The sequence below is a fragment of the Trichoplusia ni genome, chromosome 16 (genome assembly GCF_003590095.1).
Source record: "Trichoplusia ni isolate ovarian cell line Hi5 chromosome 16, tn1, whole genome shotgun sequence".
Classification (NCBI taxonomy): domain Eukaryota; kingdom Metazoa; phylum Arthropoda; class Insecta; order Lepidoptera; family Noctuidae; genus Trichoplusia; species Trichoplusia ni.
In genome coordinates this window covers 436,693-580,871 of record NC_039493.1, presented here as the reverse complement: position 1 = coordinate 580,871, position 144,179 = coordinate 436,693, and the positions used below count along the sequence as shown (strand labels likewise).

General features: G+C 34.4%; 2 protein-coding genes across 2 annotated transcripts; one reads left to right on the top strand and one right to left on the bottom strand.

The window, feature by feature from the left end:
• Nucleotides 1-54,730: 54,730 nt before the first annotated feature.
• Nucleotides 54,731-120,490, top strand: LOC113502032 (polyhomeotic-like protein 3). Its single transcript, XM_026883397.1, has 7 exons — nucleotides 54,731-55,320; nucleotides 72,145-72,298; nucleotides 72,598-72,759; nucleotides 74,988-75,153; nucleotides 77,555-77,744; nucleotides 78,286-78,407; nucleotides 118,046-120,490. Exons 1-7 carry the CDS (start codon nucleotides 55,212-55,214, stop codon nucleotides 118,280-118,282), a joined length of 1,140 nt encoding a protein of 379 aa, XP_026739198.1. The 5' UTR covers nucleotides 54,731-55,211; the 3' UTR covers nucleotides 118,283-120,490.
• A 2,030-nt stretch (nucleotides 120,491-122,520) lies between these two features.
• LOC113501868 (UNC93-like protein) lies at nucleotides 122,521-143,574 on the bottom strand. Its single transcript, XM_026883163.1, has 11 exons — nucleotides 142,706-143,574; nucleotides 132,509-132,749; nucleotides 131,251-131,413; nucleotides 130,261-130,384; nucleotides 128,919-129,067; nucleotides 125,894-126,012; nucleotides 125,211-125,370; nucleotides 124,671-124,811; nucleotides 124,011-124,137; nucleotides 123,339-123,459; nucleotides 122,521-122,813 (listed from the first exon to the last, which is right to left on the bottom strand). The coding sequence occupies exons 2-11, from the start codon at nucleotides 132,730-132,732 to the stop codon at nucleotides 122,663-122,665; spliced, it is 1,479 nt and encodes a 492-aa protein (XP_026738964.1). The 5' UTR covers nucleotides 132,733-132,749; nucleotides 142,706-143,574; the 3' UTR covers nucleotides 122,521-122,662.
• Nucleotides 143,575-144,179: the final 605 nt, after the last annotated feature.

Here is a 144,179-nt window from a genome sequence, read left to right as displayed (position 1 = left end):
TTGATGTCAATGGCTGTTAATAGCCGATATGACTTTCAGGGTGTTCATTAACTAGTCAACCTAACTGCAATGATGTCAATTTTTTTGGACTGTTTTATATTTTCCTTCTCTTACTGCTTGGATAATTTCTCACACAGTATTGAGAGTCACTATATCTGCACAGCCTTAGATTAGTTAGTTAGTCTTCCTACTTGTTTCCTATATACCCATTGTTTTGCTTCCTTTACGTGTACCGAAACTAAACTGTGACAGTCATATATTGGCGGAAACCCGAACATAACCCTAATGACCTCGACGAAACCCGTCCATGTACATGGGCAGGCTTAGGGCATTCCTTTTATTCAGAAAACAATAATGTTTTTGCCGAATACTTGCTTTTCACGGTTTCGTACAAAATGGTAAAAACTATATGTGTCTATCATGTATAGTATGTCTCCAGTTTGATTCTTAAGCATCGCATTTAAATAGATATACTAGTAATATTTATGGATAGTGATTTTCTGCTGCCATTATAGGAAAAAGTAACAAGAATAGGTATAGAAAACTCGGCATATGCTTTATGAACGAATCAAAATCAAAATTCATTTATTCAAATTAGGCTACTAAGTAGCACTTTTTGAAGGTCAGGTTACATTGGACAGCACCCAGTTTCGCCCACCCATCACCGCTTCCTAAGTGCTTTTGCTGTGAGAGAAGAAACGGTGCAACAAACTCCCCAGCAGCACGCTGTCATTCCAATTACAAAATTATTATTATTATTATACGAAATACGAAAATAATGTTGCTACAACGTTACATGAATCAAAATATGTTTCATCATTCCATGTACTTTAGACCCTGCTATGTCGCAAACATAGCCATTCTATAAGGGAAGTAAAAGAAAGCTCAATTCCATGTTGTTTCCGTTTATATCTTAATTTGTCTTAACTTGTTAAGTTGATCCTATCTGCTTGCAACAAAGTAAGTCTAAGGATACACGCAGTTATCCAGTACGTAAACATGAAAGTATGATGACATTTTAACTGGCGACACTTATAAGCTAATAAAAATGCTTAAGATCCTGCTATGAATAGTCGAACTGATGTAAAAACGAATTGTATGGGGAAATCATTTTAACACATAACATTGAAAGCTACGTTAAGGATGGCAACCATTTTAGTCCGTTTGATAATTAATATTAGACACGTCTTTTTGCTTTTAAAAGTTTCAACGAAAATTCAGACAGACATCGAAATCATTTTGTCGAAACGACGATATTTATTTTCTTCAATGCCCAATTTGAAGACAGAATTATTTGATATAAAAACTCGTTTTCCAGAAAACACATGGTTATCTCGATCTAATTCATAAACGGTACTTAAGGCAAGTGCAAAATAATCGTTCTTGGTGCGAAAACAAAATGGCTGTCCAAAATGTATCGTCTGTTAAGAGACTTTAGGTCAATCACTAAAACCGTGAATAATTTTTATGCAACAACAAACTGGTTCAAACTTCTTGGAGACACTAAGTACAACTTTACTCGATATACTTCAATACGAAATGAAGAAATTATCGAGCCAGTTACGAGCCGTGGATTGCAGGTATCGATAAAAACGATTTTATATCGACTTTTATGTCAAACGCCAACGGTCGTCGTAAATTCGACACGTTATAGCAGCTGTCATTCGCGCATAGCTTTATTAATCCATAGAGAAGTGCTTTGTTCTCTTCTCTATGGATCAATAAAGCTATGCTCAATTACGATAATCCTTAGTATCGTGTTATGTAATATGTGTAATCGTAACACCACTTCGTGTCACCGATCGCGATGTAAATTTAATTTAACTGCATCGATTGTTCCTTATTCCCCTGACACGCAAACCGTTAGATTTTATACGACTGTACATGTTTGTTTTAATGGCTACAGTGTTACCATAAACTTTTATAGAATGTTAACACAAATGAAGGTTACAATTGCGGACGTATTAAATAAGAGAATGACACTAACATTCTCTGGTTTACAAGCAATTTACTTAACGCAAATTATTTTACGAGTCATTATAGTGTGTCAGTATTATTGGTCCTTTTAATCAATTTCGAGTAGTAAAACTGTTTGTGTTGTTGTGGAAATCGATATGGAGTAATCGTGGCGTGTCCCTTCACTGTTTCTTTTCTATCTTTCATCTCTCGATATGCAAAGTTTAAAAGTGTCTCGACGATGTAATAAGGTGTTTTTTTTGTTTCTCGTGTAAATTGTGCGGACTCCGGTAGGGATGTCTCTCAAGTTTTTACGATGCAAATAAACCGTGAAAGCTGGTCTTAGCATCCTACGCCGACAGTCATTCCGTGTAACTACAATTCTTTTATTGCTGTTTTTAAACGTTTTCCGAAGTCGCGAGTGTGGACATGGGAGCAACGTTTTTATATATCGACTTTTACGAGCGTATTACTTAAGTGCCGTCCTTATTTGTTCCTTAATTAACAGTTTACCTAGACTAACTGTATATGCTAAATGACTAATAAAGTTTTGTGATAAATTACATCTTATTTCGACACTCAATAAATTTATTTGATGTATAGAAACCTGTTAACACTTCGCTACTTGCTTGTAGTTTTTAAACAACGTTTTTGGATAAATATTGATAAGGTTCATTAAATTATCTTTAATAAATACATTCATGGCAAAACCATTACGTACTATTACTAAACCACACAGCACTTTATTAATTATTTTTATGTTTATTAGTGTACAATGAACTATTGCATGAACTGCCCAGGACTGCATAAAACTAATCGCGGTACGTCTAGAAACACTCGTTGAATAATGTAAAATAAAGTAATAACAAAGAAATTGAATTGTGAAATAGAATCCTTCTCCTCCAGTTTAATGATAGTCCGAAACTAGTCTACTAAGCGAGTAAATCGTTATTAAATAATTAATTATCTATACTAATATATAAAGCTGAAGAGTTTGTTTGTTTGTTTGAACGCCCTTATCTCTGGAACTACTGGTTCAAATTGAATACTTGTTTTTGTATTAAATAGACGATTCATCGAGGAAGGTTTTTGGGTCAGATACCACCACGCCGCAACTAATAGGAGCCAAGATACAATGGAAAATGTGCAAAAACAGGGAAAATTATTCATCTTCGAGGGCTTCCGTTCAAATTCGTTTCTTATTATCTTCTAACCACGCGGACGAAGTCGCGGGCAACAGCTAGTAATTTATAATATGTTCATTATTTACAGCTAACATACGATTTTTTACACCAAACTTTATCGGTTAACGGCATCACGATTTTTCCCTTATGAGCTAACAGTAAACGCAATGCAGAAGCGTCATAAAGAATCACTTTTGAAATTAAAACATAAAAACACGTTTTATGATGATCGGACTTTTTCCGAATTATTATTCAGTTTTACGCATCGCGGAATAAGATGTCGTAAAATGAACTTCTGGGTATCGATAAACGTTGGTTGTTATCGAGACAATTCGTTCAAAACGATTCACTTCGTTCACAAGACATAAATAAATATTCAGAACGTTATATTTTATTTGTTTTTGTGTAAAAGTTATTTCAAGACCAAAACGGTCACAATTAAAAGCGATACTACTTATCTTCCCGTTATATTTCTCGACACTACTATCTCAAGTATAATTTGTGCAGACATTCAATAAGAAAAAAACAAACGAATCAAATAAAATCTACGAAACAATAGTTCAAATTACATAAATTGTCATTGCATCATTTTACTACAACTCCTCATAAAACCAAAAACTCTGACACAGAAACTTCCTCCTCTTAACGATAGAACCTTCATGGTAAATAAAGCTTGATTTTGTTTTACGCGATCAGGCATTTGCACGCGTGATTACTGTCGCATCGCACGCGCGACAAACGATCGGAGACGTGTTCGTTTTTGCTATTCGTTTGAAATTGCTCTTTCACCGCGGCACATCAATTCTAATGTTGTTGAATCGATGTAACATGCATGATTTACTTCATAGCACCATGCTTGTAATACTGCGCTGTCTGTTAAGGAAATTATCTTGAATTATTTTTCGATAGTTTCAGACCTTGTACTTTTATCTTTGAGCTTCTGCCGGTCATATGCGTTTGTTTATCTTTGTCCTTGTTCCAAATTGGGAAAACATCGGCTCCAGCATTAAGAAATCCTTGTGTTCCTGGAAGTTTTACAAACATTCTAAAGACACCCAGACCCTGGACAAGCATTCACGATCTCTCAAACGCTTTTCCTACATTACCTATCAACTTTAACGACCAAAAACAACAAAACTTACTTTAAAACATATGTGTAAAAAACAGACCTCACAAAATATTTATACCTTGAATTTACAGACTTCACAGACGATGAGAATCACGCACACACAGACCGCTACCAATAAAGCATATTTTGTTTTACGCGCTCACATCTTGTTGGTTCCGCGTGATTAGGTTCGGCGCGAGCGTGCCAACCGCCGTGTCTACTCAGAGCCCTTATAAGCAATTCGTTCGAAGCACCGTGCCTGATGGATTTGTACGTACACATGTTTATCAAATCGCAATCATTATGCATCTTGAGCAATGTAGTTGGTGTAGAACACAAATAAAGGGAATGTTTTACTTATTTTACGTGTGAACTTTTATAGTTTTTATTCTCCTTATTATGGGGTAATGAATGAGGAAAATCTAAAGCATTTTGTTTGTTTGTTTTGGCTCCAATTCCGATATTTAAGCTGAATCATTAATGGAAATTGCATTTTTCCGAAATAATAATTAGAAAATTAGTACGAAGCGAAACACAGTTAAAACAATGAATTTCTAATAATTGTGTCGGGAAAATGCTCAAGAGATTACGAATAGTGTCTTTAATCCTAAAAATTAAATTATTTATGATGTTAACAACAGTTTTGATAGCTAACTAATAAATTTATTATGCCATAAATCAGTAAATATGAACGTATATATTACTTAAACGACTGTTAAGACAAAAGTTGTGAATAAATTAGTAATTCAAGATACACGTCTAGGTGATAAAGTTATATCAACAGTCAAAGCACATAAATAAGTCACATAAATTGATCGATTTAAGATGAGAACAACACCACTATAATTATTAGTATAACAATAATGTTTAATCGATAGAATTGTAATTCGAGAAGTATGTTATTTAAAACTCGAATTTACATTAAACTCAGTCTAAACTTTCTGTTGTCACAATAAAGGTGATTCACGCGTTCTCGAATGTCGCGATGAGGCGCGACTAATGCGCGGTAACGAGGCGACACGCCAACGCGCGACTTTTGACGCGCGTTTATTACATTACTGGTTGAGTGTCCCGATTGGATATTCTCTTGCTTTAAATTTGCAATGTAGTGTGAAGGTAAGTGAAGATTATTTAAAGTATGCGTGAAAGTTATAAGCTTACGGAAAGATACAAGCCATCGATATTAAAATGATGGTGTTTATATAAGGACAGAAGAAACGTAACACATAAAAATAGCATTTTTGACAACAAAACTATATAAACTTCAAATGAAAACTATTAAATTGATGAACATTTTGAGACCAAATGAAAGCTAAACGTTAAATGGAAAAAATCTGTTAACCCAGACCGAAGTTCGGAGATAAGATAAAAGCGCTGAATTGAGAACTTCCTCCTTTTTTGAAATAGGTTAAATTACAGTCTAATCGAACAATAAGATTCAATAAAATTGGCATAAAGGTAACAACTTTATGCCAATTTTATTGAAACTGTCAGAATTCTTTGATGAACAACGCTCTTAATAATCGGTCAAATACATTTTAAGATGACCCAAGCATGCAAAAATACACTTCCTCATCCGAACAGTAATTTCATAAAAAACTTAGATACCGGATCTAATTTTATAGACGTCTTGCGGTTTTTAAACACATTATTCTATTTGTAATAATCTATAAAAGTGCTTTTAAAATATAGCGTAGAATCTGAAACAATTTTATGACAACATGTAATGCGATTGACCTACAAGTGAACATGTGGGCTAACCCCGTTCAGTAGTCTTCTAAATCACTATCATCAGTGATAATCATTCGTTCTGTCCGTACGTGCAACTCTTACGTTATTTTCTAGTGTTTTTGCTGAACTTAAGCTGCGCGCTCACTGTTTACCCCTAAGGCTATACTTTGTTTGCAGTTTTCTCTAAATAGTACTAAAATTAGGCTTTGTCAAGGTTGTGCTGTTTCGTTTAATTCGGGCTAATGATTGAAGTGGTTGTCCAGGTGACTGGGTTGAGGAGACAAGACAGGCGCTCCTTGTAAAACACTGGTACTTTCTACACTTCTACCAACCCACTTCTACCAAGATAATATTTGGTAAACATCTAAAATGATCATGAGATAAGGATCAAATATTTAATTGTAAAATCTGAATTTGAAGTTTCTTTAAAAAATCATTCATTTTGAATTAGTTAATAGTTCTGTAGTGTTCAAAAGTTTCAAATTCATCGCTTTGTCTCACCAGATTTTGACCACCACCACCGCTCACCAGAGCAATACAGGGATGAACTCAAAATTACATACATGTTTTGAAAATAAACTTATTTTAACAAAGACACAGTTGAAAGATATTAAAACGTCAAGTATAAGACAGTTAAATGGTTAGGTAGTTCTTTCGAAATTTTAAGTTAATGATCGAGAAAATGTATTTATTAATTAATACGTTTTATCGAGATTTGCGCTCTGATTTAAGATAAATAATGATTAATCTGAATGTTGGCTAGCTTTATATGGGTCGGAATGTTAGGAATTCATTTTAATTAATTCTTGTACGTTTTATAGTGTCGGAGATCATCTTATATTTAAAAGCGATCTCTAATGTATTTAATTAGTACTTCAAGTGACAGAACTTTAACCTAAATAATTATACTTGATAATGGTAGTTAAAAGTTTTATACATCCCATTATGGTAGAATCGCGAAATTTTTATTGTAGTAATAATTGTAAATAGAAACCAAAGCTTTTTCTAAAAAGTTACATATGTCGCATGATAAATTCACTTATATTAGTATCTTTTAAAAAGTCACTTTTAACATAAAAGTGTCTTAATTATTAAATCCCAAGAAAACGAAAAAAAAACAGTTTTTACTGAATTAAGTCTATTACCTATTAAATTAATTTAAAATCTAAGTAAAAAAGCTCAAAAAATATTTAATCTATTCTTCGCACATGTGTCTTCAGCTCAACAATAATAATGTAATCGCCTAATAAGTAGGAGCTGCCGTGTCGCGACTTTCGACACTGGACAATGAATTGTCTTAGCAATGACAACTGGTGGCCGCGGGCTAACGTTACGCTGAATAACAGAAGAACGTGATGCAATCAGTCAGGTTTTATGAATTTTTGATGAGTGTGGATGTTAATGATGGATATAATTGTAAATAGTAGTCGATGTTTGTTTTAATTTAAAGAACTTTTCCAATTTAAAGTTCAGCAATAATTCATTTGACTAGGTTTAAACAAAAAACAAAGAGTCCTTTAGAGTCAATATACTGCACGGATAACTGAGTGGTTAAGTTGATTACACTAAACCCACTTTGAGCTATGTGAAGCGGGTTTGATCCTCGCGTAGAACAATCGTTTGAGTGATTGACAAATGCTTGATCTGAGTCTGGGTATCTGATTGTCATGTGATTTGAATGTTTGTGAAATCCCCCGCGAGTAAAGGATTAAATTCCTTAGCACGAAAAAAAACCTAATTTGAACCTCACGGGAACTCACGAAAAGTTTAAAACCTTTTAAAAGATAACAATGGAAATTAAATAATTTGCTTTAACTACTTGTACAGAGTAAACTATGTCTGTCATTTTGACTAATTAGTAATTTATACAATTATAAAGTTAACACGCGCGTCGTGATAAAAAGGAAAATTATGACATGTTATATTAATGTAGAAAGTGCACTCGAAATGTTTTGAAAGTGCACCAGATAAAATGAATTAAATGTTTTATGTTTAAATTTGTAAAGGTGGCGAGACACTGGCCAAAATCTGAGAAAATGTTAATCTTTCTCTTATGTCTCTTTGCTTATACTAGCTGTGAGCAATAAGTTGAGATATATGCGTATAAGCTTGTGTAATGTGCCTTATTACAATATTTATGATTGATCACATTCATCACAGTATTTAAAAACTTAACCCAGAACATACTTGTCACAAACTAATCAAATCATAAATAAACAAACCCTTTGACATTTTTTTTATTGTCCGCATTTATTTATTTTGACGCTATACCGCTACAAATATAAAATATAAAAACTTTCAGAGAAGGTAAAAGGCCAGTGTAACTCCACCTTGATACAATGAAACGCTCTCAATATCACTTTATGTGAGCTTTTCGTATAAAATTTTAATTGTTGCTCTCTCTCTTGTTTATGTTTAAATCTGTTTATAACACTCATCTCGTAAATGAGAGATTTGTTGGAGTAACTCAACCACTCTGGATTGAATGTGTATCTATATACTGTGTATTATATTGATCGGTTATAAGTTATCATCAATAGCCTAGTCTTTTTCCAAATATTCATTCTTCATTCGGGTCGGCTTAATGTCTAAACGGATGCAGTTAAAAAAAGTATTTTACAAGAAGCGCCTTCCTTTCTGACCTGCTCAACCTTTTTTTTCCCCGGGGAAATCCTCATGGACTTTCTCCGCCCTGGGGAAGGCGGAGAGGTGTGCCGGACTCCTACCGGCTAAAACCACCAGAGTGCTTCACCCTTCCCTTGTAACTGAGACCACGGGGACGCAATGCAAACTACCGCAAGACCTCCTCAACCTAGCTTTACTAGTCTTGCTAAGGGTATCGTACCGTAACGAATTCCAATTCAACCATTCCGGGGTTGAAAGTAACAAATAAAAACGAAATACAGGTGAATTCAGAACCTCCTCTCTTTCGAAAAATGGACTTGAACAATAAAAAATATTATTACAACATATTTTTTTTTACACAACGCCATCTAGTTTCATACCCCTTGTACTCAGAGTACCAACCAGCGAATAAAAATACTTACAAATATTACCTACTACTGAAATTAATTAATTCGTCGGCTGATAGAGCCGAGCTTGTGCATTGTAAGCCCCAACTGTTGATTGAGGAAACATGAACAATTAGATCTTACACCATTACTTTTGTATAGCCCTATTATATGTTTACTAAACTAGATTGATTAATCTTCCTGTAATTATGGCTCTATAAAGTTGGTGTTTCTGCACTAGAAAGCGACTCCTGCACTGAGTTAAATATTATGTTAGTCGTTGATAGAAAAAATAAGACTTCAAAATATTATTTGATGATAATAAATGTTTTGTTATCTTATTTTTGACAACAGCCTGAGAGCTACTTAAAAATAATTAACAATTAAATATACATATATAGATAAATGTAAAAATGCTCTTTCTTCATCTCTCCGATTATTGTAGAGCCATGAGTCTGTACCCGAAGGGGTCCATAAATTATTTATTTTTAGTTTTACTTTTCTATTTTCATTTTTCTACTTGTATCAGTATATTAAGGATTGTAATTAACGATTTGGTTTGAATAAAATTTAATAATGAAATCACTAATTAATGTATTTTTTCTTGTTTACAGGTAAATATCGCGGCATTATCCTACCAAGTAAGATCTGGTAAGAAACAGGTCACAAAAGTATTTTTTATTTAAATAATTAAAAGTACTAATTTATGCTCACAACCCTGCCTCAAAAAATCGAAAAGAAATTCTCTTAACAGATAAATTCGGTAGCCATGTTTGACCTCTCATCAAAATTCTTTAACCAATATCGTCTCACCATTTATGGCTTTTATCATTAATAAACAAATACAGTTCCCATTATCACATGTTTATGCAGATTACTAGTGACTAACTGATAACTCTTAGAGTGAGATCGATGCAGGCGTGGGAGAGAGACAGCACTATAACGTGTATAGCGCTGTTTCGCTTCCACTTCAGCAAGTTTCAGTTTAAGAGCTTGTCTTAGGCTTTTAGTACAAAATACCGCATCCATTTGCATATTATCAGAGGACCAATTAATTTTACAATATATTGGTATTAATTGTCCTAGATTTATGCGAGGCCGGGTTTGAATTTTAAGCATGGGTTCTGCTATAGTTATTCGATTTGAATCTCATGTCTTTTGTTTTTGAAGCCAATCTTACTGGACATGAAAATCTTGTATCGGTATTACATACCTTGTTATCTTAGAAATAACAATAAACATATCTAGCCTAGTGATGTCCCATTTTGACCGAGTAAAATTTAAATAAAAACGAATACATATTGAATCGTATTACTTAAGTAAAACTAACAAATAACAAAATACTATGTTGAAAGATAAATTAATAAGCTACTAGTACTTGCATTTAATTAAACGACGATAACACAACTCAAAACAACTGATTTTGTCCCCAAACCGTTTAACAGTCATCGTATACAAGAAAACTCAAATTAACATGAAACAGCTGTTAATTAGAAACATTAATTATAAAACACAATATACGTATATCACACAATCATATTAAAAAGTAGTTAAAATAAATAATATGCGTTTACATACGCGCGAAGACATTAGATAAATATTCCTGTTGTGATTGTTAATAATGTTCTTGAAGTAACTTTAAGTTACAATGAGTACTTGCATGGGTATTTAGTGTGTCTAATAATTTGACAGTCCTGATAAACGGCTACGTCAAATATACCACTGAACGACACCTTTCATACATCGAATAGCTCAAACGATTTATGATTTATACTCCTTAGATATAAATAAGTAACTACAAAACTCTAGCCTCTCTTCCTTATAAAAACGAAACAATCTATGTGAAATATCCTATCAATGTGAAAAATAAATAATAATAGCTCAGCTTTCTTCGCCGTAATGACTTAATTATTAGGTTAATCCATTACCAATAACAAGAAAAAGTAACGTAAACTTTTCCGTCTAAGAATCGAAGTCATAGTTATAGCAAATACATTCAGCTTAAATTCATCATGCCACCAGTTCCACTGAAACCATACCTAAATAAATTGCAAACAACAAAATCGTTTATTCAATACAAAGTCGGGAACCGTAATTTATTAGAAAGGACAATCAACGTCATGTCGGCAGCCAAGTAAGAGTTCCGCAAAATGCTTTAAGTAAAACTGCTGGTGAGTGAAAGAGATGCCGCTCCACGCAGTGTATAGCTCTGTCCCACTCACACTAGTGCAACAGTGTTGCTTTATGAGGTGGTAGTAGGCCCGCAGGTCCCCGCGGTTCACACATACTCGTGTTCACAATTAAGTGCGTAGGTTTATTGACTATGCTACATTTGAGGCTAGGTGCCAGTGTCAGCGGGGATGAAAAGTTATTTCACTGTTGTTCTTTGAAGAATGAGTCTACATGGATTGATTTTTGCTTAAATTGTACTAGGTTTCCAAAAATGTGATACCTACTTATAGTTTCAAGACTTGGTATTAAAGCTTGTTATTTGTGCACCATAAACGTTACATACGTCGCTAAACAAAACTTCAACAAAAATAATCATGGCCGTGTTGTTTTTTAGTTTTAACCCGATTTTCTTTGTATTTCATTTTTAGTTCAGCTGCTACTATATGAAAATCATGTAGCATTCTTCATGAAACACCGCTGTTCGCTCACAATCAAACCTCGCTTTACCCAATTGTAGTACAAAAGACACTGGATAAACTAACCCTTATTCCAACGCCACAAGACCCACACAAAAGCGAGTAAAAACAGAAAATTATCCACATTATTTAGCCCGAACTAAACGGACAGCATACGAATACTTTGGTTCTCAATAAAATTGCAATAGTTTCTTTGTAGTTAAATTCATTGGCGTAAATAATACGACTTTCTCTATAATAAATGGTATCTATTAATGTTGGCAAGTATCTGAATGTCTGGCGTTCTCCGATCGGTATGAAAAACGTTTATTGGGTAGTAGCGACTGCATGGTATAATGATAAGCAAATATGTTTTGAATAGCGCGAAACAAACCACATGGAAACGTAAATCTGAGGATACTTATAGGGATGGAGAGAGCTAAATAGGTAGAGTTTGTTTTATGACTTGTAGCATGATGTTAATTTCCACGAGGACTATAATAGATTGAGCTTTCGAAATATATGTTTGTCTGTCGTTTTTGTGTTCGCTGATGACTCATGTTTCACTTAGCTGATATTGATGGCGATATGGTGACAGTGGTGTAGACGAAAGTAGACTACGTATGTTGCTTTTTTTTCAAAATTCCAGGTTTTGTCGATATTTTTTTGTTTCAGTGTGAGATACATAATTTAAAACTAAATATCATAATTCCTATATTTCCTAATACGTAGTATAAAATTTGAGAGATATTGAAATTCAAAGTGACTTTACTGCTTCTTGCGAGTCATTTAATTTCTACACAAAATTTGTATTAAACTGTACGGAGCCCAAAGGTATACCAGTAAATTAAACTGCGTTAGTTAACTCAATAAAATAATCCGTACCTAAGTCCAACGAATTAATTAATAACAGATATGATCGCTACAATTTATAACAGCTTTATCATAAAAACGTACAACAGATCAATTGGTGCGCATTATGCATTATATAACCACAATATATTAGTTGCACTAGACGGGAACAACGTTACGCAATAAAGAACCAATTTTATAACGCTTTTGCACCACTTAAGAAAGTGCAGATTTATAACCATTGCGTTATATTTGCATTATTTATATTTTGTAATTAGTAGATTGATAAATACTGCATAACTACTTTCATGAATAATCTTTCTTGTAATTAATGTTGGTGTTTAAAATGTGATGCTATTTAAGTCCTTACTGTAAATTGTATTTTTACAAGTACTTTGATTTCATTATTATTTTCCTGAAGTTAGCTAAGAGGTTGGCTTTCAGTTACATATTATTTTTCGACCTCCACAACTCATTTCATTAGGAAACAACATTATTTTGGTTAGACTGTTTTTCAGAACCATACGTACTGCCTTAATAATTGTTAAAAATCTCTGCAGTACAATGGTGCTATCCAGCACCCGAGGTAAACAAAACTACTGAGATAATCCAAGGAAAAAATTCCGAAGGCTTCTGTAGTTGGAAGATTCAGTCACGATAGTTATTTTATGATTTTTTTATACTGTAAACCAAAAGGTTTTCGAAAATACTGTTATACGGCTGTTATAAGCACCTCTATAAGACTGATACTTGTAGAAAGCGGTAAACATTATAATAGTCTAGACCTTATCCAGAGTAGAGCCTAGGGCCTACCTAGCACTTCTAGACAATTTAGTTTAATTTTCCCATTTTCTCCATTTTACCAGTATAGTAATTGATCAAACTTTACTGATTATTTATCGAGAAAATGTTTTCTACCGTTTCTTTTAACGATTTCCGCACTAATTTATTTAATTCTTGTGTCGCAGCGTGGTTCAAATATCTTTATTATTTTAAAAACTGAAAAAAAACACTCGGACTTGGGACAAACATTGAGTCGATCACACAAATATCAAACGCTGCGATTTGTTCACCTTACCATTTAACCTATGGTAATGAATAGAAGAGCAATATTTATCATCATTATGAAAATATTATCAACTTGTTCCGACAAACAGACATACTTGTTCCATTTATGGCTAGAAATATCAAAACCGTTTACCTTAGAAATCTGTACCACACATAACTGCTCCTATAAAGGTAAAACGTAAAAGGATACATAAAACGAAAAATAAATACTTTAATAGAAAATTTAATATCTAAATCAGCATACACTATTACCATTTAACTATTCAATTAAATACTAATGTTCCATTGCAGGTATAATTTACTTCTAAACAGATTATTGAAAAATACTCTACACCAAAGAGCGCTTAATTTTACGACACATTTGAAAACCAGCTGGCGATAGTCGATAAACACCAATGGCATTAACACATATATGTTGATGTTTATGTTAATACAGTCTTAGTATTTGTGTTGAGAAGTTTACCTACTTCATATTAATATGGAAATTAGTATGTATGTATGTAGAGCACTTGATTGGTAAAGGTTGTGAAGAAAATCTTTTCTGTCGAAAATTTCATAACGCCACACATTTTTAAACAGTATTTTAGTGGATTCATATAGGATTTTGCATAGTAGGTTATCTATTACAAGTTTTCAGGGCTACAAGTTAAACAAATTCATGTATAGTCCCAAAACCACGCGATCACAGTCCAAAATTAACCACGCCAAATCAATATCTTTAAACTAGCCTAGTTTAAAAATAACCACGACTCCCGCATTTAGTAATTTAATCCTTATATCGCGGGGGGTGTCACAAAAATCTTAGCTTCAGTTGAGTACTTTTTTCAAATTCTATAATCTAAACAAAGAATATTCAGTTACGTGACGGCATGACGGCGACTTCTAAGCCAGCTAATAAGGCACTCAGACGGAAGGCGTCCGTCTGCGTCTGATGAATATCTGCCATCCTGCGGCCGCGACGTGCCTCCGGTGGCGACATCTGTGATGCCACGCCGAACTCATTTACTGTACTTATTAACTGTGTTAGTTATGGTGATAATGGGTTACTTGCAGTTTGTTTGACGATGAAAGAAGTGTAATGTGTTGTTTTATTGGCTCTCCATCTCCTTGTCCCGAACTATGAAGAATCTGTATTATTTAACTAGATAATTAATATGATATTGTTATGTGTCTATAGCATTACATTTAAAATCCATAAATAAATCATAAAACAATATGAAACAGAGATCAAACACATACTCATTAGACAATTGTTTTTTGATTAAGTATACAATTTCAAACATATTCGATCAATATATAACATTCAGCAAAAAAACAAATCAATCTAATTTTTATCTAGATTTTGTTTAACTCACACCAAAACAAAAGCGGATCCACAAAACTAACCTAATTAAAAATCACTAAAACAATTTTTTCCAATCACTAAACAATCCGAAACTTTCAAAACGAACCAATCCGCTAGACAATACAGCATCGCAAATACATGAGATAATTAATTATTAAAAAAAACAGCGCGGTGCGCTTGCGCAGGGGGGCGGCGCTGGGCTGCGCGGGGGCAGGGCAACGCACCTGCGAGCCGCGGTAGCTCCCTACCAAACGCCGCACTAAAAATACGTTATTAACACAACTACTTTTATTTTTATATGCGATAGCCGCGAGCTAAAGGTTATGCCAGGGACGGACTGTGCATCTTCGGATCTTGGAGTTAGAATTTTTTATTCTATGTAATTTGAATTGAGCATGTGTCTTTTTTAATTTGTCATGTATTTCGGGCGTAGACTTCTCAAGACTCGGAAAACCTTGGATAAACGGAAAATGAATTGAAATGATTTTATTAACTGAAATTACATTGAGATTTTCTAATAGGAAATAAATAAGACGTAATAAAAGCTTTTTCTTGTTCTAAAATTGGAAAAACCTCAGTAGAAAAGAATTAAAATACACTTGAATAAACAAATGATCGCATTTACATCCGTTGACATGTAAAATGTTATAATTCTGTCTAGAATTTATTAGGATATTAAAATTAATATAGATTACTGAAATTAATAGCAGCTCTGACATAAACGATTTAATGTTAGTCAATAATATTTTATTAAACAGAATAACAAACCATGAACTTTGCAAAGCAAATAAAAGAAGGGATATCATAGCTAACAAATTACTTTAATTAAAAAAAAGAAAAATCAATAGCATATTAAACTTGCTCTCAAATTAGTTTTGTAAGACCCATTGATTATTCGACAGCGACCAGCACTACTCCTGAGTCAGCTCATGATTAAAGGTCCGGAATAAACTAGTCGGGCGATCCGTAATCCGACAAACACGCGTGAATAAAACGCTGTACCAGATAATTACATCAGGATCTGTAGAAAAATTACATATCTTCCAGTTCTGAAGTTGACAAATCTCTATAAAGCTGTAATGTAGCAACTGTCCAGTCAAACTCACCTCAATTGTTAGAAAGGCGATCATGTAATTCCCATAGATTTTATATTTTTCATTTGTTTTCTTTTCGAGACAGACAGTTATCAAGAATAGCTTCACTCGTTGAACAACTTTACAAGACTAACCAAACACAACCTAGTCCGTCCCTGGCTGACATCTTTCGGCATCTGGCCGGTCGGAGGCTGCGATCTCCAGATAGCTCGGGTCACTGTCCCCTCACACACACTACCCCGACACACCCACACAGCCGCAGTATGCGACACGTTGGAAACTGGAGCGGCCTGTGTTTTGTAACATTCGTAATTACACTTCATTGAACATACTGGCTGGTGGAAATGGATACCTCATTTGTGAGGTGTGGCATGTAGATTCATGTGAGGTCTTTCGATTTTCGAATTTGTAGAGCGGTTTTTAAATGTGACGGTTATTTCGTTGGTTTGTATTTGGAATTTTACATTATGCTTAAAAATGAGTATTATTTTCTGTAAGTTTTTTGTACAATAATTGACTGATATCGTTAGTGACCACTAATGGCCGTTGCTAAATAATTCTTAAAAGGTAGCATCTTTTGATAATCTAATAACAATGCCGTATTAAAACACGTGTTTATTAGTTGTTCACAACCTTATAAAGTTTCATATCTTAAGGTTGTAGGTTCTAGTTTCATATTAATGAGTGCTGTATAAAAATAATAAATGCGGACAACATCACATACATTGTTCTGAACCCAAAGTAAGTTGCTGAAGCACTTGTGTTATGGAATTCAGATACAACGAAGGTACCACAAAAAATATAATATAATATAATATATCTTTGATAAAAAATATGGAAAAATGGCTCCTCCTGACAGAATGAGTCTAGAGTAGCTCAATACTCACTTATCTTTGATACACTTGGAACCCAGCGACCCTAATCCTTCAATCTTCAAGTACCAACACTTACTTTAAAACCGGCTTCTTTCTCTTTCACAAGAACACTAATGAACATAATTACCGTATTGAACGGTGCATTTAACAAAAATTACTTCGCCCACGCACCATACATTACAAGTATATTTTATCAAATTGACTGAGCGCTTTAATTAACATCTCGTTGTTTGACACCTCATTTTATCGACTAGTGACGTACCGAAGCCGAATACCAATTACATCGGCAATAAACTTCAGTACCGTAAACTTGGCCGTCGGCTGATAAAGATATTTGCATGTGTAATTATAATCGGTCTGATCGTCATACGTATTGGGATATTATGGAGATGCTGCGTTAGAGAAACATCGATAAGAATATATTGGTATGTGCACATCACTAGTTTTACTGTATGTTTGGTTTTAAGTAGCATCCTTTATGCATGGGTTAGGAATAATTTCAAGAGAATATTAACTTATTTACCTTAAGCGTGGTACTCTTTTTCAAATAAAGAGTCTCGAAATTTTATTTTAAATCCTGTATTTAATGATCATTTAAAATCTGACTTAATTTTCTTTAGTCCAAACACTGTCGTAAAAAAATAATGAAATGCCAAAAGGACCAAGTATATTAAATTTCCTTAATCGCCACGGAAGGATTTGGGGGAGGCCTTTGCCCAGCAGTGGGACACAGTGGGCTAGAGAAAAAAAATCGCCACGAAGCTTAGAAGTCTCTACCCCAACCCTGTATTGAAACAAACCAATGATAAAATTGTTCTCCTTGTCTATTCCCACTATACAAGAGGGATCCTGTTTCTTAACTGAGCCAATTTATATTAAATACATTATTTATTCTTATCTCAAAACACGTTTCAGGTCTGCATATTGTAATCGATACAAGAACTATGTGAAACAAAAAACCGATTGATCATTGGTCGTAGGCACGGCTAGATAAAAACTATGATATGACTAACTCGATAATGTGACCATATTCTTGTACAGAAGTTAAGGTTTCGAGATATTTAACTACACGACGCGAAAATCTGCAATAAAGTAAGTTTTAAAACAGGGTGATGTGCCTAAGGTAGAGCTTAAACCGTATGCCTAAGCCACCGTTGCCTGTCTGTCTAACTGCTACCAGGCTTTATGACACAAACCGTGGTAGCTAAACAGAATTTTTTGATTTATGTTTTATTCCATATTATTTATTATAACCGCAGTTAAGCGCAACGGTTGTTATGGTCACTAATTTGGTTCCCATCTTCAATTACCTAGGTTATTTTCACCTAACCTGTTTCCGTCATACGTTTTTATGAAGACACCCTTACTCTCAAATAATAATTTTTAAAGCACTTCACCTAAATTCTAAATCACCAATTTTACCAATTTTCCTAAGATTTTCCATCGTGTGGTTTTCCAAGTGTAAAACTAATCTGTTATTTTTTGCGTTACAACAGCGACACGGTCGAGGTCGACCAACATAACTCAATAACAGGTGATAAAAACTATGTCTTGCCTCTAGCTGTCAAAGGAATTTGAACCAATTTAAATGTTATGTATATATATCATCTATTATCATCCTACGACGTTGAATATATATGATTTTATTCTTGTTTTGATGCCACACAGTAGGTAAAAGGCTGCTTTATATAATTTATGTAAAGTATAAATTTAAAATGTAGTTTTTTAAAATTCTGATTTATTCACCACCTAATATAATTTATCGAATTTTAAAGTATTTTTATGATTTGGTCCTTGTAGGCACAGGAAAGTGTAACTGGTCCTATTCAACCTAAATTGAAATTTTCGTAGTAGGTACTTTAAGAAAGTTTAAATCACAAACAAAAATAGTCTGCGACAATTCTGTCTAATTAGCACCAACACTTAATCTTAGTTCAATAGACCAGTAATACTCAACAAAAGATTAATAACAAGTTTGAGTGGACAAACGAAAACTGAAGGTCTGATAAATATTCAACGTCCAAAATAAAATAATAAGTAAGCAAGCACAAAGGAAGAGATTTAATTAGAGCAAAACACACGCATGACATTCACTGGTAATGCATTAATCACTCGAACGGGTTTCGTACGACAACTGTATACATCACAAAAACTGACCGAACGAGGCGGTCTTAAGGTGGGTGGTTCCGTATCAATATTGTATTGACATTTATTTTATTTTATTATTTATTGGTGATCCTTTGATCTTTAACTTTAAAAATTATGATGGCTTAAAACTTTTTTAGTAAGTTAAAAAAATTACAATTGTAGAGTAACTATTTATAACGACAATTTCAACATTTTTTGGCTTCTAACAGTAGCTAATTCTACCAAAATCGTGAATAGCCAGAAATAAGAGAGCAACTTTCGCAAGCTCTTCACAAATGGTAACAACAATTATAGGTATTTCTGCTCAACGTTCTCTCAATAACCATACCCATCTGTATAAGCTGTCTGACATTCAAGTGCAACATTCTCCATGAAAACGCATTTATATTCAACATCCGCTGGCCATCTTCAAAGTTACCACCGCCTCTGGTTGTTAAATAATGTGGGGATCGTAAAACGCGCCAGTTTGACTAGCAACCTGCCACTAACTGGTCGCTAGCCACGGGGCGAGCATCTGAACAATTAATAAAACTAGGTCGCTTAGTGTTTGCGGGCCTAAACTAATAACCTGTCACAGGCTGGTTTATTGGTGTCCTTAAACTCGATTTAGTATTCCTTTAGGGGGTACAAGACGCAGACACTGTAGCATTCGATTTCCCCTGTCCATTCTTACTTTAAAGAAATGTTTCCGAACCATATGTGGGAGATAAGATATTGAAAACTGTTTAGAATTTTAAACGGTATGGAACGATAATACTCTTTGTGTTGTCGGTCTTTACAATTAAAGTTAATATTAATAGTAACTCAGGAATCGTCGTACAATTGAAAAGAAATAATAATCCATTACAGGAGTAGCTATTAAACGCCTTTAAGTGTCAACTTACCCACTTTAACGTACATATTTGAATTCTTACCCGAAGGACCGGGTCCTTTAGTGCAACTTGGAGGCTATTCTAAGTCGATTGAATTCGCATATAAATTCCCGCTGCTCATAAAATACACTTCTAAAACAACTAAAAACATTTCATATAATATCTCGAAACAGATACTTATTGGACCCTAATAACCCAGTTAGGACAGCGACAACTCACACCCACAAATAATAATTAGACGTGTAGCGGGCGGTAATGTCAAATGTCGAGTAAATGCCAACATATAAAAGTCATCGGTCATGCGTACCGAAGGACCTACTTCCGTAACACAGTTGACAATTCTCTATAAGATTTATTATATCAAGTTTTTATGGCCATTTAAGTCGGTATGAATAACGCGAAAATGTAAAACATAATGTACGGGTAATAAATTGTTGTAATAAATGTTTAGGTTAGTTCATGTCAGCTAGGTTATGTCTGTGACTGATTAACACTGATTACTGGAATTATAGGTTTTTATATGAAATATAATTCGATCTCTTATAAGGTAGAATATCTTTATGCGTATCTGCAACTTAGTTTAGTATCAGTATTTAGAATTGGTCCTCAAGATTAGACCATTAAACCGATACTGCAGATTAATCCAATTCCATTTCGTTGATCCTTAAGTAACAGTTTCGTTAAAGGTATCCATGATATCATTATAAATGCGTGGAACACGACACATCCATATCGTGACTGCAATAACAAAATGTAAATTGCTATAAAATAATTAAGGCATAAGGACCACTTAACGATTTTATTATACACTACAAAGTTGCTGCTACGATTCGCTACGAATTACATAACCAGGTGCATACATTGGAGAACTTGTAGGAAACATGAAAATATAAATAACGAACATCAAGCAACAATCAGTTAAACGATAACGATCAGTATTACGGGGCCGGCTGATATAGTTTTATGGCATCAAATAAAGGACTATTACATGAGCGTTACGACACGAGCGTGCGTCCGCGGCGGCGTCCGAGCAGGAAGTGACACGGAGCGGTCCGTGCGTCGATTTCTCCTGCGCGCGCGCAAGCGATAAATAACCGCGGGTAGTTCTAATTCTGCGCTATATTTACGCGGCGGGCTGCGACAGGCGTGGGCGGCAACACCGCAGAGTAAGCAAAACAGTTGCACTAAGATATCGTTTGCATACGACCTTCTTGATTAAATCAATAAATCAAGGGTTAGTAATTGAATTATGATTCGATTTAAATATTTAATTGCATGTTATTGCAATTAAGTTCAACCATAATAAGTTAAGTTATATATTTTTATTTGTTACTGACATTTGAAATTATACTACATTGATCCGTTGCAATTATACTCAACTAATTTAGAATGAAAGTAATAACTCATATCAATGACATTCTAAATACCAATCTTTCTTTGGACAATAAAAATGGACATCATAATACAAGCATACAAAATCGTTCAATTCGTATACAAAAAACCAACTCAAAACAAGCCAGGCTTACAATACGACCCATTAAATTATAATTGCAACGTCTATTGTACGTTAAAACGCATAGATAAGTTACAGACCAGAAATCATCGGCGCGACAACCGTGGAATTGATGAAATAAATCCACACCGTACCTTAGTTTACTCTCCGTGCGTTACATTAATCTGTGCACCGTTCCTAAGACCTTTATCTAGTGGACAGGACTCGCTATTGTAGAATCAAGTGCTAAATTATGATAGGACCAACTTAGATTTCGCGGGAGAGATCATTTTCTGTAACTTTCCCTTCGCTCGGATAACGATCAAACTGATTATAAATACTTCGATTTGAAATTCAAAATGTCCGCGGTTTTAGCTGGGTGCAAATTATTCTGGTGTTTGTTAGATACCTGCTACAATGGCTGTTGTGTAAGTAAGGGAAATGCTCGTAGGAATTGTAATCGTCACATCGCGAGTTCGGTGTTGCGTTATGCAGTTTGTCTACGAAAGTTTGAAAGGAGTTTGTAATTTTACTTTACGATTTCTTTTTAATTAAATCTAAAATATTTAAATATAAGAATGTCTGCAACAATTAAATTAAACTACTAGTTTTGTTACTTATGTTAAAAATAATTTAATTTCTGTTTTATTATATTTTGTTATACATAATGGCATTATATAAAGTCAAGATCAAGATGGTGATTTAATTTAATTTATACGAACACCTAGACCAGAACGTTATTATTTTTAAAGATCTGAAATGATTCATACGAAGTAAAACCTTTTTACAGACTTTAAAGAAAGAGTAACATCCAGGTCCTTTTCCCTACACGACTCGAAGGACCAACAAGTCAAACGCTTTAGTGCTTAGTTTTACTTTGTTACTTCTTAAACACCTATTTATTTGTAAGAGGTCCGCATCAATAAATTTATCGTGTTATCGATGTATTCCCGATATCTGTTCTTGTTATCACGTCGATACTTAGTGATACAAATCACTGCTACTGTTCAGCACTATACAATACTTAGAATTGTATGTGCCAATGTAGGCGTTCGACGGAGATTTATAACGAACAGGTGATATTTGCAGGACCGCCTTTGGCGAATTTTGCGTCATTTTAAATTAATATTTAAGTAGTTGAAATTTTATTGGAATGTTAGAATTATGTTCTTAAAAATCTAATGTTATGATTGTTAAGTATTACGATTTAGTTGTTAACATTGAATCAAAATTTATTTTGAAATAATTCTTTCGCTGCGTATAATTTAAAAAATATTCGCTAGGTAAATTCGCTTTCCTCTAGCCTATTTCTGTAGTTATGGTTTCATTGTTTCACTCATAAACTTCGCAGGACTCGTGGAGCAGACTCCAAGAATATTCGACTTTAAAATGACTTAGAGGAACCATCTGTAGTTATTACAAAGTGTATCAAAACCAATTGACTCAAATTAACTGTGATACATGTAACGTTAACCTTACATTACTAAAACCACTGCAAAGGATGTTACCTCACAATCTTGCATAGTTCAAAACACAGGATGTCCACTTAGTTTCTGTTGCAAGACAATTAAGTCCTAAGGTACGCAATAAATTAAACTTTTTCCTCAATGAATGCTCAACTACTTAGTTATCTTTGTGAATCAATTGCTTGCGGCAGCAAATTAATGTACCGTATCTTAATTACAACACGAAAACATCGGTCTCTAAAAAGTTTAATTTATGAGTGTAGATCACATACACATTAGGACAAAGTAAGATGTACGCTTAGCTTTAAATTCTTATAAAGGAATTAATTTACATAATTTTAAGTTGCCAAATGACAACAGTCAGTCATTTAATGTGCGTGTTTAGTGAAGTTAACGGGTAAGTTAATTCTGGGAGCTTAGTTTTTGAGCAACAAAAGCCGTTCGTTGTTGTACGAGAAAGTAAATTATTCCACTTTGTTCCTTTTTTAAATGACTCCTGTCGTCTCCCAGAACTGTAGGAGACGTCATACAAAATTATACTAGTTTTGTTTTTAAAGTCGCCTAAACAAAATCACACCTTCGCTAACTAGGACCAGAATCCTACTAAAAAGGGCAACTTCCGCGTCGATATTCGCGTACGATTTTATTGTGAAACATATTACCTGGGGTCGAGTGTGCAAGGTTTTAGGTCAGGATCGGAGATCACATGTTACGTAAGTAATGTGCTGACCGGAGGGTCCGCACCTTGTGCGAACTGCGCGTAGGCGGGGCCAGTACTGTGGCAAACACTGTACGGGACTTTGCCTTGTAATAAAATATGTTCGGGGAAATTAATTTTCTTTGGTACTTTGGTTAGAGTTCGCCGATTGAGGGTCTAGTGTGTATTTCAAGTTTTATCGAATCGATTTGTATTTTTTTTAAGTTAAAGAATAAGCTTGTAAGAAAATTTGTTTACATGGAAAGAATCAACCAGTGTTATCTCAAAAGAAGTTTTAGGAATTCTTATATCAGAAAAGTTATGCGACTCTTACCTTAAGTTACTTACGCAATTATCACGAAAGTTATAGTTTTAGAAGACAATAAGCTTATGCCTACAAGTGGAACACAATAAACCATCTTTAAAATATTCCATGCTTACACATATATCACACAAATGTGACCGTATATCAGATTCAGATTAAAAATATTCCGATACTATTAGGTATATCCCGATAAATACGCGTGAGTAAAACGTAAGTAAATAAATAATTCGAAATAGGTACTAGTCCTTTCACTTAAACGACTTTATTATTAGTCGAAATCCAGTAAATCCGATGCTATTTAGTACTCGTTTTGGTCCATGTCCTGCGATACTTTACAGTACTTTACACCGTTTAAAATTTATTCGTAAATTCTACTCGTTAGGGCTAAATGGGAATTATAGTGTGTTGTTTACTTTATGTACTTTGGGCCGAGGTGTAATAGAACGCCGGTGTTATAACGTGCTTCGATAATGTTTGGCGGCTGTTTCAATTGAATTGGGGTTGACTGTTTACTTCGTCTGTAGTTTAAGTTTCTTCTTTTTGTTATATTGGCAAGCTATCTTGGTTTAGAGCATTGGTATCTGGTATCGCCAACCCTAAGTGAACAAGCGTGGTAATTAATGCAATTTGAGAAGAAGTGTTGATCAGTAGTACAATTATAAGTATTGTTATGTTTTCTTTCATTATACTGGCTGAAATGATTGTTTACGAAACCATGGTAGCTATGGTTCTAGTAGCCATTTTATGAAGGAAACTCAAATGTATTACATTACAAAAGTAATCTCGAAAAAGGATTTGATTACAAAATACATAATTCTGTCTGCCGTCGTCTTACAGTACGTGACATAGTTTCATTTAAAAGCTTAAATTATTTGTGATCCATGACAATTGACATTTAATAAATGAATATTTAAAACCTTGAAAGCGAGAACGCGTTTGTCTTTCAACAGAATTTGAGCTATCGATAACCAAACAATTCCAAATATCAGTTTTGAATATCTATATTGTATAATTGAATTATTGATTTAGATATTCATCGATTCGAAACAATGGACGTAATCGAATAAGTTTATCGATTCCAGACCACACTTACAAGACCTGGGGCGCATTACCACCTATTAAAATAACACTCGGGTTGTGGAAGCGAGAGAGAGCATTATAAAGTGTAGAGCAGCATCACGCTCACACAACTTCAACAGTGCTACCTGGAAAGGTGGTATACCCCTGACTTTATAATCGAGTATTTCTATATAAGGCATGTGACATCTGGTTCTTAATTTGAATTCTTGCAACTTTATAAAAAATAAGATGGGTGATGTCAAAATATGGGTGCAAGAGGAGTATTTATATCATGTTATAAATAAGAATAAAACCTCTTTGTTTTCTTCCGTATAAGGTTTAATTAACTAGTTGTGGTTCTTTGGTTTTAATAACGACTTTATAACTATTTTATAAAGACTTCTTGGGAATTGAATTATACCCGGTTTTCATTTTTTAATAGGGTGTCACAATTAGTCCAAGTTATTCCTTAGAGTAATCCTTTTGTGTGAATGATGCCGGTTCCTTTCTTGTTTGACGTTTAGTTTAAGCGTTTTGAGAACAACCTGTACTTGTATCTCGCACCTCGATTGTGCAAGCTTTTCGTCACCCCGCGCTACTTTTACGACATCACCGCTACCCAATTACTCATAAGCAGATATTTGACAACAATTGTTACGATACCATCATCCATCCATCTCGCCCAAGGCTAGGCAGACCCGCTTCTACCAAAGGTCTAACCCGATCACTTTCTTGGCTCGGATTACCATCCCAAATGTCAGAAGCAGTGACATTTTTATATCGGCCTGACATTTTGAGAGTAGATAGCATCGGGCCAATTAAGTATTAATTTATTTAGGCGTCAATCGTGGGATTACTCTGCGGTATGAGTAAATATTGTTCAGTGGCGTTGCGAGTGTTGACGAAATACGATTGGTGGGATTCATGTTGTTTAGAGAAAGCTATGTTCAGGCAGAAATACTGCGAAAAAAGTAGTAGCTTTAGAGTAGAAAAAAATGTAATAAGAACCAAATTAAGACTGAAAAAACCCTAAAAGAAAAACAATTCAAGAACACCACTTTAACCAAAAAACTTCAATTTAATTTTACCTAATAAAAAACACCAACAAATCAGCTGCCCACATAAGGAATTAATCTTACTGGATGTGTTAAGGCCATCCAACGTTACCGCAAACGTATTACTTAACCACATAACTCCTAACACTCATTGAGTCACACTTATCAAGCCGGGAACAGACTAACAAACAATCTGGTGCTATCCAGTTCGCCTACGGAGCCATTGTTTCGCTATAAGCTGCTCGTACATTCCATTTGGTCCCAGATAGGCGGGAAACTAGTTCGGGGCTTAAAACACTATCATTTATAGAACAACTAATGTACATGTGTTGTGGAGACGTTTGGCTGTGGATTCTGTTGAAAACTAACCATAGGTAGATACCTAGGCTTTGGATATTTCATTAGTATAGAGTATAAGAAATAACGTTAACTAGAATTGTTCAATTAAGTCCGGATAAGTCATCTAATTCAATGAGCGCCTGCCTTTCAATGAACGTCTTAAATACGGGCTTAGACAATGTCACAAAACTAAAGATTTAAGAGTGTATTAAAAAAGCCAAAACCTTAACATTTCCCTAACAATGTTTCATAATAGTTTATGATTCTCAACCGACTTCAAAATAAGATAATCTCAATTCATCTATATTTTAAAGTATATTATGGTCAATCATCATTTTCTTACATGTAAATAGACCTAAAGAAAAGAGAAATAAATAGTCTTTATTTCGTTTGTCAACAACAGAATAATCGCCGTTTAGTTTGAAAGGCAATATACAAGTGGATGTGTTTCTTAGTGATAAGCGGTGGATAGTTAAGTAAATTTGTGTGTACTGTCGCTTAGTAAGCTGTGGTGTGACCTCATAACTCTTAGGATTACGCTAAGGGATAGGAGAGCTGTGTTGTGTGTGTTCTTTATAATGTAACAGAGATCTTTTGATTAGATAAATGTAGATACGCTGTTTGTAGTAGATGTGTTTTACGAATACGTTTTTTTTACGAATTTTACGATCGTATAGGAAATAATGGTTTTAAAATAGATAAAGTACCTTTAGCGCAAAAATTAATAATATACCAGATCAGGTTCTTGCATTTCATTCAATTTGGACGGCGGGCAAAACCTTTACCTATTATTTTCCTCGCGATTTGGTAATTGGACTAGAATGCATAACAACAACATATCAACTTTTTTTTAATTCTCCCCCGTAATACCCCTCTGCTGGGCAAAAGCCCTACCATACTCTTTCCAAACTACTTTCTTTTACAATTTCTGGCCACGCCACTGCGCCCTGCAGACATTTTTCGTTTTTTCTTCTGGCAAATATTAATTTAAATTTAAATATTATTAAACTGGAATCAATTTTACTTAACGTAACATTGCAATTCATGGCATTTCTAGAATTCTATTCAACATTTTCATAAATCATTCTTCCCCTTAAACTTCATACACACAAAAAAGCAACTGCAAACCAGCTCAGAACAAAGCCAGTCTGCTACCGTAACCCATAGTTAATATACACCAAGACAAAAACACTCGAAAGTTAAGTAGATAGCATCGCTACCTTTCACCGATCGTTCGGTTTTGCTCCAAATAAGTGAAACCGCGCCATTATGTCGCATTAAAATTGATATCCGTTGTACATGACGTAAAAACCTATAGGTTTATGTAACCCGGGTTAAAAATCAATGGTCGAATTTCCGGGGCGTTGCGTGTGGAACAATGTAAGTGGTATAATTGGACAGACACGTACTGGGAGATAATTAAATGAAATGTATGCGAAGTGTTGGAAAATTCAATTTATTCAAGCTAAATTTGGCCGTACCAGGGCAGGAAGAGAGAGAGGAAATTCTTGGATTAGATTTTTTTTGCAATAAATGATAGAGTATTGAGTATGAATTGTTTTTTTAATATCATCTTTCGACATCCAACGAAGGCACAGCTCAATAGCAGTAAAGCTAATTAAATTTCTACTAAAAACATTTTTATTGTAATATTTTAATTGGTAAAAGTTCATGTCTTTACTTCAAATTAATTGGTAAAAGTTGAAATAAAGACATAAACTTTGTTCCTTTCACCACTTACAGACACAATAGTCTCCTCCATTCCATTAGCTATCAAAACATACAATTATCTATATATTTCCAAAACAACATTATTTAAAATACAAGCTATTGTGGTCAGTAGAGATGTAATTCGACACTTCAACTAAAAGTTAACAAATTAAACAAACAAAATATCGGGGCTTAGATAACTATGTTTAGTATAAGGGGATAACACATGTATGCGCGCGACAAATGTCTTCATTATTCTGCCCACGCGTCTAAGCAATACTTATGACCAAAGAGTCGGGTTTATTATCACAGAAACGACGTTCGAATTTATTATGACACCCTCCTACCACTAGTACCACGATCTCTGGAAATAAAACGCTTTTTCTTGTAAGAGAGAGACAGCGCTCTACAAATCGTATAGCCCCATCTCGCTTCCACAATTAAAATCACCTTAGTTCAGAAGGTGTTGGTACGTTTGAACTTATTTTGTAGACTTTGTAGGTGTTGATTGTTTATTACCTGATTATCTTATGTCTGAGGTGCAAAGAGCTCTTAATTTGTTCTTTAATTCTTCACGGGATACATAATAATAACTGTCACATTAAGTACCAAATTAGCATTCTTGAGACGGAATTTGAATATGTGAGTGGAAAATGCTATCATGTTTAAATATGCTGACATAATTGGACATAATATAGATGTTTTGTTATCTCTCGCTGCCTACATGATAAGTATTTGTGATTCTAGTTATATATTTAAGGCATTCTTAGTGGAAGCATTCACGTTCCGAGAGAATATCTGGAATTGGAACATGCATAATTTGTGGAGATCGCAATGTTTCAAGTGGAGATCAAACCCTTCAGATCAGACCTTCGTCAGTTTAAGTTAGCGTGGTTACGGATTCTCGACTATTATCATCAACATCATCAGCCCGTCTCGGTCCACTGCTGGACACAGGCTTTTCCCATTCTTCATCATTTTCCAATCAAACAAATCAAAGTTCAACGAAATATATCGACAATCCAATTCTTATTAATTCTACTCGTAAAGTAACAGATACGGTGACAAATTGTCGATCTACAAAATCGACAACAACAAACTCGCCCACAAATCTGAATGTCAACCAAAACCGTAGGCGGTAGCACTCCTCTTGTCGAACAAAAAAATGTATTCAACAAGTAGGCAAAAACAGGATCGTATTCTTGGTCTATGGCCGGGTCACGCCCAGGGCGGGCGTCCGCCCACACTGCCGGTCCCAAAGGTTACACCTATAACGTATTTGCTGAACAATGCCGTGGAGCAATGATTGAACGGTTGTCACTTGAGGTCATTCTCCTTTGATACATTACTTATGTAGTCTGTTGCACTCGCTTGTAGGCTTGATAAGTTGCATAGCTTGGGTACAGTTAATGTTCGAAGCGAAAGGTTTGTTGCGTCTTTGTAACTTCAATTGTTATCAGATCTTTTGTTCTTACACCCTAGTAGAGTCGTGAATTGGGTTTGAAATCTCTTTTTTTCGTGCAAAATTTGACGCTTGATACGAATACACTCTCGATAACAGTTTTCTTAAATTCTCTCAAATTCGTGAGCTTCAGAGGAAAATGTCCCAATCGAATTCTAGAGCACTAGAAAGCTAAATAAAACGATAAAATTGGTTACAAATGAGTAGGCGTAGTCGTAATTTTTACTGTCATCATAACATAATCAAGTTACTGTAACTACCGCGAAGTTCAACGTAATATAGAGGGCTATTGACAGGGGATATCATCAGGAAATTATCAGTAAAATCGTGAAAGCCCAGCCGTGGGTGGTGGCGACAATCCTGAGGCACTAAAGGATAATCAATGGGGATCTTATTCTAAGAATATCTAAGAATAAAAGCAATAGTGAATGAATTATACTCATAGGTACGTTGGTACGTTGGCGAGCAATTTACTGCGGGTGACTTGTTCAGCAGGTTTGTTACTCTGGTCCCGGGACAGCCAATCTTCTTATCAGGATCAAACTGTCGGTTTCTGATTAGAATTTACACGAGTTCTCGTTTTTGTTTTGTTGTTGTAAATAAATGAATATGTTATGTAGATCGTCTTGAGTATGAACTCGTACTTACATATATGGAGTGTGAAGCGTAGTTTTATCAATACGACGATATGTTTACGCAATCAGTGAAGTAGTTGAAGATTCTCTAATGCTGGAATTTTTGAATGGTTTTAATAATTACTATTTTGCTTTTGTTTTTCTTTGTTTATGCGTCTTAGATAGATGATCTACAGTAGAAGCAACATACAAAACTTAGAGAATAACCACATCTATACTCATTTTCTACTCATTTTAAAACGCTTACATATGTATCGCAAGTATGAGGATCACAGCAAATACAAGTAAGCAACATACCATAAGATCACCGAAGGACATCATAGGCACAGGTATTATCAGAGTTATGTCTCCGATTCAAAACAGATAATGTGTGTAAACAAATTTCGACGATGTTTGGCAGTGACTATAGTTATTGACATAATTGCTACCGTGTCTGCAGGCCGGCGAGCTGGGATGCCAAAACATGTTACCAAATAAGATAACAAACAACCCAGTGAGGTAATATTGATGCTGCGCATAACAATGATCCAATGTTATGGCCATAGCTGTTTGTAAATATTGGAAACGTCATTGCCATTGATGTAATTCATTGAGGTCAATGGTATCGGGTAGGGGAATAAGGGCTCTAGTTTGGGCGAAGTTTTGCTCGGTCGGGTCCATGATTTCTGAAAGTGATTGTTTACACAACCTCCAAAATATACCTGCGATTTTTTTAGGGTTTATGTATATCTTCATTCCAATTTAATGTCTAAAAGTTAAACTTCATTTTTGAATGTGTTACTTCAGAAAATATACAATGTACAGATTTTACTTTTCTACGATTTTTAAATAGTTTCGAATGCCTCACAATGTTTGTTGATGATTATAAATCAAAAACATAAACTAAGACTTATTTACATCACTGGGTCCATATTTAATATACCTACCTGCAGAAGTTCCCATCACAAAATTTCCAAAGCATTCTCCATCACTATAAACCAAAAGATATAGTTCAAACTAACGACGCAGTAAGTAAACTTTCCACCATTAAACAGCTAGTTTCACAAACAGTATTTCCTATGCATTGCTACCATTCAGCCATATTTGATAACTCAATACTACCTGAATACTGGTGTAGTTGTGTGCCTCAAACAGTACTGTAACCACACATTGTATGTAATGAAACAATCGGTCTAACACTGCCGCGGAACCTGTGTTCCTGTGTGTAGGGTGGCCATGGGTTTTAGTGCTTTTGGGATATTATCCAAGCTAATATAATAGTTTTGTGTGCTTCTCGAATTATAATCGTTCTTCTATTATTGTAGTACAAATTACTTTTGTAACTAAAGCTTGAGGTTTTTCAATCAAAGAATGTTTGTTTCAACAGTATGGATATTTGATTTCACTATTGCTAACTTGCCCTTAATTTTAATCACTAACATTCTGCGTTTTTTTTACAATACGAGCTACAAAAATACAATTGGGACAAATATGTATATTATCAATAATTTTAGTTGTTGAAGGTATTTTTTCATTTTATTGTCATTTGTTTACAGGACTTTTTTACTCTAATACCAACATAGATGTATATTACTAACAGCACATGGAACAAGATCCAAAGTGCAGTTTATTTTATTTATTTAAATATTAATAATTGTCCTACAACTTACAAATATCATGGTGTCCGCACACGGGCCCGCACTCGTGTGCCTCTGAGCGCTCGTAACCTCTTCTAAGGACTAATTCACAATAGCTTATTGAATACAGGTGTACTCACTGCTAACAGATCATAAATACTTGTTTTTGTATTCAATTTAATGTATGAGATAATGTATGGGATTCTTAGTACGTGGGTTTATGTTGCCGTGATATAAAGCTAATGAGACTATTGATAAATTTGCGAATATTGCTTTAAGACTTTTATTTAGTTCAGACTTATTCTAGGTTGGAATAGGTATGTCGTCAGACTGGGTATAAAAATGAAAAAATCATAATATTAGTCCGGCTGATAAAAAGTTAAAAAAATAGCAGTCACATATTTTTGCGTTTATATTAAATGAAAAAATTGACAAAGATAAATTTCTCCAAGGTTTAGGAGACGTAACGACATCAAAAAATTTATAGATCCGACACAGAACGCGTACGTTCGTCGACGAACGTGACGTCATGCGTAAGTCCCATGTACTGTAATTTCAATACTTATCCGTTATTACAATATTTAATTATCTAAATGATGTTGAAAAAAAATGCCTTCTTCCCTATTAGCTAACACAATTAGTGAAAATTTCGTAAAAATATATACCAATAATGCTTGTAACTTTTCTGTTGCTTAACATTTCAGGAGGACCCGACAGTAAAGTAAAAAATATATATTAGAACAAGGAAAACCAACGACAAAATAAAAAATCAAAATTCAAAGACCCCATGGTAAGGCCCTCCATCAAGTAAATCCAATTTAAATATTATGCAACATCTCGGAAGAGTTCAGTTGATCTAGACAAATGCCGAATGCGGTAGCTACTCCAGGATGCAGATTATAGGTATTAGTCTAATACCGGAGCTAAGAGCTAAACTACAACCACTCAGCATTACACAACAGCTTCCCGTCACAATAAATAGACCAGCAATACGCATTTTATATTCAAATAGCAAGAACGATTGATAAAAAACTGGTTCACCTTTTACTGAACTTCAATGTACAGTAGTCGCCAAATCAAACGGTAAAAATCTTATATTATTAGCAACTCTATTCTATAATACTAAGGTCGATTCTTGTTTGAATACTTGTGTTTTGTTCTCGACAATACTTCCTAAATAATTTATTTGTAATTTACTCACTTGATAAGTAATGGTGATTTAATCTTAAATAGTCCGATATACATAAGTGATAATTTGTCGACTCATATTTTATGTTTGACCTTTTTGGTTTGAACTTTGGAATGCTTGAAGTGAGTCAGTTAATTCGCTGATTTTGTGTTTCTTTTTATTTAAAGAGGCTTGGCCTTAGAAGGAACAGGAGCAGAGGACTTTGACATGTTCAGTTACTCGAGTTTAAGAAAGAACAAGCTGACCACTTGTCATTCTTTATTTATTTATCAAAGTACATACTCAACTTATTAGTTACACCACATCAAGTGTTACAAATTAGAAACTAATAATAAAAAGGAGAAGACCCAAGTCCTTCGTCCCTCAATTATGACGTTCTTAATACATGGCTAGTTCTATTTTTTTTGACTGAAGAAGGTTCACTTACAAAAAAATAGCCATAAGTATTTGTTTTAATAACGTTTCACAGGGGTATAACTTTTTAACTCATAGAATCAAGCTGAGCATCTCCAACAATATTTATTTTTATACATCATCGAAGCCATTGTATAAATTTGAGTCACTGATAACTTCAATAAAAAACTTTAAAGACAATTTCGAATTCGATCGAAATCCGATGACCGTTACACTCTTTCGGTAATCTCGATCATAATTAAAAAAAAATGTTACAAGTACACCACCTGTAAAAAAATCATCCGTCTAACTATCACGGTTCATTGGGTACGGAAGCCTTAAAAAGAGGAGAAGAAGAGAAGGCTGTGATGATGTCCAAAAAATTCTAACCCTGTCATCTTAGTATGATTATGGCATGTTAGAGTCCGATCATCACCTTCTTTAGAGTTAGATTCTTCCAGCTGTGGAAAAGAGACAGAACACTGTTTTCTTTGTCTAATAGTTGAGTGGCTCTATAAACTTTAACCTTTTTTGAACAATTAATATAATCGAGATAAAAATCTCCCATATTTGGGTTAAACTCAACGATTATCATAATTACTAAGTGGGCGATCTCGTATCTCAAAATAACATAATTTGTTTTCTTTGCAATTATAAGCATAATTAAAACTATTGTTTATAAAATATAATACCTATATGTATTATGTTATAATAATTTCTAAGACGCATTTGAATATTAGGCTTCAAAGTTATCAGCAGCTTTTATTATTTCTTTTAATTCTTCAAATATTTTTCAAATTTAATTCTAATTTTCAAATATATTTATAACTTAAGTGATAGCAGTACTGTATAAAGACTCAGTGCATGTAGACTGGTCAACACGATCCCAGCGTAAACAATAATGTATGCCACGACCTAAAAACTGTCTTCATACCTCTCAATATTTATGTGGCTATAACATGACATAAAGGTATCAATGCAGTCATCAAAGAAATCAGAGCGCTGCAGCGATGTTAAAATTTATCGATGTCGGATAAAAATTCTCAAGACTTTTACCCTACCAGAAATCACTTTAATCCTACCTCTTAAAATGTCAAATGTCGAAAGCTTAACGTCTTAACATACGCATCGAAAGCCCAAAAAAAAAATCAAAATAAAGTCTCTATAATCTGTGGCGAACTATCACGCACGGGGTCATTGGCCGGTTGACATTTGACATGCGAATGTCAAGGTGCGCAGGCGCAGTTCCGAGAACGGTAGGGCGAGCGCGTCAGGAGATCGAGATTAAAACGTGTGTAATGCGTTGTGACATTTTTCCTCAGAAATGACAATGTGTCTTGCTTTGTGTTGGTTATGATCATTTAAAGTGTCAAGATTTTTGTATATGTTTATGCGGACGTGATTTTATTTTGTATTTTTTAAGTTCATGTTTGTTCTTCGACGTAAACTTTGTTTAAAAACGTCATAAAGGTGTTAAATTGAAAACTTAGGGAAATGTAGTGTCATTTATACAGCAAGTCAGACTGTTAAACTATGACCGCGGAAGCACCGCAAATTTAATATCTAAATATAATCTTTACAGTATTTTAGTCGCTAATTGGATTAGAGTGTTCGAGTCATTCAATAATGTAATTAAAATAACTCGAAAAGGAGACAACTCACTTTAAATTTCTAACAAAACGAATTTTGATTAGTCTAGATCCAGTGCGTGCTGGCATTAATTCGCAAAAATCTCGAGAAAGCGTCGAAATCTCTAAAACTTTTTAATCTAGAAAGTGTAAGTGATACATATTCCTACATTCGGAGTTAGTCTCGCTGACAATTTGCGTGTCATGGCTTGATACGAGTATTTCACAGTTGTTTCAGTTTACGGGTCATTTCGGTTATTCGAGAGTCGTTTTTTGACAAGTCAGTCATTATTGTGAATTTTGATCTCTAAATTTGAACTGTCAGTGGTATGAAATTTGAACTTGTTCTTATATCTTTTTTTTGTATATACAAACGAATTATCATTTTAGATCATAAATATTTATAAGAATCTAAAAATGCTTAAATGTTAATTATACAAGGACTTCAGTAGATTAACGAAGTTTTTAGTAACCTTTACATATTTCAAAGAATATTTTTCTTGAATATAAAACTAGACTTATAACTAACCTTTTCTATACTGATTTTACTTTAAAACCAAAATAACTTCCCACTAAAGTGAATATAGTTACATAAGACAGCCACATCCCAGCCATAGAAACGATAAAACCATATAACCTTTAGAAGATCTAACAATAAGATATCGTCACCAGCTATTAAGTTAACTGTGAAAATGACAAAATGTGAAGAAATCAATGGAAACAACACGTGAGTCACATTGTCCAAAACAATCTTATGTCTAAAAAGAAACATCTCAATTCCCATTCTTGAATCCTACACGTTAATCGTTTACGGTCTTCGGGTTATTTGTTAGGGTTGTCACTTTAGTTAACCTTTATTAAATCACTTAAATCTTTATCATAATAAAACTTTGTATACGTGATTTAAATTTTTCGCATGAGAACAATATTTGGAAATAAATTGAACACATTTGAATAATATTAAAGAATACATTTTGAAATCAACGCTCCCATACCAGTAGATATGTTCCTTACAGTTTTTTTGTTGTTTTCGTTTTACTTAATAAGTTAATTCTTTTAACCTGAAAATTCTAGTTATTAGCTCTTCAATAAACTTCGCCTTGGTTAAAAATTTATTAAAACAGTGTGTCATGAAATTACAAAAAAAATTGATTGGTCATTATTATGTCATTATTTTTTTAACTTGTCGTTGCCAACCCTGTCGTCACCGGCTCTCGTCAGGGCGAGCACGTGGGCTGCGGGCGTGACATTTGCCCCGCGAGTGCATCGTGACGTCATCGCTGAATCAATGCGCTATACCATAAATATAGTATAATACTTGTATATACAGTACGTAGGCGATAATGTTAGGAGTTTATTAGTAAACAGAGAAACTTGGTGATGGCCACTTATGTTAACAATGCGTTAGGTTAAGTTTGTGTTTAGATGGTTTAGATAAAGGATGAGAATTAAGAGCTCATAGAAGTTGAGGAGGATGCATCATTGGTACAATGATGACTTTATTATATTAATCACTACCGTATAGCAAATAACAAAATCATATTTTATGTTAATTTTTTCCCATTTTCTTTTTGATGGCTGTGTGTGACTAGCTAAAAGTTAGCCAGATCGATTGCCCCTCAATAAGCACATTTTAGTAATGTAGTAGGGATCGTAGCTTTCTTTAAAAATACAATAATCAATGAACTACAATAGAAGTTTCTATGAATATCTTCACGCGAATTATTAACATCTAACCTAAGAAATACCTAAGGCTAAAAAAAAAACGTGGTCATACTACCACACATTGTACAAAAACACAGAAACATATTTTTTTTCATAAATAAAGAAAACGAACTATTCATATCTACCGTCAAATAATGTAAATTTCCCCATTACACTCACACGACCTCGTAAACCCAATTCCTAAGCAATCTCAATCACAATACCGGACGGCGTACGAAAACCCATAAAAATTTACAACATTTGACATAGATCGCAAATCTTAGGCGAATACCGGACTAAGCCGACATAAAGGTTGAAAGCCATCCAGACAGTTTAGGCGACATTAAGATCTGAATAGCTGAATGTCTGCAATGCGTCCGCCTACACACCGGCGACTAGTAAATTATAATTGTCGGCGATTTGTCGCAAAGTCGCGCCTCGACTCGGCGAGGTATTGTTGGAGAATTTAGAATGAAGTTTATGAGTAATGGTTGAATAGTGAAACATTGTGGATATTTCTTTATTTTGGTAATTAATGTGTGTCGTTTGGTACGTTTTAATTATAGTTCGTAATGTTAGAGAAAGAAAAAAATATCTGAAAAAAATATTAAAATGGATACATAAAGAAAAACAATAGAATTACGATAATACAATACATTTACGAAATCAGACAAGAACTAGATGACAAATGATTTTGAAACCAAAATGATGCACTATTATCGATTTAAATCAATTACATCAATCATAACTCGTTGCAGAATCCTTGACAGCCGACGAAGCCTGCCAACCTACACAACTTAACACTACAAAACTAACCCAACAATGAAATGATAGATACAACCTACCACACATCAATCTGCCTTACAAATCACTTTCGACTTTATCGCAAAGCTTTTAGATTGGATTTGCTCTGCATGAGTTAGTATTGACATTAGGCAGTGGACACAATACAATCGGCTTACAAACCCTCGTTACCTCCTGTCCATCAGTCGCAGTCGTGCAATCAGCCTAAACCTCATGCAACACGACCGTGTCTAAACACGTCGCGCTGCGTGGGCGCAGGTCAGCGCGTTAGCGGCTTATTATGTCCGTCGCGAATAAACTATGCAGAATTATGAGCTTAAGTATTCACTGATATTCTCATTGTCGAATTATGGGGACTATTTTGAGGTGAAACATCTCATAATATCTGATAAATGTCACGATTATTCTTACTAGATTTCCTTACCATAACTACTTAAATATAAGTTAACAATATATTTTATAATATTTATAGCCTTGTTTAATGCGCCATCGTCGTCATACATACTATATACTACTTATTGTACAGGTAGGTATGGGGTCAATACGCCAACACCCACTGCGCGACGTGCCGGGGTTTGGTTCCCGCGTGGGACATATATTTTTGCCAACCACTAACCTTTGTTTAAAACCTTGTTGTTCTTTTAACCTTTAACTTGAATGTTAGAATTTTATGAGAACACGCCAATAAACTACGAGTATTTAAATACGAATGTTTTGATGTAACGTTGGCGAAGACTACATTCATCAGTGGTCTACAATATGCTTAGTTAATTGATATTATTATAGTAAATACTTCCAATAAAGACATTTAAATAAGTAAAATAAAAGTGTTCAAATTGCACCAAAGTTTTCTTGAACGTTCACCTCTTTAATTGTGATACCGTACCCAAACTAAAATCGGAAATAATTCGGCAAAGAATTCGTTCCGTCACCTTTCTTACTACTTTCGATAACCAGGCAGAACTCGATCAATTCGGCAGCATAACTAATCCCTGCTGGGCGTGGGAAAGAGGCCCAATAGTGGGTGACGGTGACGTCAGCATGTCAAACAGGGACTCGACCGATGGAACCCACGCGTTCGCGACTTTTGACCGCTGCGCCTACGTGCTAATAATACTTATATGTTGTAGATACTTATACAATTTGCAAGAAAGTATCTTATCTTGAATACACCTTTTGAAATAATTTTGCTTTATTATTACAGTATAAGTAAGACCTGTTTCAACTCAAATTTACCTAGTTGTAGAACACAATGTAAGTTTATGAGATCGGAACAAATGTGAATGAATGAACGGTTTATCATAACCGCGAATTTCAAAATAGCATTTGAACAAAATTCGATCAAAAAAAAGTTATAATATTACCACCAAAAATTTCAATTTCGACTTAATAACAATGATAAAGACCAAATCAAACAAAACGCCTGAAACTTTTTGTTTTAAACGACCTTTCCATTTCTTTTAAAAGACTGCCGCTCTACGGAATGCAATCTTTGTACCGCGGGGGCTTTTCCAAACATTAACACATGCACAAAGACAAGCATTCGTGAATCAATCAAACGCTTGTCCTAGGAGAATCGAAACATCGACACGTCGCGCATAGTGGTGACCTGAACCACTCGGCTATCCGTGCAGAGATCAGTTATCATTACATTATCAGTTTATTATTTATTATGAAAACTATTGACATGCATCATACGCTCTTCTTAGTCTTTAACAAATTAAACATAAACTTACCAGCTAATTTCCACCACAAAAACACACAGTCAATATATAATAAATACGTAAATAAATAAAGCGAACATCACACAGCCGTAAATATAATATCAAAAATAAATTTTCACAAAATGTCTCATTAAATTTAAATTAACAATAACCCTATTGATGCGATCGACTTTTATTGAAATCAATTTACATTCGAATACAATTTTCCTTCACTATTCATTCAAATATGGCTACTATTTGAAAGGGCACCAATATACATTTTACACCATATAAATTAACGACGTATTTAGCATAAGCCACGTACAAAATGATTTACGAGTGTTATTCGTATGGAAATGTTTAATTATTATGTTTACTGATAGTAAATAGAATGATGGTAGATGTAAAGGGTTAATAGAATCTGAAAAGGTGTCGTTTGTTAACTTATTTAGACTTATTGCGGGTTGTAAAAGTTGCAGAGCGTATTAGCATACGGATAAAATTTATGTTGCTAATCATGGTCTGGGTATTTGTTGAGTTCTCTTGTGTAATAAATAATCTAGGACTAAAAAAATCCATTGCACTTATTACGAAATTGTTGGCTACTACTGAAAATCACAAAGACGAAAAAAGATTATTCTTATTTGAATACACACATTAGGTATTCATATAATTTTGTAATCATTTGAACATGGCTGAAAAAAACGTAAAATTTATTAAAAAAGGGGTCTAATCTTTTGGAGGCTTTAGCAATGACTTCAATGATTAAAATTATTATTTAAATTTACTTTTAAAGCTCTTGGAATACAATCGTAGAACGCCATTTTGCAACTTTAGATAATACTAGCTGTTACCCGCGACTTCGTCCGCGTGATTAGGAAATAAGATATTTTCTCGCAATAAATCGTAACCTATTTGTTAATCCAGGGTGTCAGCTAACTCCATACCAAATTTCATTCAAATCCATTCAGTAGTTTTTACGTGAAAGAGTAACAAACATCCATACATCCATACTTACAAACTTTCGCCTTTATAATAGTAGTAGGATGTAAAGAGAGAATCCGTCTCTGCATCTGTTATACAACACCAAAATATAATAGGTAACATAACGTAAGTAAACCTTTACCACGTATCGATACGATTATGAAAAGACAAAAGACGATCACAAGAAGGTACATCGCAAATGTATCTGAACAGGCATTTTCATCGTCAGTCTAACGAGAGCCGCTTGTTCAAAGGAATAGGCTATTAGCACTAAACATAGTGTATAACTACGGGTCAGAGGCCTACCACCATCCGTTAAAGCACTACTCTTGGAGATGGGGGAAGGAGACAGTGCTATACAAACCGTAGAGCAGTCTCTCGCTCTTTCAACGTCAATACTTATATTTTATGAGTTGAAGATAGTCCCCCAGCTCTTAACCGTGTAAAACATATTAAAACTTGTTTAAACGACTTTTGTCATAATAAGTGGGTATGGTGAAGGCACCAGTTGTCGGACATTCCTGCTCTTTGCTCGCTTTCAATAGTTCGTTTTAAGTGACATGTGAGATTTGTTCCAGTTTAGTGGCACACTGCGTTATAACATCCTGTAGCTTCGACGGCCTTGGCAGTTTGTTCTCACTGAGAAATTAAGGTTGTTATTAACCTTTAATACCAATTATCTCATGTCAGAGATTCACTTTAAAGTACTTGAGATTGAAAAAACCTTAAAATGATTTATCTGATGCCAAAAATTCAGTTACTTGTGTTTTTATTATCCGACGATGTCAAAGCAACGCCAAAAGGTCATCACTATCAGCACCTATTACAAAATATTCCCTTCTATAATAACGGTTGAACAACAAGGTCCTGCAATACGCGACCTCACCTTACAACCAGGACTTCAGGTAATTATTAGGCTGTTGAACGTAATTTTCCGCTTAATGAAATATCTAATAGATTACAGAAGGCCCAAGGAATATAATTGAATATTTTGCTCGATAAAGTTACTCTGTAACGGGATATAATTGATTGGGGAAGTGTGGTTTCGATTTAATGTCTCAAATATATGGGCTTTTGTAGCTGCTAGAAATACTGCGCGGTGTAAACTGTAAATTGTTCGTTCATTCTTGAAATTTGAGTGCAGTACTAAAGTGTGCATTGGTTGTGCTATTAAAATTTACATACTTGAACAGTTGGGGGCTCATAGGTAACTAGTTCGTACGGTTTGGCCGGTCTAGAGATTGTTCTACTGCAGGTCTTTGGTTGGGTGGCCTTTGTAAACATACTGACACTTCTCCAAACTTTCGTATCTCTAAGAACATGTTGTGAATATAGTCCCGACAGTCACATGTTAATTCTTGACAATCGTCTAGTGTTTACTATTCTAGTTATCTGTAACACCAGGAGTTATTGTACTACAATAGACATTCTTTATGTACAATAAGAAAAGACTTCTGATCAACGCAGTAAAACTAGAAACAGAGTGCAACATAGCTTTAGAAAAGTCTAGTCATTAGAAAAAAAATGTTTAACCAGAGTAAAAAGGCCGTAAGCCACTTACGTCCAATTTTTGGACACGTAACATTATTAACTTATTCAAATAGATAAGAATTTAATTGTATATTCTTCAAATGTAGCCACAATAGAAAACTCATTGGCAGTCAGCTGTCGGCTCTCATTTTTCTAAGAAGCCAAGATACGCGGGTCGAATACTATTAACCTTCCAAATTGAGGCAGATTTGCATGTGCCAGTAGCGAAGCCTTAAACAAGTGAAGCTCAACGATTTATTCTAATTACAACGGAGAGATAAGGTCGGAAAACTAGATTATAATATTTAGTGGAATGGTGTGCTAATGTATGTTAGTTGAAACTACAATCAAAAAAAGTTACAGAAGTAATAAAACTAAGGATTACCTTGTATCTAGATGATGATATTTTTTACGGTGCTAGCACTCCCCTGGCATGCTCATCATGACTCTCCTGTAAGCCAAGAGGCTTGTCATGTTGATGTTGTCATGATTATTGATGACAATGAGCCAAATAAAACCACCGAAACATTTGTGCTTGATGTCTCGCAGGGAAACTATTGACCATCTTGAATCCTCATAACGGACTTCATCAGTAATAAAAAAGGAGGAGTAATAAAAATAATATTCCGCCTTCTCCACACCCACTTCAAGTAGGAAACAAAATAAAAATAGCCGTGATAAACTGTTCTAATAAGGCAGTCGCTTCCAGTAAAATGAAATTGGACCGACTTCATACTATTTACGACAGTTAATATTCAAAAATCATCTGCCATACCATTCTCCAAGACATTGCCAAAAATTTGAGATTTGACTTTGAGAGACTTTCGCTACATCGAACGCTAAATATTCACCGAATAGATAATTCAAGGAACGCTAATCTATTTACTTGTGTATACTTAAAGGTGTAACCTATCGGCTACCTTATACACCGGCTGCCGCACTGAGTACCGTACTCCTTGCAGTAACGTTACAGTTATTTTAACACGTCGCTTACATACCACACGCTGAGACATTCCTCAATCACTTAACTGTGAAGGCTTGCAACAATCTTGAGATCTTAACGCTTTTTATGTTGAAAATGTGTGAAGAAGTTGGCTGAAAATTTTGAGGGACTTAGTACGTGACTGTGGTCATCCATGGATCTTTTGTTTCAAGTCCAAATTGAGCTGAACTTATGCCTAAAATCTCATAATTTATTTTTTAAATAACTTCTGTTCGTTTCTTTTTGGTGGACATCTTACTATATTAACTGTCCCATTTGAAGTTTCATCAAAACGTGATACTTCTTTCCTATCTGTTTGAGATAAAGAGAGAAGGTAAACAACGATGCCAATAATGAATAATGAATACATTTATTTTTGCATTAAAATCAATCTTAAACATACAACATAAATGGACTAGAAAAATAATCAAAATGTTATTCTGACATTCAATCTCCAAAACCTATCTCATCAAAATCAAAAAACCGATTTAAAAAAGCTGTCACCTATCCATCGCTTGCCGTAACCGTTTCAAATCTGACCTTTCCTTATCCAGCCACTAATGGATCTCGATCGCCAGATTATCAACGGTCACATTAACATAATCCTTACTGAGACGACCTGTCTAACTTAACTTTCACTTTGGTATTTGTCAAGTTGCTTTGTTAAATACTGCCTGCGAAATAAACAAGTATGCATTTTGCTGTGGGAGCGAGATAGCACTATACGGTATAGAGCGCCATCTCTCTTCCTCATCGGCTTTAATAATACGTGAGGCAGTGGTAGTAGGGCCGATTCGACCTCGCGAAAGCATTAGTCTAATGAAGTTTTTTTTGTTTATTGTAAGTTGATTTAACGGTTAGTAAAAGCTTTAAAACAATTTGTTTTGTTCTAGAATTTAGATTATAATTTTTGATAGATGTTGGAAATATTGATTTGAAATTTATTTTAATTTTATGTGAAACAGAATTGATGATATTTTTCGGGCTTTTTTTTTCTTTCTGAGTTTAGGTCACATTTGTTTCTAAATTAGATTTCATATAATGTACTTCTGTAATCATAAATAGTGATTCACAGTACCCTTAAAGTTTCACAATATATATCTAAATGTCAACATGCTACTTCATAAAGTTTATTATAACGTGATACTAATATCATTATGTATTTCAAGCATTAATTTGTTTAAATTAATACAAGCATAAACGCCAGTTAATCTCATCAGTTTATTAACATATTAATTTTAACGATCGTTAGCCCCTTAATAAAGGCTTCACATAGCCTCACAGATTCACCTTTGGTACTATACAGAGTGTTGCAAAATAGGTGGTTTTATTTTAAACGGTGTGTCTTGTCTATGAAATTTGTATGTTTTTGGAAGTCTCGCGACGTCGATGTAGGTATTAGAATCTAGTTTAATTAAACACAATACTCAATACTTATATATTGTGTTTAAGGACTATTTTTCAAGACTATATTTTTAAGACCATCATATATACAGAACCATTAAGGACCCTGTCGGGCACAGCAAAAACATCCCTACAGTGTATGTAATGTATATAAACAATTATATAAAAAGGTAATAATTTCCAAAAAATGCTATAACTAAACATTTTCTGATGAGTTGATATTATTTTGTCCTCAAGAACCATTTCCGTACTTTTTTAAATGTAATTAAAGTGATAGCCTGTATTCTTTTTCTTTTTTTTGAGAAAGTCTTTCATGTCTATGGGCCGAAACGTTACCTACTAGTATATCAAATATGACTTCACTACGTATTTCCGTTACACCTTTAATAATTGCTATATGACTGTACGTTTGCCTTACCAAGTAATTCATGTTTTTGGTTTTTTTGTGCTTAGACTACTTGATCGACAGTTTATAATTATTGACACGCAAATTTAAAAAAGAAAATATCGAGAAAGCGCTATCTATTGAAAGATTCGCTTTTCTTCATTATTTATCTAATTTTATTTTATTTTGTTTCAGGTAAATTCAACATCATAAAATCGACGACAGATACATGACGTACTTACATCATTTGGTCAAGCTCAAGTTAGCTAAGAGGCGGGAGAACCTGGTTTCGTTATTTTTTTCAGCGGACTGCAATTTGTTTTTCGTCGAACTAAATAGGCTTTTAGGAAAATCAAGTAGAATAACAATACGGAAATATTCTTATTACACTTACCTACATTTGTATATGAATACATTAGCTCAACCGAAGTAAAAAAAAACAATATATACTTTCGTGTCCAAGCATAGCTTTAAAAAATAACTCATTCATTTCGAACTTCTTTGCCATATACTCTCCTGAATTACAATAAAACTGGAGTGTAAACAATAAACAATACGCGATCACAGTAACCAGTCGGGTGAGCCGAAATGCCACGAATCACGTTCGGCATTCTTCGGCGCGCCTTGCCTACGCACCCCGCGACCTTCTCAATGCTAATCGGCGCAGGCGCATAAGGTGCCACACACCCGGAAATTAAACTGACCTTATATTTTAATAGTAACGCTCTGTAAAGTGTAATTGAAAGGTGATTTTGTTGTTGAAATATGACGAATAAATTTACAAATTTTATGTGTAGAGGAGTTAAAAATCATGTGAGTTTTAGTTGGTTCCTGCGATATGTCAACAGGGTGGAAGACAATTTAAGACTAAGGTATACATAATATGTGTGCGTCTTGCCAATATCACCCTCTCCCGTTTTACTGCTCCCAGGACCAGATTAGCACTTGCGCATACACAATCCATTTCAACTAAATACCGTGCAGAGCACACCCAATTTTTACAAAAATCAATCATCTAGACGATATATACAATGCTTTACACGTCCGTTCTTCAAAATATATAACTATTAATTAAATAGGTCCTTTATATTTTTATTATTTTGATATAGCGTATCATCTGTGGGATTTTCGGTGGGGTGGCGCGTCGAACTCAACATACTTACAGTATCGAATACAACAATTATGGAGTCTAATCAAACTTAGGAACTGGGAATAAATAAGTCATTATTTGTTTTAGTTGAAGCACGCTTCAGACGAGACTTGCCTGAGCACTTGTGTTGTTTGCTCAACACTCCAAACTATTATCTTTAGGAGCCAATAATAGCCAGCTTCAGTTTAAGTTTTTAACTAGCTGCACTAAGCTTTTGTACACCCACGTGTAAGTTGTGTTTATGGAATTAATTAATAAAAATTAAAACAAATAATCGGGCAATTTACTTTTGTATGTAATAGCTTCATTAAATACGAGTACAAATTTCATTTTAATGAAGGTTTATAAAGAGGCAATGAACCTCACAATTAAAGCTTTTTTCAACTGTCGTTATAAGGTGTGCTAAGTGTTAAATTAATTTACAATGGTTGCTTGTCTACTCTAAGCCCATCGCTAAGTTCTTCGCTATGAAGAAAAATCATAAAGAAAAATCTTTTAGTAATATATTTATTTCATAATTCATGTACACACAAAATAGGAAAAAAAAACACGAAATTACAAACTACTATACTTCCTACTAATTACCTAAGTCACTAATGAATTAACAAAAGCTTATCACAAAAAGTTTACATACATAAGCAAACACGTACCTACACTACTGTTTACAAAATTCTAATTCCCCCTAAATATCACCCACAAAAAGGACAACCAACAATGTTCACCAAGAACCTACCTTCAGAAAGACAGCCTTATACCAATTCTCCACAGAATACCACAACCACCTACCTCTAAACTCCATTAAAATACGTCGCTCCATATTCGAAGTAAACTAGAATTGTGCAAACTAACAATTCTATTGAGATTTGGTTATAGAAATGTCATGTGGGCGACGTCGGGAACAATGAATGTGCTTTCGGTGTTGTATACGGCACTGACTGAATATTACTTTGGAAGTATCTATCAATATTTAAAATGGGCATTGATTTAGAAGTGATATTTTAGTGTTTAGGTTGCGAAAAACAATTAATAGACTTGGTGATAACTATTCATATTGTCATCACCAAAGTGTTAGTACTTTTTATACGCATTTTCTTAATTATTTTTATTACTAGCCTGGAATGTCCCACTGGTGGGCAAAGGCCTCCACACTCTTCTTCCACTTGTCTTTTTTATGAGCCGCTAGTGACCAGTTTGGTATGAACGAAGCCAGGTCATCCCGCCATCTCTGTCTGGGATTTTGGTAGGTAAGTTATTAAATTCACATAATGGGACAAAGACCTTCCAAGTGACGTCATAACAGCTTGTATTCTGCTCATCATGTTTTCAAGTTTAAATGAATGGCAGCTGAATCAAAATTTATCCTAATTATCATTCCTTAATAACACACCAGTTTCTTGGTGAGTTACAGTCACTCTAAACATCAACAAGATAATTAATTCCCCCTCCCTATCCATCCATCCTATTCTGCAATATCTTAACACAAACGTACACACAATAACACAGTCTCAAAGAGTTCACGACTACTTATCAAAATGACACTTTTTCCGTTCCTCTCAAGTTACAACTTTCATTCTCCATTTTACATTGTTTATGCGTAAACCACGACCATAAAATTGTCAAATGATAATCTTTCGAGCATAATGGTTATTTTACACTTTATAATATTGCCTTTAAAATTGATAATGGCAAATGTATAGGGCGTTAGAGGGAATAAATAGATTGTTTGACAGACGCACCGTAAACTCAATAAATGATAGCTCCGAAGATGATAATCTTGAAGTATTTTACACTTAAAACAATTGCGGTTGTCGGATTAATATTATGGAGTGTTGCTGCTATTAAATAAACATTGCAATTTAAATATAAACAGGAGTCTTTATATCACAACGTTTATCATTCTCAACTTAAACTAGCTTTGCTTTCAATCTGGAAATCCCTCTTGACTTTCGGAAATTCATGTAATAATCTGTAATAGAAACTATTGTTTCAAGTGCATTATTTTTGAATTCCTACTAACTAACTAACTCTGAGACAGGTTGAAGTCAGCTTCAACCTGTCTCAGAGTAAGTACAACTCTGTTATTTTAAATGTGAAATAACCGTCAAATGTCTAACTTAAAATCGACTAATGTCGATGAGAAACAAAGACGTTGTATGTAGATCAAAATGATGTCGAAATGTCAACCGAAACAAGGTGACGCTTCTTTAAAATTTTCCGAACTTTTTTTTCATAATTAAATTTGGTTATTATTAATTGGTTTATAAACTACTCTTGTCAATATGGCTATATAGTTCCACAGACCATACAAAACTCCAAATCAATTCAAATTCTTATACATTATATTTCTAACAAAAATAATCCTATTCTATTATATATGTAAACATATCGAGTTATACAAAAACAACCGATTTTGGCTTTTAAATCCGGATTTATGTTTCGAATGATTTAACGGCGATCGCAACATAATGGTCTTGGTATATATCTGGATTAGTTGGTAATGATCTTGTATTTTTGGATGTAACATAACATGCAGACTAGTATTTTAGAACAAGAATAACAGTTTAAGGAGGATAAGATTTATGGGGCTACGAAAGGATTTAAAGCTGGTATATTAATGATAATAACATCGAATTATTGTTTGGTCCCCGTACCTGTTTATGGTTGATAAAAGATCCCTTGTGATGCTTTTTACAACTACAGAATTTGATTAGTTCAAGAGGTAGCCAATTATGAAAAGCAGATGTAAAATAATGAGCCCAAAACCGAACAAATTGCTGAAATTTTTTATTACCTAACTCACCTAAGGGACATCAGTTACATAGATTTGAACTATTTTAATATTTGAGATATTAAAGTTTGGCAAAAATCGTCGAAACAGCTTCTTCCATTTGTGTTTTTACTTAAGTCTAAAAACTAACACCATTAATTCTAAAATTGTCAACTTCATCAATATTCTATCTATTTCCTCTCCATAAACTTCGTATCAACAGCTCAATCGATATTCTATTGGAATTCCTGTGTCTTCATAAATAGTCGCAATGTATCGACATCTAAAACACTTTCTATAATGCGACGCCTCCGCCAAATTTAACGTAAATGTCCAAATACGGTCCACTGAGTCTTGACGGGTGGGCCATAGAATGAGCGGGCACAATGGCGAGCGAAATGGCGGGGCGGAATGCGGGTAGCACTGGGTTTTATTGCATAGTATATTATTGCAATTTTAGGATGTTAGAATGGTAGATATTTAAACTTGGTATGTACTTGAGTTCGATATTTTTTTTGTGCAATAATAAAAATTTAGAACAAAACAAGACAGACATATAGACAAACGAGAATGGCATAATCAAAATGTGCCCATGCCTATCAGAGAGTTCACAGACCTGACAATGCTGATAATAAAGTCAAAATCGAGTATTCCAAGTGTCTTATACATTATTAAAAAAATACTATAATAAGTTAATAATCAGGTTCAAAATCTACAAAACGGATTTTAATGATCACAAAATTGGATAGCAATAATTAAATCTAAAAATAGTTTTATTAAACACCAACAAGCCAGCACCGAAATTATTATGCACAAAGTTGATCTCAATCAATCGTAAACTTTAAAGCTCGCGTCATAATTTTGACAGCCCATAAATAAAATGCGGGCACACGGACGAATCAATTAAGATGGAATCTGCAAAAATAACATGACTCCATAGAAGGCTTTAAAATCTAGCATATATTATATCTGTTAATACTTATCGTTAGATTTAATTATTATTGGTGGACTGTGTTTGTCAAAGATTTTATTATTAAACTAGTTGTGGCTGTTGGTTTCACTCGCCTTCTTTTATTCGGAAACGGCAATGTTAGATAACCATAGACTCTTTTCGCTCCAAATTTTTCTTTACAAAGTGAAGGATCGGTCGTAGATCACTGAACCTTGTCACTTGTTTGTTATATTTTTATATACTGTATTTTTTTTCTCAATTTATGTTAACGTAATTGGTAATCCGTGTTAGCATAAATAAATAAATAATAAATAAATAAATATACTTTTAATTGAAACAAAAAAAAATCTATGAAGCATCTTTTATATGTAGTTTTTAAATTTCCAATATTAGGTGTATTTGAAGTCTGGTTATATTTTGAACAAAAAATATTCCAGTGTTTTTACACTTAAACGGGATAAAATTTTCAAATAATTGTCTAAGTTCCACATCTACTGATCCATGTCCTACCTTTCCAAAGCCTACATGTCGTACGATTTTCTAACATTAGAACATTACTTTAATTTATAGAATGTCGGTAAAAGCTAATCCTTATAAATAAGACTATCCGGTAGTTTTGCCATAACAGTTACGACGGGTTAAGTTTTGAACCCACGACCTTTCGGTAGCCACCTAACTGCTAGACTATTGTCGTTACGCGTAGAAAATGTTGTCTTACCTTCTATGAGTATAATATTAAATTAATTTTCATGTAAATTATCGATTAATGTTTAATATTCTAGAAATCGTAGGTTAAAATGGTAAGGTGGTGAATTTTATGAGTTTATCTCTCCGTTTTATAATGCTTCCTTTTATAGTGTAGGATATTAACATAAACAATTGGATAGTATGGAATATGAAGGAGTATTTTCTTTGACCTGAAGGAAATTCTATATAGATTTCGTCCACAGTAAAGAAGATACGAATTGCTACATTATAAAACCTGCTTGCTTCTTCAGTCCCCATTTGTGGGCGACGCGCGGATGTTTATTTCAGACTGTGGTCAAGAGCAAACTCATTTTATACTCAGTTCAAATATTCATCCTCTTTTTCCTATTCTAAAGCAAGAGATACCTACTTAGCTTAACTAACCTACCAATAACAACCAGTCTAAGTTATTTAAAAAAGAAACATAATTATAAATACTGCACACGTAAAACATAAAAAGACCAAAACATACAAATTAAAAATTAACTTAAACAACAGATAATGAACTTAATAAAATAATTTAAATAACTATTATTAATATCATAATCACCGCACCACGTCAAAGAGACAGGAAAAGGCGAAGTTTTAAATGCCAAGTTATTGCAATACTGCTTACCCTATATGGTGAAAAGGTGATATAATATAATAGTGAACAAGGAAACCTTGTTTATATTATAATGGGTGTAATAAGAAATGTCATAATAAATCATGGTGACTGACAGTCGGGTTCGGAATAAGGGGTTACGTTGTAGCGAAATGATAATAGTATACCGGCCTCTGATTATCCCACTGCTGGGCTAAATAGTCTTGTTACTATAAAGAGGAAATTACTTGGATCACCACACCTATTAATGATTTGATGTCTTGAGATCCAGGTTTCCTAGAAAATTTTTAATTCACTGATTGATAATTTTCTATGGAAGAAAAACAGATAAATACATTATTTTAGTAAAAAAATCTTTGTATTCGAACCTGTATCCTAGCGCATTCGCATCCCATTACTCAACCACTAAGCTATTACTAAGCAAAAAACGTTAAACCAATTTAAATGTATCTAAAATGAAATATTACACAAATAGAATTCAAAGTTCAAAGTAATATTACAATAAAATTATTATATTCATAAAATGATTGAATGTATCAAACTGAATGTCTTAAGTCCTTATTCGGTAAAAATTGTTAAAACATTAAGTTTCCTTGACAAGGCTAGGAATGTGTCACGGCGCCCACGCTGTAATCTATTGTGATTTTACCATAAACCACTGATATAGAGCCGGCGACATACTTAGTATACGCCACGCGACAAGCATAATTTTTTTCTGATCTACTTTTGTATTATTTTGTTCAAATTCTGTTAAGTTTGAGAATCTTAATTTTTTGTTCTCCGTTGTGTAAATATTTGTGATATGTGGTTTATTCTATGAATTTTATAGATTTCAATTCAAGTGATAATTTTTGCCAGCCGCTTCTAATACATTGATTTAATTTATTTATTCGTTCCTGCTGCTTCGCAACTGTTTCTGAGTTATTAATGCATATTTCATTCATATTCATTTTTTTGTACAAATATAAAATATATTTTACATTTTCAAATGACTGCCAATAAAATACCTTACAAAGTTGTAATCAGAATGTATGTAAATTGACGTCCGTACAATAAATTCTCGACGTGACGCAACCTCAGTATGTTATCTTTTATAAATCCATAATGGCGGTAACACGGTAGCTAGAACTACGAATCTATGCATTATTTATACGTGAATATATTAATAGAATATCAACCTTATTATGTTACAGATTATAGTCGAGATTTGATTAAATCATAATAAATTGATATTTAACGTTTTTTTGACAATAATGAACTTAATAAAAATTAATAATAATAGGCTTATTAATTTGGTGTTGATGTACGATAAGCGATGATGTTGAGAGTCATTACTATCATTGTGGTTTTTGTAATAATGTGACAGTGATACCCTGTAAATGACATATTTATTTTACAGGGTAATATGGGTAATGTTTGATGGTCATGATATATTTATATCACTCCTTTTAGTTCAAAACAAAATCTAGTTTTTGGGTTGTAGCAATCGCTTGTGTCATTGTTCTATTACAAATGCTGCCCAAATTCGTGTATGAAAAGCCTTCTAATTATAAAATTGAAAATCTTCTAACTTCACTCTTTCTTTTTAATCATTATAATAGTTTTTACCAATGCTAATAAAATCTCATGTGGGTTTTCCTTCCAAGCAAAAATCACACAACATTCATCCTAACGTTTGTGGACCAAATATTTCTTTTGTGTGGGTTCAAACCTTTTTTGTGGCTACCTCTAATGCAGTCCGAACGAACTCATGAATGGTCCACCGAAAACCACTTATACAGAACTTATTTCGGTTGACTGGACAATTATAATGGTGTGAATATAAATAGTACACCTATTACGGCTAACTAAAGACGTAGGTAAAGATTTTATCAAAACTATTTACATGGTGGTCCTTATAATACCAGGTAACTTTTTAAAGTTAAAAGTAAAACGTTTTTTTTATTTTCCTGCTCCAAATTTAAATTGCAAAAATAGGAAATATATTGAGCAAACATCAAATCTGTCATTTAAATACAAACTCTTTAGAATGCAAACAAATTTTAAACTTGTCGTAAATAAAGAAAATGCAAGTTAAAGTTACCAAAAAAAAATTCTTTAATTACAATAATAAAGTGTAATATTTATCAATATATTACAGTGTTAATGGTTATAAGTAAGGGAATAATTAAAACATTAATTTTCTTACGTTTTGATGAGAATATGCGGTCAGTCCTGATAACGATCTAAGGACCGGCCGTTTATAATTACAATATTATATCCAACATATTTAAGATTTAAAAGCCTTGAGCCCGTAACTGTTAAGAAAATTTAATGAACCATACTCATTTTTTGCGAAGATGGTAAAATCATTTTTTTTTATAATAGGCCAGCAAAGAGTGTAAGATAGGTTTTTATAATGCATCTATGTTAGACGGTAAATTACTACCCCAGCCTTAATTAATGTATTATTTAATGAATAAAAGTGATATTCAATCATGCATTTAACGCAACACATACCTAATGCTTTGTTTCCAGTAGGTTTATACTTAGTCCTTATTTTCCAGAACTTTTCACATATTTGCTTGTCCTGAGCCTCGAGTATTTTTGTATGTGGTTTGAATGTTTCTGAAACCCCTGCGCTACAAGAGTTTAGTTCCTAATTGCTCCTCGCTCACAGTACAAAAACACTTACTGGAAAATACAGTAGTAGGTCTCAAAGCGTCACATAAAAAGCCCGAAACATTAACTAAGAGTGAATTTCTAATTTAAGACAGCTAAACGATTTTATTGCCGGTCACATTAGCGGTCAGGTTAAAGGGTCCAAATGTTTATCGACTAATCGTGGTGCGACCATAAACGACGCCTTGCTAATGTTGCCTACTTACAAATGTGAGTAACTTTGTTATTTGTACTATATACGCAAGCTTCGTAATAGGGTTGGGGCAATGTTGAGAAGTGACGTCAACGTCATGAGTGTGGGTGTGACGTCACAGTTGTTTCATTTTGTTATATCTGGTGCACTTGAAGTGAAGGCAGAAAACAAAAGTCAGTAAGCCCGGTTTTACATAAGCTGAGAGATTAGTTTTTAATATTAAATATCTTGTGTTAGAAAACCACTATTTCATTGGGTTTGCCTATAAACGTAATGTTTGTGTTTGTAATAAATAAATAATTATAATATGTACTCAAAAATATCTATATTTCTCCCCTCCTTTAACTTGTACTTTAACTGAGATTTCTCAAAGCAAAAACAACCTAAAACGCTAAAAGTTCTTGAAAAGAAAAACAATGTTTTTAATTGGACTGAATTGAAGTAGTCAGCTTTTAATGAGTAACACTTCGTTTTTTCTTTTTTTTTAAATTTTAAGAATATAAAACCATTATAACATAATAATATTACGTATCACATACCTCCGTACAGTTGAACGCACTGCCAGTGTCGATATTATACAAAAAAAAAAGTTTAATTATCAAATCACCAACCTACTTGCTTATGTAACGTAATCATAATGCGTTAAATAAAAGCCATTTTTAAACCAACATGGTAATAAACGCAAAATGTTCTTAAGCCTACTACCACTTTTTAAATTTAGACTGTTATAGTTGTGGAAAAGAGATAACGTTATAAGCAATATAGTGCTATCTCGTTCTCGCAACCGCAATTGCGATTTGAGAGGTGGTGGACGGTTCCTTGGTTTTACAACATTAGCAACCGCAGTATGCAGGCCTTAATATTGTGTGCTTAAATAAAATATTTGTCGTTATAGAAAATGATGTGTTTTATATAAAAACTGGACCTCTTCTGCTTGCGTTTTGTATGTTGTATGGACATTTAAAACTTGGTAGTTGTATGATAAGTTCCTGGTTATTAACCTATATTATTTTTTTTGGTATAAAAATACAAGCGTGGTAAAAATAATGTATCGTTATATTATTTTGCATCGCCAGAAATATTTAAGAATAGTTAATTTTACATCTAATGCGTTGACCTCGACTTACAAAAGACAACACTAATATAAAACAAAATATTTTCGTACGAAAAACATTTTTAATTCACTTACTCTTTACAACCAGAAATAAAATAAATCTCAGAAAAAAAGCAACCAAATCGATCAATCACCAAACACTCGATCCCAAAGTCAAATAATTGAATATTCGTATAATAAACTCCCACAGCAATTAATAGTGGTTCAAACAAAACACCACGTGAGCGTACCTGTGCGGTTGTACTTTTTTTTTGTCAAAGGTCCGGCGGCATCGGGTGTTCGGGTCGTGTCGGCCAGTGCTCGCGCGCACCTCGGCCCGATCGCGCGTACGTTCCAATTCCAAAGCCGACCTTTCCCGACTACCCCAAAGTGTTTAATAAATTCTTTTAAATGTGATGAAAACTTTTTGAATTCGAAACTTTCGTGTCAATAAATGTCATTTGATTTTGACGTTTATATTTTTTTTAATATTGAGTGTGTGTTGTTTTTAATTGATTTTGAAGTGAGCTGACGGTTTCTGTGATTTTGTTTATATACTTTATTTTGGAAGGTTTGACTTTTTAACTTATGTGTGTTTGTGATCAATTGTAATGTACCTCAAAATGTACATTAAATCGGAGAGGTTTTATCAACAGCCTGATAACCAGGCGCTAAAGGAAGACAGGTGTTTCTCGGACTATGAGGAGGAATTAGATGACCGTAAGTACTAGTTTACTGTGCAATAAAAATAGTGACGTTTATAAATTAAGCAAAGCTTTGACTAAATTAGTTTGCAGGCTACGGTTTTATCAAATCAACTTAGGTATTTTGGATGAAATGTTATCAACGAAACTATTAATTTTAGGCTTTTATTTGCTTATACCTCTAAACTTTTTTTAATAAATCAGATCTATTTCTATTCCATGAAAAGCAAAGGCAAAATGTATTTGTTAAATTTATTTCACTACCTATTTTCAAAACCTATAACATCATATTCTAAAACAAAACTGTTTAACAGTCCACTACTGAAATAAAAGCTCAATATTAATAAAAAATAAAATCAAAATAAAGCTATTTGAATAGTTATTGATTAGCACCTCGTTATGTTTGCGCGTTGATGTCTTCTGTTCGGGAGATGTTCCGCCGACGCGCGCCGACGGACTTTATCGTTACAAGTTTTGTTCAACAGTAGTCGCTGAAGATTGTTATTAATATTATTGTTATAGATTTAAATATTAGTTTTAATAGTATAGGTCGTATATGCAAGAAAAGAAACTAATGGCAAGGTTTTTTCTTTAAATATTTACGATAATTTGTAACAAAAATCAGTTTGAATCTGGATTACTGAATCAGTACTTAAAATACCTTTTACTTAACTATAATACGGAGTAAATACGAGCAAAGTACAAATTTTACGATTTTTCTGAATACTTATACCTTAGTAGTAATTATGGACAAAGCTTGCGGAAAAGAAAAATAGATCATCCTAAAATTTGAAAGCAACTCCTAGAAAAATTGTTACTCAAATAATGCAAACATTCCTTTACCAATGAGAAGCACGTTAAATTCTCTCGCTACCTCAACCATCACGTACACAACTTCAATTACTCTACATGCACAGTTACACACAAAACTTTCGAAATACACAAACAGGTAAGCGCGAAACTAAATCCCTTACGGTCAACCCTTACCTTTAGGTACAAAGGGTCTTCTCGACCAGACCAATTAGGGACAAAGAAAGGGCCAGGGAAAGGGACAGGTATAAAGGACCAGAGATTAGTTCAAGGGTTCGCTAAACAATAGACTCAATTGTTTGTTAGATTCCGATTTCCTGGAGGCTTATGGACCTACCGCAGTAGAGTTTCAGATTAAGTTAAAGGCTAAGATATTTTGGCTAAGTTCAAGTAAGTTTCATCTATAAGAAGTGCGGAAGTCTTGAAGTGGAGGTTCCTCACTGTGCTACACTAGAGCAACTAGAGCCATCACCTTAACATTTTGAAAGTGCCTGGAACACGGCCTACTTGAAATAAAAACTTTTGATTTTGATTTTGTTCTTTCAACCAAGCTGTCTATTTCCCACTGTTTGGCAAAGTTCTCTTCTCAAATAAAGAAGCATATTAACAAATCTCTCAATATTAGTAAGTTAGTAAGTGATGACAAAATAGAGTCTATTCTATATTATTTAAACCTGTAAATTTTTTCATCTATACAAGCTTGTGATCCAGTAACACCTAGTATTATATATTTTAATTTACGTCATCAAAACTTGATTCTCAGAATCCTGAAACACATTTGGGAATGTTAGATTGCACTAACTTAAGACTACGAGTGAGTTAAAGTGCCTATCGATTAGCACTCTTGGTCTCTTTTTGAACTCATCCGCTTACCATCTGAAAGAACATAGTACTCGTAATATACGTCGGCTTTTATATTATTATAAGTTTAACAACAATTCTCGTTAATAATTCGTCGCGGCAAATTATACAATATCGTAGGGATGGCATCCCTCGTCACTTGTCAGAGTCAACTGATGGATTAGCAAGAGGTTATTGTTGCCTATTACAGTTAAATATTGACTTTTATGTATAAACTTATTCAACTTAAACATTAGTTCATATAAAGGTACTCTAGATAAATAATATTTTATTCATAACTAGCTGTTGCCCGCGACTTCGTCCCCGTGGGTAGAAGATATAAGTTATGATTTATACCTGCCCTGTTGTTTTCACATTTTCCATTGTATCTTCGCTCCTATTAGTCGCAGCGTGATGGTTTATAGCCTAAAGCCTTCCTCAATGAATGTTCTATTCAACGCAAAAATATTTTTTCAATTTAGACCAGTAGTTCCTGAGATTAGCGCGTTCAAACCAACAAATAAACTCTTCAGCCTTATATATTAGTATAGATTAATCTGTTACTTTCTATAAGTATATCAGTTTATTTTGCTTTTAACTACGTAAGATCCAATATTATAATTAATACCTTCGAAATAATACTCGGCTATCTTTGCTATAATTCATGACAATCCAATTCCAGTAATCTTTTAGAGTACTTCCTAATTCACCTTTTAAATACCATTACAATTCGACCCCTATGTAACGTAAACCACCCTTAACAATTTTAAACCTTAAACTATTGACACAATGACACTGGCCACCATTTAAATAAAAACTCCTTTCTTAGAAATCAGTACCTGATTTTAAAAAAATAAGTACCTGACGTTACCTGTTTTTTTTTTTAGAAATCGGCAGGAAATCGCGACAATGTGGGCGAAACGGCCGTAGTTTGGGATAAGTGCGTACAAACGAACAAAATTGTAAGAATCTATTGTGAAGAGCCAGATTGAATCGTAAAACGCCTTAGAATGAGTCATGCTGTTTGCAAGCATGTTCAATGTATTTTAAAAGCGCATTTCAAATAGTATTGAACTTTATGCTGACTAGAAATAGATGAGCATCAAACGTTGTATTGCTTGTAGTTGAAAAATACGCATCCGTGACGACAAAATCGTGTGCATTAATACAATGCTATAATCTTCTTAATTAGCTTAGACTGACAAAATGTCAAGACCATCAAGAAAGTTTTCAAAATCAGTAACACAAACATGACTATCAACAAAATATTTTTGGAAAGGGAGAAGATGAAACCGTTCAATCAGATCACGTATATTTTGGTATTCAAACTCGCAGATGATTTGACACGAATTATTAATTAAGTTATTTATTTTATAATATATGCATGTTCACATAAAATATGCTGTACAATTGAGCTGCTTGTTTCTAAGGCAATATGTACCGGCAGAACCACGGTTGGAAAACTGGTCGATATTAGCAGTCTACGTATTTGAGTCAAACGATTTGCTCATCTCAAAGACCTTTTACGTTTTTCATTATATAAAACATTCCTAAAATGCCCTTAACACTTTAAAACAAATGACGACGCTTCGAAACGACATTTTCTTTGATCGGTCTCAGTTTTAACGACTGATACAAATTGGGAATAACAACGCATCTGTCGCTTGACACTTGTGCATTAGTTATTCTCAAGTAATAAACCTTAGTTATTTTTATTAATGAACGATAAAATAAAACACGGCACTAATTAAAGGCAAGCGTCGCCGCCGAACATGGAGGATGCTGCGGTCTTATCTGCGCTGCGTTTGAACTTGAAACTACCAAGTTTGTATAGAATTTCATGATATGTAGGGTTAGAAATGTTTATTTAAAATTTTACTAAAATCTACTGGTATATCAGACTTCTTGTAAATTTTTAAAAGACAGTATTTGTTTGAAATTTCTTGGATGGAAGGCTTCTTGTCTTTTAATCGTTTTACAATAATGGAACTACAGTTAACTAGAGACGGAATCGCAACTATATCGATATAACTTGAGTATCCATTTACGCATTGAAAATAACAAGACACGGCCGAAAAAAAAAAATATTTTGCTTATCATTTTGTAACATATTTTTTTTTGGGAATTGGGTAACAAAAAATCTTCCTCCTTATACTCTAAAACTGTCTAAATCACAACTGTAATTTTAAACCAAGTTGAACCTACATTGAATACGACGCTCTCTACCCGCTACAGTACATAAAACACAATTATTACCAACAACAAGACAATATTGTATGTGTAATTTAAATATAAACATAAACGCTTGTTACCCAAGGTCGAGGGCATAAGGTCATTGCGAAGATGCACGGCTATGACGCATCTTCTATTATATACACTTAGTCATTGCATCTCGCTATATACGTGGTATTTAAGAAGACCTATATAGGTATATTAGGTACTAACTGTTGCCCGCGTGCCCGCCCGCTACAGAAATTTAAAATGATCCCACGGGACATAAAATCGGTATAAAAACTATCTCTGTAGCAAGTTTCGTCTAAATCTTATATATATATATATATCCTGGGACAACTCACTCACGGTGATCTGATCCCTAGCTAAGCAGAGCTTGTGTTATGGTAACCAGACAACTGATAAACTTACTTATATATTTCTAAATACATACATATTATAGATAAATTACACCCAGACACCAGAACAAATGATCATGCTCATCACACAACATTTGCCCTGGGCGGGAATCGAACCCACGACCTCCGGTATAGCAGTCAGGGTCACTAACCACTAGACCAACAGGCCCGTCTAAATCTGTTCAATGGTTTTTGCGTGAAAGAGGAACAAACATCGATACATATAAACTTTCACTTGTATAATATTAATAGGATAGAGATGGCTTATTAACTTGCAGTTGTTGATTAATAAAAGTCGCACAAACATTAGCAATACTGACAGACTCCATACTTGTTTTACATTTATGAGCTCATTGAAAATAGGGAAATATTAAGTATGATAGAAAACGGTGAAGCATGTGATGAAGTGCAAGTAGCGAGTCACTAATTACCAATAGACATGGATATGGTAAATTAGACAATCCCTCAATTGCCAGTAGGAAGTCTTTACAAAGTGATGTCTTTGTGCTATATTATAAGTGCCTGCTTTTATTCTTAGTTCCCGTCTTGATGTGAATATATCGGTTTATCTGAAGAATTAGTTTGGGTCTCAGGTCCAAAGGGTTACCACATCCGTTTTTTCTGTATTCCAAAGTTAAGTCTTACGCGCATGCGTGAACTCAAAGCTCCCTATATAAGAGGGGTCTCGCGCCGCGGCGAATACTTAGGTCTCGCGCCGCAGATAGGCTGCGCGGTCGCTTTTGTAACATCCATCGACTGATAGATAGAATTCGAGATCTTGAAATTATTATTAAAGGACTGTTTCCATTTTACCAAGTTTTCACGACTCCAACTAAACGTGTCCTGATTCTGAATCTGACATTCACACTTCATAATTATCTTTGACAGCTAAGGAACAAACGGTAGAAGGTAAAAAGTTCAAATTGAACGAATCGATATCTATCTATCGAACGTAACCAATTAGTTTAATGGCTTACATAAACTAACTAATGAGTCAGCAAAAATTTTACAAGTAGGGCAACATATTTCGTACATTTTTAAAGAAAATTGAGGCCTCAATGGATCTTCGAGGAATAAACAAATATGGACTTTACCACCTTGTTATAAAGGTGAAATTATGTCACTATATGTATGTATATCGTTAAAAACGTAAATATTCGTCGTAAGTCAAGGTGAGTCAGGGTCACGGAGGTCGCAGGGTCGTGAGATGAGCGCTGATTCATTCGAACCAAAGGTTGCACACCTCTGACATTTCCTACGTAACTGCTTAACGGAACACCCATACAATGTAAGTTTACAATTGTCAATTTGTAAAGAGGAATCCTTAATGCGTACCTACATTGTTAATAAGTAACAGTTGTTTTAAAAGTTTATTTAGTTTATGAGGTAGAAGCTGGTTTAAAGTATGAAGACTGTAAAAAGTTATGGTAATTGACTAGTAGTTAAAACAGGTAGCCCATGAGCTATTCGTCAGTGTTCGTTCATTTTACAACAATATTTATATATCTATAAGCTTTCATGTACACCACTCGTCTAAACCTCCAACAGACCTCTTTATAAACACACAGTCTCAATTTCTCGCAGCAATGATACGAGACCTCGCAATATTTACACAAAATCGTCATCGCAGTGTCAAGGTCAGGGTCAAGGTCACGGGGGTCGTGAGACGCAGGTTCGACTCGCATTGATTCACCGCCGGTCGAAGGTTGCCAACCTCTGACATTTTAACGCGAAACGTCAAGCACTTGGCAAACGAGTTGGATACGCAGTAAATGCGAAATTAATGAAACACCGCAAACTTTATTCGGATATAACTTTATTGTATTACATAAATCTTTAGTTTTCAATGGTTATAATCATTTATGTTTATTGGAATTTTAACGTAACGTTCCTATTGCTAAATTAGGTGTCACTTTTATGTATACCAAATATTTTAACAAAAATGATTAACTTAAAAAGGATGAAATGTCAAATGACTATTTAGTTTGTATCTTCGGTGTGTATTCTACAATAAAAGATTAAAAAGTATTCAAAATAATGGTTTTCGATCTCCATACATACCTGTTTAATACTTTAAATGAAAAATATTTTGTTTTCAATTATGTAACATTCAATACAAGTGATGGAATCTTTGACGAATGATATTGCTTCTGCTTGTAGCTTCGAGTATTAGTGATCAATTTTAAAACAGTTTAACCGTTAATACATATGTTATAGGATCAACCAATACATAAGCAATCAATAAAATTGAAATCGCAAATCAAAATGTCACTTTTAATTGTCACTAATTAATATTAGTTGTGTCCTTTTCATAGGCAGAGTTTTCTCTAAAATAATATACTTACAGGCTAGTAGTAAAATTGCATAAGAAAAATATCCACCGGTATATATTCATTTTTTACAAAATTTTTACCTAATTCAAGTCTGATAACTCTAAATTTTATTCAAAAATACCCCTTTGATATAACTGTTATTTTTATATTTATGTAAATGGATAATAGCATTAAGTTTAACGCGTGTCTCGAACGTTGATGTTTATTTTTACATTTATTTGTTGGACACTTTACTGTGAGGTTTTTGAATGCTCTAAGAAGTATAGACAAGAAGTTTATTACTCGTTTAATAATAAAAAAAATACTTGAATGTTTGACCTTCGAGAGTTGGTAGGCCCTCCGATTATGTTCCCACATAGCTTTGCTAACATTTCTTTAGTGAATTTTAGTTTTATGATTTGTATCGATTGACGGCTATCGGATTTCATTTTAAAGTAGTAAATCTTTAGAGGAAATTTTTACAAATGTTTTAACTTGTTTTACGGACTAAATAAATTATGTTGTGATGAATATTTTAACCAAATAACATTACGTATTTAGCACCATTGTCGGTATCACAAAAGAAGCCTTTAAGCAAAATAAAACCTTATTAGGATTCAAAAGGCAGCCGGCATTCTTAGGCCTATAAAGTCATGTGAAACGAAAAAAAAACAAAAGACAGAAGCGCCGACGAAGTCCAAAATATTTCGAATTCTACACACAGTCAGCAAAAAAAGTCTTTGAAGGATATCAGATTCACAGAACATCTAAATCAGCTTCAGCCTTGAATAACCCACTACTGGGCATAGGCCTCCCTTTTTTATAACATTCTCTTCTGTCTCTTGCCTTACAAATCCAACCAAATCTATCAACCACAAAATTGGTTAGTAAAATGAGTACGAAATCACCATCAACACCAACCTTCCTAACTTCGTACATGACTGCACTTTGAAAATAATTTTTATATTGATTTTGTTGTTGACTGTACCCTAACCCGAACGGTGCGCCCGCGCAGCCAGGGTCGCTAGTTCGAATGCAAATACAGGTTAATTGCGGATTCAGTTCAACCCTACGTGCAGACACCGAGACCTGAGTAGAATCTTAACAAGATATTCAAACTTTTTGCTTTTCAAAGGATTGTTGCGATGCAACCTGTTCTGTAAAATATTTACCCAGACATAACCTACCGGTATAATTTGTATCTTTTTTACCTACCTTCTTTAGGGTTGCTTGAGTATTTGTTCAATATTTGGTAAATAACTTATTATTATTACTAGCCTGGAATGCCCCACTGCTGGGCAAAGGCCTCCCCACTCCTGTTCCATTTGTCTCTCTCAAGAGCCGCGAGTGACCAGTTCGGTAAGAACGAATCCAGGTCGTCCCGCCATCTCCGTCTGGGTCTGCCTCGCTGACTAAATAAATAACTTACTTCCTCCAAATTTCCTTTTCCTTCCTATCCTTCTGTAGGTAATAAAGGTGTAAACTAAACCATTCAAGACTAAAATTAGGCCAAATTAATGTTTACTATTTTTTCAGAACAATATTCCTGTAACAAGTGACTTCGCTCTATCGTAGATATTCTTCATTTATCATATAAATCTTTTAAGATCACGTTATATCATTGAAACTTAAACAAAATTAATACAACATAAACACGAACACCACACTAATGATAACAAGACATCATTCTATACCATCAAAATATTGACCTAACCCTAAACTACGTCTTGTTTTCCATCAGAAAACAAAACTAAGCCCTCGAACTACCACACAGGTGCTCTCTCGTCCGGTCGAGAGGTTGGCCCTCCTGGACATGTTTTCTTACAGACAAACGTTTGGCCACACGTCAAGGGCACTCCTTATTTAAGGGCCTAGAGATGGCCCTCACATATTTAAAAGAATTACGTGTGATGGATTACAGGTTTCTGGAATCGATTCCGAGAAATGATTGATTTAAAATTTTGTTTGCTGATTAAATGTGTGCTTAATTGGTAATCTAACTATGTACTCTAATAATCATACCCTACTTTATTAAAATAACAGGAAATATAATGTTTTTAGAACATTTTTGTTTAGATTGTTCAACACATCATTTTAATACGCAAGGACTAGAAGCATACCAACAAAAATATAACTTCAAAATCCGTTCATTTAAACTAAACGAGGCTCATTAAACTCATTATCATTCTACACATTGATTCTCATTAAATCAATTCCGAGAAAAACTAAAACGTTTATACTCGATTATCAGTAGTCGATGGCCGTTTAGATAATCGATGGCCGAGTGGTCGCATCACTAGCCGGCCATACCGAGGAATCTTAACGACGCTAACAGTTTAGCGTTAAACAGGTGACGTGGTCTGTCAATGTTTGTGTTAGTGTGTTACATTGGTTTGCGTACGCACCTCTTTGGATGGCATAATGTTATGCACTTTGGATTTTGTGTTCCGGAGCGCTTAAAAAGTTGTTAGTTTTAAATGAGAGTTCGACTTTTGATGTTCTTTTTTTTCGAACATACTTTTATTTTATGAAATTTAAAAATTAATGAATGAAATATATGTACTAAATACATATTAGTTCGAACTTTTAAAAAATGAAGCGCTATTTTCTGTCTCCGTCACCGCCTGTAACAAATCAGACGGTATAAATACTAACTTTTAGTTAAACTACTGTACCTCCGTTATAAATCAGTCTTTTACAAAATAAAACTTTCGTTCCTTGAGTCCCAAGGCCGCCAGTCTGTTGCGCAGGTGGTTGGCAGCAAACAAAACACTGCGCTTTGTTGACGGCACTGCGCCGTTGAAGTTTAGTTAACTGCATATGAAAACTGAGGGTTCAAAATGTAACTGGAGTTTCAATGTTTGCTGTTTTTCGTATAATTTTGGATGCTGTTTTGAAAATAAACACCCGTCGCTTAGGATATTTTGCTATGATGAGGTGATTGGCAAACTTTTTTGTTAATTAGTTTATAGGTTATTTATTAAGTTTCTCAATTAAACTATGATTGACATATTTTGAACGATAGAAACTTATTTTACTTGTATAGGTATCTTAGTAGTCTTTTTTTTTAAAGTAACAATACATTTTATGATCATAAAATTCTAGTTAAAGTTCACTTTTGATAAAATTACTATCAGATTTCAGTTACTATGTTTTATTTATTTTTTGACTAAGCGACCCCCAAGGCCGTCGAGTCGCAGGTGGGTAGTCAAACAGTGTTTGAGGTTCGACCCTCGGCTGGGTAAACAACAGGTGAACATGATAGTGTGGAGAGGATATCAAATAGAAAAGTGTTACTTGATAAATGATTAAGTATTTTTTTTCTTAGAGATTTTTTAAAGGTGGTGGAATTGTATTACTCGAAAGCTACTTTGATCTACGAATGCGTTTTAGCTTGTGTTTTTAATGCCTATAGTATGAAACTTTAAGTCCCTCATTTGTAAATTTTCTTTAAGGTTAAAATAAGGTTATTAAATATGACAATCGTTGCAAAGTCTTGAGTAGAAATTAGTGGAAAAACTACTTTTTAAATGAAATTTAGGATTTCCCGCAAAATCATATTTCTTAAAATATTAATTGTAAATTATGAGTTATCTGTCGTTATTAATCATAGTTATTTAGTAAACAGACCAGATGTTTTTATTATTAATAATATAATTTTGTAAATCCGACAAAATTAATACTTAACACAAGTTTTTACACTTTTTATGTTGATTAACCGTTGACTGCGATATATCATCATTTTAGTAAAATAATCACGTTTTTAAATTCGAAAGTAAATAAATCAATATTCCTTATTAAGAGAATATTTATAGACAGCTGAGTTATAATTATTATATCCAATTTTGGCCAAAACCAACACTTCTTTGTTTTTTTTTTATTTGCTTGTACAGTAATCTTTCTTCCATGATAATATTTTTAACGCGAATGCAGTAGGTAGTGTGCGTGATAAGAATCCAAGAAAGGATTTATGTAGTCAAAAATTTCGTTACAATTTTGACGGCTTAAGTCATTGATAAATAATTATTGGACTGGCATACAAACATCTTTTTTATTCCGATTATACGAATACGTTGCAAATTGAGAAATTTCTTGAAAAACAATAGAATCGCTTCATCATTTTGAGTTTTGTTATGCATTACCTATATTGTTCCTTAAAAACTTATTAGTAACATAGCTTCGTATTCCTGTCTGAACGCTGTCTAAAAAGCATGGCTAAACATGTCACATGATATTAAGGATGATTAAGTTGTCAACCCTAATTCGTAGGCAAGTGCGATAGGTTGGGCCACACGTGTAGCAGCACCTGTAGGGTTAACCCTTCTTTGTCAAAACTGTCTAGTTTTGATCTTAAATTGATTACAAATTGGTGAATCAAGAAAATATGTGAAGACTTTTTTTGACCCCCGACACAAAAAAGGGGTTGTTTTAAGTAAGAAACATTTGTGTGTGAGTGTGTTAGTGAAACGATTGCAAGATTTGAGACGAAAGCATCTTAGGATAACTGAAATTGCCCTATACCAGGTATTGCCAACTCCATTGATTTTTTTGATCACAAAAATGTTCCATTTACCATAACAAGTCAACTCCATCACAAAATTTCAATCCTTAAACCTTAGTTTAAAGTTAACTTTTTAAAGCACCTATTATGTAATTCCAACTACTCGAACCAACTGTATCTGTAGATATACAAACTCATTTCGACGTTTTCAAACAAGTGGCCAGTGGCCAGCTCCCTCTCCGTTAGTTTGTCATTCTCTTAAGCTCTTCATTTCCCCGAAGCGGGCGCGGTTCACCGCTCGCAGCCTCTCGACGATACCTCGGTCAACATTCATTGTGAATGCCGATCTTTGTTTGATCAACGTAAAACATCGACGAGGAATCATGAAGAGATGGATGCGGTTGTTGTGCGTAGAGGCCTTATAAGATTCATTATTAAGTACTTTGTTATATTGAATACTGATGACAGCCTTTGCCTAAATGACTAGAATTTGAGCTCTAAAACTTAAAAAAATATTAGGCTAAAAATTGTTTTTACCTATCCTTAAGTGATGCATTGGGAGACTTTACATGTGAATTTTAATAACTAACTATACTTAACTTTATTTACTTAACTATAATATCATTTTTAATATTGAATTAGATATCATTAGGATAAATAAATGAACTTAAGCTACCCATTATAACTTAGCGAAATATTTTTTTTTAATAGCTGTAAAATATATTTATGAATCAAAATATAATTCGAAATATATAAATACGCCTTAACCCTTCAATACCACATCGGTGGTCGGAGAGACCCGCACTTGATAATCACAGCGCAGTGAGTACATATTTGTGAACGGTACCGATCACTTAGGCAGTCTGTTTGGTGGACGTGCCGTCATTCGTGTCAGGTGCTGCCAACGGTACCTTGTTTGACGACGCTGCTGACCCTACCAGTCAGGACGCCGTAACACAACAGCGAGCGTAATTTTGATTTGACTAGAGAGTTTAAAATTAATTAATAAATTAAATAGCTACGCGTGTATGATTCGGAATTATCGGTAATATTTCCTTTCCAAATAAATAATATCGTATCTTTCTGTAACTGGTATCGTTTTATTCGAAAATCTGATCTGTATACTCGTCCCCTTATTGAAAAGCAAGATAAATATTTAGAATAGCATAGAATATAACTATCACTAACCGTGAGTATCTATATAAAAATGCTACTATCAAAATATAAACACACATACACCTACCACAAAATAGAGGAATTCTGTCTTACATTTTTAAACTAGAAAACAAATGAATAAACCATTTTCAAAATGATACTTTTATTTTCGCGACATTTGGTCGCTTAGACCACACACGCAATGAAGGTGTCAAGTCAAATGCTTAGCCGGTAACAATGTTGGTGTTACACGGTGCATTACCGCCAGTTATATTGAACTAAATGTTAATTATACTTTGGTACGTGGTTAACTGTCAAATAGCGATACGATTGTTGAAAGGATCCTGTTTTGTAATTAATATTGGCTGTGGAAATTTAAAATAATGAAATACGTAAAAATGAAATTTTATTATACTTTATTTCAGACATATCGACGTGCCAGCTTGAATATATTTTATAGGCCTTTTTGCTTAACATAAAAACATTTTACCCGTCAAACATTCTAAAGTTCTAGACAATATTTCACTCACTACTGACCCTTATTATTGAATACCGCAATAATCTATACATGAATACAAAAGCAAACGTAATTTAAAATGCAATCCCCAAACAACTTACTAGAATCGACTCTTGCGCACCAATTCAAAATTCGAACGAACCTTCCATATTCAAACGACATTCTCATATTCACATGCTAAGTATTTAGATAATCAGTTGACATGACCAGGTGTGTTTACCATGGACCCTTATACAGAGACTGTTGTCATGTGGGAGCGGGATAGAGCTCTACATCGCGTATATTGGCGTCTCCCTTCCGCAGTTAAAAGTCTCGGTGTATGAGCTCATGGTAAAGGCACAGGTGTGTTGTGACCACACAAGGCCACTCTAACGGGACATTTCCTCTCATTATAGAGCTTCGCTTTGGCGCCGGAAGCCACCGTTCATTGGTCGCGATCAAACACCGATCGCTTCCTGCGAAATTTTAACTTTTTTTTTAATGTGTGCTTTATTCGTATGTGATTAAATATCGTCTTGCAATCAAGATTTTTTCCTTTGATTTTTTTTTAGCTACAATTTTTTTTTTGTCCGGAAATATTAAATACTTGTCGTAAAACTTGTAGTAGTCCACTAATTAACAGGAGAATTAACGGTTTTTGTTATCAACACGCTGTGTGGACTCAGTGCGTTTCAATTATCACTCTGGCTGTCAATTTGTTTGACAATCAGAGACGCCATGAAAGACACCCACGAGCGTAGACAGGGTGGCCTATTCTTCGGAACACGCACATAACATGCTACGTGGGCTTACACCAACAGTAAATAGATATAGTCTTCCAACTTCGCCCCAATCTTTTATCAGATCGAAAAGCCTGATAAATGATACCACACATCTGTAATATTAAAGAAAACAACATATTTATGTAGATCAACTTTTTGAACCATATCATGAACCCACGGAACTCCCACTTCGATTGTAGAGTCCGAAATTTGTTTAAATATGAACCGGATCTAACCATATATTGTGATATTCATTCTTCTTCGTATGTGGTCTATAATCTCTTTATAAATATTATGTTATCATTACAGTTGCGTATATCATTCTACAACAAAATGGCTGCCGCCTACGTCGGCCGACTCTTTTCATAAACACGTCAATTTATTATAATTTTCTCGTAATATTACACGTTATGGTAACACGTTGTGGTCGGTCAATAGACTTCGTTTTTAAATTGGAAACTGACAATGGATATTAAAATTTAAATGTCGCATCACTATTACTCAATAATCCGTTACATTTATTCAGAATATCTTACTCTCTAAGAGAGACTTTACTTAGAAATATAATAGTTTAAAAAATACGTATTATTTACATCAAATAATCAAATGGCACAAATCATGTCATAAAACTGTCTTAAACTTAAACATATCTTTTTTCGTCAAACATATTTATTACATTATCTAAACTGACGAATAAATTAACAGCTGAGAATCACTTTGACACTTTAAACTTCGCCTTTCTCACATAAAGCATGTCACTTGGCAAACATCACATAAACGCGTCACTTTCTTTTAACAAACATTACCTTTTGGGTCAAAAAAATCTGTCATCATACGAATGACATGCAAATCTCCATGTTTACGCACATTAATAATGACATTAACATTATCATAACTGCTATCAAAAATGCCCCTTAAAAGTACCATCCCTACTTCCCTACTAATATTATAAATGCAAAAGTAACTGTGTCTGTCTGTCTGTTACGCTTTCACGTCTAAACCACAGAACTGTTCTAATGAAATTTAGTACACAGATAGAGTTGACCTTGAGAAAGAACATAAGATAGTTTTTATCCCGGACTTTTGAAGAGTTCTCTTGGAAACGCGATATAACCGACCACGACGCGGGCGAAGCCGCGGGCGAAAAGGTAGTTTAAAAATATTATGTTACTGAGAGGAGAGTGAAACTGTTACGTGCTTAAAAGGTGTTGTTAATTACTTTAATTTCGTGTTGTTGTGACAAGGAGCTGGTTGTTCGCACTATGAATCACCTGTGATTTATCGGGAACTTCAGATGTGACAGGTTGTGGTGTCAGCGAGGTTTCTACTGTAATTTGGGTGATGAAGTGTTTAATTTTAGCGTATATGTTTTTATGATTTTAAAATTGTTAAAAAGTCGCTTTTGTTTTTATAATTGGAGATCTTTTGACGTATTTAACTCTTTTAATTATAAATTGTAAAAAAAATGAAATCTTGCTTTACGCATCTGTCATATCAAGGTCTTCATAAGTGGGCTTCTATTTTCACCTTTTAATCGTCCACTTAAACATATCAAATAAAAATATTAATAGCCAACCAACAACCTCTAAAAGGAACGTGACGTTATTTTATCAAAATCACAAAGGTATTTCGTAAATCGCAGCTACGCATTTCTTTTGCTATCGTTGACACTTCACACCTCGAGTGCTCATTAATTCCGTAGATTGCGGAGATCGGGGCAAAGTCAAGTTTCGCTCTCGGTCCACGATCAAACGTGCCGCGAGATCCTATCTTAGTGCCGGGATGCCGAGCACTGAGCCGTGGACACCTCGGAGACACTGTCAGAATGTATTCAGAGATTGTTCGTCTGCCCTTGAAGTGTAGTCCAGGATGTATCACTTACAGTGTGATCGAGCTTCTGGATAACACGTCGTTCTAAAAACTATACTTCAACTTTGAAATAAATGTTGATGACGTTAATGTTTAAGCGGTTTATTTTTCGGTTTATTAGTTTTATTTTAGTTATGTACCTTTAACAAAACCAACTAGAAAGAATTATTAAAAAAAAACACATATAGACATTTGAATTCACTCCAGCTGAAATTTATCGATTAAGCCTTTTTATCACTTTCTTTTTTACTGTCAGAAATTTTCTCTCTTGGTATTATTGAACTGAAAGCTATTTCGCCTTTTTGGGTTTTCTGCCACAAAGAATCAAGTAGGATCTTCATGCTACCGAAACAGACGCTTTGTACAATGTATTTAAATATATGCTACGCATACTATAGCTATATATGATACGTTGTTTTGAGTGTTAAAGACCGCTGGAAACCGGATTCTGTCAACTCTTCCCGCCACTAATTGTTCGTGAGGTTATCTTTTTTAACGCTTACAAATACGTTTTGCCAAGGAATATTGTATTTTTGCAGTAGTCAGTAAGCTACTGGTTATTGTTACTAAACTAAGGCCTTACATTTAGGTATGTATTTATAAAGATGCAGAGAGAAAAAATGAATCGTTTCTTAACCTCGTGGCTTGGTGAAAAGCTCAATGAAATATAAGGGAACGCATAGCGAAAGAAATTACTAATTAATGTAAGCTTCAACGGCGTCTAAATACACAATGAGCTGATCATTGAATGACTGAGTGAATGAATGAATACTTCAGTAGGATCCAAAGTTATGAATATCCATGAGTCTTTACGTGATTATGTTGTCGACTCTCATATTGACACTGTGAAAGACTTTGTCATTGTCTGTCATTGTTTAAACACGTTTTTGACACATACATAAGACATTGGTGTACTTACATCAAATATTTATCGACCTATTTTTATATGCATAATTCTCATAATTTACCAAGAGGGGCATCGATCCTATAGACATTAGTCAGTCACCGGTGGCCGAAGCTCCATCTAACTCAGTTGTAGGGATGTACATATTCCTAGCTAAGCCTTAGGAGGAATTTAAAAAAGTAAACATTTGTTTATTTTTTAAATTAATAAATATTTACCTAATCGACACGAAATTTGACATTAAGCTTTCTTGAGGCCTACAACCACTTATTAAACTAATACTGTTGGTGTATTGTGAGAGAGATACCGCTCTATGCCGCTCTGTGCCTATCACTTCTACAACTGCAGCGGCTATACCTTAAGAGGTAGATGGATGGTTGTTCCTCTTTCACCTAAAAACCACCAGGACGAAATTTGGTTGAGGGGGTGGAGCCGCTGCCAAAAGCTAATCAATTATGATTTTTAACTTCGGAAACAGGACTTGATCTTCCATTTTCATTTTTAAGTAGCCTTTCTAATAAATCCTTTTCTTTGTCCATAGGTGAAGGCGGCGGCGGCGGCGGCGGGGGCGGCCGGCGGTGCGCGCGCGATGCGGCGTCGCCCGCGCACGCACCGCCGCCGACGCCGACCCCTGCGCCCGCGCACGCACACGTCAAAAGCGAGCGCCTTAGCCCGCATGACTCCAACGCATCCAGGTATCAATACACACCTAACTTTAGTAAATAAACGATCTAGTAAAAAGTAGCATTGTAAAGGATCCATGGATCTCCTGACAGAAAGCTACGTTAAGCTTGAATATTTTAGGTTAAATCTTAACTTTAAGAATAATGAGTCCCAAAGACACGACCTTTCACAATACACTATTTCCTCTCGATTTAGTCTCCAAATGATATGGACTTTTTCAACACTACGTAACAAAATTCCTGTTTTCTTCATCCCTAATAACATTTTTATATGTTAGTGTATTGAATATTCAAGTGTTAATATTTCTCAGGTCCCGTAGCGTGACCCCGTCGACATCCTCTTACCCCGGCACGCCGCCCGAGCGCGGCAGCCCGCACGCGCCCGCACAGCCGGCGCCGGCGCACCCGCCGCGCAACTACTCGGACATCATGCGCTCCCTCGCCGCCAGATACAACACACATAACAACAACGAGTTAGTTTCACTTTTATTCTATTAAAACGACTGCCTCAGTAACTAATTTAATACTTATGTCGCTGGAGGTTTCACAAACATTCAAGTCACATGCACAAATAGACCTAGGCTCAGGACATGCATTTGTGGATCACACAATAGTTAGTCTTACACGGGGATCGAACCCGTCGAAACGAAACGTCGAGCTCAGTGGGTTTCGGCAGCTCAACTACTAGGCTATCCGTGCAATCGTATTTCTAAACGACCCCCTCACAAAGGGTTTTTAATATTTTTTTGGGGGTTTCATAAACAGTAAAATCACATGCACAATGGCACCCAGTCTTAAAACAAGCATTCGTTGATCAGACATTTGCTTGCTTGCACTAAGACTGCAATGGTTTTTAAAGTAACATAAAATTAAATAGAGTGACTCCTTTTCTTTTGCCTTATCAATTCTATAATTGTCTCGGTAAGTGACACTCGATGATCGATAAAATTTTGTTTTGAAATGTATCTCGTTTTTTGATTTGTGTTTTTGCAAGGCACGTGTACCCGTGTAGGTATATGAACCGACGAATTATGATTAATAATTGACAGCTATAAAACACAAATTAATGATGGTTATGACGATTAAATTCAAAATTAGAACTCGGAATTAAAAACATTTGTAGTCCAGAAGTAACGACATTAACCTTGTCTTAATTAAAATAATTACTTGCATCAATTTATAGAAACATGTTTAAAATTCCTCAGCCAACGCGCTGTCCTTATCGAATAATCCGTTTCCGATTATCGATTCTTGATTCGATACTCGCATTCATCAATCATTTTTCACACGGTCTGTGTCACAATAGTATGCGACCCGCGGTTCACCGACCGATGCTAGTGATGCCCAACATCGATTAGCATATTAATCGATTTGAAAACTTACGTTTAGTCGACAAATTTACATGATTCGTGAGAACCGAAGCTCTCCGTGTGAACTTATGTTATATTAATGAATTGGTCATCTGCGGTCGCTGAACTTTGTCTATTTTAATTACCAAATACGACAACATGGGCGCCGGCTGTCGTTTCTATTTGCATTCGTTAAATGGAATTTCTGTCGTGCAATGCGTTAGAGGCGGGTCTTAAATATCATATAGAACTGTGAGAAAATTGTTTTTATTTCTCGATGCTATAAAAACAGAATAAAGTATGGCCATCGTTTTGTTATTTATAGTTTTGTCAGCTCCATAAAAATGTAGCGACAATTTGTCACCTTTTCTTGGACTTATTCACTTGAGATGAACTTAACTAAACAGGGTGTGAGATGAGGTAATAAATCCAATATTTTATTGTGGCCAGGCGTCATTAAGATCAACGTTAAACTCATTAATTTTCATCAAATAACTGTAGCACTAAAATTGTTTTGATAGCACAGACACACACAGATATTATCAACGGAATGGTTAATTTATTGTTATTAGCATATAGTGACGGCCATATATCAAATACTATTTCAACATAACTTTGATTCGACATAAAACCTCATTTTCAGAGCTCTAATTTTAATTAATATTGGCAAATTGAATTATTTATGGCGGCGACTTAGAAGTGTATAAGATCAGGATTAATATTTAAATACACGATTTCTTATCGCAAAAATAGGATTAGCCAATTAAATAGCTAATTAACGACTCATTTTTGATGTAACTCATAATGAGGTATCGTCGTAAATGTGAAAATTTAGAAATTTATGTTTATAAGTCAATCATAAAACCAGATTTTAAAGATGTATAAATGTCATGAGAAATGAAATCGTGTTCACTGGGGTCGAAGGTCACATTCGGCGCTAATTTTAGGAATTCAAAATAACCGCTATTATTTGGGTAATTAACAAACAGTTTAAAACATCAAACTTTGGATGTGTCGAATATTTTAGATAAGGGATTACTCTTATGTATTCTTTTCTATTGTTGTCGATTGTCCCCGCGCTAGATCTGGCTAGTATTAAAGCTTGCCATGACAATAATTCCTTACTGGTCTAGTGCTCAACTAAGAGAAGTTAAGCGAGGTGTAGTAGTAGTTTGGTTTCTATGTTGCATGGTCCTTACATTCCACTTAACACCAAATCTTAGATTCGAGTATCTTTTTCCACACCATTTATTATTAGTCTCATTCCTACTTATACTCATTTTTAGAAATTGTGTATACCTTTTATCTTTAAGCTCCTTATTGTAATTAAGTATGCGTTTCTCTATACCCAGCTACTACCACCGCATGAATGGCTTCACCGAGGTGCGCACAGCTGCGCCCGCGCAGGACGCTACGGACGCGCCCCTCGGCGGCCTGTTCACGAAGCTGGCTAGCAAGCAAGGAGGTCCGCCGCGGCTGCCAGCCTTCCCTGTCATGCTGGATATGAGCTCCACTAAGGTAAGAAATAGACGAAACAGACACCTTAAAATAAGAATATGGAAGTTGTGGAAGCGAGACGGAACACTATAAATAGATCGGCGACTCTGTTTTATACCTTTAGCGGTAGCAGTTTTAAGTTTAATCGTGATTGTAAGCTCTCAATATCTGTTTTTCAGTAAGTGGAGAGTAGAGAGATGCAATATCTTGAATAAGCTTTTGCCACCACTTTATTAGGTTACGAAGTGAAAAGCTAATTCTAAACACGCCCAGGGCACGAAGTAGGTGTTTGTTTGTTTCGTATCTACTATACCAAGGACTGAAATATTTTAGTAGCTTTTCAACCTCGCTCCTGCATGATCAGTGCGAGTCCAGAAATTGCTGCTATAAGTTCCTTTTGACTCACAAGTGTTTTATTTCTATAGCCATAGATAAAGTATTTTGCCTTTTACTGACTGACCGATTAGCCTGTATCAAACAAAACAAAGTCATAAGGAAAATTTGATCACTTAAAATTTGGACAAATCATAGTGTGGGTAGTTCAGCTAAAGAGTAATAGTTTCTCAAAACGATTACACGTAATTTAGAAAGGCATTGTGGTTTTCATTACCCTAATTCAAAAGTAACTTTCTTTATTTAGGATAATAAGAGACAATTTCGATTCTCAATACTTTTATTTTAAGCATTATTATTTTCGAAACATAATACTGCATTCAGACAGGAAGTTTCAAATCATAAACAATTGGGAATGATACGTTACATAAATCCCTATAATTATTACCCAGCAATTTCTTAAGTTAATTATATTATAAGAAAAAAAAAACAGTTTCGTATTTATTACTTCATAATGTACCTTACTTAAGACAAGGCCACTGCCCCTATGAAATAATTTACGGTCAGATGAGTTTTCATTTCAAAAGAGTACATTTGTAATTCATATTAATTATATACACAAGTGCTCACTGACCTTCCTGTTTTAATTACACATCATACACCGTTTCATAGTTCACGGCTGTGATTAAAATGTCTCGTAAAATTCATAAGGCGTTATCGCGCGAGGCATCTTCATCGAGCGTGCCTCGTTTATGTTAATTTGGACCTCTTTAAAATCATAATGCGCGGTGGGCATCCCGCTTCCTTTCCAGTAATAATGGAGGCAATTAAATCTGATAATGCTCACGACCTTTACACTTCCTCCGGTGTTGCATAGACACGGCAGAGAGAGTGTTAATTGCCGCTCGTCTGCTGAGCGTGCGGTGCGCGTACAATCGGCAGGGTAATAGTGTTGCCCCGCCCCCTGCTCGCCAGCGAACCGTCTCGACTCGACTCTCCACTGTAAAAGGAACTGGAGCTGCACTAATTGGCCGCGGCACGCGCCGCGCATGCGCGCCGGCTCGCCCCGCGACACGCTAGTGATGGGATGTGAAATCGAAACACAACTCGACTTTAAAATTAGTTGACTTTTTGCACACGAGTGCAATAAGAGATACGATAAAATTGCAGCGTGGAATCATAACAGTTATTCGATTTCAACTTTCTAGCAAAATTGCAGCGACATAAAGTGGTCATCACGTGTCTTTAGTAATATCATATGATACGCAATTGAGATTAAATTGATGTCGGCCCGTGATTTGTTACGTCTCTTTTTACGATTAAAATGATCTATAAATAGTGGTTTAAATTTATTTTCACCTGTAAAGAGAAACAGGGGCGACGCGGAAATAAATCCGTAAGATTTATTGCGGTGGCTCTGCTTCAGCACGTAGCGGGTAGGCGCTGGCCGGCGCACGCGCAGCGCACTATAACAACCGTGTTCATTTCACGCGCGCGCGCCTCTGTCTGAATTTTATTCAGAATTACCCCGCATTCGCCTTTTTTAGTACGCGTGGCAATTAAAAAAGATAGATTGCAATTTGACCCGCGGGCGCGGAGCGTGACGCTCGGAACGTTATTATGATGAATGCTCGCCACTTACGATACGAGAGTGCTCTCGATCAGATAATAGCCTTCTGGCTCGCCTTTCATGTTTGCTTAACGTTGTACTGTATGCGTCGCTTGATGGACTTCTCTGTAATTGAGTTTTTTAATAAGTAGCTTCGTAACCAGCTGGCCGGGAGATTTGTTTCGAATCTCATCATCTATTGAAAGCTTAAACATAATGAAAATGAAACATGTTTATTAAAACTTGGCAGCGTTCATACTACGTTCTGATTCCAAATTAAATATAACCAAGAAGGAAATAACGCAGTCAACATTCAATTAAAAATCAAAACTCATGTTACATGCTAATTTTCCCCCTATAAACTTGAACGAAACCTTAATATGGAACATCTAACAATTTAAATAAGTTTCGTTTGGATTCCCAAACCTCTTCCCTACTTGACTTAATACCATTAACTAATCCATGTTTTACTTTCCCTAGACTCTGCTGGCGATATCGCGGGTGGGTCGTGGCGGGCGGTCGCGGCGCAAGCGCACGGGCGCGGGCGCGCCGGAGCACTCGCCGCTGGACCTGTCGGCGGCGGGCGAGAGCGCGGCCAAGCGCGCGCGCCTCTCCGCCAGCCCCAGCACTAGGAGCGACAGTGATGACAGGGACAGAGTGTCTAATGATGGTCAGTATTACAATCTATAGTTATCGCCTGTAGCACTATCCCTGATTAGCCGCTATTTGGCAGGTAAACTTGACATTATTTGTGAAGAACTCTGTCAAATAATTTAACGGGAACTTATAAGGTGAACCAGGCCCTAACTTATATATCTATTTATAAATTTTCCGGACAAGGACGACGGAGAACTAAAGAGTCCGAGGGTTTAGCTGCAATCGGTACTTTCCCAGTCTCTTTCAGTCCATAGGCTAACGTTGTATTGTAATTTACTTTTCGAAGTGTTGTCATAACACGGAGTATTTAATTAAAAACTCTAAATCGTAACGAATTATTAGTAACAAAAACAAGATTCTGAATGATTATAAAATATGCACCCAAGTTTTACGACGTTATAAATAGCAAAGATATGAATTAATCCAATATTCTTGGCTTATAACTACAAAAAGTATTCTTTAGATTGCCTGTATTATATTGAAATAAAAAAATAGAAAAAATTATAACAAGAAGGCTAATAATAATATGCATAAACTTTTTCTTCTTTTCTTAGATCGTATTGATGCGCGTGGCGAGTGCCTCTGTGCCGAAGCCCGCGCGCGCCTCTCCGCCTGGTCAGTCGACGAAGTCTGCGACTTTATCAACTCTATCGACATCTGCGCCGAATACGCAACGGTAAGTGCCAATCACTATTACAAAACTGACAAATTATTTGATTACCTACAAGTTTTGTTTAGATTCACATGTGTATTAAAAAAATGTTTACCTTACCTGACACTGCAAACAACAAAACAGCTGAGGAACAGCCTTGTAACAGTCTGCCTGCTAAAATGGAACTTTTTTCATCATCTGCGAATTAAGGATGTACTGTGAGGTATCGCCAACAAAACAGTTATTCTATTCCACTCATAGAATTATCGTCTAACTATTTTTTCAACAGTGAGCGCTAGTTCTGACGTTGTATCAGGTAAGGTGAACATTTTTTCCAAAAATATGTGGATCGACACTAACTTGTACGTAAATTTTGTAAGCAGGAAATTGCGTCTATAAAATTTATGACATGATGATGTATAACTGGTCTGTCGTCGTAAATATCGCGAGAGAGAGCTTACACGATCAGGTTCGACAATTAATGAACTGCTACTGATATCAAGATCTATTGCGTAATGAGTTGCTCTTCACATTTGAACTCGTTTTATTGAAAGGTGATAACTTAAAACAAAAATAAATGAGTACATCCATCCATACTTGATAAACTCACATTCTGGCAAGCTCATTAAATTTACATAATTGCCCTAGAAGATATATCAAATATATAAAATTCTTGTAACACGCTGTATGAAACTGATTCGGGTAGGGCTGAGAATAGGAAAACATCCTTTTTTCATAGCCCTATTTTGTTTATTCCCAAGAACAAATTTATACGGCAAAAGAACCCTTGCTGGGACAGCTAGTATCATAATCTGTTGTCTATCTAATATATAAAATTCCCATGTCACGATGTTAGTTACCATACTCCTCCGAAACGGCTCGAGCGATTTTTATGAAATTTTGTATACATATTGGGTAGGTCTGAGAATAGAACAACATCTATTTTTCATACCCCTAAGTGTTAAGGGTTGCTCACACTAAAAAAAAATATTTTAAATTTTGGACGAAATTGATTTGTTAGAATGTGAACATTAGAATGTGGCATTAAAAATACATACAACTAGAAAAAAAATCGGCAAAACAACGTTTGCTGGGTCAGCTAGTATATATATATATAAGTGTAATGATATTATGTAGTCACAACATAACACTTTTGTAGTCGGTTAAAAGTAATTGCGTCAAATCATGGCTTCAATAGATCGAAACAAATTCGTTCGCGGTGGGCGATAGGTTCGATTTACACGCCAACGGATCTGTGAAGAAGCGTGCTCAGATAAAATCAAACGTGCACCAAGAGTAATGTTCAGTTATAAAATATATTGACAGAACTGAATCTGGGTATACAATCATATTGTCAGAGTACACAAAAATGCGAGTTGAGGTCAGAATTGGAGTAATTATTCGATATTTTATTGAATTTTCAAAAAAAAAATTGTGGTAAGCTCTGTACCTTGAAACATAGTAGAACAGTTGCAATTAATTGGCATACTGGTTAACGCAAACTACATACTTAAAAAATACTTAATCAACATACGCCCAGTCCACAAGCGAAATATCTGAGCTATTCTATAATTAACAGTTTTTATACGCGTTTAATTCGGACCTTCGATTAATAGCCAACAAAGATACAACGTCACAATGTAACGTCATTCCATCACTCCGACCTATAACCATGATTACTAATAATCATTCACTGTTCACCGTCCCGCCAATAAACGAAGACCCATCGTTCATTGTGTCCTACACCCAAAGTAACACAAACCGAGAGGTCAATGTGACTGGTACAGCGAGTATAGTAGCAACATGTTTTCTGTTACATTTTGTTTGCTCGCTTTTTATTAATTTTAATTGCGTATCTCGGTGAAAGGGAACAAATAAAACACGATCGAAAGAGAATCATAACGTGCTTTAATTATTCGACGCTCGCCTTATATAAGCCATCTTTATATCCCTTTTATAATGTCTACCGGATTTTAAACTTAAACTGTCACTTACTGTTCATTGTCCAAGCCACAATTTTTCCATATTTAAATGTAGCACAAGCACAAGTGTCATTATTGACAATGACAGTGAGAGTTTATAAACAGGCAACACACGAAAAAATGTTGCCAATTTAAATAATTTGTGAGTAAACCTTTTTACAACTAAACTATCAAATTATCGTAGGCTACGACAAATTAGAGAAAACTTTCGCGTTAAATCGTGTTTGTGTCGTTTGCAATATTTATTGTATGTCAGTTCGGTATAGTGGTTGTCAAATTCATTACAGTACGGTCATTGGCGAGTAATAAAGTCTGGTTTCTATCGAGTATTAGTGGGGTTTACAGCCTTAAGTAGTCAAGGTTTATTGTAAACTAACCGTGGCTTCCGTCATCAGAACTTGTAGGTTTATATGCCTAACATGGGTTATTTAAACTTATTTACGTAAGCTGAACAACCCGTAGCCCATATAAAGTTGTTTTTGTACACTTGTAACATGGCAAAAGAAAATTTTTAACCTAAGTTTTATATATTTTTTAATTATACCTGATAATGAGAAGGTTTCCGGACAGCATTGGGTCATTTATAAGGTAGTATTATTTTATTTTTAATATCCAGTGACAATGACCAAAGATTTTATAAACTTTCCTAACGACAAATATGACAACCCATCTGACATTGTACGTAGTACCTCCAATATTATTAACTAACCTAATTTATACAAGTAAGTTACAAATATAAATAACAGCACACCAATAAACAAGCATGAAGCATTAAAACAGATGTAAGTTAACAAGCATATTGTTATAAACATTTCTATTAACTGATTGAGTAATAAAATAAACATCGCTTTCGGAGCGGCGCTTGCGCACAATGAGTGCCGTGACGCGAATCATACCATAATATGGACCATTTAGGGTTGCCCTGATTTAAAACGCGGAAGTTTATCATTGTTTTGTCTTAACGATATCCATTGAATGCGTATTTTAGGTGTTATGTATGTACTTAGTAGATTAAATTACCTACCGGTTGCTCTTGTGAAATTGGATTTTGATGTAAAAATTATCCGATCCCCTTTTTTGTAATCCTAACTATTTCCATACCAATATTCAAGCTATTCAGCTATAAAAGCGTAACAGACAGAGTTTATATTCAAATAAACAGTGTAAGGGTATTTAAATCCGTCAAACCAAACCTCGTCAATCAAGCAATGTGTAAAGCTTCAAACATTAATAACTAGTGATTACAATCAACTCAATACCACATAAAACACAACAAATTCATTGCCAACAACACACCGCTTAAATGGTATGACAATATACCTCCGTCGCATAAACTGACAACCCTAACTCCATGCATCACATTACACAACAAAGTATAATGCACAAAGCGTCGAGCATGGCATCGCATGCATTATGTCAATGTAGCAACGGAGACGTGGGAAACGAGTGGAGATTTAAAATTTCCATAATATTTGTATCGCGAAATTGTGCAATGACAGTGAGCGGGAACTTTTAGAGTCCTTGTTACATGCTGTTGCTGATGGTGTTTTGTTTGCTTCAATTGTTCATGTTTATAAGATTTTTGAATTATCATAGCGTTTGTAATTTGAACTTTAGTTTTTTTTCGTGGGTGCAGAATTTCGTGTGTCTTTTGTGAATGTTGTTTTTTTAGGAATTACAGACGTTTTATTTTTCCACTGAATGATAATTTTATATTTCTTATTTAACTATTTCATAAAGTCTACGATTTCAAAAAGTTCCAAAAAATATACTTCTTGTATCATTTTAGTCTGAATCAAATTCAGTACGTCTTAAACTCCTTTTTTTACATATAATACAAATAACATCAAATTATGCAAATTGCCTGTATTCAACAAATTCACACTCATGATAACTTACACTAAGGACACACACACAATGTAATTGTAATTTTAAAACGAGACTCCCCACCGAGAGTCGTGACGGTAAATACTAGAAATGACACATGGTAACACATTCACCATTCAAATATACAACCTTTGATGACTTTTACTAGGGGTGTCAACATGAGACGAAAATCGTAGGTACTCACAGTAGAATCGCATAATCTTATTCCATATTTTACTTTTAGTCTTCATTTACCTCCAAAATTCTAGTAAGAACGATGTTGAATATGTATAGCTATAATAAATATATTCTTTCAGCAGACAAATCAAAATAATTAAAAAAACTTTCAATTCTTCCCTTCTCTTCAAAATAAGGCCTATTTTAATCGTGACTACTTAACAGAATCGCGATTGCCAAAAATCAAAATACACAACTACTTATCCAAACATTGTACTTCATTTCACTTTTATAGCTATTTCACGAGCTAGCCTTTTATGTACCGCGTTTTAAAACATTATGAAATATAAAAAAAACTAGCTTATTACAAGCTAATTACAATGTAAACACTTTCTTTACATGAAAGGATCTTACGTTTCGACATCTTTCTTTCACAATCTTGCTCACCAAGGCTGCACAGTGGCGGTATCGGATTACGGAGTGATTTATAAACCAAAGTGTCATGGCGGGCTGTGGCAACGGAATTAATTGTTCACTTGATAATAATATCGTTTAGCCGCTAAATGATTAATGATTTTGTGGACTTTTGTGGTTCGTTTCTATCCTGTACTTGATTTATATTCGCTCTAAACATCGTCAGTAGGTCGAATTTAAAACAATATAGTTACGATATAATGGTGTTTTATGTCTGTTATTAATTGGTTTGTGTAATGTATTGCTTGTTAAAGATATAAATTGAGCTGTGGTGCTTTTCAATGCAAGGTGTTATAAATCCCTTTTATAAGCCAAATGTTCTTTGTGTTTAAAACCACGAATCTGGAAAAGCAAATGAAAAATAAATGAATGCAAAAGTCTACGTTATAAATATACTAAAAAGTTAGCAATTGTTTACCCTGGTTAGAGGCAAAATTTCACAAACACTTCTTTATGCAAATGTCTAGTAATTTTTTTCTCAGAAGAAATAGGTACCAATTATACAAAATTCGAAGTTTAAACAAATATACGTATTAAAAAGCACTTCAGTCAATTGAAAACTCATTTGAATAACAATAATTGATCGTAAATTTTCGAACGGGTCTTAAAACTTATAAAATATTAATTGATGGATACCCCGCGGTTTCGCACTGCCTCGTATGATGTCCCCTAGGGCGTGAAACTTGAGAAAATATAAGAAACTAATGAATAACTTAAGTTCGGTAACAAACTGTTAGATTATACAGCTGTTGTATAATTCAATCATGATTCAATTTAAACGCATGGAACTTGAAAAGAAAACACAGTTAATGTGAATTTAAATTCTACTGTAATATGCAGGTTATTTGTTCCAAAAAGTTTACGATTCTCAAACATTTTTTTTTCAATTTTAAAGGAGATAACATGACAATTTATAACAAAATAATACGTAGTAACTTAGCTTTATTAGTTTAAGAAGGTTTATGACTCCCAATGTTTGCCCGCGACTTCGTCCACGTGGTTAGAATTTTCCCAATTTTCCATTGTATCTTCGCTCCTATTAGTCGCAGCGTGATGTTATATAGCCTATAGCCTTCCTCGATAAATGGTCTATTCAACACAAAAAGAATTTTTCAAATCGAACCAGTGGTTCCCGAGATTAGCGCGTTCAAACAAACAAACAAACAAACAAACAAACTCTTCAGCTTTATATATTAGTATAGATAATACGTAGTAACTTAGCTTTATTAGTTTAAGAAGGTTTATGACTCCCAATGAGAACAATAATTCATCTCAAATCGATCAACAACAAAACCTTTAAATCTTCATAAAATAACACACAATTCAATTTGACGGCTTCACCTGGTCGTGAGTTATAAACAAACAGACACGCAAACTAACCTGCCCCACGAATTTGTAGATGGCATCGGCCTGCGCCCGCGCACCGTATGTCAAACTCTTGCGCAAAGCGTCGTGAGAGACGCTCACACCATCGCTATGAACTAATGCAGTTGACACCGTACCTATCACGTAGATCGTATTATTACCGAAATAATTGAAGCTGAGGCTAAAGGTTTATAGGTATTTGTTATAAAAGCTACCGTTTCGTGCAATACGCAGATGAAATCGACAGTCGCCTGTCAGACAATTCACACTTACCAATCGAAGCTTGAATGTCATTTAGTGTTGGTAAAATTAATGACAAAAGTAGCATGATTTGTATTTATTTTAAATGATATTGTGACATATTACACACTAATATGACAGATATTAATTTAACCATCTATTGTCCGATCGTGACAGGTTGTCTTCCAGATCATTTTTATAATTTTGTACACAACAAATCTTTTGTTTTCTCAAGAAATTTATTACCAATACTGACGTAGGTAGATCGCATGGAAAATGATGTGTCAACAGCAATTAGGTCGGTTACAGCATCACAGACTAATCCCGGTCACAAATCACGCAATTCCCTCTAATATGACTTGAAATAGCCCCGATCTCGATGCGCATAATCCTAATTGCGCATTGTCACCTGCGCGGGCGCAACGACGGATGCTCGACGCTCGTGCGATCGTGACGCAGTGTCGCAACACACCGTGATTTATACAAATTACCACTGTGTATGCGAAATATATAACGTTTAAATTATAGCAATATTCGATCGAGATCACTTTCGCAGTGGGACAGATTGTGGTGTAATGCCTCTATAATGTACCCATAATGGTTAATAACGATTTGTCTTATTGCATCTTTTCAAATCAGTTTTTTTTCTGATTGCGCTACTTACATGGAATTTAAATGTGTAATTTTTTGCTCTCATTTTCTACGCACAGAATGACTTTATTTACGTAAACGGAATACCGTAAATATTATACAGAATTTGCTATCGTAAATTGAACGCGATATCTTCAGTGCATGCATATGCAGCAAGCCCTTATCAAACATTAAGACATCTAGATATAACACTACGCACGAAATGACATAAATACTTGTAAGTTACGCACATAACCAGTCACCGTACATATCGGTGACTTGGAATTCCGTATGAAAATAAATGAGCGTCGAGGCATGCGCCCGCGCAATTAGCTGCGATGCTAAGTGTTTGCGCACGACACGACCGAGCCGCGCGATAAATACGATAAATGATGCATTCGTAACGTGATAAATATAGTTACACTTGATTGAGATGAAGGGATATCAATTCGATAGTTGCGTAATAATGGTTGGCAAATTACTAGCTTGTAATGATAATTAAAGCGAATTAATACTCCTTTATCTACGTCTCAGTGCATTAGGACTAGAAATAAACATAGAAATTGTTTTATTTTATTACGCATTTTAGTAGATCTTGCAATCTGGTATTTTATGTTTTAATTTGATTCAGTTATTTTAGATCGTATTCTAGACTTAATTAGACATTTATGTTTGTGTAGTTCCGTACATAATATACTGAACAAGTACTCTTTGAGTGCCACAATAACAAAGAGAAAGAACCAACATATTTCTCCACAATCCCTTCTAAGTTTTAAGATCACGTCATCCACGAAATGCCACACACAGACAATCTGTCAGTGCTATTCATAATCACGTTATTACATCCGTTACCAACATAAATATCACCCAAAACAAACAATGTTCATCACCCCGAGCCATACACGACTCATACGGCAAAAGCCTTAACTATTGTTAAACAGATTACAAAGTTACACGTTCACTCCCCAAAACTTCGCTCTTCACAATTTTCTTCCCTAAACCCATATTCTGCTGGTCATCTGAACCGCAAATGTAATTTGGTATCGTATGAAATGTAATTACTATAATGGGCGTTGTATCGTGATCAGTCGACGTATATTGTTATGATTTTAGACATGAAATCGAAAATGGTCACGGGTCATCGCCATGTGAGCATTCGTTGCGCAAAATGATTGGGGCTAACACGATTTCACTTAGAGGTGGGCGATCGAATGAATCATTTCGATTATGAGTTCTCGATTAATCGATTTCCGAAATTAGACTGGCGGTTTTGATGGCGCTTGATCGTTTTGTGAATGGCTTCTAATAATGAATCGAGTATAGTTTGTAATTTGAACTAATTCTGGCCTTAAGTATGCATTGAAACGTCGTCATTACTTTTAATGCCAAAAAATGTTAACTAACGAAAACTTTGATCGACATTCCACAATTAGAAGGAAGCCAGTTTAGAGTTGAATCACAAGTTTTTTCACGGTAAAGAAAAGGAAATCTCATAATTCGATTATCACCGTTTACTTAGCAAACTATGGTAAATCACAAATCGAGTAAATAATCGAATGATCGGTCGCTTTTTGGTGACATCAATAAACATATCGAGTGAATTCGATTACTCGTTGGTCATAGTTTGTCGCGAGGCGATGTGAATTGTAACGAACTCTTTGAAAGCCGAAATAAATTGAGATGCCAATTTATTTACTGAAATTATATCTTGAGCACTTTATTTCGTCTCTATCGGACGTTTCCTTATTGAAGTGTCACACTTTTAATATAATACACACATATATTGAGTGTTTTACTCCTTTATTGATTTCAAGGTTTTTCTGATTTACTCCTGTCTGAAGCGTAACTATATTTTTTTATTTTGGAACTTAAAGTTTTCCTGGATTTGTTATACGATTGTCTAACTAAATACACTGTAGTTTAAGATCCTTTAGTTTGTAATAACTATCAAATATGTAACATAAACTAACTCAAGTAGTAAATTAGATTTACGCCTTACTTAACGTATCTATTGATTTAGGAGAACTACAATATTATCTAAAACGAGGTATTAAAACAAATTGACAGCGACCTTCTGCCCTTAATAATAATAAATAATAATGACGAAACAATAAACACTTAATTAGAACATTTACACAACATGACATTATGGCTACTTAAAGTATCCAAGCCGCTCTCAAGTCGTGAGGTGTAAATGGGACCAATTTATTACGCGTTATGTCAAAAGAAGCCGCAATGTATATATAACGCATGCGTACAACTGAGATGTCACGATCGTTTTCCATTATTGAGGAGGTTTATAATGAGATCGTTTTTAAGAAATTCGTAAATTGTATGACTGGTTTCGTAAATATTTTTTCTATCTGCAATAAATTATAATCACAAATCAGTGAAGTAGGTAGTCGTTAAACATTAATTTCGCGATTTCAAGTTTCTCACACTTTTCAAATCTATTAACGAGGCAAATAATTTAGCCTTTAAATCAACGCGTCAAACAAAAAAGCATCAAAATTCGAATCAATACAATGGGAAACATAAAGACAAAAGACGGTGTGACAGAAAACCAATCAAGCATAATAGATCTAGTTTCTTAGTCATAATCGTAGTATCGACCAAAGAGGTGTAATTACAAAGCATTATTTCATTTCACACATATCAGTCTGGTTTCATAAAATGTCGAGAGATGAGTCTGATTTTCTCCGCAACTAATAAATTTGCTTCGAGACAAGCTCATCGGCGGATCATTTAGTTTTTTTCTCTGATGATGTTTTAGATTTATTGCGATTTAGAATTAGGTGCGAGAAGCCACCGGTACTTGAGTTTTAGGGTACCGTGATTATTTCTTGCGACATTTCTAATGTTTCAAATAGATTACTGATATTTAATCACAAAGCGCTATTAAAATACAGGGTGATCAATATCTTTGCATTCTGTGTAGTCGTTAGGAAATTTAAACAATTACATTACTTAATATTCATCTTTAGAATTGAATAAACTTAAAACAATGGCATGCTCTACATAAACATAATTAATCTAATTACAATACGGAACCCGATTGCATTGAAAGTGGACATTTGAGACCAGCGGTCAAACGACGTTTGACGCCAAACAAAATTGATCCGTGACAGCTTTCTCTACCAGTTAGTGACAGTTAGAGTGATGATGACATTAAAAACTCGCAACAGACGATTATCTGAAGCACCTGACATTGTGCAATCAAACAGTACGGCGAGCATAACTTGGCGCATGTAAAACGAGACATCGCTTCAGTTAAAGCGAGATACAAGTATACGTGTGCCCTGTATGCGACAGAGATGAAGATATGTTGCAGCTCATTCCGTACCAAGCTTTTTTGTTCTCCGGTTGAGATGTAGTGAAGCTTTGTTGCACACTCACCATATTAGCATATCGCGTTTTTGTTAAGTAGATTAATGTTTGATATTAATTTGAGTGTTGCCTTCGTCAAATAACATATCATTACTATGTGTTTTTTAATTTGTGAAATTTTACAGTTTTATATATTTATACGGGTATTAAATCAGTGACATGATGTAATGTTAAACGTGTAATTTTTACGTCAACTTGCATTTAACTTGAGAAATGTCAAAACATAAATGTAATTTCAACATAGACATTAGATTTTGTGTCATACCACAATCATTTTAAACGATCACTTTTGTGAATTTCTAATTTTGATGTTAGTTCTCAGGCTCCGAATGCCCTTTCAATATGTGTACACGATATTAACACCTCATAGAACTAAATGACACTTGATTTGCGAAGACAGCTCGCTTTAAACACAGGCCAAAGGTCAAAGGACAAAGATCAAAACGTTAGAGCGAAACATTGATAAAATGAAAACATAAACTCAACTTAAGCATTTACGCTATTCCAATAAATTTGAGACAAGTATAGTGTGGTATTACTACCGTATTTCGAATCTAATTTCTCCATAGATAAAGGATTTTAATGGGACTGATCAGATGCTGTGACATGCTAAGTAAACAAATAGAATTAAATTACCAATCATTTGGCTAACAGTCCTTAGAGTGGCGTATGTCCGCGTGGACCATACACGGGCAGATCGTAAACAGGTCGGCCATCAATCGGTGTTTATTATGCATTATACGTAACAAGAGCACTATATCTATTAGTGTTGTCACTCAGACCCGGGATTACAGACAGCGGGATTGCTGGAGACGATGTGGCCGGGATTCTCGCGGCCATTGTATTTGTATATCAGTATGTTATGCTGAATTAAGGTACTGTGTTTTATAGGTATGGCCACAGCACTGTGTAGTTGAAGATTTTGAAAGGTGGAATTCATTTCGGTACTGTTACACCACTTAATTTTATTCAAGATTTCATCTAGCGTACCTTCAAGTATTGCTATTCTATATACAACGTACCACGACATCTTATTTACAGTCAGTAATAACAAAATACGAAACTACCGTTGACACCCACTATGTTAGTCCAGACATCTATACCGCATACCGTATCTCCTGACCTCTGACCTCCGACCTCAATTAAATGCCCCGATACCGACCTCAACGACTCTACACAAACTTCGCTCGCTCATTTAATCTACACTGTACCGAGTAACTATCGATATTCGACTTCAATTAAAATAATCGATTAATTAACTATTTTACTTACAATCGATTTTATCGATCAATCCGTATTTATGGAACGTGTAATTTGCTAAATTGGGTCCGCTTAATTGTATGTGTTTAAGGCTGTACGTATTGATAATTATTATTTTGTCTGTTCGTATGAATGGTATGTTATTAAATGTGTAAAGCTGTTCAGTTCGAAGTGAATTTAATTAACATGTAAGTGGTAATTACTAAATAACATGTTTTCTCAATTCTGTCGATGGGCTTTCGCGGTAATCGTGTGATCTGAGTTGGGGTCAGTCTGCTAAACCAACAGACGTTTACCTAACTGTTTTCTACAACTATTAGACTTCTTATCGAAACTCAGAACATTTAATTACGTATAGAAAGTTGTTGGGTCACACCTTTCCTGATTCTAAATCAACAATAACAGAATATTCTACGATTGAGAAAATACAAATGCATAATAAAGTCTATTCTGACTGCAATACAACGTCTACACGGCTCTATAAAAACCATCCGAAAATCAAGGGTTAAGGAATGAAACTTTATGAAACATAACGTCATCAATATATCAGATTGTTATAAATTAAAAAAAAAAACATTCGAAAAACAACACAATAAATTACTAAAAACAAAAATAATCATCCTATCTTCACATTACGGTCCTACCAAACTCACCCCCGTACCACGAAACGCTTACTTTTCAACGACATCACAAAAAGATCAGTCCTCAAAGTCCCAACAGCTATCGTAATAAAAGTTGCAAAAGCGAACGTTGCGCGTGTGTGTCCGTGATGTAGGATAAGAGCCGGCTAATAGGAGACCACCAATACACTCGGTTCGCTGCGACGCGGTATCCTCGACTATTAGAATCGCTATTTATAAATAGTACTTCTATTTTATGGATGGTTATACGTTTTCTGTAGTTTATTTGTCCTTCCGGCTGTTAACAAGATTTTTGTCCTAGATTTCTATCTGTTTTATTTGTGTGATGGTTTATTTTTCACTGTGGTATTAATTTTAACACAGGATTACTATAATCATGTATTGTTTGCATATGTATTACTCAATTCCTGAAAAATGGTCGATGTTTTAATTTAAGTGGACGCAATCATTAATTGCTAATATAACGCCTATGTAAATACTTTTCTTATTAGTAGATATTCAAAATTATAATGTAAATTGATAGAAATTAAATCTAACAATAATCTCATTAGTATCAAGTAGTGTTGTAATAAATAACCAAAGCAATTTAAAATACATCGATTTAGCTATTCACATAAAGATTTCTAAATTACCTAATACTCATTTTTTTACTACTTGCATCTGTAAGTTTCGAAATGAAGTCTTATATTTTAACTAATTCTAGACATTCATATTTATGACGTATATGTTAATCTGGCTTAATTGCTGTTATATTGCATACAAATTTATAAGATATAACTTAAATAGCTGTTATCTGAACAAGTGTATATTAATTTAAACCCAGAAGTTACGGTACGGTAACTTATAGATTATTTTAATTGAACGTGAATTCTAATTAACATGCAAACCGTGAACCGACTTGAACTTAGGTTTAACTTAACGCAGATATAATATCAGGGATAATATCTTTATAATTATTGCCGTTCTATGATCTTAGTGCGGTAACTGTTATATTAATTGAAATTAATAAAGTCAATCTTTATTGACTGATCAGAACTATTGATATAGTAAATCTTGTTTAAAATCTTAACTAAGTTAAAAGTTTGAATTTAATTGGTTGTTTTTGTATTATAAATCGCAGGTCAACGGAAATACGCTAAAATAAATATGCAGAACCTTTATACACCTTTTCCAATGTTTTTTTTTTACAAGAACTGAAACTATCTATTTGATACATTGAGAGATCCTTCCTTTCAATAGAGCAATCACTGATCACAAACTCTATACAGTAGAATCATTAACAAATCCCATAAACTATTCCAATCTCACTTCACCCAATTCACCTCCACACTAAAACATTTTACGCTAACTGCTCGCGTTTAATTCTCTTTATAATAGATATTCGCCTCCAACTTTCACGCTAATGTTGCGAATATATTGGATCGTAAATCCCTTACAGAATTGCTTCTCTTGCTGCGAGGACACGAAAGTGAGTGTAATTAAACTAGCCGCCGTTACAGAACTACTCTAGACTCGTAAGTTTTACAATAATAATCTCGGGGAAGGCACTCTTACCCCCAACCGAGCTCCAAAGATATACGATCCCAACCTAACTCATTATCAAGTAGCGATTACATCTCCAACCACATTAAAAACCAGTAGAAACTATTTCGAACGCTATTCAAAAAGGTTATTCCAAAATATTGCTAATAACGTGAAACTGCCATTTTATAACATAATCTAAGCACTAATAAGATTCCACAGTCTCTAAATGGCTTAATATGTAGATGATCTCATTATAACATGGACAAACAACATTCTCGTCGAACATGAAGTCCTTTGAATAATAAAAATAGCCTGCGTACTGCCACCACCCAGATACCGACATGAGCGTTATTTATCCATAAATTGAGCTTCCCAATTAATGACTTCCCGAGCTAATAGCGTATAGAATAAGCTTGTGTATACGTAGGAACATTTAATTTAGCTCAATCGAGTCTTGGAAGGCGTGTATTTAAATTGAGACGTCTAGATGCCGAGATAGGAGCTGGGAGCGGGCAACGGAGATGCTATCTGCGGCTGGGGCCCTCGTTTGTAAGTTTCTCCAAGACGAGAGGCAACCATCGTTTTTCTAAGTCTAGCTAATGTATTATGTTCGATGATTTTACTCGAAGACGTTTATAAATGTTTCTAAATCTATGTTTTAATTAAGACGAAGAAGTATTAATAAATGTTCCGTAAAAAATTAAAAGCTATTTATTAGATGGAGTGCAGAGCGATAAATAAACAACTGTACGTCTTACGGCACTTATCATAAAAGTTAACCGAGGAAAAAGCTGCTACGGTACTCATAACGTGATATCCCAGTTTTTCCGGAATATTGCAATAACATTTAAAAAGAACACAAAACATTAATAAAAAATTTAATAAATACATTCTAAACTTTGCGCCACATCAATTTGTATGACAGATATTTCTGTTTGCAAATTGAAGCTTCATATATATTACCTATATGAGGATATAAATCAAATTCCTATGAGATTGCTAAGCTATAAAATGACTTTCTAAATCGTTCAGTGGTCGCCGATCACGTAGGGCGGTCATCCTTCATCTTGGAGCAATTCCTTTCGTCCGAGCGACACCGATGGACATGTGCTCGACGGAACAGTAATTGTATCACGTAGTAAATGTGGAATGATATTAGACAAAATGTCCCTGATGCTTGCAGGATATATGGACATGTTGGAAATATGCATTTGTAATGTAGAGATGGAATTTAATGGACTTTTGTTCTGGTTATATGAACATTATGTATCGCATCATCAAATCTTTCGCAGATCTAATTCTAGCACGTATTCCAAAAAGGGAATGTGAAATTGATAGCTAAATTTAATTAAAAATATTTCCAAATTTTATATTCAGTTATACTAATTTTAGATGGATTTCATATCAGCAACAAACATCGTGCTAACATACAAAGACGAGTTTTCGAAAGATTAATATTTATTGACAAAGAAATAGTATAAAGCAATGTAGGTTGTCACCACCCACGACGATACGACCGGTAATAAACAATCTTTGTATCTTAAAACTTTGTCGCCAGTAGATACATTTTTTAACGCTTGTGCCATGTTACATTGGCAACTAAACTGTAATACTGCAATCATTAATGATACAGATCGCATACCAGCGTCCAATCATTTCACGCCGACCAATCAGTGTTACCGACTTTCGAACGGAAACGCAAGAGACGCGTGCGGGCATAATACGTGGTAATCTGGCGGCGGTAATGCGACGGTAATCCCGGCAGATGGCCGCAGATGGTCGCAGATGGCCGCAGTTGGTCGCCCAGGAATGGCCGGCAATCTGCGTTACCACTGCCGGCCTCCGCCTGTAATGGCTGCGGTAATCGCCGGACCAGTTTGCGACCTTTCAATCTAGGAATGTCAACTTAGCGCAGGGCTGCCGCCTTTGACTGTTTATGAGTTATTTATGATCCCCGTATGGTAATAAATCATAAAGCCTCTTTTATTATGGTAATTTCCTTTGCAGTGACACTTATGAATAGATCGACGTTAGTCAGCAGTTTTGAATTTAATTTTATGCTGAAATCTTGTTTCGTTATATGCATCGTTAGTGCATTTTCGAAGATGCTTGCTCATTGCCTTCCTCATACGTTATTAGATTAAACACTGGACTAGTTTGTTGATCTTTATTTTTCTGCTCAGCAACCCTACCGTGACGTAGCCCGTGGTCTTTCGAAAGTACTGCTATTCTCTACTTGCGTGTAACTTGCACCTTATTACCTTGTAGCAAGGTGTACTTTCGTATTGATCCGCGATAGTTGGCATGTCAAGTCATAATGTAGTAACGACCGCGATTGTCCGGTGCTATTTCATGATACAGTTTTATCTCATTGTGGGGTTCGATTACCGGGTAAACCGTGTTACTTTTAACCGCTTAGTTTGCTTCAACGGGAGACCTTATTGACATTATTGTGATTGGCAGATTCAGTGCGATACACTGTCCTTGTCTAAGTGTTATTTGTTATACGATGAGATTCAACCTTTATTCGTACATCTTAAAATAGAAAACTTTAACTATCTGTAACTGTGTACCCACAAACGCAACGCAGATCTCGTTTCGGTAATGAGTAGCAACAAATAGTGTCAACCATTATTTACTATGGTATTTTTGTCAGATTCTGGATGACGTAGATTTCAACGTAACAAAGTTTTTTTTGTTTTTGCTTTATACTCTAAGACTAACAGGCACAATATTTTTATAAAACCATTGTTGACATTAATTAATTGCCTCAATTTCAATTTTATCAAAATTCCTATAATTATTCTATGTAAATACATTTCAGACAGCGTTATAACTTACATCGACATTAATAGTGTTATAAAAACTTAGTTAATTTAAATAATAACTTATCTTACTTTGCTCCAGTCTAGTTTTATCTTGTGTATCAGAATAATTATTAAAAATAAATGTTTTACATGTAAGAGCAGATTTTCACTTTTAAAAGTGAAAGATGCGATGTGAAAACTATTAAAAAACAAGAATATTTAAAATATGTTATCATAAAACTTGTTTTGTACGTAGTGAAATATATTTACATACATATATGATGGAGAAAAATATATGAATCTCACATATCTTACCTTGTAATTAAAGTTGTTGTATTTATAATTATAATCAGCCATTATAATCTCACTGCTGGACAAATGCAGGAGGTCTTTGCCTTTTCCCTCTCTTCCATTTATCTCGGTCTAAACCTAGCAGTGGCTAGTTTTGAGTGATAGAGTCGAAACCGTCTCGTTTCACTATAGAGTATTTGTTTTTACACTTTCTTGTAATCAACTTTGTCCTAGCCCTGGAAAAATACTCGCCGAAACCTACATCTAGCCTACTATATTCTACTGCCGCGCAAAATATGAAGGGTAAATATTCGCTTTGATATCTGTAATGACCTTAACAGCTACTTTAAATCAATTCAATTGATTAACTTGCCAAGTACATTTTAAAAATGATTTGTCACATCACATTGCCATTCAAGTAACATTGATATATCTAATCATAAATTCTAAATACGTTTTATATACAATAGGACCTTGTTGTAACTATTTCCTCAAATTAATCTCTTCTTGCGAGTAAAGGTTTATTTAATATTCATATCGGTATAACCTTCGTCATTTCCGGTCTTATTGTGACAAAAATTGTAATATTTTAATAGGTGTTTTATTAAGCATTAATTGTTGAACAAGATACTGGGGTACTGCTTGTCAATACTCAACGCCCTCTTAAATTTATTGATAAAACGAACTCGTCCAAATGATTTAAAAATCATAAAAAATACTTCAATCATAAAACAACACGCTTTTCTACTCTAGAAGCTAAATTTAATAACACTTTAAATTACTTAGTAAAATGTAACGATAAATGGTTCTCTTGACGACACTACCTATCAAAAACTGAAGCAAAGTCCCACATTAATATCGGAAAAGAATAAATAAAATCAAGCAAATCCACGCGCAAATACTAGTTAAGAACAGCGACAACAGCCAACATCGGTAGCAAATACGTTATGTAAAACAGCAATGCTTTAGGCGCTATCATTTGTCGTAGTCGCACAGTGACATCTGTCGTCGACAAACGAGTTTATCTACAAACCACAGTCATTATTCAAACCCTCACTACTGGGACTCGAACCTGCGTCAATGATAACGGCGGAAGATAAATATATTGTCCGCCTTTCACTAAAAATACTTGTTTACATATTGTGTAGGTATGTGCTGTACATAGGAGGGTTTTCAATGGGCTTCCGTGATTTTTAACGTAGTTTATATGACATGTATATGAGTTAATAAAGTATTTTAAATCTTGTGGGTGTAAAGGACATGTTTGAAAAAGAAAGATAGAGCTTTCGATTGCAGAAACTTCATCAAACGAAAATCAAAACGTGAACTTTATTCGAGGTTTTTCTTTTTCCCTTGAATATTTTGTAGTCAGACTAAAACCTCTTTATTTTATTACCACTAACTAGAACATTCAACTAAAGCTATAAGTTTGTTGTAATCTAAAGAATTTTAAGTTAACCTGAATCATCAATGCACCAGTGAAATATTTTGTTCTAAAAAACAATACTCATGATCTTCTTTATAGCATTCTGGTGGACTGAATATTTTAATCACTCGCTCTATCACATCCCATAAAGTAAGGCACGTGAGATGTATCACATTATTCTCAATTTATATGCGATCATCATCTGCCCTTTATCAGAGATATTCATAGACATTCAAACTTTCCATCTTTTGTAAGAACAGTAGCTTTAACTTAATAAAAATTGTGTCAAGTTTAAACCAATCTTGGTCTTGAAACGGGAGCCCTAAGCATACAATAAAAATTGTATTCTAAACTATGCTGCCGGTTACTCGAATATAGTGGGATGCAAAACACATTTTATAGTGAGGCTAATAAATAAATATATTAACATCACCCGGAGTCTTTCTCACCGAAGCCTTTTTCATTCATTACAAAAATTACACGAATTCATATAGACATCCTATGTATAAAGAAGAGAAATTAATCATTAAACAAATTGGTTTTTATTAGAATCTACAAACAAAAACAAATGAACTTAAAATTTCAATACGATTATATTTAAGCCGAACATCTGGACTAACCTTACATACAGGTTGTTTTTTCTACACCAGTAATTGAACGATGACTCAGTGCCTGCCAGACTCATTTACATCCTTCTAACGACGTGGTATCATAAAAACACTCTGTATGTGCTGATCATTTTCTAGCACGCGCCAAAAACACGCGATATAGTTCTTTGTCATGTAATCATTATGAAGACATAAAACTACAGGTTCATTTTTTGCACCTGCAATTATTATTGAATGAAAATTGCACACTTATAATTATAGATAAGCGGCTTTCAACTTTAATATCACTTCACAAGAGGTTAAAATTATTCTCAACCATTTTTTAGTTTAGAACTGAGCGAAAAGGAATGCAATCTCTGGGAAGTCTGACAATTGTAGAGTAAATGTAAAAATAAACAATTTAAAATGAACTTTTTGTACTGTAATTAAAATAGGAATTCGATCAAACCGTTACAAAATTCCCATTTCAAATGCTGTCTACAAAGCCTCTTCTCCAATAAGATAATCATAAAATCGTGTACAAATCAATCAAACGGTATGAAACATATTTAATAAAGTGGAGTAAAACCTTTTTTGTTGGTTGCGTCATTAATTTGCAGTCAGAATGTATCTCGGCGTCCTGCGATCCGCCTCGCGATTGATTGCTTATTTGCATTTTCTTACATGCTCAGCTAGACCAGTCTTAAAGCTAGATTGAGAGATATTTGCCCAGGCTATCCGGGTTTTTGAATTGAAATCTATTTGTAAAAGTGAATATTCAAAATTTAATTAAAATGTTTCTTTTTCAACGATATTTTTTGAACTTAAATACCATTTTTCTTTTTTGATTGCTAACAGATTGTGCATGCGTTAATCCTTCAGTATTTCCAGTTTAAAAACTTTATTTAAATTTCCCTTAATCTGGTCCAATATGATAAATCGATATTGCAATAAGAAGTATAAGATAGATCAATCAATTTATATTAATGGCTAAACGTTTAGATATGATAACACGACTAGTTACATAAATACAGGAAAATTGCGATATTTGGATTACGCGACATAATTTCAATAATTACGCCTAGAATCTGTTTTAATCCACAATTGCAAAACTCACCCAATCCAGTGTATTGCAACGGAAAAATTATTATGTGTCACTTTATAACATCGATGTCTAAGCATTGATCTAAAACTAGTTTGAACTCTGAAAAGTATTCTTGCCTATATATTATGACGTATTTTCAGTATTTATAATTAGCTACTTTTTGTCTATACACAAGAAAAACAGCTGTAGCATTTGTGTATTTAGAAAATCAAAAAAGGATTTACTTAAAAGAGTCCATTAAAAAAAACAATAACCAAAAAAAAAAGTAGCAAAATATTCCAAAAAGGCCCATTACACAAAAAGTACGAAACACAAACAACCACCTTCATACACTCATATGTGGTTTAATTATTTAAGATTATACTCGGTCATAGACGTCGGCGTTTTGATACAATAAACTACACAATTTACATAGTTTTACATAAATTTGTATTCCTGTGATTACCGTGCCTCTATTGCTTGCTTCGTGTATGAGCAGGGAAATCATAAATTATAGTGCACCAGCTTTTCTCTGCTACTGAGCTTTACGTGAGATTGCCCTGAAATTTATAATAGATGGGTACGAACGTTAATTGAGTTCAATTTTGCGTGTCATTTCTTATTAGTGACTTTTGTTTGGTTTTTTCTGGAGTGCATATATACTTTTGTATCCTGTATTTTTGAATCACGCTTCATTTAACTCGCGTCGATTAATTGAATAAAATACCTGTCTAAAACTAAAGTAATGCAAGCGCATAATATAAAATCTAAAATCTAAATTATGCTATTCAAGTGAAAATAACTGTTTAGTGAAAACTTTCATTATAAGATTAGAGTCACTCTCACCACATTTATTCCTAAGTAAACTATAAAATATAAACAAAATTTAATTCTAAATAACATAGCATATCTAAGTAAAGGCTTTATTTACCCCACGCGCCACCCACCAAGCGGAATGACACGTAAATGACAGCTCCAATGACATACTAAAGTTAGACTTGTACCAAGAGTTCTCAACACAGGACTGTCAAGCGTTGTGTGAGCGAGACAGCAAGAAAATGCTTATAGCGGCGTCTCTTTCTAACAACAGCCATTGTTTTTTAGGTTTATAGGAAGCGCGCTTGGTCCGATCTCAGTAAGATGATGGTCATCACGTCACATTTCACAGTTTCATGGATTTCTCGATCGCTCGCTCTCGATAGATTATAGCTTGTGTTTTAGCTCTAAAGTGAAAGGTTCCACTTTAAATCTAGAATATAGAGTAAAGCTTTCTTTTGTTTTAGTGTTTTGTTACTTTAGTTGGTGTTAAGTTTATTTCAAAGATTTTATCGATAAAGATTATTTTTAATAGTTTAAAAATATGCCTCAATTGTTTACTATAATTTAATTCGATATAATTTTAAACTACATATTTTATCGATATTATAATAAACCTCGTAATTAGAGTATAAAATTTCTCATGTCGATTTTTATATCACTAAAATAATATTATTGTTACATAAACATCGACTCTTCGAAATACAAAGTGAAACACATTCGTATTGAAACGTCTTTTGTATTTAGCGCATACAAACGATCTATATACACTTGTACAACATACTATACAATTGTATATGTATATATATACAGCCGGTGGACTGTTACTATCAATTTATTTACTTTCTACGCGGACCTGCCACGGCGGCCAGTCCTTTTCATTTCGCTATATTTCTAGACTTAACTATAGGCTATAGTTGTGGTCTGATTCTATATATTGAGTAACGGTAGTATTAAATGTTTCGTACATTTAAGTTCAGCTAGAAAGGTTTTTTTCTGGTATTTTATGGCTATCATACCTAATAATATCATTCTATTATTATTATTTTTTGTTTGTTTTTCTTTCTACATACTTAGAGATGTTATTTATCTTAGTATGGTACTAGGTGCTTTATCTTAGCATATCATACTACTAGTATCTCTACATCATATTTAATCACATTAATTACCTAGTACAACTAATAACCTACCAGAATACCATCACCATTCTACTCTCCATAATCGAATCTAGTCCTCGAACCCCTTCAAAGGAACAAGCAAACAGACAAGCATACTTTTAACTTATTACTGTTCTGCCATATTTGCTGTAAATCGGGGCTTGCGCACGCGCCGCTTGCCCGCGGCCCGCGCCTGCGCACTTCGCCCGGCCATAACTAAGTATAACGGGGCCCAACTATCGGTTATACGCTTTTTATTTACAAGTTCTATCGATATCGATTTTTATTTTAATCGATAATATTTGGACAGGTCGTCAAGGTTTGGTGCTTGATAATCGATTTGTGTCCGATTGATAAATTTGTGATGGTCACAACAAAAAGCTGAGGTGACGTAAGTTTTCGTCTTGTACATTGTTTTTTTGCTTTTATTGTAGCTTTTTTCTAAGCTCGAAAGCAACTGAATTCGTTCAACTCGGGTCTCACATCCCTAAGAATTATAACGGTATTTTTTTTAACAGCTTGCTCGCAATTAACAATATTACTTACTTGAATTACAGATTCCTTAACTATTTTCATTCATTAAAATTTTATTTTAAAACTTATCGATACATTGATATTACATTCTAGCATGATATCTTCAAAGACGAAATCCGTTTGGAATACTTTAATTTCATTTTCAAACATTACGTTCGCGTTAACCTCAAACATCATTTCAATACTTTATTAATAAGCTCCAACAATTATTATAAATATGTTTATACATTGAAAAGCAACACAAAAACTAGTTCGAGTAAATGATACGGTGATACCGGCTTTCCTTCCGGCCACACATGATCTGTGGCGGATGCCGCTTCCTATACAGCCTGCACAGATCACAGGCATTTCCACGCGGCCATTAATGTGCTAATTTTATTTATACTTAGCTAAGATATTACTTGTTTACGTTGAGGTAAATTTACTTTATTGTTTGAAATGTGAGCTTTAATTAAACTTGTATTGCAAGCTATGTTGACTGGCTTTCTTAGCATCAGAATGCTTTCTTAAATCAAGAAATAGAAATAGCAAAGATTACTCTTATGGAGACAGAGATAGAGATTTTATATGAAATGATAAATAATCAGTCGATATATCAATTACAAAATCGAAACTATTATTGTAAAGACAAATGCAAAGTAAGTTAATCTTGACGGGTAAACCACTCAACCGATTTTAGTAAAATACCCTGTAAAGATAGCTTCAACTGTGAAACAAAACATAAGCTACATTTATCGCAATGATCAATACGCATACGACCAAAGCCTCGGGCAAACATTAGACATGAATAAAAATAAAGAAATCGCATTTAAAAAAACAAGATCACTCATTAAACTTGTCATCTAGTTCAAAATGAAGTAACTAATGTTTGTCAGACATCGTAAATTATATCTAGTTAGCAAATATATTACGTAACGATGTAATGCCAAGATGTCAACAACAAATGAATAACGCCTAAGGCTCCTCACTTAAGAACTCTTTAATTACCCTACTTAACTTTGCAAACAAAATTAAATATTAAAATTTGATACCAAAGCGGCAATAATTGATTTTTAATATTAATGTGATTTTCGAAATTATTACTTTGCTTAATTATTAATCTTTTTTTAAGTATGTATCTCTAAAAATGTATAGTATGTTAAGTAGTATATTGCGTAATAGAATAAGTTAATGTATTTTTATGGCTTGACTTAATTAAGTTTATGATCCGTGCTTAGTATAAGTAGTCATATTTAATAAGTATCTATAAGTTAAGAGAAAAGTACTCGTCTTTAAGAACAGCTCAGGCACTTGTAATATTTCTAAGTGAAGTTAAAATAATACGCGAAAATACGTTTTAAAACTTACAGTTGTCACTTCAATAATATGCTATTCTTCTTATCAACCTATGGATGTCCCACTGATGTCCCACTGGGGCATATATGTCTATTAAGCTTCGACCTTATTTTTTAGCAATGATTTTAATGCTCTTAGAAAAAGTACTAGTCTAGTACTTCGTAATTAACTGGCTTCATATCCTACTTCGTTTAAAAACCTTTCTTAACCACGCACTTATGCCCAGAATACAAGCTTCCAAGATAACGTATTACTAACAGAACTCTTCAATAGATATGTTTTCTCTCAGTTAGCACTTAATAAAAACTAGCTTTAACAATTGAACATCTAGTTTGGTGTAGGCGTGGCGTAGGCAGAGGCTAGCTGCCAAACGATGTCTCAGCCTGTGACATCTGATGTGTAGATATAACTATTATCTGAACAACAGTGTGATAATATTGTAGTATCCTGCTAAATTCAGTATTTTCGGATGATAATACATATATTTTTAGGTTATAATTGTGCAATAGTATCAAAAATAGGGACTAAAAAATTAAGATGTGGAGATCTTTGATTTTGAAACAAAGACAAGAATAACGAGTTCGAATATTAGAGTATTTATAATGACGGGTAAAATTGAATCTGTTTGAATCATGACGTCAATAAAAGGCTTTTAAAAGTTCATTCACATTACATAACGTACTTGGTGAATAATATGTAGAATTAACATTCTGTTTATCTCTAATAAAAAATATCGTATACTAAATTACGATCAAAAAACTTTTGTCTGTACCCTACTTTGAACCGTCCGTAGGTGTACCCGAAGTGGTCCGAATTCGCCCGAAAGGTCATTCGGGCTAAATGTCAAACAAAACATGCGAGGTCGCATTGTCTAAGCCCCGCGGCCATTAATTGTAAATCAATACGTTTATAACGTTACGTTTATTTGGCTCGTGGCAATGATGTATTTGAATAATGGGTAATAAGGCTGTTACAAAAGGCCAGAGAACGCAGCCTCTTTGTCAGACCCCGCCTTAGATGTTTGCTCATCTCAGCGTGAGTATGTTTTATTTCTACAGATTGATTTACAAAATTTTTATGTTTTGTTATTTCAACTTTAAATGTCCAAGCATTTTTGTCCTACAAATCTAATTTAAAATTCGTAAAAAAGTTACTCACATAATTAATTTTAGGTTAAAAATTTCTGAATCGAAAACAGACAAAACGCAAATCATGTATAAACACACTTACATAACGACTAATCATCAAATATCTAACACGATGTTAAGTAGATCACAAATCCACTTCAACAAAAATGATAGCCATCGTCCGAGCGACGGAAGCTTCGAAATTAGCGGTTTTTGCGACGCGTGCGTGCCGGCCCGAGATAATTGTACACACCATACTTTAATACCATCACGTCAATTCAAACTGCAATCTTATTTCCTATAACATAAGGTTTATTTTTGTAATACCTTGTAGCTACTTACGCGGTCCACCGTACAACAGGTGCATTTTGTAACAGCTATGCAAACCACGCTCTTTATAACCGCCATAAATTCGATGTCATTAGAAGTTATTTGTTTGTGTCAAAAGAATTAAAGCAATTTTTTGTTGGTCGTATTTAGGGTAATGGCGGTCACGTGTAGCTACGTATCTGACGTAAGCAATCGTTGAATCTCATTCATGTGTGATTAATAGGTTTAGGAAATCTGACCCGCAAATATAATTGGAGCCAGAGTTGAACTCAATTTTTTGGTCCAATCTTGGATCCGATGTTGGTAACTTAATACTTTTGATTCGAAGATTTATTATTGGCGATGTACTTACCTATCCTTATATATTTTATATTATGGTGTAAGGTCGCAGATTTAAATCGTTTTTTCTACTATAACGACGCTCAAAAAAGTTGCAGTAACCGAATATCTAATGTCATTAATAAACCTTACAATCGGGAGATATAATCCACAAACACTGGTCACACATTGGCCCCAACATCCGCTATTACGCAAAACACACAATATGTATGGCCAACAAACAAATCCTTGCTTATTTTATTTCTTCAGATACAAATCGGACGTTATTTATGATTCCGATTTTAACCTTTGTTGCTCTATTATTAGTGATATCAATTTCAAGAGTACGTGTTTCGCAATACGACTGCCGTTTGACATTTGTCTTATCGAAAGAAATATCTGGATCGTTAACAATGTTTGATTGTTTACAACCTTGTAACCAGTTTTGTGTGATATTGAGATGTTTGTTTATCTGTTGCCTCATGTTAGAAACGGTAAAATCTTATACGTTTTGTTTCGAGATACAAGTTAGCTTCGGTGGAGTGATTTAAACCTTGATACGTATTTTAAGCACGTTCTACATAAACAGACAACCATGATTTAATAAAAAAAAATCTTTCAGAATATTTGCAAAACCGCACAATCAGAGATAAAACCAACAACAAAAACACCATCCTGTACAAACCCAACAAAAACTAGAGCACAGACAATCAAACGAACATTCACGACGAAAAAAAATATCGATCACCGCACGAAAGAACCATGCCAACATAACAATAACAATTCTCAAAAATAATTCAAACATTCAATGCTCTAAATTACAAAAAGCAATCAGAGTGTCTTGTGATCCACTATGTAACGATAATGACCCGCGGGTAAAAGAATTTGATAGAACCGATATGAAAGGGAGCCATGGAAGCGGCAGCCGGCCTCATCTACAGATAATCTATTTGGTATAACCCCGCGACCTCCTGGTCGGTCGCTATAACAATATAATTAAAGAGAGATCGCTGCGATCCGATCGGGACGCGCCCGAGAGCCGGGCTCCTGGACTATCAGATTTACGATTTGATGAAGAAGCAACGGTCGATCGTTGAGTTTCGAATTAGTCGGATTATGACTAAGTTCGATTCGATTGTAATGTTTTTTTACTCGAATGCCCAAAACTGTATTGTTTTCATAAATCTGTGTTCCTCTTTTGATTTCAATGTGAATGATTTCTGTCCGTCGTAACTTTCGGGGGATGTTTTTTGTTAATGTTAGTCTTTACTATTTTGTAGACAGCACACGCAATCCCGAGTGTTATTTACGTAGTAGCTCTACCCGATGCATTTACCGGCCGGATGTCGATATCTCTGTAAAAGGAAACCTACATGATTGTTGCTCCCGACGCGTTATAGTTGTCATTATTTACTTGCGCCTGCGCACCGCGGCTTTTTACATGTAATACAAATTACTGGGTGCGCGTGCAGTTGTTTTGTGTGGTCTGTCTTAAGTAATTTAAATTTCGTGTGTGTTTTCGGTTCGTGTCTATGCTCAATTATAGTATGTTGAATGATTTTAATGTTAGGAATATTTGTAACTATTTTTAGAGTGGTTTGTTATTCAATGCGTGTAGAAAATATTTGGCTATAAAATATGGCTTTTAACTTGAAACTCATTATCCGACAGTCAAGAAAATATAAAATAATATTCTTAAAATAACTAGCGGTGTAAAAGAATCCATTGAAAATAACAAGTCGAGTTGAAGACGTGTCATTACCCTGTTGTTGGCTTGTTGACTATTTTTACAACGAACAATTTAATAGTTCGTAAACTTGCAATAATTTCAACACCAGTTATAGTTAATATGGCATTTAACGATACTCAGGTTTCTGCTCAATTTACCAAACCTGTAAATAATAATATTTCATTCTACTTGTAAGACGAACATACATTTAACTGCCAACTAGTCAAAAAAATATTACTACCAACTTACAAATAAAAGCTAGAGGTATAAGGCAAGCAAAACCTTTTACATAAAAAAAAATTAAATTAAGTAAGATGTTGACATTCGAAATTTAAAATCTACTTTTTGTAGCCCGTACTGTCCCACTTCATTTTTTTTGTTGACCTTTAATACTCAATACTCAATATTTTATTTACGTTCCCACTTCAAGGCAAAGGCATCCCTTTTTCCACTCAGTCCAGGCTATTGCCACATTCTAATCTTATAAAATAATTCCGAGCCAGCAACGTGACTACCAAAGAAACGCACTTTTGAGAATGTTATAATTATCGTTTATGAATCTAAGTAGCCACAGGCGAGTTCGGTTAGTGTCTGAGACACCACAAAGCCACTGGCGCGATACCATCGTTCTGTGGGTGTACCGGAACGATTTATCGACTGTTTAACCCGTAAAAGGTGATTTGTAATATCCCCTCACTAGTTCAAGTCGAAAACTAACGCGTTTGTTATTGTAGAGATGTTACATTACGTGTGTATGATTTGTTAGGAGAGGAAAGAAGTAACATGAGTTTAAAATTAAAAGCTCATATGTTTTTTCTTAATAAAGCAGCATCGCGTTTTCTTTTCGTTTTTGTTACTGTTAAGCTAAGATTTTTTTGCTGAACCGCCTTTTTTCCTAGGACCATACGTAGAGCTTAAAAAACATAGTGTAGAGCGTAAGCAGAAATTTAGAACAACAATACTAATATCTTGTTTCTTTTCGTATTGTTGATGTACAAACTGATTACAGTTTTTTCAAACCACTCGTAGACTTTTAACGTGTACTAACACAACCTGAAAATGTCGGCTGGTGCAAGTGATAATTGCTATGTAATACGCGCATGAATTCGAAAAGACTGCTGCGTACCAAGATTCCAACCTACGACCTTTGACTGGGTAGTGTAACGGTCACTGCACTGCATCACTGCCTACTCAGATTATTTCCTTCAGAAATCGACTATACCATATATACAATCACCTTATATGAATCACAACTTACCAAACAAAAAAACACATCCACAAAAAAATAACATGCAAATATTCCACCTTAACCACAGCCCTCATAATCATACAATCTAAAACAAATTCGCAGATAAAACTTGCATGGCTACAAAGCAATAGGCGACACTAATGCGTAGTAAGACAGCGTAGCTCTGCAAATAAAGCAAGCCTCATGTATATTCAATGGTACAAACAAACGAACGCATGAGCTATCGTGTCGGTGTCGCGAACCGCCTCGAGATATGGACTTGTAATTTGTAGGGCGACCATTATATAGTGGGCTAAGAGGTAATGTGTACCAACAACTATGAAAAAAAGAGTTTTATTTTTCATAGCGTTGTCAAAAGTCTGCATGTTCTTTGAAAGCGTTTGAGTTTCTTTAAAAGTTTTTCTTTTTTCTTGATTTTCCAATACAAGTATTTTTTTGTCTGTTTTGGCTTTGCTATATGAAATAATTACTTCGCTGTTTTCTTTGAAAATGCTACGACATAATCAAACCGAAATTCTATTTGTAATATAACACGTGGGAAAACAATCGTATTTAAATTTCACTAAAAATTTGCTGAGACATATTTTTCATAATGAAAAGACTTTCTTAAAAAAATCATGGTCACCCTCGCCCTAGTATATCCGCGTGCTCCTTATAAGGGCCATGAATTCTGCCACCGAACTAGTTGCGGATGAAAGCAGCCCAGCTAATAACTATACCTGTTATAATGCGATATCTACACCGATCACTTATGCTGGCTCGTTATGAGCGAACTCCGGTTAATTGATCCACGTTTAACTGATCGTGGGGTGGGTTTTGGGTATAAGTACAGAATTGAAGGATGAGTTTAATATTAGCATGCGTGTGTTCGTCTGTGTGGGTGTTTTATGTCATATTTCATGCGTTAGTATTATGCGTTTCCCTGTAACGGGTAATTGCGTGATATTTCATTGGGTAGTAGAGTTCTCAAATAGAAGGTGGTTTATTTTCATTGTTTTTTTTTGTATTGAACCGTCAAGGTAATTCGATTTTTTTTGCGTGAATTTTTAAACGAACCCCTATAAAGAACTAGGCATGAAACTTTACCATAAACAAACGAATTAGCAGAATGCGGGTCTTACAATAATTAACAAAAAATACACGTTTCCTTTCCCACGCGGGTACTTCACGAGAATGAGAATTAAAAACTTCTTACATAACATTAAAGATCGATCTCTTAGTAAAGAAAATGTAGAGTTCCACATCTAATGTACAAGTGAGTGTTACAAGTCACCCTTATTCCGTATCTCAAAGACTACAGACTACAGCCTGCAGTGTAACACTGAATCATCCGAAGAAGCCTACCACACCTCTTAAAGCAAGACTGTTGCTTTGCGAAAAGAGATAGCGCTCTATAAGGCATAGAACAGCATCCCTCTTCAACATCAGCAAAAGTTGCACTTGAAGAAGTTTCGATAGGCCCCCGTACGTAACGGTTACAATATATAAGCGCATGTTTCATTAGCTAGTTATAAAGCAAAGCCGCTAATGCAAATATCGGATAGCGAGCCAACTACAAGGGTTACTCGCGAACCGGAGCGTGTTAACTAATTCTATGTACATTAAACCCACTTAAATCCTAGTACGTGTTGCTAAATAAACTTTGAATGCTTGGATCGAACATAAACACTCCTTTTTGGGACTCACTTGAAATAACGGACGGTTTGTGTAACGATACCGTCATGAGTCAGACAGAATTGCGAGTGAAATAGTTGTAAACTTTGTGATGTAAGTAGGGTTCTGATTTTGGCCAGTATATACAGACAAAGACATTATATTGTTGGTATTCACAGTCAAAATTTTATTAGTAGCTTTCTACTTTATTTTGGCCCTCAGGGAGATTGAAATACTATCAATTCTCAAACAAATGACAACCATCGATATTCCAAAATATACTGTGACGTATCGTATAAGGTGTATAAATATTTTTTTTATTCTGAAATTAAAAACCAACAAGACCATTTCAACAAACTCTTCAGTTCCTACGTTCACTTCATTCAGTAGCATATCTAAGCTTTTCTTAAAACTAGTTAATTCAGTAGTTTTTCCACAAAGTTACGACTACTTAAGGCTATAAGAGCTTCGATTAAAGTAAAACGCATAGATAGCGATCCGTGGTACGTTGAGTGTCGGTTGCGCGCACTTTCTTTAGACGACCGCGAGAGGGCGCGCCGGCACGCGACCGATACTCGTGCCGGCTGAGGGACGTGACGCGACTCTATCGATAAATGTGAGCTATTTGTTGTAAATTATTTATTATAGAATTTTCCTCAATAATTTTGAACTATAATATTGACTTCTATGCATCGGCTAGAGTAAATAGTTCTTGTTTTTTTAAGTGTTTTGAAATATTTGTTTTGAGTGAAGTTTCTTAGGAATTTTATAGAGTTTACTGCTTCTAAAGCTTTACGTCCATTTTAATTGTGAAACGTTAAGATACTCTGAGTAACAACTGGATACTTTCAAGTCGGAATCCAGAATACGATCACCCATCACAACTTGAAATTCTCATAATAAGAGTCGATCGCTTTATCGATAAATATGTTTAAACAAGATAAACTCCATAAATCCACATCAAAAACACTCATCGAACTATCTATCCTAAGATCTCAAATCTATCATCCCACACAAACAACATTATCGATTATCGATAAACGAACATCGACTAAAATGTGAACTCGCCATAAATCATTGACATCACTATCAGCAAGTGGCACGAGCCGATAGAATCTGGTCGATGATACAAGTAGATTGTTTCACCGGAACACAGCTCTAGAGATACCGAGAACTATTTACCCGATTGTTAATAATACGATTTAATCGTGAGTATCGGTTCACGTTTCGAAAGTACTTTTGATTTAAATAGGAATAAAATGTGTGTTTGATTATGAGTAGGAATCGATTTCGTAGCTAATTGTTGTGTTTTGTTTTTTTTATTGTATTTGATTTATGAGTTGTCATTTTTTTTAATAGGACGGAACAGTTGTATGCATTGTTTTTACTTTAGGACTAAGGTTTTTAGAGCTTGCTTATAAGTCAATTTTTTGGATACCAAGCAACAGTTGTATGCCACTAAACGATTTGTTTTTTGTAAAAACAATCATTTTTTTAAGTCCTTTATATAATTTGTTTACAGTACTATGTACTAATTTTTTAAACGAAAAAAAAGCTACATACTTTGTTGCATATAAAACAAAAATTAATCAATTTAGATCTAGCTAAATCTAAAGCTCAACTTTCTCTCGTAGCTCATGAACGGTAATAGCAACATGGAAACACTTAGCAGTGCATAATAAAGCAGGTGTAACAATGCTATAACTTGGTTATATTAAGTGCGCACGCGCAACTATGTTTCTTTAACGGGATCCCAACTGGGGTGGAAATGTTGAAATATAGCTTTAATTATTTTGAAACCGACCAACGTTGAGCTCTGCTTAAGTGTTAATAAAACATGTTTAATGTTAGCAATTATTATTAGTAGTTGCTAAAGTTAAAAAAACTTGTATTTTATTTAGAAATAGTTAATAAAACAATTGTATTTTATTTATAGCTGTAAAATCTGTTTCACATAAAATTCATTTCAAAAAAATGAAAGCTAATGAAAATTTCTAAAAACACTTACAAAATATTTTTGGAAGGACGTTATGTTACAGCGATTTTTTCAATCCAAAACCAATCTTTACAGAAAACTTAACAATATAATTAAAAATACCACTTATTAGGTACCACAAGATTACCTTCAATTACACACTTATAAACACAACAAGCTAACATCAGTTACATACAATCTTGCCTCATAAAATAAATAGAGCATGGACATAAATTAAAGTGCGTAAAGAAACTATCTTAGAATTTCATCCTACAGGTATTTAATTAAAATTACACCTTATATTGTAGCTAGTAAATATCAAATTCGAATTTAACTACTTACGTGAAAATTGTAACTACCGAACCTTCAGTTGAGAAACAAATGTATGAAGATGACAGATTGACAGGTCGAAGTCACGTGACTTATCGAAATCTATGTTTTCTATACCTATAATGTGACTCGACTTAGCTGAATTGTATACAGTATTTTATATGGCGCTGTCAATCCAATCACAGCTCCTTAGTTCAGTGAAGCCGGTGAATTTTGCGCTGCGTTACAAAATAGTTCTGATTAAAATTAAATACATCCTCAATTACTCTCTGTAAGAATGATGGTTCCAAAAACTTAGACATTATTTTATTAAAGCTACAAAATAAACTGTCTTTACTTCCTTTATTACATTGATCTATTAGGTAGATGTTACAAACAAACAATTCGCTACATCATAAAACGTATATAGCATACGTATTTTATGAGTAACGTATAACGATGTAATAAATAATTTATTTTCCACACAAAACAATTTATTATTTTATAAAATACGTCTGGAAGTTCGTCGGCACCGCTCGTAGCGACCTCTATTGAATCAATAATTAACTTTAACTATTAAATAACCTATCTTAACCTCTGTTTAATTTCAGTTACAACGGGTAAATCAATTATGTTCTACGCTGTGCGATGAAATAGCTAATTTCATTACACCTCTGCCCGGTTACTGCCAGAAAGGCTAAATTACAAAGATTTTATTAGTTATGTAGTTTCTCTACAGTTAGAATTCATCATTATTAAATCGAAAGGAATCCTAACTGTTTAGCTAATACAGAGTGAAAACCCTAAGCGAAACTTTTCTTGTTGTAATAGTTTAAAAGTAGCCAACATTAAAGGTCAAAGTATCGATAAATAACAACAAAAAGAACCCAATTAATTAGCTCGACCAACTCCGAAGAGATAACAATAGAAATGCTAATACACTCGAGTAATTTTGTATAATGGGATATCACAACACATACGTTTCTAACAATCTATTATCCAGGCTTGTATTAGCCCGATAATACCTATATAATGGCACTATATTGCTCAAACATAGTTTGCATTGTTCATGAGGCCAATGGAGATAGACCCCCCGATTAACACTACTTATCAAAAACAAGAGTTCAAGATATACTGAAAGTAGTACGCTAGCATTAGCGACTGGGCGTTTTCTATTCGGTTGTGTTCGGGAACGGTCGGTAACACTCGGGTGTGTTAGTCCCGCCCACCTGCGCGCGCGCCTCTCCCCGTCTCGTTCCCGCTTGGGTTAGTTCGTCAGTCTGTCTCGTGCCGTCAGCGCGGCCGGCCGCCACACCCACAGATCAACGTTAGGCTATTTTCCAATTATTATGTAGAAGCTTTTTGCGCGCGCCGATGCCAACAATGATAAGCTTTCTCGTAACAAAATGTAATGTTGTTTGATGACATTTTTGGCTAGACATATTTAGAAAATGTATTTTAGTTTTGACATGAAATGTAGACCTCACAAAAGCTGTATTTATAGCTATTAAACGCAGATCAATTGCTTGTTTATGTTTTTTTACGAGTAATTAAAACTTGTGAGTAATTGCAAACACAGTCATTAAATAACACTTGATATGCCATATTATCAAGAGAACCAGTACCTATAACAACATTCATGAAATGCGGAAAAGTCAAGTTAAAACTTGCTATAATTTTTGTTAAACAACATCATAAAATTAAAGTCAAATTATCGGTCGATCTTAAGACAAAAGCGAATCATTGAAATGATAAAAAAACAAATAATCATTGAAGTAAGTAACTAGTAACTATACAATTACGCATTAGAAAAATACATTTCACCCAATATCTAAAATTAAATCTTTTTTTGCACAAAAATAATAACATAAGTGGGCAAACTTAACGGACGCATTTAAGATTAAAAATTAGAAAGTCGATCGTAATTGTACAAAACGACAATTGATAAAAAAATCTCGGTCGTGTAACTTTGTGAACTTTTACCTGCACTTTCAAAAGTGTTCATTAATGTATTACGTGTTCTATTTCTTACACTACTATTTAATTTACTTCATACTGTAGTCATTATAGAGCCTATTATATTTGTATAGTCGCTTCCGAATCAATCTGGTCCTAAATTTGACGGGCCTGTTGGTCTAGTGGTTAGTGACCCTGACTGCTATACCGGAGGTCGTGGGTTCGATTCCCGCCCAGGACAAATGATGTGTGATGAGCATGATCATTTGTTCTGGTGTCTGGGTGTAATTTATCTAAAATATGTATGTATTTAGAAATATATAAGTAAGTTTATCAGTTGTCTGGTTACCATAACACAAGCTCTGCTTAGCTTGGGATCAGATAACCGTGTGTGAGTTGTCCCAGGATTTATTTATTTATTTATTTATTATTTAAATTATTAATAGGTAGAGTTCAAAATGTTGATCTTATGAAGAAGAGTTGATAAAGTAACGAGACAAAATCTCAAACTACTGATCGATATAAATAATTACTGTAAAGCAAATTTTTATTTTGAATACAAAATAAAGTTTTTTTTAACTGTGTTAACGAAACACATTTTATATCAAGCAGATCATTTAATCTTGATCTGATAAGATTATAACATACTCATAAAACGGCCCTATCGTTAAATTTCACACATTTATTAATAATACAAAACGCCTTTTAATACGTACTAACCTTATTAACCTTAAAAACTTTATATTCGTTTTTTATGGGAAATACTTAATCCAAAAATATCAACACTGCAATTTTTATGCAGATTCACAGTCTGGCAAACAGTTTACAAAAGCTGAACCAGAATGGCTCAAAATAGACCAGAATGGTGTAAGAAAAACTGACTTAACAACTGCAGTGAGAAAAATATTTTATAGTCTAGTATCAATCAGTTATCAAATTTCTCCATAATTATCTACTATTTTTTACATATACATTAAGAAGTTTATATACCTACCAATAGGCATGCATTAGTGGCAGATCCAACTATATCAAATCGCCATTAAACAGTTTCAATAAACATGAAGTAACACGATAATCTTCGTATTTAAGTACGGATCCCTGAAATAAAAAGGTTCGCGTTGAGAAATGGCGATGCTCTCGGATATAATTACGGTAGAGCTCACCCGCGCAACGTCAGTCACCACTAAACACAGCATGAGCAGGGCTACCAACTAAACCAATACTCTATAATATGAAGTCTAAAATTTTATAGAATAAGACAGGAGTCTCGAGAAATGTTTAGTGTCTAGTTTATCACGTAACTAATACCTATGTATGTGTGTTATTTATGTTACATTTCAAGAGTATAACTATCTCAAATGTAAAATTAATTTTATTATATTCTTTAATCTGGTACATAATTGTATAATATGTGAAATTTTTCGCTTAGAAAGATTGTTTGTAGAGATCCACCTCCACGTCCACCTTCAATTTTCGTAACATTATATTTAAATGTCAAGATGTTGGGGTGTGGTGTCATGATGTTTGGAGGTAGCCAAAAATCGCGAAAGGAGAAAGGCCTGGAACAAAAAGGGGAAGGTCTTTACCCAGCTGTGGGGTTTCAAACACTCCCTTAAAAAAACTTGGTGTAGCCAAGTATCAATAGTTATACGTACGAGAACGTTATAACAAGTCAGTTTGTCTATAAATAAGTAGAGTTGATGCTGTAAATCTTTATTTACCTCCATAAAGGCAACGATTTCGGTACAGGAACCCGATAGCTTCTTATCAGATTTCCTTCCTTATGACATAGTTTATAAAGAAAAGGTTGTTTAAATGACGTTAATGTGAAGTATATAAATACAGATGAATTTATATAATAAACGTTTTAGATTTGACTAAAAGGGTTTTGCTACGCAGTTGAAAGACTCCTTATCTTTTAGTGTAGACTGATTTATCTAAATTCTTAATCTTGTTCGACTCTAAAACCCACTCTCATTAACAAATTCTGGCCTCCCATTGTTCTCCTCAGTTTACAACGTGTCATGTTTGCTCCCAGTATGTAGCAGCCCTAACTGAAGCCCTGTGCGTTCCAAGCTTTAAACTTAATAGCAATCTTTATAGCCTGCCGTCTAAATAGTGTTGCGATCAATCGATGCTCGATATCGATAAGTTATTACGTTACTATTGCCAGATACCTATTGTTGTAATGAATGTTCTTGTTTTATTTCATAATTAAAATTTAGCAATCTGATTCTGTAGCTGCAATTACGTACGTTGATTTAATTAGTGTGCGCTACCTGTGATCTGTGTTTTAACTCATATCGGCAATTTATTTAATAATATACGCCGAGATTTAATAAAAGGTTTAAGCTTTGTTTGAATTGTATTTTCTGAACTAATAACGGTATTATCTCTTTCTTACGTTACCCTGCTATAAATAATACCGCTGCAAACTAGACTAGCCATTTAATATTCAAGCCACTGATTGCTATTTACCATAAAATATCCACTTGTAAAATTAACTGAGCAACAAACGGCAGTCCAGTAACTCGCGCTCGGATCGCTCGCTCGATAAACGTCGGTATAATTCTGGCGAGAACGTGCTTGTCACAATTTATCGTGGTGGAGCATCACTAGCCGGGAGCAAAGGTTTGGCAGAGGGCGCAGGCATCAATTTGCGCGCGGTAGCGGCCGCGGGCGCCGCGCCGCCCCTGTCATTAGCCCCTCCGCCCCCCTCCCCGCCGCCCCGCCGCTCCCCGCTGCTCCCCGCTCGACCTCGGGGGAACATACTTTAACCTTTTTTGCTCCCCTGCAACCTGTTCGGGACGCGGCTGCTGCGCGCGCGCTGCGGTTCATGGCCGCGGGCGATACGCAGTATCTGCGAAATAGGGCTGCTAAGTATACGCGTTTGTTTTTGTTCGTAACTGGTTGTAATTATATGGAGATGGAAGGGAATGCTGCTATCAAAGTGCACTTTAAATAAAGTCAAAGTTAGTTTTTTCTTATTTTGTATCTGAACGTTCATATACCATAATTATTTTCATCCTGTCGATGACAGAGGCTGTGTGGTACTCGTCTTCGTTAACATTTTACACGATATCATTATACATTCTTATTTCATCTACGTCTCACTTATGGTATGTTTCCAGATCCAAAATTTGCCTCTCTCAAATTTAGAAAGAACAAACCTTCACACAACCGAAAACCTAAAACAAGTGCAACACAAATCTCTACCCACTTATCAATCTTCTCGTATCACCAACAATTCATACATACGAGTTCCAAATAAACAGAGTAACATCTAAACCTCAACAGCCCTGCTGTACCTGTTAAGTGTAGAGGGCGCGTAATAACGTAGGCCCGACGTTACTTGCCTGCTCCCACAATGTGCACTAACAACCAAACGCGTTACGTGATAATAACCAATAATACAAGTTGCGATCCAGCTGTCCTCGTCATAAACGTTACTTATGATTTTGTTGTTCAAACTTGTCTTGGATGTTGCTCTTGTTTTGTTTATTCTTGACGCCACTTGTTTATTGCGTTTCTTAAGTTGGTTATTGGAAAAGTATACAAACTGTTGTGCCTTAAATTATATTCTAGTATAAACAAATATTTGAGTGTATAAAATGTTAGGAATAAAATCATTTCAAGTAAGACTACTCATAAAGAGCACTTTTCAAACAATTTTTGTTTTCATGGTATAACATTGTCCCTAACAAATATTTGTAGTTATTCATATCTCTTAGCAGAAACTGAATGATCCTTGTTAAAGACCCTCGAAAAAATCAAACCAATCCTGTTGACAAGACACACTGTGGTTCATAATGTATTTCTTATACGTTTATGTTCTGAATTCTTATGGTAATTATACCTCGACAAAAAATCACCATAGACTCTCCCTTGACTTTGAACCGTCCAGATAAAAAGGTCAAACCCGAAACAGGTCTGGCGCGGTTCCCCGAACCAGTAATTTGAGCCACAATTAAACAATTTTCTCGAATATCATTCCGCTTCATTTGAGCGGCCGGGTCACTCCTGACCCCGGGGCACACATTAGGGTCCCGGTCCGATTCCGGAGCCCCATAAACCCCATTAAACATAAACATGCCCCCAAACCACTCGAGGCTCGCTAGCTCCGATCTTCGTTCCACTTTATTTAATTTCAATACATTATAATGTGAAGTTTTCTAATCTCGCTCGCCGGCGGAATGGCTCCGCATTTGCATAAAAGTAAATTTGCTCCCAAGCCCTGGGATAACGCTAATGGCAATCTGAAAGGGAACAAAACGAGCGCCGCAAATTGACCTGTCCCTCAGCCGGGCGCCGCCCGCCGCCGACCTGTCGCCGCTAAATAATTCCGTTCCCATCATCTAGCCAGTAGCTATCTCACTTTAATTATTCATAGAGTTTTTTATACGCTATCGCTTTTTACCGCTCAACGGCCGGTCGAAGCCTTATAAAATTAAAAAATAAAATAATCGAACGTCGGCGCAATTTAAAAAAGAAATAAGTCGGATGACACGGATCGAACTCCGGGCAAATGTCGCGCAGTAAAAAGTGGTCGAGCGGCGGCGCGGTGCGGGGGCGCGGGGGCGCAGTGTGGAGGCGCGGGGGCGCAGGCCGGGGCGCGGGGGCGCAGACCGGGGCGCGGGGGCGCAGCGGCAGGACGTCACGTAGGCGGCGCGGTTTTTGTCAACGTTCCCGCGGAGATGACAGGTCGCTGGACGCGCCGGCCGCGACCTGTCCGCAAGCCGGCTTCATGCTTTCCATTTACAACAGAACAATTATCGCAAATCGCTTATTAGAACACATGCCGCACGTTTTATGAGCGTTAATGGTTCCGCTGGTGGCATCCGACACACTACCTGTAACTGGTTCACGGAGAAGTGCTTATGATTAATATCATAACCATTTGAACGTATTCATACATGTGTAGAGTACTATAATCAGTGTAATGGAGTAGCTCACTCGACGTTAATAGTATTACGACTTGACACAGTTATACATCTCAAATTAATGTTCACATCTGAGCGTAAGTTACTAATTATAGGTATGCATTAGAAGTGCCTCTTACAGATAATATGACATCATATTTCCTGCGTAAACGACTGGTTATTATAGTATTACAAAGAGAATGAAAAGTAATAAAATATCACAAGCATCACAGTCGTGGTCGCTCGGAGATTCGGTGAGCGCGACAGGTGCACCTTTTCTGGTCGACTCGTTGATGTCTAATAATAAACTCTTAAGACCTTGTAATCCTCGAATTATTTGAAATGAAAACTTAATGCAACATAATTTCAGATCAAAATATTTTATGATGTTGTATAATTTAACTAATTGAAGTGAAGCTTAGATGAAAGTATTTTAAATACTGAAGGTGTTAACATTAGGTACAATTTATGATAATGTCTTTTATGTTTATGTTATTTTTTCTTTTCTTTCCAGAATTTCCGTGAGCAAAGAATCGACGGTTCAGGTCTACCCCTTCTTACAGAGGACCACTTAACAGGGATGCTGCAGATGAAACTGGGGCCAGCTCTAAAACTCCGAGCGGTGTTAGCCAGGCGGCTCGAGCCCTGCGTTCAGTGTCAGGCGAACTCGAGCAACATGGCTACAACGCCGAGGATAAACGGCGCCGCGCTCAAACCCGAACCCCGGAGCAACACGACCAGCCCGAGTTAGGACAAGCCTTCGTATTATAGTAATGTAACACGCATCGTTCCTGCTCACCCGCTTTTTGTTTACGTAGAAGATTTAAGAGACATTTGTTTTAAAATTTCCAACTTGAATTTGTAGCCGAAGAGTTTTACTTACTGTTTGTGACTTATGAAGTATTTTATGGGAACAGAGCTGTATACAAAATAAATGCTGACGTGAGTGATCGAGTTGGTTGTGTCCACAGGGCGACGGCTCTCTCGACAGACTTCATGAAATTTTTAACAATCATAATAACACTAGATTAATTATAGTCATCTGCCTGCATTCGTACAGTCTTCCTGTTAATAGATATTGCATTTAGTTACTATAAGACGCTTTAGAATTACTTTTAGTTAGATAAGTTGTTTGTTTTGTACATAAACAAGTTGCCGTCCAAATGTTTTAAATGTAATATTAACGTAAAGGATATTGCTGTATGTTAATTAAATAATAAAATTAATTAATGGGGACGTTATCAACATGTTTAAGGCCTCCATTGAACATACAAAAATTATTTACGACGAAATTATATCGGTGCTAAGACCCTGTTTAACTTATATGTTGTATATTATGGCCGTTTTGTAAAAAAAATATTGCTTAAATATCGAGGCTACGCGTCTACAGGGTCACAAATAAACGGTTTGTATATAAATACAATAGTTTTATAGATGTATAGTTATATATACGTGGATTTATAATAGCATTTATTTACACCACACCTGAAAAAAGCTCAGTAATACTGTTCTGCAATCATATTGTAGTGTAAAGTTCTAGTTAGTGTTAAACTTTTCACAGTGAGCATAATATTTTCTTTGTAATTAATTTCTATACGACGTTTCGTGTAAATATTTTTTTCTGCTATCTGCAGGTTTTGCGGCACATAACTGGGATGACATTAATGCGTACTTTTAAATTTCAGCTAAACCGAACTGAATACCAGCTCAGTTTGATACAGAACATCTTTTCTCTTTATTCACTTCCAAGTATTTTAAATAAATAATACAATTCGATTATTTATTGTGTATTAAGTGTATTATTTTCGATTTCTCTAAAGCATTATTGTACATGTACATGCCAGTTATGTATTACAAGTTTCGGTTACGATAGACGTAAGTAGTTTCTACAAAATATTGTAAAGTGGTTTTTTCTGTGGTAATCTCCTTAATTGCCAAAATAGTACGGTTAATACAATATACATATTTAGTAGATAAAGCGGGTTACTGGGAGTTTATAATCCACATATATAGCTGATTTACGGCAAAATTAATGTAAGATGTTGCCTGTTTGGTAAATGTAAATTGGACACAGTTAATTTTTATTTTGAACTAGCTGCTACTATTCAAATTCTAGTAAAAATGATAGGAAATATTGTCTTTTAAGTACTGAGGAACTAAATGATTTTATTAACATCTTTTCGATACTTTTTGCTGTTGAATTTTTATCAGTATTGAATAGGCAATATTTCCTTTGCTTGTAAAGTATTCCTAGTTATGAAAAAAACTGTGTCCAATCTATCACCAGTGACCTTTATTCGTATTACGAGCAACATATCAACAAGAGGTGCTATTTCAGTACGTTAGATATAAACGTTATACGTGTCTTGAACAGTCTTCCTTAAAAATTAGAATAATTATTTTATACAATAATTATATTATTCATACTTAACATTTTCAGAAAAGTATTATCTACGGTTGAACGCTTTAAATTGGACGATAATAATACAATGATAATAATAGTTTTCTATAGATTACGCGACGAATTATTGTTGTTAAGTGATTATATTAATAGAACTTTATGGATATGATCACAGCTTTTATTACGTAACTAATGTTTTATTGGACCAGTGACTTATTGAGTATAGAGTGTGTAAATTTGTACCTATAGTTATCCTGTGTTAAGTTCTTATGGGAAATAACAAAGAAATCGCAAGTCTGCCACCAGAAGCAAGTGGGACAAGCGTTAATCTTGGTTGGAGTTGTTTGAATGTACGGATATTGACAATTATTTTTGATAAGTCACGTGACAGACTTGTCGCTTCTGTACATTTGAGCGATTCAATCAGTATTGATGTTTGTAGCAATGTCACTTGCCTAAGAGACTGGTTGAAAGTGTCTGAGAATAATCATTTTCGTTGTGAGTTCAATCATAAACATGTTTGTTGACATCAAGACTTGGTTTATTGTTATTTTAAATGTATAAGGGTGAATTTCAACAGGTCCGAAAAAATCTTCATTTCCGTGGATTTTTTATTCTTCAACTTTAGAACAATAAAAAATAGTGTTTTCTCAAGTTTTCGATCAGATATGCAGTTTTGCTTAATATCTAGCAGATAGCTTAAAAAACTAACGAGATATACAAGATTGAAAATTCTGTGCCACGGCGATGAAACATGCATGCACGGCAATGAAACAGGCGTCCATGGCAATGAAATGTTATTATAGTGTACAAGAATATTTAAATGATAAAGTTAATCATTGAAACAAAAATAAATACTATTAATTTATACGCAATAATAATAGAATATAATGTGTAAAAATCCAGTCACACATGATATTATTTTTATAATATAACTATAAATAGATACATTCCTGTCTAGTGGCGAAACAAACATAAGTCACGGAAATGAAACACGTGGCCACGGCAATTAAAGGAAACTGTTTTACAAGGCACGGCGATGATATTTTTTTCATTCCCGTGTATTTTTTTTCATTGCCATAGCAAATTTTGTCCACGGAAACCACGGAAATGAGAGCACGGCGATGAAAATCAAGGGGTATAATTCAATTTACTAAAAAACTGGTAATAATTCACAGTAATGAACACTTTACAAATAAGCTAAATATAAATGGCATTGTATTGAATGCTCAATCGAGATTAAAAACTTATTGAAATAGAAGTTAGACCTATCCACGGCGATGAAAGAAAAAATGTCCAGTACCAAAAAAATTGAATACTTTTAATTATAGCTCGAAAACGCAGGCACGTACACACGTCGTTCCTTGTCTAGCCTTTCGACGTTACTTATATGCAACGTTTAACGCAAAACGGGAGCGACGCAAAACGTTAGAATATGCAATATTCTCAAATATGTTTAGGACATGGCGATGAAAGGTAGTTCTGGGACAAATGGTTTTTTATTAACCATACGTTGTATTGTGTAAATATTTGAATAAATGTATTCCGAGTCAATACTCTAACTATTCACGAACCAAATAAAACTAAGTTTTAATATAAATAACGATACATTTTTGATCAATGATGACTTTAATACATCAAGGTGAGTCGTGGACAAACACGGCGATGAACGATTATGTGGTTTAACTTTTTTTTTTGGAAAACCTATTAATTATATTAATAAAATATTTAGTGCTACAGATAGATTTTTATGTCATCTACCTAAAAAAAAATGTTAGAACATTATAACAATGCTTTTTAGTACCGATTTCATCGATGCCACGCAATTTTTGGGTCCGGGAAATTCACCCATAATTATTGTGTATAACAAGGTTTTAGTCACTTTGTTAGTTTCCTTGCGAACATTGTACTTAGTTAATGATTTAGCTTGTTTAGCCGATCGAGTTTGATCCAACCTTTTAAGTATTTATGTGAAGAGAAATAAAAGCGACAATTTAATGAAACTACTTTTATTTGTTTTATTTTTTCGTGTTTATGCTGAGTGACTTAACGCAGTCTTTTCCTATGGTTAAAGCTTTCCCTTGCTGCAGAAAAGGTTTGCAAATTGATACAATTTACCTTAGTAATATTAAATAAAATAATGAAACAGTTTATTACTTACACTATTTATTTTCAATTTGCTTCAAAAAGAAGTAAATAACACACTATCACAAAATCAAATACTTTTACTTAATAAACATAATTAATCTTACGGACATACCTAGAATGCGAATCCTTAAAAGGCTAACTTTTGTTAAATATATTTCTTAATCATTGCCTGACATTGATACAATTCACCGTCCAAGAAGCACGACTGTGAATTATAGAGAGCAGAAAGAGTAGTAGATCTTAAATAATATTAAACATGGTTAGAATAGATCTTTATTTTGCCTTAATTTTTAAACCGACCTCAAAAACGAGAAGGCCTCCATTTGTCTGTATTTTTATGTTTGTCACCTCAGAAGTTCGGTCTGGATGAACCAATTTTGTTCATTCTTTTTCAATTTTCATGTAATAGCAGAAACATAAAAAAACTGTTTTTTGAAGTCGGTTGCGTATTCTTGTTATTAGAACAATATTATATTATAAAAAGAAAAATTCTACAAACAGTTTTCTATTATAACAATTCAAAATGAGACTGAAAAGAACGAAGTCAACCCAAGCACTATGACAATATCACTTAAGGAACCCTTATGATTGTAAAGGTTCTTGTTCTGGTTTCTTATGAACTAATTCGAAGTTCCTCTCCTGGTTGTGAGCTTTCTTCACTCTGTACTCCATCAGCTCTATAGTACTGTAGCCAGTGAAGCCGATCAAGAGGAAGCCCATGAGGATGTATAACCTACGAAAAAAATACCAAAAATGAGAGATCAACCCTAACCCTAAATAATAGTATTTCATGTATCTAAGTGATTAAGATTTTTCTGGAAAGTCAACAACCGACATCAATATGAAGCATTACACTGTTTTAAGAAGGGTTTTCTTTTGAGGTTCACTTTAGGATTGATCTCATGTGGTTTCTGACGCTTGAAGTTTGACTGGCCTGTCTAGTCTCTAGTGACCCTGATTGCTTAACCGGAGGTCGTTGATTCGATTCCCACTCAGGACAAATGTTGGTGTGATGAGTATAATCATTTGTTCTGTGTCTGAATGAAAAAGTTAAAGGCTCGATTCTTCAGGTAGCTTTTAAGAATTACACGAGTAACTTACATGAAGGCAAGTATTTTTACATTGGTAAATTATGTACTAGACCACTAGCTTAGCTAAAAACAATTATCTGAGTATCCCAAACAAGAAAACTTTTAACATTACGATTTGAAGAAAAATATACAATAAATCTAAATATGTATATATCAGGCATAGTTACCTGGTCCTCACGCAGAGGTATGGCGCGGTCGCGTACGCCAGCACACTGCCGGTGGACTCCCACAGGCGGAAGTTAGCGTACGCGGCCTCTTCAGATCCCGGGAATAGGATGCCGGATAATGCTGAGATATAGATGGTGATGGGTTATACGAGTGTAGTTGCTGGATAAATTCCTCGTGAAAAACGAATGATACTCCAAGTGGAGGTTATGAAATGAGGATTTATTGATGGTTAACATGTGCCAACACAGATCCTTGACTTGGTAGTTTTGCGATCTTTGACTATTCTTTAGTATTTTACACACGATTTAGCAATTTTTACCTATACACCGGAACTCATTTATTAGATGAGGCTAATACTTCAAGATAAGACTAATTATCAGGCATTAGGTAGTGTCAAACTTCCTAGTCTTCGTATTACGACGAAACAGTACCATTATTAATTAGTCGTTAATCTTTCACAAGTACAGCCGATTATTTTTTATGAAAACATCTAAGTTTGCGATTAGTCTAACCAAAGCCTTGGACAGCTTCACTAGATTTTTCACAAGGACAACCAAAAAATATTTTTCTGTTTGAAGAAAACATCTGTGTTTGCGTGTATTCTGAGCAGAAGATGTGACTGTTTCAACAGATTAAAACCCAGTATTGCAAGTAAAGCGTGTATATATTACCGTTGACCTGCACGAGCCACACGGCGTCGGCAGTCCCCCACACGGCGGCCAGCGCGAACAGCGGCGCGCCCTCCCCCGCGCGCGGCCGCCACCACAGCAGCGAGGACAGCAGGCACACGTTCAGTAGCTGGGAGTGGGTAGTACAAGTAGTGGGAAGAATAAAACTATAGGTGATATTTTTTGGAAGATTCTTTGCATCTGTCGTAGTCAGTAACCGATACATGGTCGATAGAAATGTTCTTCGTTCTGAACTTTTTTTTGTAAGTTAATCTACTCATTTTGGGCCCACTAAGAGCCAAATGGTTGAGGCCACTACCCCAAAAATTATTATTCATGACACAACACATGATTATATTCCTTAAAACAGGAATCGTTTTTACAGAAAAACCTTCTTTTTCTGATATAACTGCAAATGTAAACAACCATAGCCTTCTACGAAGTTGTTACTCAGATGAAGCTGAAAAGACAGTTTACACGCTTGCAGTAAAACTACTAAAATAACATAGGCAGAGGCCTATGTTATTTTAGCAGAGGAGCAAGGCAGGCTAGCAAGCAGAGGCTTGTTTGACCTGTTTTTCCAAGTACGTATTTAAAAAGAACACATCTCTTCCTATGAAATTACCCCGCGATTGAAAAACTATATACTTAAATATCACTTACTAGTGCTGTGACCATGACAGGGAACCGTCCTGTGAGCTTGACGAGTGCTCCCGCGATGGGTGCGGCGAGAGCGTTGAACACACCGAAACAGATCATCACGTAACCAATGTTACTGATGCCGTATGAACATCCTATGAACGCCTGCAATGTAACAAACGACAAAAAAAGGTTAGAAATGTTTGCAAGATATTTTTATCGCGACAAAAAGTCATTGTATCGTCTCAATTATATAACAAAAGCTATAAACCTCAAAGTAGGCAAAACTAATCATGAAAATTTTTAGGAAAATTTTAGGTTATACAGAAAAGTGCATAAGGGTATATATAACCGTTTCTTAAAATAGGAACATAATTAAAAAAAGAAAATTAAGCAATAGTGTATGAGGGCAGATTATACCCTTTTCTGTATTACAACATACATTTAAAATAATAACTAGCACTGAGCCAAAAATGTTCCAATCCTTAATGATTAAAAACTCATATTAATTCACAATAACTAAACTCTATAATAGTACCTAGCCCTCACAATCCCGTCCCCTACCTGTGTGAAGTCAGCCGCCATGAAGGCCTGTTCAGCCCCGATGTAGGCGATGACGGGCAGCAGCAGCAGCTGGTAGCGGTGCCGCAGCTGGCGGAGCGTCACCGCCAGGAGGGCGAGCCCCGTCTTACCTGTGCATGCTGTCTTACGACCTTTTGTGTACCTAACATATGAAGAAATTTTGAAATAAACAGAGAAATAAAGTATATTCTATACTAAATAGAATATATTTAAAATTGAGTAAATAAAACTTAATTATTAATTAAAATTTTAACCCCAGAATTCATAGTTTTGAATACTGTGTTACAAGTGAATGGAATTGGAAATTAGTATATAGTGCCTTAAGAAGTTGAATAGCATAGTGATTTATGTGTATAGGTGACACTAAATTGCCAGGCGCCAAAGTTTTTATTTTTAGCAAGGAAATTTATAACCGTGTCACATCTAAGTACCATTGATAGGTAACTACGGTATTCGTGCCGCTATTTTTTCAATTTTTCTTATTTCTGCAAGCGAGCACCTAAAACCATGTAAAATAAGGAATATTCCTTATTGCGCACTACAAGAGAACAGGATAATTACAAATAGTTTATAGTGACATGATGCCACAACCACCGGTCTTATAGCTAACGGCGATCTTTACCAGACAATAGTTATTATTATTACACACTTTTTAACAAACTTACCTAGTCAAGGAGTCAACTCCGACGGCCACCAGGAATATGGCGAAGGCCATGCACGCCAAGTACACACCAGCTATCACCTGAATCTTAAACGGTGATGGTGGCTCTAGGTTCACGTTTTCCTAGAATATTATCATCAGTAATTAAAAAATCCTATTATTACGCGCTATGGCTATGGCTATATTATATCTAGAAAATCCATTGCCTACAAAGACACTAAGATACAATTCGGTTACTTAAAACTGATTGACATTTTTTCAGGCCATTAGCTGATATCCTTTGTGACTACTAGTCTTAAAACACAAAATCCAAATCTATTCATACAAGTTAAGCTTCATAGTAGCTCTTTTTTAACGTCGAAGTATGATATTCAAAGAATCTCTCACGTGATAGTAACTAAATTTGAAATTAAAATAATCTTGTGCGTAGTGAGCCACTGTCCGTTGTAATCGGACACCGTGACCGAAATTTCTGATGAGGACCAAATATGTAGTTTATGGTAAAATAGATGACCTTCATACTTGGACATTCATGAGCGTATGCTTCAAGGTCATGTTTTTTTAAGTCATTTTTTGTGACATGCCAATAATACCTTATTTCGGTTGTAGTAGTGGCTTAGTGTGATATAACTTCTGGGAGGCCATGTCCAGTATAGGACTTCAATAAGAAATGAAATGAAATGAAATGAAATGAAATGAAATGAAATCATTTATTCTGCAAATAGGATATTTCATCACTTTTACATGTCTTTTTATAAGAACGCTGGAGCCGACATTTCCTATCTGACTACCCTGAGAAGAAATGTCGAAACAAACTCATGGGGTCGTAGTCTCTTTTAAAGTCCAGACAGTTTTAAAATATGAGTAAAGTGTATAAACTAATGCAGAGTATTTCAATGGAATGGATAATAATATACCTGCATAAGGTTTATACTTACAAATATAAATATATGTTGGAAAAGATAAAAAAAAAAAAACCGCAAATAAGTTGCATATTGGATTAAATAATAATTAATATTAGTAAAAATAAATTCATGCAAAAGCACAAAAAATGTCAAAACTGTAAAAGATTATATGCAAAAGCACAAAACATGTCAACAATTATAAACACAAATAATTATAGCTGTATAAGCGAGCAGTTCAATCCCAAGCGTTTTTATCATTTACATAATCGGATATTTTGTAATATCCTTTTCCGGATAGTTTTAATTTAATAAAAGTTTTAAATCTCCTAGTCGGTAGCTTACGAACATGAATGGGAAGCTTGTTGTAGAAACGTATACATTGACCCATGAACGAGTTGCTTACTCTATGGAGACGAGTAGCATGTACGGCTAAATTATGTTTGTTCCTTGTATTAACTGAGTGAACATCGGACAATTTCACAAAGTTTGATTCGTTTTTATGAACAAACATTAAGTTCTCAAATATATACTGTGAAGTTACAGTCAGAATGTTTATCTCTTTGAATTTCTCTCGGAGAGAAACTCTAGGGCCCAAATTATAAATGGCGCGGACAGCCCTTTTCTGAAGCACAAAGATAGAATGAATATCTGCACAGCCTCCCCAGAGGAGAATCCCGTACGACATAAGGCTATGAAAATAACTGAAATAAACTATTCTGGCTGTATCCACATCAGTTATCTGTCTAATTTTTTTTACAGCATAGGCCGCTGAACTTAGCCTGCCTGATAACTTAGTAATGTGAGGGCCCCACTGTAACTTGGCATCCACAGTTATGCCAAGAAAGACAGTTGACTCAACAGGGTCCAATTCTAGCCCATTCAGTTGTACATTGGTACTTAATTGCCTTACATTCGGCATTGAAAATTTTATTAATTTAGTTTTACTTGGGTTTAAAAGTAGATTATTTATATTGAACCAATGAACAACCTTTGCAAGGGCAAAGTTAATTTCCTCAAAGTCTTGAAGCTGACGTTTAATTTTGAAAACAAGTGATGTGTCATCAGCAAATAATAGAATTTTGTGATTATCCCTTACATGAAAGGGTAAATCGTTAATATAGATCAAAAATAGAAAAGGTCCTAGTATTGAACCCTGTGGTACACCCATAGTTACAAGAGCTCCTTCAGATTTTTTGCCATTTACATCTACTCTTTGAACTCGTTTTTTTAAATAAGAGCTTAATAGACTAAGAGACTTATTTCTTATGCCATAGTGTTGCAGTTTTCTGATAAGTGTATCGTGACAGACACAATCAAAGGCTTTGGACAAGTCACAGAATATACCTAAAGCATCTTGTGAATTCTCCCAAGCCTCATACACATTTTTGAGTAACTCCACACCCGCATCAGTAGTAGACCGACCCTTGGTAAATCCGAATTGTTTAGAATGAAAAAGATTATGTCTATTGAAATGAATTAGCATTTGGTTCAGAATTAATTTCTCAAAAATTTTGCTCAAAGTGGGCAAAATTGAGATTGGTCTAAAATTAGTTGGATCGGTTGTACTTCCTGATTTGAATAATGGAATCACTTTACTTAACTTCATTAAATCTGGAAACACACCGGAGGCGATACAAGAATTGAATACTATTGCTAGGAATGGGGCGATTGATTTAATTATTGAAGATATAATATAAACAGAGAGTCCCCAAAGGTCAGCAGTTTTCTTAACTTCAATATTCTTAAATGATTCTAAAATTTCCTTGGCGCTAACAAATGTGAATTCAAAACCTGTTCCGCACTCCTCAACACATTCTCGGAGTATCGAGTAAGAGTAAGCTGAATTGATTGATTGATTGTAGCCTCAGGGGTGCTATGGACTATGGAGCAAGAACACTAACGTGTCTTCGGTTACTACTTAGATTACCACTATAACTCAAACGAAATACTAAACTAAAAAATCCATAAAAACAAGCAGCATATTTGGAAAATGAAAAAAAAACTGATTTTACACGAGGTTTCAAAAAAACAAAAACGGTTTTTTTTTTAACTTGAAAAAAAGCTAATACTTAATGGAAAACGGTAGAGAAGTCAGAAAGAAATGAACATTCTGATGCAACTTACGTGAGAAGCAGTAGCACTGCAGAAATTGACGCCGCAAGTAGCGGCGACATCCACAGAGGGAGCACTTGTTACGTTAGTAAACAAAGCGGCCGATATAGGGGTCGTCTCGTTCAGCAGTCGCGGTTCTTCGCCGAGAGTGGAAGATAATACTGTAAAAACATTAAACTACGTTAACTATTACTTTTTTTGTTACAAAAGTAAGGGAGAGTATGTAATTCATATATTGTGGATCAAGAGTCAGTGTATTAACAGAAATATGTAGGTGTTCATAAAATGTCAAAGAATATTTCTTAAGCACAACATTAAACTATTAATTTGAGAAATCTCCCTAAATTAACAACACTGCACTCTCCTGCAGTATCCTTTTTATTCTGATTTGTAGTCCGTCAAAGGTATGCCTCCTCCAAAACTGTGTAATTTTACGTCCTACGTAAAAACAGATCGTGTACGAGATAACGGTTTTATAGTATATTTATATCATTTTAAGTTATTTTTAACCCCCTAAAATAAATCAGACGAAAACTCTATGTTTTGTAACTCCGTATGAGCTGGCAATTCACGTACACTTTTTTTTTATTCATGTCAAATATTAGCACAAAAATATTACCCAAGTATAGCCTATAAATATCTGAATATAGCCTACTTCCTAACACATATCTCATAATATATCTTCTCGTTATCTAAATTTGGACGAAGGCTAAATTGTTCACGACGTTTTTGTCTTAACTTTCACTGACAAATTGTCTTTGCGATAGGAAGTGAGCTTTGCAAGCAAGTCACCTTGACTCGTTTGTAAGATTATTTTGAGCGAGTTGTTTCCTGATATGTTGTGGTTTAAGTATAGATTGTTGTTTAACATAAATACCAACAGGTCAAACCTATTTTTATAAACTGTGCATTCGTAATTTCTTTTTTTCATCGCGTTTTGTTATTTACTTATTGAATTATTGATGGTCACAAGGAGAGCTAATATTGGCAGTCAACAGTAGTGTTTTCCCAAGTTTAACAACTTCTCTTTCCCATATTACAGTCATGCGATCTTCTTTTTGATTAAATTATTAATTGGACTATCATCTATTATAGCCTTACTTAAGCTTGATACCAAATGGTTAAAGTTGAAACAAACTAAAGTTCCAATAAGAGAAAAGTATGAGCAAGTAAACTAACTTCACTAAAATCGATCAGGACTGAAAACAATAAAAAATGACTATAAGCACTTCGATTTTCTAATGGTTGGTCTGCTCGGTTTCACAAAACTCAGCGTCAATGAAACGCTCTGTTATAAATTAACTAACTCCTTACCAAATATTTGCCATGTACTGATTATGTCGTAGTAACTTACCGGCGGAGGATATCAGGTTACCCCACACTTGTGCCATCTGGTAGAACATGTAGAACAGCCCAAAGAACCGTACAACCAGCACCTCTGCTGATATTCCTGACAACTTGGCGTAAGGTTCTGCTACCTGGAACATGTGCAAAAGATTTCATAAGGAATATACCTTCAACGCGTGTAGGTCTTTTACATGCAACTTACAATCATCTTTTTTAAGTAAGCAGTAGTCCATTTTTAAAATGATCTTACTGATTGTATGCATTTGTTTCCCAATTTCCACTTTGCCATTTAATAGTCGTAATTAAAACCACTTTTCGACATTGGATGACTTAAATTACACCGAAACGGACAAAAAATAAAGCTTTTCGTTGCTTAAAGAAAAGGGAATGGTAAGTCCATTTACGCTAAGTTTTTCTAACGTGAAGGAGAGCTGCACATATTAGGTTACCAGGGCTTTCTGGAGGCTTTTTTCGGCACACAGATTAGATATTAAAAGAAGGGCACGGTCTGTTTATTGCGACGTTCTTCAAATTATGATATAAATGATAATAATGTATCTAAAACCTATATATTAGTGACCTACATTTATGTATGTAAGTCAAAAAGCTTTAAATTTGTACGTTAGTGATTTTAATTCGTTTAAATTGCGTAATACATTTTCAATAGAGTCATTATCTAGTTATTTGACCTGCACACAGCTGTCGCCAGTTCGTAAACTTCTTATTAAAAGCAGTTTAGAACTTGCGGTCTGTAATGTATGCATTTATGGGCAGTTAATTTGTTAGCAGTTGATTATTTTTGTTAAAGTATTAACTTACCTCGATTTTTTTTGGTATGGTATTTGTATTATATGTTTATATTAAAAATATTATTGCACAGTGTTTTAAGAAAAAGTACTCCACATGCGTGGGAGGGAATGCGAGTGGATGACCAATAACTTGGGGACATTGAGACATCTATAAGCTCCTAAAAAATAAAAGGAATTAAAATTCTTACCACAGAAAGGTATGTGCACTTAGCACACCATAGTGGACCTCCGCCGAAACCGACCATCATCCCCGCTGGGACCAGGGTGTAGAGGCGAGGGTACAACTGGGCAGCTATGAAAGGCATGTACGCAATGAAAGATACCGCCACGGCCCACTTGCAGCCCAGCCATCTGATATAGAAAACACATTTTAACTTTAACTATCCCTACATTTTATTTGTTTATTTTTATATTATTTATTAGGAAAACTTACAGCTAATAACAAAGAATAAACAAGTTTACAGCAAAACTGCCACCGATAGTAGAAAAAAAATAAAAATACAAACAGTATAAGTGTCGGTCAAATCAAAAGCACGTAGCGACATATCGAATAATAAATTTTGATCATTAGCAAAAAAGAGCTTGCACAGAGTTCTTTTAGGTTAACCCAACCCTGTATTGAAGTTAAGGAACACAGGTTGGGAAGTCAGTCGCACATTACACAATATACAGTAGCACGTTTCGTCTCGAAACTTCTACAACTGCAATAATCTTACTGTAAGAAATGCTGGTACCTAGGCATAATATTGTAGAAAGGAATCAAGTCGCTGGTAAAAAGCTTTGGCATGATTAGATTATATTAATGGATCTCAGTTTCTTCATTTTAGAACCTTCTAATCCTTATTTAGCACTTAGGAAAGGGCCATTTTGATAAGCACACCAATAGAAGCTAAACCTAAATTTAAATGTAGATATTTGATTTTGAATTTCAGCCAAGACTCGAATAGAGTAGAGAAATCCCATGCTATAGTGCTTTGAATTCAGCCTGTCTATACAAGTGACTTAGTACAAGCGTTAACGCTGAACAAATCGCTCATTTGTATTAAAATGACAGCTTGAAGTCACGCCACTCGTCGAAAACCATTGTCATTCCCATACATGTAAATGACTCGATAAGGCACTTACAATTCTAAAATTGATACTTGCCCAGTGACTATGATATACTCGTACCTACGTAAATACCTTTATTCGGCATCGATTTGTTTTATTCTACTCACGAAAACCCTTCATTTTTATTACATGTTGAATCTAATTTGAGGTTCCAAACGAATATATTTATTCAATATGGTCACCTATTTAATTTTGAACGATTCGACTTGAATAGAGATTATTTATTTAATCAGGCACCTTAGCTGTTTCGACTACCTAATCAGTTGAGGTATAGGTACAAAATGAGATACCAGCGTACATTTAAAAAATTACTTACTTATATCTTGCTTGACTTACTTAATGATAACTGTCGGTAACAATATATTAGAAAGTATTAAAGAGAAGTAGATTGCCGCGAGAGTAAACGCCCCTGCGCCTGCGTCGCTGTTCACAGAGCTCTGAAGATTGGCCGTCCCGTGGAAGGCTGTGAACTGCACCATAAATGCGAAGCCGAGAACTAAGATGTTCCTGTTGATACGCCATTTTTCATTGGTGCCAAATATCACTGATGTTTCCGGCATGGTGACGTCTTTTTAATCTGGAATTAAATTAAAATACATTGATACTTAAAATAAGTACATTGATTATAAAAATGTATGTTAGTGAATATAATACACCAACGCCGACGTCCAAAAAACGGGAAGGTTCTTCGGAAAAGGCCGATTTTCGCAGTATAAAATAGAATATAACATACATTTTAGTCAAGTCCAAGTACACAAAAATAAAGTGTAAAAATGCAATAACGCTGAAAAATACGCATCCCACTTGTGCCAAAACATTATTTATCCTTCAAAGATTTTATTTTCATTTTTCTCGTCAGAGACGAATCTTGTTACATAAATGATTGTTCAAACAATTTTGGTAAAATGTGGTGCATTTTAAAATTACATGGTAAATAAGAGTAATAAGACTACCTATAGTTTTAAACTAAAACAAAGTTCCACAAAAAATCTTCCTTATTTTGCTTTTAAGGAAGTAAGAATGCATTTTATGCTGACTTGATTACATATAACATGTTTTCAAATATTTATGGATAATAAAGACTAATAAATACATGAATAGATTACCATACATTATTTAGCGGACTGTGAGATATTAAATTTATAAAGGATGTTTTTATTTATCGCGTAGAACGTATTGCAAGGTTAGCAAGCTTTTAAAGAGGCGCTACTTATTTCTCATTTCGCAGGTTTTTAGTTTACAACGACAAACTATTATTGTATAAATATGTATCAAATGCAGACGATTCAAAATACCTAATTTTAATAATATTAAACTAATTTTAATGTAAAATACTTCACCTCTAAAAACAACACCCATTATATAATAAAACCACAACAATTAACTGCTGTTTTTGTTTTATAGCTGAAACTAATTCGTAACAGGTTTCATTGCAATATTTTAAACAAATAATCATTATATTTCTAAATAATACATTTTAACATATTTTATATTAAATGCTAAGTTTAATAGATTAATTTTATACAATAAATATGAAAACCTTAATGCTTTGTTTCGTTACATTTTCAATTACGTAATTCTCTAATCTCATTAACTACAGTAAAATGTATTTGCTTACAACACTTAGTATAATATTAATATGCTAGTCTATCTGAACTTGACTGATCGAATCAACTGATTTTCTTATGGAACGCACGTTTTGCGTACGAGTTACAAATTACTTATTAGCTAACCTTTAAGGTTTAACAAGAATGTCTAACGAGTTGAATATTAGGTATCTACATGCGTGTTTCCTAATAAGTGTGTCGGTGAATATTTTCGATTTAGATCTAGACTTTGATTTTGAAAAACTTTGTAAGAAATTTAGAAATTTTTAACCAATGATGATCCTGTTACCGCCTTATCAACAAATGGGAGTTGAGCAAAGTCAAAAATCGGTATTCACTATATTTTTTTTCGAATTCAGTCTTTTAGTGTCTTTGTCTAGTATTGCTTATCACAACACGGTTTGGCTACAGTTGATTTGTCGTTTCCTAATAATCTGGAGAATACATAGAATACAGCTAAATCAACTGTCACAAATATAAATTTAAAACATTGTGTATATTAATACAACAGATCACAATACGTGCCGAACACTCCCTTCACCTATTTTGCATTCAAGGACTAAGGAATTAAACTGTATTGATACTAACCGCTTCAAACCGGTTCAGAAATACTGTAACTAAAATATTAAGAATACTTACTAAAGAAATGAACTGACGAACTAATTGATAATGAAGGGGGTTAGTCCCAATTGTTTAAAATACCTTTGCTAAATGCAGTTTCATGTGCAACGTTTGTTCTAATTTGTTTTTTTATCATCCAAAATGAAGAATTAGCATTACATGTGATAACAAACCATAAATTTACCTGACTAGTGCTATCTGTTTGTACTAATGAGTGTTCTGAAATAATGTTCTGTTGAATTCGACGTGCGAAGTACTGTTTGGTTTTGCGAAAATGACGACGAACTATATAGCTAACATTCCAAAGTTGAAAGGGCGCGAAAACTATAAAAATCAGTGTACAAGTTCAGATAGTAGCACAATCCAACGCGTTTAGTGCTATTTTCTTGAGTGGAAAATTCAACTGCGATAGTCGGTACATAGATAGCGGAGCCAGCAAACACATGACAGCGAAAAAAGAGTTTATTATGAAGACATGATATAAACACTAAATCAAAGAAATAATTGTTGCGAACAAAACATGCGTCCCCGTGCTATGTTCAGGTGATGTAAACATTATCACAGTACTGAACGATGTAGAATATGACATCACAGTTTCAGAAGTATTGTGCATACCCAGTTTAACAACAAACTTGCTTTCTGTACGTCAATTAATCAAGAATGGCAATAAAGTAACTTTCAATGATAAATTTTGCTATATTTATAATGAACAGAAGACTCTTGTTGGAAAAGCAGAATTAGTAGATGGTGTGTACAGACTATACACTAAGAAAACTGAACAGGTATTGGCAGCTACAGCCAAGGTATCGAGTGAAACTTGGCATCGACGAATGGGACACATTAACAGTACTAGCTTGAACAAAATGAAGGATGGAGTTGCAAAAGCTATCGCATACACAGATAAAGCAACTATTGACAAGTCTAAGTGTACTGCTTACTGTAAGGGGAAGCAGGCTAGACTATCTTTTCAGCCTAGCTTGACTTATACCCAGGACATTCTACAGCTGATACACTCGGATGTGTGCGGTCCGATGGAAAATTTATCTATTGGTGGATCCAGATATTATGTGTTGTTTGTGGATGATTTTAGCAGAATGGCTTTTGTGTACTTCATGAAAACAAAGACTGAGGTATTTAAGTTTTTTAAGGAATTCCAGTCAATCGTAGAAAACCAGACAGATAGGAAGATAAAGATTTTAAGAACGGACAATGGTGGTGAGTTCTGCAGTCAAAACTTTGAAACAACAAGGAATAGTTCATCAAAAAAGTAATGCCTACACACCTCAGCAAAATGGTGTGAGTGAAAGGATGAATAGGTCACTAGTAGAAAAGGCAAGATGTCTGATTTTTGATGCAGGTCTAAGTAAAAAGTTTTGGGCAGAAGCTATTAACACATCTGCGTACCTAAGAAATCGGTCAGTTGTTAAGGGTTTAAACAACATTGCACCGTATGAAGCCTGGACTGGGAAGAAACCTAACTTGGATCATATACGTATTTTTGGGAGCAAAGTTATGACACACATACCAAAAGAAAAGCGCTTGAAATGGGATATGAAAGCTAAAGAACTTATTTTGGTACGCTATGCAGAAAATACGAAAGGCTATAGGGTTTATGATCCTGAAAACAACTCAGTTGAAATTAGCAGAGATATCATTATAATGGAACCATCCCAAAATACAGTTGATATTCCTATTATGTGTAAGGTTTCAGCGGAGGAACAGAGTGAAGAAGAGGAAAGTCGTAATGCAGATAGCACAGATACTGAATGTGATTGTAATGGTATCATGTATATTCCAGAGACTTCTTCAGTAACTGACTCATATGAGAGTATTTCTGATACAGTATCAGAACCAGAAACTTCATTATTAGACTTGAATCAGGACCTTCCCAACAAACGAGTGAGAAAAGTACCCGATCGATTCGCTCACAATCATTTATGTATTGTAGAATCAGATGATCAGAATATAATGGATATTACACTCGAGGAAGCTTTAAGTGGACCTGAAAGTAAATATTGGAGAGCAAGTATGGAGGAAGAATTAGAATAGTTTAAGGAGAATGATGCATGGGAACTTGTGGATAAGGCTTGTGACTCTACAGTTGTGCAGAGCAAATGCGTGATTAAGAAAAAATATGATAGTCTTAGTAATGTACGTTATCGTGCCAGATTAGTGGCAAAAGGTTTTTCACAGAAAGCCGGCATAGACTATCATGAGACTTTTCTCCTGTGCTACGTTATTCTACTCTTAGATTATTATTTTCTTTAGCTGTAAAATTAGGTTTATATATACGTCATCTTGATGTAACGACAGCTTTCCTTAACGGTTTTTTGAATGATTCTGTGTATATGCAAAAACCTGTAATGTATAAGGATGATATTAAAGATGTTAAAACTTAAACGTGCCATCTATGGACTTAAGCAATCCTCGCGTGCATGGTATGAGAGAGTCAATGATCACTTAGAGTCTTTCGGTTATTTAAAATCCAAGTATCAACCTTGTTTATTTACGAAGTTTAAAGGAAATGTTAAAGTGATAATAGCTTTGTTGGTTGATGACTTCTTTGTATTTTCACGTTGTGAAATTGCAAGGGATCAGTTAATAAAAGATTTAAGCAGTAAATTTAAAATAAAAGATCTAGGCCAAATAAAGCAATGTTTAGGCTTAAGAGTGAATGAATATATATGAAAATGTTATAACTGTTGATCAAGAACAATATGTAGAAAGCTTGTTGAAAAGATTCAACATGGTCAATTGTAAGACTGTGGAAACTCTTATGGAGGTTAATATAAATTTAGAAAAATCTGAGAACAGTTTTTGTGATAAGAAAAGTTCTTTAAAGCATAAATATTTTACTAAGAAACTTGGTGTACTGGCGATTTCAAGCTATCTATGATTTTGTTAAGAGGAGGTGTTAGCATTACATGTGATAACAAACCATAAATATACCTGACTAGTGCGATCTGTTGGTACTAATGAGTGTTCTGGAATAAAAGCTGTCTATGACAAAACGTCAATGTGTGAATTATTATCAATCGCTTTGCCAAACATAGGTTTTAGGTGCCAAAATTTACCAAACCAGGTATAATGGGGCTGACGAAATTTAACTTTATTTTCCTTTTATCAAATAGCAAAGCAAAATATAGCAAATATGAATTAAACAAATTGCAGTCATCAGAAAAAGGCGAAAATACATGTAAATGTGAAATACATCTTTATCTGGCGGACTAATAGCTTTACTTCTCATACCCAGCCGTTATCCCTATAGATAGTATGGTACAAGATAATAGAGAAGCAGATACGTTACATGTTATAAATCAGCGTCTCGTTTCTATATCTTATTTCGTTATTTTAGGTGGTAGGTCCTTTGAATCCTTGCAACTAAAACCCAACTGACGAACCAGCACAAGCACTTTATATGCAAAACATATAGCAACGTATCGATTTATGATTGTCAGCTCTAAGTAGGTAATGCAATTTTAAATAGTATGTTTAGAGCTTGTTACAAACCTGTCGTAATTCTATTGAATTAGATAATTAATCTTAGAGAACATAACATGTTTAGGTTTATTGAAATAGTGAGACAATCTATTTGTAGTCTGCTAGGAGCTGCGGATTTGCCAGCGTTCTTCGCGGTTCTGTTAAAAGAAAACAAATTAAATACGTTAGATCCTAGCTAAGATTGCGCTGTATGCCCCTCTGTCCACAGGCTGTATCTAATATATAGAATTATTGTATCGCGGTGTTTGCACTTAAACTTCTCCGAAACGGCTTGACCGTGAAATTATCTGTGCATACCTAAGTCTGAGAATCAGAAATCAATTTTCAACTGTTTTCAATTTTTCATCTGTGTATTATGTTTTTTCGTGCAACATGGCAAAAAAACTTTTGCTTTACATTAAAACAAAAATTTAAAGAAAAATAACTTTGTTGATCTCATTCGATATGACGCACAGACGCTTCAATTTTATTTATATGTAAAGAACCATAAAAGTTACGTAGGATGCTTGCTTACAATTATGATTAATACTTTAGTATTGGCATTAAGCGATACGATATAGCAATTTATCATACTGTTTGGTTTCTCTTGGTAATCATTTGTCTCGGTTTATATAATTTTAATAAAGGCCGAGTTATTAAATATTTAATTCATTGCTAATATTGTCCGTCTGTAACATGAAAAATTCCCTTCGGGACTCTGATCGCCAAATGTCACTACTTCTGACTATCATTAGTAGCCAATTTCTTGTTGTAATAAGTACTATTTGTCTAACCAGCTTGTTCTCATATTTTGTAGTTAGGTCAACCACCTTCACAACATATAATTTGCCTGATACCTAGCAAATATCTCATGTTAGTCAATTATATAAGAATCTGTACACAGCACGGATACAATGAATTGACCTTGGCCCGACACAGTCGCACCTGAGGTCAATCGATTGCACGAACTTATAAATCAAAGCTTCGATTGTATTTAAAAAACTTTGCATTAGACATTGAATACATTTTTCACATTCTAGATCTGTCAGATCATAAAATAATAGCGGTCAAGGGGAGGTTGGTATTAAAAGCACAGTTTGACATACAAATTAAGACTTTGAAATAAATTTTGATATTATTCTAGCGTCAAAATACAAAAAATACGAATGAGAATATGCTCTCATTTATGAAAATAGCAGATCTAATTATATTGGTCGTTTTTACTAAAACTAGCGACTGTTGAAATAGAACTTTGCTACAGGTACGGAAGAAGTAACTAAATACATACGACTATGTATAATTTGTATGTAAAGATATACTTTAATATTATATTATCTTAAAACTAGACTATTCTTCCTCTTAGTCAAGCTCATATCATGCGTCTACTGGACTTTCCAACACATTTTTAATTATTTGAATGTTGTTTTCGCGGAACTTCACTAGAAGAATGCGATACCAAGTATAGTTAAAATTGACAGAATCATTTGTAATTCCTTTTGTGTTTTAAACATGTTGCAATATTACGTCAATCAAGTCAGTTCCTTGAATTAAAATGCAGAGCGCAGAAGTATGGAATATTGCGACACTACGTAACAACTTAGATCTTAGATATAGGAAATAGTGTAGTACCTAAATCAGTCGATAAATATTTCGACACTATTCGTGTACGATCGAATTTATGAAAATGACAGATCTAAGTCATGTGAAGAAACGAAACTACGAAACCTAATAATATTTTCATAAATTTAGGCCTTTTTTACTTACGCCAGTGACTATAGAAGTGTATCTTAACTGACTATCTATAATTTTGCAAAGGACTTTCAAGACTTGGCAATATTTTACAAAGACTACAATTAAAAACACTCGTATACTCGTTTTAAACTCGTACTTATTGCTGAATTTTATTTTTCAATAATCAAGTTTTAAAATACAGAAACTATGTAGACTTTAAACTTGCGAATTTACAGGTCATTTCTCCAAGTTATTTTTTAGAACAATTATATGTAATAATTAAAAGACCGAAAATCGTTTAAAAAAATAAAAACTAAAGGGGTTTTAACATGAGTAGACAATAATATTATATGACTATCAATACGTTTCTAAAATGCGCGTACAATATATAAGATTGTCATAGATCTTGCTTCTATTTACATATTTAATTCACATATATCTATGTAGGTATATAATATGCTCTACAATGAAAAAGTCATGTTAAGTTTGAGTTTTTCGAAAAACTTTTTGAAACTATCATATTTATCTTTAGGTGTCAGTTTTCGTGTTAGGATATCTAAAATGGCTTCTTTTGTTGTAACCTTTTATATAACCGGATACCTAATACCGAATACTAAATTTAATATCGAATGAAATTATAACACCGCAGACCCAGTTTAATAACGTACTTAATTAAATGTCCAACAGTTGTCATTGATGAATTAAAATCTCCAATACAATTAGCACGTGTAGGTAAATGTAAATAAAATTTAAAGCTGTTATAAAAACCACAAGTAATATAACACCGAAGAGCAAAAAAAGGCTCTGCTTATTTTATATAGGCTAGTTATTTTTTCCAGTTTAACCTTCAATTAAATACGCAGACAAGTTCTGTAGGCAACGATACATATATTTTACAATCATTTTATAGATCTCGACTTTATAAATAAGTTAATATTCAGCACAAAACAAAGTCATATAATCACGGCGTGAATTATGATTCATTTGAATTGGTAATCGATACAAAGGCGTTATTTGTTGTGATATTTAATAAATCTAGAAGCACTTGTTTCTAAGGGATATACAGTAAGGCCTATGTTTTATGGAAATTATGCCGGGACTAGCTTTGACTAGGCCACATAAAGTTGTCGTGTTAATTGAGAAAAACAATTGATAAAACGGTAACTTTTGTACCCACTTTTTTATTATTCTCAAATTTCGTTTGTAAGGTACATATTCTGTTTCGAAAAATAATCATTAAGATTGTAGGCAGTCTATCAAGTATTAATAAATATGTATACTATTTTATAGCCGTCATATAAACGATCTTTACATGCAGTAATCCTTCATTATTTCTAATCACTAAATAGTTACCAGATGGGTCGTATAAAGACTCTATGGCACTGTGAACGCCTCATCCTTCATGTGTGTATGCATACTATGACTATTTAACAGTTAAAAATCAATAAAATTAAATTAAGGTTAATTTCCTAACTTATTAACCATTCGTTGTCCTTTCCTGTCTAACATTATTACGTAAACTGTAAGTTTTTCTAACTAAACCTAATTGTTACGTATTCGCTAATTATAAGGTATTTAGTCTGTGACCCCTACTGTTCATTATCACCTATAAACCTTTTTGGCAAGCGTCATAATGAAGGCGTTATGCATATTGCTGTTACCTTGCTTTGTACGTAAGAAGTAAACTACAAGTGGCATGGGCTCACAATTTTATTTTATTCTGAAGAAATTCTGTCTTTAAGTTAAGTATGACCCGTTGAACTATAAAAGAAAATCATTTTCCATAAGATTTAGCTCAAAAACTCGCAAGTATTTAAATAAGCTAAGAACTGTATGAGTAATAATATATTGATTTATTATTATTTTATTACTGTTTTATACGAGACAATCTCAAAGATGTAATGTTGAATAGAGTACATCTATGTCTCTACATCATATTTTACATAAGACTTTCTGTAATGTTCACACAAAATAGGATTTTTTCTCTGATTCTATTTAAAAGTTTTGTAATATTTCAATATAAACATAATTTACGAGACAGTAAATGGGTACTCGCGGTTTATTTTAAACGACAAACTTGTGTGGGACAAAAACTTGACATCCGTGATTTTAGCATTACCTTTCACAATGCATGTGTGACAATACGGAATAGTTGTGCCCTTGACTTGCGCTATGATAGCCAAAGGCTACTGTTTCAATTATAATAGCATTACCCACTCATTGTGTCAAACATAATTTATTTTTACAATTATTTTTAACAACGGCCTTAACTGAAAAAGGCTTCATTATTTTTCTAAAACTACAATTGACAATGTCACAAGTTTTTGTTTTTTGAACCAAACAATCACTTTACAATTGTGGCTAGTAATTAGATAATTTAATTACGTTTTGAATTTTATTGTTAGTTTTGTTACTTTTATATTTCAGTCTAGATAAAAGATCAGTATCGTGAGAAAACCACATCCAGAATATGGGCCTTGAAATCCTAAAATGCTGAAATAAAACTTCATATTTGAAATGTGTACATAATATGGATAAAGTTTTAAAATGCAAGGAAGCCTAGCTGTTCATCCCTCAATGTCTTAACATTAATTCACTTTTAAAAAGCCGTAGAAGATTAATAAATTTAGCCATTTATTTAAGTTACAAAATAAATGGCTAAATTTATTAATCTTCTATTACAATTTGTAGGCTTGGTAAAATTTACTTAATTAATTTACCTATTCGCTGCTTTTGCTTAAATTGAAGCTTTTGATCTACTCCAAGAAAAGTACGTGTGGCACGCACTAATTTCATTTAAAATGAACAGGGCCGTTATTAAAACTCGCGTAAATAACAGCGAGCTTTATAGCTCGTATTTAATAGCTGTAATTTGTTTTTAATTTCATTAATCAAATCAAAAAAAGCAAATAATTAAAAAGCAACAGATATTTTTTTCTTTTTTGGAAATATCTAATATGGAGAACTGGGGAAAAATACGTTACTACCTAGGTAAAAACTAAAATAAACGACAATAATTACTAACCAAAATATAAAATCCAGTGCAGTATTGTAAAAAACAAAAATATAATATATATTTATATTAGTTTCTTACCTTTCAACAAAAATCCGTGTCCTCCAATGATACTCCGAAACTTTATTATTTCATTTTCTTGCACAGAAATAAAGCACTACAAGAAACATAAACTTATTTCAAGTAAATGAATTCAAAATATATTTTTGTAACTTAATTGTAATCAATTACACCACTTTCCCGCCAATTAATTTATGACATATGAAAAATGATATAGAAAAAAAAAACGATCACATTCAGCCAGGACTTAAAAAAAGAATTTATTTAAATCGTTCTATTGTTCCGATTGTTATTCCGGCAAGGCGAGTGTCCGAACCACAAGATAATGGGTGCCTAACTAAGTAAACGGTGCTTGCTAGAGAGCCTGTTAGTCGTACGTAGGATTGGGCGCGTTTTCACAACACTATTTATATATTTATGCAGAGTACACGTGCTTTATTCTAGTCGCAGTGTATTTTATTGGAATGCACGGTCATTATCAATATACTGGTACATTTCGACAACAAAGATATAAAAGTCACTTTAAATTGTTACAATTTTTATAAAATTCTTCAACAGAACGGAATGTTCGGAGTTTACTTTAAAATAGAGCTTTTCACATTGCCGCTCGTCCGAAATGCAATGAAGTAACTGAGAGAAGAGTGGTCGTGAAAAGCCTTCGATTTTTGCTTCGTTTCCTCAATATGATACAATTTCGTTCGGTAAATGTCATCGCAGCGTACTTCCGATTATTGTGATATTTACAGAATGAACCCTGTTATTATTGTAGGTAATAAAGCTATTAAGTTAAACAACAGTCAATAAAATAAAAAAGCCATCAAAATGTATAATTGCCATGATATACCTTTATTTACTTAAGTTAATTCAAAATCATAATAAAAAATTGAATAATACGTATAATTTTTAAACTCTTGGCAAATATTTCATGCAAATCTTTTTTTAACCCTTTCTATTTCATTGTATTTTTGTTTGTGACCTTTCTTTTTCTGAGATTTGTTTTCCTTTGTTATTTTTTAGTTTCATTGTACGTTGCTAATTAATATTCTTCTAAAACATAGAAAACCCACCTTGACATTTTGAAGTCTTGATTCGTAATCTTTTCCTCGTGATAAAAAATCTCGTACCGTATAAATATGGAAACCATATTATCTGTGAGTAAATTACAATGCATAATAATATCATTGCATTAATAATATGTTTCAAACTAGTTAAATGTGGTGACAAATCTATTACTGTGAATGGATACGATACAAGCATAGCCAATTAGTTTTAATTAAAAACTATTATCTTGTAAAGCATTTCCTAGTATGCAAATTATAAAGTAAATTTGAAACAATAACGGGAGTTTATTTAATTGTAATGTTTAGTTTTATAAATTACTAGCCGAGTGCCCCAGTTTTGGACATTGTTCGTAGATAAAGTAAAGGATAATTGTACCAAACATTGTATTAGTGCACCGAACGAAATGGGGCCGTAACAGATATAAAAAGGAGTT

Excerpts from the sequence above, each read along its gene's own strand:
- LOC113502032 (XM_026883397.1), top strand. The coding sequence starts at position 55,212 with ATGTACCTCAAAATGTACATTAAATCGGAGAGGTTTTATCAACAGCCT. Across the intron at positions 55,321-72,144 it reads TGAGGAGGAATTAGATGACC|GTGAAGGCGGCGGCGGCGGC; the intron begins GTAAGTACTAGT and ends CTTTGTCCATAG. Across the intron at positions 78,408-118,045 it reads TCTGCGCCGAATACGCAACG|AATTTCCGTGAGCAAAGAAT; the intron begins GTAAGTGCCAAT and ends TTTTCTTTCCAG.
- LOC113501868 (XM_026883163.1), bottom strand. The coding sequence starts at position 132,732 with ATGCCGGAAACATCAGTGATATTTGGCACCAATGAAAAATGGCGTATC. Across the intron at positions 129,068-130,260 it reads TAACCTGATATCCTCCGCCG|TATTATCTTCCACTCTCGGC; the intron begins GTAAGTTACTAC and ends ATGTTTTTACAG. Across the intron at positions 125,371-125,893 it reads GGAGTTGACTCCTTGACTAG|GTACACAAAAGGTCGTAAGA; the intron begins GTAAGTTTGTTA and ends TTCATATGTTAG.